Source organism: Schistocerca serialis, chromosome 2, assembly GCF_023864345.2.
Source record: "Schistocerca serialis cubense isolate TAMUIC-IGC-003099 chromosome 2, iqSchSeri2.2, whole genome shotgun sequence".
NCBI lineage: Eukaryota > Metazoa > Arthropoda > Insecta > Orthoptera > Acrididae > Schistocerca > Schistocerca serialis.
The window spans coordinates 420197645-420341823 of NC_064639.1; the positions used below are offsets into that span (position 1 = coordinate 420197645).

Sequence of the window (144179 nt, forward strand, 5' to 3'; positions counted from 1 at the left end):
GTAAATGAGGAGGCCCTTATTGGTCACAATTATTTCATACGTATTTGTTTTTTAATTGAAAATATTTACTATTGATCACAATACGAGGCAAATACACACAAAGATGCAAAATACGTACTGTACATGACACAAAACTTTACTGAAGAACGTGCTAATAATGCTTCCCCTCTGCTGCAATGCACATTTGTAGTCGCCGTTCGAATGATTTGTGAACGGCTACGAGGGTGTCACGTGAGATATCAGCGCACGCTTCGATGATACGTTGCCTCATACCGTCTGGCGTAGTTGGTATCTTTGTTTGATTGCTCCCCACAGAGAAAAATCAAGAGGGGTCAAATCAGGAGACCGGGCTGGCCACGTCACTTCAGCACGTCGTCCTATCCAAAAATCAGGGAACTTTTCATTTAACAGCTCTGTGGCCACACGGGAAGAGAGAGCAGGACAGCTATCATGTTGGAGCCACACGCAATGACGCGTAGTTCGTGGTACCTCTTCCAGCAAAATGGGCAGAACGTTTCGCAGGAACTGTGCATAGTTATTTCCATTTAGTGTACCCGGAATGAAGTACGGCCCCACAATGACATGTCCGACGATGCTGCACCACACGTTAACACTCCACGGTTGCTGATGCTGTACCTGTTGAAGCCAATGAGGGTTCTCTATTGACCAGTAATGCATATTATGCAAATTCGCATTACCGTGTTTGGTGAAAGTTGCTTCATCAGTAAAAAGAACCCATTGAAAAAAACATTGGATCATCTTCTAGGCGCTGCAGAGCAACCCGGAAAAATTCCTGACGCCTTTCGAAATCCACACCAGAGAGTGCTCGATGTAATGAGAGGTGAAACGGGTGAAATCTGTGCCTGTGCAATATGCGTAGAACATTTCTCTGACTTATATCACATTCCGAGGCGATACGTCGCGACGAAACAGTAGGGGCGTTATGCACCAACGATAGAATGTCCTCTTCATGTACCTCGCCAGTTGCAGTTTACTACCTGCTCCTGTGTATGGCGTTCCATGATCCCGATTCAAGTAGTTTCTTGCAAATACGTGCAAGAAGCTGGCGCGTAGGACGCTCGCGATCAGGATACAGCTCTCCATATCGCTTTATTGCTCTTACAGCATTTCTTCTGCTTTCACCATACACTAGAAGCATATCTAACTTTTCTTCGTTGGGTACATGTCTGAACCAAGAAACTGTGACGGAAATGCGATGACTCATTACTCCAGCAGTACATTTATACCCTTCTCTCGAGCTACCTCGTGCGTCGCCTTGCGGCGTTATCGAGAAGCAGGAAAACAACGCCTTCGCTGTTAAGTTCCTCAGTGGTCAACAGGAAAAGTCGCATTGGACAACGCCGCTTCGAAGGATGAACACGATACGAGAACATATCTGTGTCTCAGAAACTATTCGCCTAAATATTACGATAAACACATATTTGAAACCGTCTTTTTAAGCCAATCGTGTTACGCTAAAATTTAACATTGGGTTCCATAAAAAAACAAAGATGGCCTCATATCTATGTAATAAAAAATAGCACAAACACGAAATGTGATGTATTCAAGTACCCCCTGTCTTTGCAATTCACTGTCCAAGCGGCATCTTTGTATCTATCACGGTTGGGGAGATACAATGGGTGTTATGACTTAGCTGCCTCACCTTGTTTCTACTGGCACGAAACATGGGCCTTAATTTCAGGAAATAGATTCTGAAATCTCGATATGAAGAGAAACGGTTTGAGATGTAGTGTTTCAGAACAACGCCGAAAATTAAAAGGACTAATAGTAGATGAGATTATCCGCAGAATCTGAGAAGGGGATAGGATAAAAGGGTATGTTTTAGAGAATAATTTACAAGATACTAGGGAACCCCAGATGGAATAGACAGCTTTTAGTATATATCCCGCAAACAACTCAGGACACGTTTTATGCTAGCACTACTGAGATGAAGGTTTTCACGCAGGAGACAAGTGGTGGTGGGCTGCGTGAAGCATATCAAAGGACTAATGACAAAAAAGTGAATAGATGCTACGCCAGTTAAGTAGTAATGTGGACAAAGTTGCATACAATCCGTTATAAACATGCGTATTCCGTCGAGAGCCACATCTACTGTCTTCGAGTGGCAATACATGTTTTAATCTGGGCACGCATCTGCGCAGCAACAACGAGTAAGGTAGGCGTCTTCAGAAGGTCTGGTTGTGGCCCCCAAGTTTATTAATCACCCATGCGTAATACAGGGACGACGCTTAAATCCGGACAAATGAAAATCCTTTTACATATAAGAGAACCATTACTCGACGCAACCCCTTCCAGCCACAATGACAGTCTCCAATCTTATCCTAAAGCAATCGAACGCACTCTTTAAGGCAGCGCTGTCTACATTCGCGAATGCTGCTTCGATAGCGGTGCGAATAATGCGACCTTAGGCTGCCTCGTCTTATTGGTAACTCTTTGGACTACGCTCCAAACATAAGATGGTTATTCGGAAAGTAAGGAACGATCGGTCGCGAAATGGAAAACACACTGAAAATCTGACGTAGCTTTGCACAGATGCGTTGGGCACAGTGTCTAGAATGCCCGTCGATCGCATCATGTCGCTTTTTTCAGTTCTGAGCTCACAGTGAGAAGGTAAATATGGCTAGAAGTTAGCATCTCCCACCAAGTATGAGGGCCTGGCGAAAGATTTCGCCTGTAGCTATGCAATCCACTTAACATAACCGTCATGTGGTCGTTCTACGCGACAATTCTTGGCCGCACTCTGCAGGGGCAATGATGCTCCTCCAGCGTTTTCGATGTGAAGTGTTTGATCACCCGCCATACAGTCCGAAATTGGCTACCCCTGAGGTTCATCTCTGTGCAAATGAAGCGCTGGCTATGAAGACAATATTTTGAGACAGACAACGAGCTGCAGTCCAGAGTAGAAAATTGTCGAAAAGCACTGGCGGATGTCTTCTATAACGAGGGAATTGAAAAGTTGGTACAACGCTACGACAGATGTCTAAGACTGAGCGGCGACTGTGTAGAGAAGTAGCTGGAAGGTGTAGCTAACCGTTGCAAATAAAATAGTTTTGATTTTCACTGTGGTTTCCAGTTCGCAACCTACCGTTCCTTACTTTCCGAATAGCCCTCGCAGCAGTCGAGGCGGATTCAGATCCTGGATATTCGGGGGCCAGAACTCCTTCGACCAACATGTCAACGTTATACGAGAGCCAGTTTTGGACTAAATAGTTCGTATGAGCCGGTGCACCGTCCTGTTAAAACATGTGACTCCCTGAGGCCATAGTTACCATCCGCGGTGTCCGACATTCGTCAAAACATGCAGATAAATTTCTTTTGTGACAGTTTGTCCGTTTTCAAAGAAATGTGGCGGCATGATATCGCCCTCACTGGTCACGACACCTAGGATGTGAAACCTAGACTTTTCCGAGGTTCATCTCAGGTACACGAAGAATCGATTGCAAGGGGCGAACACCCAGCTGGAAGACTTTCTCGATAGTCGCGGCTCTTCGGTTGTACTCCGCACTTGTCCCTAACATCTACATCATTTTGAGGTTCTAACTGTTTAATAGATGCCTATGGATTTCAAAAACTGGGACCTCCGACGGAACTACGATATTGCGGGAAACTCAAATTGAAATTTGTCCCGATTTAAGCGCCGCACACTGTACACCTTCTAGACCGACTTCATGCGTTAAATCTGAAGAGTGCTTGTTGCACTGGTGTACGGCAGTGGTCCAAGCACAAGAACCTGGGCCAAAAGTCTGTTCTAAATTGGAAAGAACAAGTATGCGTTTTGAACGGACATTTTGTGTGTTTCTTTTTACTATTATGTCTTTAGAGATCCTTTGATAAATCACTTTTAAGTTCGTTACTTGATCTGTGATGTAATCTGCGCACATGATACTTCCAATCAGATTGTCTGTGGTTCACCATTTCTATAGAACATTAGATTTTTGCCCGAGGTTGTGCTCACGCACACAAATAATCACCTAAGCATTTAACATATTTCACACACATCTCTACACATATTTCATTTTTATAGCTGTAGCGAATTTCGACCTGCAGTTTCATCTAAATCCTGAGGAGAAGTGTAAGTGTGTCTGAGAAAGAAGTTAAAATGGAAGTAAAAAACGCGAACTACTATCAACCCATTAACAATTATTGTGTTACGCGTACTGTGTAATGTAAAGGTTGATTACTCAGAAGCTATGCATATGAAAGGCAAAACCGATGTCCGTTGAAGAAACAGATTCATTTTTCTCAAAGAAACAAATGCCTTTTTAGGGAAGCAGAGACTCAAGGGTCTGACAGCTATTGTAGATAATGATTTGACATCACAATACTGTATTGCGTAATGAATATGTATTTTACAGATGAACGTGTCGGGAAATTGTGCTCACATTGTTTGAAGGCAAAGCGACCAATTACTCATCGCATCGTGCGTTTAAGTATTGTTCACAGGTCGAACCCGCACCTCTGTTTTCACAAATATTCATTACCAGCTCATCTGAGGAAGTGACAGTAGTATTTTAAGGTGAACGAGCCTTCAAACAGTGATGATACTCAATAATCACCAGGGTGTCATGCATCGAAGGGATGTAATCGTCGATGGCACAGAAATCTAAAAATAATAGTAACTGAGTGTACTAAAAAAATGATGTGTGTTAAATTGCTAACTGCATCGTGCCATCGCATTAGTAATGTGTCTTTCTGGAGGCAAACTCACATTCATGCGTAATTTTTTTTTTATTATATTAACTATTTCTCTCGCTTTTACCTGCCCCCATGGAAAAGTACGTTGCAAATTTTGCAAAATGCAGTGGGCAATGGTTCAACTTTTTAGGTATGAAAATGGAAGACGTGCTTTTTGCTTTGTAATAGCTTGAGTATTTTACTTTATTTCTTCATATTTTCTAACATTCCACCTTTTTAAATTTTATTTATCGCAGAACTGTAGGCTTAAACGAAAAGACGAGGAGTTTTGAAGGCACAGTTTATTTAAATTTACAGACAATACCCTAAAAAGAAACGAACTCGTTATGTTTGTGAAAGTACCTACTTGTCTTATTCCTGCTAGACAAGCCTCGCCTTCGATCCACGTCTAAGATCTTCATCTCACATGAAGCACACCCCTTTTCCATCCTACTCTGCGGAGACAGAACTCAGTTTACGATTACTCGCTCTGGCTGTGATACAGAGACCGGTGGAACAAATTGATGGTTTGTGTGGTCGACTGTGACGGAATTTTACGAAGTCAGTGGCTGGCCACAAGAAAACTCCAGAGCCTAGAGAAAGTCGTCGTAAGCATGCGCAAACAATCTAGAGAGCAATCCGAATCGAAAGCCGAAAATATAGGGAATGTCAGTGACTCTGCTATCAATGGGGCATACCGAAGGCTTCATAGAGTGGCGAGAATTGCCCGGCAAGTGCGGGGGCCTCAGTATTTATGGACTCTTGCCACATGAGTGGACAGGCTGTCGTGATATGTCGGGCGCAGCTGCGGCGCCCCCCACAGAAGCAAGTTGCGCCGAGCCACGATGCTTGAGTACCTCTGACCTTCCGTCAATAACGATACTCAGGCTGGGTGGGGAATCAAAATCGCTGCCGGATATTAAAATTATCACCCCAATCTCTGGAGTAGTAGGGGTCTCTTATTCCCAGATTATTTTTATATAAATAATGAATCATATATATGCGGAATTTGGTTGATATTGCTCAGGCCTTCGTGTATTATTGCTTTTATGTCACACATTTTCATGTCTGCTCTCAGCCACAAGAAGGACAGGGATAGGGGTGTCTTACTGTCACAGTAATTTTTACCAGATAGCAGGTGATACGAGTGCGCAGTTTAGTACAAATTTCTTCAGGCATTGCCGAAATTGCTGATATGTTAGTGTCTTTGCACCCTTCCGCAGCCCCTAGTGGTGAAACGTCATCGGCACTGCACCACTAAGGCTAGTAATACTGAAAATTATGGAATGAATACTAACACAGATCATTACGGTATACGAGTATTTTTACATATCACGATTTCAATGAACCCCACAAAGGTTCTAGGGTTGTATTACACCCACAGTATTGTTATACAAATAATTATGCAAATGATATTACTAGCTAGTCATGTATATATAGAATTTGGTTGAAATTTCTCTAGACGTTCCTGAGTTATACTTTTGTGTCACTCTCATCTCCCTATCCCCTCCCCCTCTCGCCCCTTTATAGAGGTTAGGCGCTTCTTATCCCCACAGTGCTTGTCTCGAGAAACTAAGTGATATACGTACCAAAATTGGTTGAAATCGAGCCCTTAGATTAGGAGGACATGCTGAACGAACATATAATGATTTACATAAATGAATAGATAGATTCACAGGTTAATGGTGTTGTTAAATCATAATACGAATAAATATGGCACGGGTTGATGGCCGTGTTCACTCACTGTTCTCGAAAAGAGAATGATCTTTCTGTATTGTAGGGAGCGTGTGCGATGTTGCTTTTATGTGCATGCATCTATAAGTATATAAAATTAAATCCCTGCCATGGTTTCTGTATGTTCGCGGTAATCTCAGGAACTACTGTAGTTTTCACTAAGAGACTGATCCACAAGGAAGATTTGTGGGCACAGGAGACAGGCATCAGACCATCCGAAAGCAGTGACAGGCGGTTGTGGACCATTACTACCAGGTGGCTGGTGAGAGCTACCACCGACTTCCTAAATAAAATGTGATGCAAGTCAGACCAGATGTTAAGCTGATAAGGACAAATAAGCTACTGGCCATTAAAATGGTGCACCACGAAGATGACATGCTACAGACGCGAAATTTAACCGACAGGAAGAAGATGCTGTGATATGCAAATGATTAGCTTTTCATAGCATACACACAAGGTTGGCGCCGGTGACGACACCTACAACGTGCTGACAAGAGGAAAGTTTCCAACCGATTTCTCACACACAAACAGCAGTTCACCGGGATTTCCTGGTGAAACGTTGTTGTAATGTCTGGTGTAAGGAAGAGAAATGCGTACCATCACGTTTCCGACTTTGATAAAGGTCGAATTGTAGCCTATCGCGATTGCGGTTTATCGTATCGCGACATTGCTGCTCGCGTTGGTCGAGATCCAATTACTGTTAGCAGAATATGGAATCGGTGAGTTCAGGAGGGTAATACGGAACGCCGTGCTGGATCCCAACGGCCTCGTATCACTAGCAGTCGAGGTGACAGGCATCTTATCCGCATGGTTTTAACGGATCGTGCAGCCACTTCTCGATCCCTGAGTCAACAGATGGGGACGTGTGCAAGACAACAACCATCTGCACGAACAGTTCGATGACGTTTGCAGCAGCATGGACTATCAGCTCTGAGACCATGGCTGCGGTTACCCTTGACGCTGCACCACAGACAGGAGCGCCTGCGATGGTGTACTCAACGACGAACCTGGGTGCACGAATGGCAGAACGTCTTTTTTTCGGATGAATCCAGGTTCTGTTTACAACATGATTATGGTCGCATCCGTGTTTGGCGACATCGCGGTGAAAGCACATTGGAAGCGTGTATTCGTCATCGCCATACTGGCGTATCACTCGGCGTGATGGTATGGAGTGCCATTGGTTACACGTCTCGGTCACCTCTTGTGGCTCTACCCTTGATTGCCGGCCGGCGTGGCCAAGTGGTTCTAGGCGCTACAGTCTGGAACCGCGTGACCGCTACGGTCGCAGGTTCGAATCCTGCCTCGGGCATGGATGTGTGTGATGTCCTTAGGTTAGTTAGGTTTAAGTAGTTGTAAGTTCTAGGGGACTGATGATCTCAGAAGCTAAGTCCCATACTGCTCCGAGCCATTTTGAACCCTTCATTCGATCCCTGCGAAACCCTACATTTCAGCAGCATAATGCACGACCGCATGTTGCACGTTTTGTATGGGCCTTTCTGGATACAGAAAATGTTCCACTGCTGCCCTTGCCAGTACATTCTCAAGATCTCTCACCAATTGAAAACGTCTGGACAATGGTGGCCGAGCAACTGGCTCGTCACAATATGCCAGTCACTACTATTGATGAACTGTGGTATCGTGTTGAAGCTTCATAGGCAGCTGTTCCTGTACAAGCTCTGTTTGACTCAATGCCCAGGAGTATCAAGGCCGTTATTACGGCCAGAGTTGGTTGTTCTGGGTACTGATTTCTCAGGATCTATGCACCCAAATTGCGTGAAAATGAAGTCACATGTCAGTTCCAGTATAATATATTTGTCCAATGAATACCCGTTTATCATTTGCTTTTCTTCTTGGTGTAGGAGTTTTAATGGCCAGTAGTGTATTTTTGTATAGAGCTAAAAGAAAAATGTATAAAAAGGTCACATAGAAAATGGATCAAACACTGGACTGGTGCTGGAGTAGGGTGAGTGCCACGTGACCATAGCCGGCTCTTAAATGGCGCTGCAGTCATTTGGGCGAAGTGGCATGGTAGCGCGCAGCTCGCATCATTACCACGAATTGTCATTCAAAATGTGACAAGTCGTCCAGCTGTACATATTTTGGGCTACCAATGTGAAGCCAGCACGGGTCACTAATATAAAATAAAACAGCATATTATTTTAATTTGGATTAGTGTTGTCCACAGTAACTGTTCCATATCAGTTGCAGAGTCCTGTCACGTTAATGTGATCACTGCCAATGTTCGACGTCAACGTGTATATCCACTCACAGACAGCAGGCGGCAACACTAGCAGTGGAGGGTATATGAAGTGTGTTGGAGAACGCAGGAAACAGTGCAGTCGTTGTCGTAATGCGAATTTATCTGACGTCCAAAAGGGCATGATCATTGGTTTTGGGACCAAGGGCAGAAGCATTTCCGAAATGTTAAGATGGTAAAATGTTCGCGTGCCACTATAGTTAAAGTATATAATGCACAGCAAAATGGCACTATCCAAAACCAATGGTGAGGGAATTGTGGTGCCGTAGAATACAGGGATGAATGACAGCTGCGGACATGTATAGGTGCGAACAAACGTGCAACCGTTGAGCAACTAACCACCCAGATGAACCAAATGGCTATCAATAGGATCTCCTGATCGATCGTTCAGCGATCGTTGCTGCATATGGGCCTCCGCAGCAGACACCTGGTTCATGGACCTGTGCTGGCTGCTGTTCATCGGCGATGAAGACTGGAATTTGCACCTCAGTATCCAACTGGATGACCACTGAGTGACAAGTGGTCTTTTCAGATGAATCACGTTTTTTGCTCCATCGGACAGATGGTCAATCGCTTCTACTGCTCTGCAATTATTGTCGGAAGGGTCCAGACAGGAGGAGCGAGGGTAATGATCTGGGGAATTTTTTCGTGGCATTCCGTCAGTGATCTCGTCATTCTGGAAGGCACAGAGGATCAACTCGAGTATGCATCTATCCTTGGGGACCATATCTGTCCGAACATGCAGTTTGTTTTTCTTGGCACAATGGCATCTACTAGCAGGACAATGCAACGTGTCAGACACCTTGCATTGCTCGGTTCGAAGAGCACGAGAATGAATGTAAATGTCGTGTGACTAGGGCCTCCCGTCGGGTAGACCGTTCGCCGGGTGCAAGCCTTTCGATTTTACGCCACTTTGGCGACTTGCGCGTCGATGGGGATGAAATGTTGATGATTAGGACAACACAACACCCAGCCTTTGAGCGGAGAAAATCTCCAACCCACCCGGGAATCGAACCCGGGCCCTTAGGATTGACAGTCTGTCGCACTGACCGCTCAGCTACCAGGGACGGACAGCACGAGGATAAGTTCACCGTGCTTCCCTGGCCACCGATCCCGCTGCATTAAAACCCAATCGAGAATCTGTGGAACCATATCGGTTGGGCTATTCACACCATGGATCGACTGTGAAACCTAGCGCAGCTTGCCACGGCACTGAAGTCAGCGTGGCTCTGCATTCTTGTCGATACCTTTCAGAACCTCATTGCTTCTTTTCCCGCACGTCCACGCTTCAAATGGTGGGTATTCAGGATTTTGACAGTTGGTCACATTAATGTGCCTTGACTGCGTATTCCTTGTTTTTTTCTTGTGCCTTAAGCGTATTCAGTTGTGTTATATCAACCTCGTTTCACTATCATTTAGGATTAGACTGGATTAGATTAGATACAGTTTTCGTTCCATAGATTCAAAAATGAGATGATTCTCGTGGGTGTGGAATATGTGAGAATGTATAACATTAAAAAATATAGAACATTTGAATATAATACTCACCTCCCTGATCATTTGTCAGGAGATTGTCGAGTTACGTAAATACCTTAAAGTAAACTGGGACTGCAATATTTAAAGAATTAATACACTGTCAGAATGAAACATAGTTCTGCACTTTTAATAAATTTATCATACACTATATTCGCAATCTTGACTGTTGTGACAAAGTGCTGACAAAACTGAAATCTAACACACATTTTTACTTAAACTGCACTAACTGTCCCTGTTAAGAAAGAGCTACCTGCCAAAAGGTCTTTCAAACTCTCTTTAAACTGTGCTTCATCGGAAACCAAGTTTTTAATTGTTGCTAGCAATTAATTGAAAATGTATGTTCCTGTGCACTGGACCCTTTTTTGGACCAAGGTAAGTGATTTCAGGTCATAAGGTAGTGTGCTTACTGTTACTATTGATACTATGTATTGAGGTACTGGTTGGAAATACACATTTTATTTGCAACAAATTTCATTAGGATATAAATAGATTGATAATCAGTGGTTAGAATGTCCAGTTCCTTGAAGAGGTTTCTATGGGATATTGTTGAATTTACACGTCAAATGAGTCTTACTAGACCCTTTTGCAATCTAAAATCTTTTACTCGTTTTGACGAGTTACCCTAAAATATGATCCCATATGACATAATAGAATGAAAGTAAACAAAGTATGGCAGTTCTTTATATTTGTATCTCACACATCCGACATCATTCGTATGGCAAACACAGACATGTTTAGGCGCTCCAGCAATTCAGAATTTATTATCCAGTTGTAATTAAAGAAACCTAACACTGTCAAACTCTTGTATCTATATGTATTCAAATGCTACACACAGGCTGGAAGGAAATCTTTTTAAAGTTTAACGACTGTGAATAAGCTCTAAACCACTGATTAATGTCGATGAAAATTTGATTATCAGCCATTTGTAAATCTGTGCTTGAATTGATATTTTTTGCAATGTTCGTATCATCTGCAAACAAAACAAACTTACCATCTGGCCATGTGACAAACGAGAGGTCATTAAACAGGGAAGAATCATCAGTGGTCGTTGGCATTTATTACTCCGCCTTACGTATTTTGAAAGCGACAGTTTTTCCCTCGTTTTGAAAGCAACTGTCCTAGCTATGCTGGAGAAGATCTGTCGACTTCAAAACGTGTAAAAAGGAGTAATAAACTGAAGCGCCAAAGAAACTGGTACAGGCATACGTATCCAAATAGAGATATATGCAGACAGGCAGAATACGACCTTGCGGTCAGCAACGCCTATATAAGACAACAAGTGTTTGGCGCAGATGTCAAATAGGTTCCTGCTGCTCGTACTATGGCACGTTATCAAGATTTAAGTGAGTTTGAACGTGGTGTTATAGTCGGTGCACGAGCGATGGCACACAGAATCTCCGAGGTAGCGATGAAGTGGGAATTTTGCCGTACGACCATTTCACGAGTCTTTCGTGAATTACAGGAATCCGGTAAAACATCAATTCTCCGACATTGCTGCGATCGGAAAAAGATACTGCAAGGACGGGACCAACGACCACTGAAAATAATCGTTCAACGTGACAGAAGTACAAGCCTTCAGAAAATTGCTGCAGATTTCAATGCTGGGCCATCAACAAGTGTCAGCGTCCAAACTATTCAGTGAAATGTCATCGATATCAGGTTTCGGTGCCGAAGGCCCATTGGTGTAGCCTTGACGACTGAGCGACACAGAGCTTTACACCTCGCTTGGGCCCGTCAACGCCGATATTGGACTCTTGATGAGTGGAAACATGTTGCACCGGTGGATGAGTCTCATTTTAAATTGTATCGAGCGGATGGACGTGCATGGGTATAGAGACAACCTCATGAATCCATGGACCTTGCATGGTCAGCAGGGGACTGTTCAAGGTGATGGAGGCTCTGTAACGATATGGGGGTTGTGCAGTTGGAGTGGTATGGCACCTCTTATACGTCTAGATACGACCCTGAGAGGTGACACATACGTAAGCATCCTGACTGATCACGTGCATCCATTCATATCCATTGTGAATTCCGACGGTTTGGGCAGTTCCAGCAGGACAATGCCACGCCTCACACGCCCAGAATTGCTACAGAGTGGCTCCAGGAGCACTCTTCTGAGTTTAAACACTTCCGCTGGCCACCAAACTCCCCAACATGAACAATACTGAGCATATCTGAGAGGCCTTGCAACGTGGTCTTCAGAAGAGATCTCCACCCTCTCGTACTCTTACGGATTTATGGACAGCCCCGCAGGATTCAGGTGTCAGTTCCTTCTAACACTACTTCAGACATCCTTCGTTGATCCATTACGGATCGTGGGACGACGGCTGGCATGAACTTCTTGATGCAATAATTTACCAACAGCCGTATGTATTGTAGAAATTTATTTTATTTTATGAACTTCTAATTGCTACCAGTTTCAGCATTACATTGATGCTATCTTCAGGCCCCACTCCTCATAGCTTCTGCAGGACGATTGATTCACGGATCCAGTTATATGGCTCCTTCCGTGTATAGCGATTTTACGACTATGACGAGTGAGGCCTGAAGATGGCATCAATGTAATGCCGAAACCGGTAGCAAAAAATGGTTCAAATGGCTCTGAGCACTATGCGACTTAACTGCTGAGGTCATCAGTCGCCTAGAACATAGAACTAATTAAACCTAACTAACCTAAGGACATCACACACATCCATGCCCGAGGCAGGATTCGAACCTGCAACCGTAGCGGTCGCTCGGTTCAAGACTGTAGCGCCTAGAACCGCACGCGTACTCCGGCCGGCAACTGATAGCAATTACAAGTCCATGAAATAAAATAAATTTCTACAATACATACGGCTGTTGGTAAATTATTGCATCAAGAACTTCAGGCATTAGTCGAGTCCACGCAACGTCGTGTTGCGGCACTTCTGCGTGGTCGCGGGGCCCCTACACAATATTAGGCAGGTGTACCAAATTTTTTTGCTCTGCAGTGTAAATGTCAAAAGCTATTGGTGACGGTTTGTAAACGAAAGCGAAACACATTGATGTAAGTCTCCTGAATTGTAGCACGATTAAGACTGAAATCAAAACTGATAAAGAGCGTGTCCTCCGTCTGCATCCATTAGCAGCCACTCGTTTGAGACGGGCGGTGACAGTAATGCGCTTACAGGACAACGGGCGAAAGCGTGCGCGGGCCTGGCAGAACGCGCCGACAGAGAGGGCCACATTAGCCGGCGCCGCGCCGCCCCCCCAGGCGGCACTTTCTCCGGAGGGCGCTCCCTCTGCCGCGAGTCGCGGAGCTCGGCACTCGGCGCGCAACCATGGCCCCGCCGCCCGCCTCCAGCTCGTCGCTGCCGCTGTCTCTGCCTCTGCTCGTGCTGGCGCTGGCGACCGCCGCCACCCTCTGCGCGGCCGTCGTCGACATCGTCGAGCACACACGTGAGCTCACAAACACTCCATTCCGTTCGCTTCTCACTCTTGTTGCTTTTGTTGTGGTTCAAATGGCTCTGAGCACTATGGGACTTAACATCTGAGGTCATCAGTCCTCTAGAACGTAGAACTACTTAAACCTAACTAACCTGAGGACTTCAGAGACATCCATGCCCGAGGCAGTATTCGATCCTGCGACCGTAGCGATCGCGCGGTTCCAGACTGAAGCGCCTAGAACCGCTCGGCCACACTGGCCGGCACTTTTGTTGTGGTGTTGAGCCCGAAGACTGGTTTCATGCAGCTCCGCACAACTTCATCTCAGAGTAACTACTACAGTATGCGTTCATTTCAATCTGCTTACTGTGTTCGAGCTTTAATATGTCTGTAATTTTTAATTTTTAACTCACTACCATCTACGTTTACTATCAAAAGTACGATCATAGGGCCGGCCGTTGTGGCCGAGCGATTCTAGGCCCTTTAGTCCGGAACCGCGCTGCTACGGTCGCAGATTCGAATCATGCCTCAGGCATGGATGTGTGTGACGTCCTTAGGTTACTTAGGTTTAAGTAGTTCTAAGTCTAGGGGACTGATGACCTCAGATGTTAAGTCCCTTAGTGCTTAGAGCCATTTGAACCATTTTACAATCATAGGGGAATCAAGCGAAATTTGTGAATGGAATGGCGATTTTTTGGTAGAGAAGATATCTACAAGATCTTTGATGGTATGCAAGTGTATTGGGACCCTTGCTCTTCGTGTTGTATGTTAATAACATTGCGGAGAATAACAGAAAACTCATTTTGCAGATGATGCAGTTATATATGATGAAGCACTATCTGAAAAAAGCTGCACAAATATTGATTCAGAGCTTGACAAGGTTTCAGAGTGGGGCAAATATTGGCAACTTACTTTAAATATTCGAAAATGTGAAACAGTGCGCTTCACAAAACGAAGAAAACATAGTGTCCTACGATTACAGTATCAACGAATCATAGCTGCAATCGGCCAACGCTTACAAATACCTATGTGTAACAACGGGTACGGATATTAAATAGAACGGTCACGTAGATAAAGCAGTTAGCGGACTCGGTTTATTGGTAGACTACTACCGAAATGCAATAAATCAACAAAGGAGATTGACCAATGGCCTTTGTAGTCTGTCCAACAAAGGAGATTGCTTACAAATCACTCGTGCTACCTGTTCTAGAATATTGCTGAAGATTGTGGTATCCGTACCAAGTAGTACCAATAGTGGATATTGAACGTATACAGAAAAGGGTAGCAAAATGGTCACAGGTTTGTTTAGTCCACGGGAGAGAGTCACAGACATGGTGAAGAAGATTAACTGGCAGACTTTTGGAGATAATTGTACACTACGCAGACAAAGCGTAGTTAAAAAATTTCGAGAGCCAGCTTTGGATGATGATTCTAGGAAGATATTACAACGCCGTACATATAGCTCCAGTAGAGATCGTGAGGACAAGACTAGGTTAGCTACAGCGCTCATGGACGCATTTGAACGACCGTTTTTCCTCCGCTCCATACGTGAAATGGAACGGGAACACCTAAAAACTGGTACAGAGGGACGCGCCCTCTCCAAGGCGCTTCACAGTGGTTTTCAGAGTGTAGATGTACAGTCGTGGACAAAACGAGCGAGACCCCTCGCCTTTTCGTTATGCTGATCTGCACAGCTTTAAAGTCTGCTACACAGTATAACAGGCAAGGCGACGAAGTGCTACCAACGTACTATGCACAGGCGTGAAACTGACGAACTATCCAAACTTTCTCAGACTGTTTCAATCATATGTAAGACTATACGAGGGTTGGAACTTAAATAGTGGCAACTATTTATTCACAACCGATACAAAAGAGTTACATGCTTGCACCTGTTACTGGCCTTCGAAGTAGTCACCAGCGTTGTGTAGAACCCGTTGCCGTTACTCGCTAATAACAGTATTTTGTTATTTCGATAAACATCCCGAAGGATTGTCACATAAGCGGTGACATAAAGGTAGAAAATTCATGTTTTAGAGTCCAGAAAGCTCTATGCAACAGAAACTGCATTGCGAAATTGCCGGCTTATTCATGTCTGGGGTCACAATAGAGGGCTGTTTGCCTGAGTTGTCGGGTAGCATAGTGAAAGGTGTTTGCTACTGCAAGGGAGGTCTGGTTTGTTTTCGGTCCTAATCTCGATTGATGGATGGATGGATATGGTGTTATGGGCGCTCAACAGTGTAGTCTTTAGCGCCAATCTCGATTGAGGCAGATAGACTATCAGTAAAGCAATTTTGAGAAATTCTCGCGCCTCCAATACGTTTTATTGCTACATTTATTCTGTACTGGCGCCCTGTGGATGTCAATATGAAACTCTTGTAGGATTTCATACTTGTTACTGCCTTCCTTTTTCCGATTCCGTCAGTAATTGAATTGACTTACGTGTGGCACTGAATGATTTTTAACTGAATTTCGTTATGATACTTCACGCATTGCTAAATTTGCACACTTTCGTGGTAGTTTAGCAACGGTAATCCACTATGCCTTGTCTGAAGGTTGACACAAACCGTTTCGCGGCCGAATGCGCATAATATTTTCCTAATTCGTAACGATCTGGAGTACTTTGTCTTACTAGAACAGTTGTGTTATCTCCATAAGCTGAAATTCATTTTTATTAGTATAGTCCATGCTAATTAGCGTTTCTTCTTTCATTTATATCTTATATTTACGTATTGTGTTTAACACACTAATCAGCATTAATATAGTCTTACACATGATTGAAAACAGTCTGACAAAGTTCAGATAGTCTGTCAATTTCAGGCCTGTGCATAGTATGTTGGTAGCACTTCGTCACCTTGCCTGTTATGCTGTGTAACAGACTTTAAAGCTGTGCGGATCAGCATAACGAAAAGGGGAGGGGTCTCGCTCGTTTTGTCCACGACTGTACATGTATATGTAGATGCAGATTCCCACAGTTCTTTACATTACCATATGTACGATTCGCTAATGCAACATGATGTCGCATCATCCGACCCCTTCTTGTAGTCAAAATGTGCCAGAAATTTCTTTCTTCTTCATTTAGATTCAGTAGCATGTTATTAAGTTCTTGATCTAGTCTTCTATTTTTGCACATTCATTTGCAGCTTCACATTTCAAAGGTTTCTATTCGCTTATTATCCCAGCTGCTCATAGTCCACGTTTCAGTTCAGTACAAGGCTGCTTTCCATGCCAATACCTACAAAAGAGGCGTTTTAACACTTAGATTTATATTTGATATTAATAAATGTCTCCTTTTGAGAAAAGCTTTCCTGCTGTTGCCAGCCTTCGCTTTACATTCTCCCTAGTTTGGCTACTTTAAGCTATTTTGCTGCTGAAATAGCAAAGCTCATCGATTAATTTTAGTGTTTCATATACTAGTCTAATACTATCAGCATCACCTGATTTAATTCGACTGCATTCGATTACTTCTATTTATCTATTACTTCTATTTATCTTACGCCCTCTTTTCAAAACACTGTCTATTCCGTACAAATGCTTTTCAGAGTCCTTTGCCGTCACCGACAGAATTAATATGTCATCGGCAAACCTCACAGTTTTAATTTCTTGTCCGTGAAGTTTAATTCCCTTTTCAGATTTCTCTAAGGTTTCCTTCGTTGTTTGCTCAGCGTATCATAAGCCAAATGCTTTTTAACCGCCGTGTCAAGTACTGTTCAGGGCCATGATGCGCTGTCGAGAAAACTTCGCCTAAAGACTTTTACATCTATATAAATATTCCGGAGGATGTATCACACCAATATCATCGATTTTGTTTCCTATTCCATACGTGTACAGAGCGATGGAAAAATATTTTTCTATACGCTTGTGTACCTACCCTAGTATTCCCTATCTTATTCTCACGATCACTACACGAAATATATGCTGATGGTAGCATAATGATCACAGAGTCTTCGTCAGTACAGGTTATCTAAATTTACTCAACAAACTTCCGCTCTTTCAACAATTTCCAAGCATTTCTGCTGGACATTGATATGGGCTATACCGACGTGTTAGCCGGCCGTTGTGGCCGAGTGGTTCTAGGCGCTTCAGTCTGGAACCGCGCTGCTGCTACGGTCGCAGGTTCGAATCCCGTCTCGGGCATGGCTGTGTGTGATGTCCTTAGGTTAGTTAGGTTTAAGTAGTTCTAAGTCTAGAGGACTGATGACCTCAGATGTTAAGTCCCATAGTGCTCAGAGCCATCTGAACCATTTGAACCAACATGTTAGGGTTCCAGCAGCACGTTCCTGATACCTGTTGTAACACCATTGTGATAAGAACACCACACACTGGAACAACACTCCAGAACTGAGTGCAGCAGCGCTTTGTTTATCATTTCCTTTGTAGGTACACCGCACTTTCCAGAACTTTACAAATAAATCTAATTTTTCTATTTGTCTTTTTTAATCCTGCCTTTACTTGATTGTCCCATTTCATATCGCTACTTAGCATTAGCTCTTTATAATTATATCATGTGACGTACTCAAAATGTTCAAAAATACCGTGTCCCTTCTCTTAGTTGTGGGCATTATCTCACATTTAACCACATTTAAAAGGAGCTGCCATTCATTAAACTCAGAGCAAATTTTCTAGAAGTCCTTTTACATATCCATACGATCCTCTAGTGACGATATTTACCTGCAGACAGCAGAATCGTGAGCAAAAATGTCGTACTACTGGTGATGCCATTCGATAAATCGTTAATGCATATTGAGGATTAGAGGCCCCATTACGCTTCCGTTGGACAAACCGAATGTTGCTTTCCTTTATGTAGAACATTTGCCGATCAGTGTATCGTATTGTGTTCTGTTAGGAAAACATTCCTCAGCCAATCACATGTTTGCGCGGATGCTCTGTATGATTCTATCTCGGTCAGTAGTCGACGACGTGCACAGTGTCGAACTCCTCCGTGAAATCCAGGAAGGCGGAATCTGCCTGTTCACCTGCATCCGAGAATTACAGTTCTCATCGTTGTCTGCTGATTTGTGGAGCGAATCAGCGTGTCGTAACAGTAGGCCGGTATCTAGGGCTCCAAGATTTTGATAGAAATTTCAAAAAAGCATAACAAACTTTTTGATAAATGACAGTAGGTTTAAGGATAAGTTACTTGATGTATTGTTAAGAGTTGCAAGTTCTTTTTTAAACATTCAAGCAAGAGTGGCTCTTCAAATAGAGCCATTAACAGATAGGACTGATAGAGGAAACAGAGAAGACTCCAAGAAGAGCAGCGCGTTGTGATACAGGTTCGTTTAGTACGCGCGAAAGCGACGCGGAAGTACTCAACCGACTCCAGCGCCACTCTCTGCTAGGGAGGCGCTGTGCATTATTGTGGTTTACTTTTTAAAATTCCGAGAGCGTACGTTCCTGAAAGAGTCAACCAATATATTGTTGCGTCCAATGGTAAAGTAAACTTATAGAGATTCGAGCTCACACGGAGATTTACCAACAGTCGTTCTTCGCGCGCACAATTCGCGACTGGAACGGCAAAAGCAGTTGGGGGAGTGACAGTGGTACAGAACGCACACTCCGTCACGCAAGAGGGACCACGGAATATAAACGTAAAACGATGTCCTTTTTTTAGTCTTGAGAAATGGTGTTACTGCGATACAAATAACGGAATGCAGAATAACTGCTATCATCCAATAACGTAAATTACGAATTTGCGAGATTAAGGGGAACGTGACAGTTTGCAGTACAATAATATCTCGACTAATGAGTCACAGTTTGAGTCACTGAAGTCGAATAATATATCGCTCTGTGATATGAACTGAATCGAACATCAGAGAGAGAAGGCAGAAACAAAAGACCTCGTTGAACACGTTTGACGAATGGAATGTTTGTCTTCTATCTTTACGAACTATCCAGGTACTCACTGAAGTGGGATGGCATTGTGACCTTAAAATCAAGATTTGATACCAGCTTCCCTCGAAAGCGTCACCTCGATCTATGGGTGATGAAACGTATGTTCAGGAGTGGGTACAGCAAATATCGGTCTTCAGTAGATTGGTAAGATACTACGAAACTGCCATGTTCTCATAAAATAGATACGCTATGAAAGTTTAGTATTTTATCCATCCTCAGCAACTGTAGTTGTATATAACGAAATAATAAGCAACCAGTTGCATAAAAGAAATTTAATTTCTTTACCGGTTTCGGGCACTTGGTGCCCTTCTTCAGGTTATACCTGTGGCATCATTTGCGAGTGCCAGCAGTAAGATGCATACAGTAAAATGGCATGGTCATTTTCATAATGTCTGTACAAAATTAGTATAAAGAAGTTAAACGCTTCTTTATACTAATTTTATTGACACTCGCAAATAATGAGATAGGTTTAACTTTCTGAAGAAGAGTAGTACGTGCTCGAAACCGGTAAGGGAATTAAATTTCTTTTATGACACTGATTGCTTATTATTTCTTTATATGCTAAGTAATTGTTGCACAGATTGTTCTGGAATCTGCTGGAATGCTCGTGACCCACCCAGTTTAGAGACACCGCACTTATGTTCAGAAGAACAACGCAAATAGTCCCAAGTATTGTGTTTTCAGTGAGCTTTTATTAGAAATAATGCAAAACCTGAACCGTTCATATTTGACGAAAGGGAAGTGCTTCTGTCAAACTTCCAATAATAAATTTTCAGAAAAGAATCTTCAAACATTCTACCCTTTCCTTCATACAGCCCCCGCAGACCCCTGAAGAAAACGTAAGACTAATAAAAATACAGCAAAACAATTATTATTCCCGTGCTTCATTCTTGAACAGTAGGAGGAGGCCCTCTCCCATGATCTTTATGGTGATTTGCAGAGTATTGATTTAGATGTAGCTGTTAATGGCTTCGTACAATTTTGGAGAAATGGTTACAGTGACCAACAAATAAAACATGCTAGGCCGCAAAGTCTACGTGGCCCGAGAATTTTTTTGGTCCCGACGAAGTCTGTATGGAATGAAGGAAATTGAAATCATTTTAAAATTTGTTGTTTAATATGTTACTATTGACTGTTGTTTCTTGCAGAGGAAAAATTCTAAAATTTAAACGTAATTTTAAGAGCGCGACCCATTTATTAAGTGCTTTGGAACTAACCACTTGCAAATAGAACGCATGTGGAAGGAAACGGATGTCGTTTCACTTCATTTGAAATCTATGGATCTCCGTTGACAATACCAGCACAGTGTGTTTAAAGTTCTTTTGCTTCTCGGATAGATTTCTTGTCACTCAGCAGGCAGCATCAGAATATTATCTACTCAGTGTAATTAGTAACTTTCTCCTCATTATATTTGTCTTCCTTCATACTCATCAAATTAAACAGGACCATGTAATGGATTAGCTATTTTGAGGTAACATAACACGAAAATCTCACAAATTGCTTAACGAGTTCATATGTTGAGGAGCAGCAACTTCATCTCATTCTTCGTTATTAGAGGCTAATACCACAGCTTATCTGATTATCTAGACTAGATGATGTTGACTCATTGTCAGTAGCATAAGTAGCAGGCTCATTTACATAAGCTTCTATTCTTACAAGATACAGAAACAACTACTTATTTTTTAACTAACATATTTAATGATATTTGTATTCTGTTTATTTATAGTCTTTCGAAGCACAAATTGAATACAACAGATTAGTGGTAGTTAATCGTTAGTGTCTTACAGAAATATTTCCCTGTACTAGCTTGTACCTGTTGTTTACATCTTCTTCGTTTAGATTCACGTCGGTGAAGCAATCTACCGAACACTGTGTTAAATAAAAGAATGAACAGGAAGAATGAAAAGTTACTTTTTTGGTGGTTCTGTCAAATCAGTCTCTGAAATGTTTCACGTAGCTGCCTGCCGGTCCTCATCAGAGAGCGGACCCGCCTGCTGCAGCAGCGACGTCAATAGGGCTATGATTAGACACGAAACTGGTTCCCTGCGAGGCCCAGTGCAGTACGATCACGCTGCTGGTGAAAGTGGCAGGGGCTTCGACCGCCGCTCCAGGCGCCAGTATTTGGGCGCCGATCGAGCAACACAGCGACATTGCTTCTTGTTTACCAACATCTCGGCCCACCTGCCTGGGTATAATGGCCGCTCTCACCTACCGCCGTGAACACCCACCCACCCTCCGTGTTAGTGTGGTTAGGTTGGGAATGGAGCATATAATCACTTCGTCAATATCTCCCACCGGTAGTTAAATATAAGGCACTGCTGGCAAGTTAAATAACAGTAAGGTCGGGAGAACAGAGGAGCAGGAAAAATTGTAGAAAGAATAAAACAAGTTAACAAACTGTATAAAATATATAGATACTTTAAAAAGCTATGCCAGCTCGTTAAAGCAACTTACCTGGAACAATTACGAATTCTCGTCCCCAAAAAAGTTGCAATAAGTTGGAAATACAAAAGAGATTGATACAATTGTTAATTTTGTTGGTAAGACAACTTTTTATCAACTGAATTACTGTATTCAGTTTTAATCAAAGGCATCTCCTGTGCTGTACGAAGGCAATAAATTAAATAATTAAATACTTAGATGTAACTATTTTCTTTTGAGTTACGTCTTTTATGTTACGTTAATATTCGCTTTATTTACAAGCAAAGGATGTAGATGAAGCACTTACTTTTATTTATGTATCCTATGTATTATGTCAGTTTTGCTCTTCTGTAAGAATTTTTGCACTGAAACCTCATCGATAAATGTTTTCATTGAACTACATATCACAATGCTGCTGTTCAAAACACTTGAATTCCTTGCTAAGTTAACAGTGGTATCAAAGGAAACTACAGAGGGTAAAAGTGGAATGAGTTGTTGGGGAAAAGACAGACGGGTAATGGTGTGGTATTGGGACACTCTGGTGATATTTGTGTGTGTCTTAGGTTTTAGTTTTTTTTATTTCCTATTTTTTGTTAATTTTTATTTGATGGCATGTTGTGTATAACATGAGTTATTGATTTTCTGATGATGCTTTGTCTGTCACTGAGGAGTTTTCTTCATTTATTATGTCCCACTGTATGAGATACTTTCTTTTGGGTCTGAGCAAGTTATTTCTTCTATTATTATGGCAGAAGATTGTCATTTCTGTTCTTGTTCCAGTTTAGTGGTGATATTCCTTTATTAAGTGTTCTGCAAATGTCGAATGGGTGTCCTCACTCTTCGGTACTCTTACAGTTTCTTTGTACCTAATATTAAAGTTTCTAGTAGTCATCCAAGTACGTTTTGAGTTGCAGATATTTATTTAATATATCCCTGACCTATAATGTTTGTTTCCCTTCTGTCGTAGGTTTTACTTGGTTCTGAATTGCACTGTTTCTTTTAAAACTGATTTAATTTCATGTTTTTTAAATATATTTCTAATTTGCTGTGAGTACATGATCTAATCGTGATTTGTCAGGTTAATAATAATGCGGCTGCCACATCTGTATCGTTGGTCAGAACATATGTTAGTTAAGTCTTTACTCAAAGCATTCACTTTCCTCTAGTTACAATACACGGTGATTCAAAAGTAACTGTACACACTTTATGGGTGTAATGTATGGATCAGTATAAGACTAAAATGTTAAATGAAGTTTTGTCTGAAACTACTTTATCTCCGAGTTATGCATAAAGTCAGTTGTAGTAAGCATTACATCATGGGCCAGTACAGGCTTCTGGCGTCTCGTATTCGCCTACATATCTCATGATGATGCTTTGTCGACAGTGCCCCTACACCTGAGTCGGGCGATAAGACAGTATCTCAGAGTTGCTTATACCGATAAGTGGACAGTTTGTGCAGGACCAGTTGCTTGGCCAGCCAGATCTCCAGATCTTAGCCCCTGAACTTCTACCTTTGGTGCCATCTCAAGGAGCTCGTGTAGGGTGTTGCAATTGAGAATGTAGCACAACTACAGCAATGAAAACAGCTGTGCAACTATGCAGAACGAGGTGAACGGAGACTGCAAATTTCTGCTGTAAGAAGTCGAGCGTGTCACTGCCTTCGTGTACATGAACGCAATTCTGAACATGTCCTGAGGTAAACATACAGTACGTAGTTGAGTTGAATTTCGGATCCCTTCAAGTCGTTGCTTTCTGAGACGAATTTTATTAATTTTATGTTGCATTTGTGATCCCTGCTCTACTGCATAACAATGAAATGAAGCAATTTAACACAAAACTTAAAGACAAAACTGTAAGATGTTTTATTCTTATTGTAGTACATACGTTATATCCACGAAGTGTGTACAGTTACTTTTGAATCACCCTGTATATGTAATGAATTTCATGTAACAAAAACAACCCTTTCTTGCGGGTCAGCTCACTATAGAAGTAATCAGTCCCCCAGCCGGAATGTTGCACTAGCGTCTACACTCGCCTTATTGACAGGCAGGAATTGTACCACGGCAGAGTACTTGTCTGCAGTATGCTACCCTTCTCCTTTCCCACTCTTCCTTTCAAAAATGCGAGCAAAGATAAACTTGCAGTGTCCTACCAACATGTAAATAAACATAGGAGACAAATTAAAACTCTGTGCCTGACTGTAACTCAAACGTGTAAAACACTTGGTAACCAGATCAAAGAGTCCAAAGCCTCCGGTATAGAAACCCTCAATTATGAAGCCCCTACTTGTTTCGAACGCTGTCAGGTACTCTTTTTCCATGCACTAAAAGTTTATGTGGCAACTACGAGGGTCGTGCAATAAGCAATGCCCCACATTTTTTTTTAAAAGGCCATTAATAAACACAGACTAACGTCCTTGTTGGAGTTTCACATTTGATGTTTGTTCTGTGTGCCGCTGAAGTTTCTATCCGTTCTGGCAGATGAGAGCCATAGTACAGCGTCAAAATGGCGTCTACATACGACTCGTGTTACATGCAGCGTGCTGTTTTTGAATTATTGTGTGCAGGAAAAGAAACCGTGGTGAACATCCATAAACGTTTGTGTGCAGTGTATGGTGATGCTGCAGTTGATATGCGTACAGTTGAGCCATGGGTAAAGAAAGTTGCAGTCTCAGGAAATGCAGAAACAGAGCTCCGTGATCAGCCAAGTTCGGGACGTCCTGTCACAGCCACTGCTCCAAAGATGCTGAATTGTGCCGAACTGGGCATCAGAACTCGACAATTAGTTCAGCATTGAAAGTGCGTATGGGATGATCGAGACTCTCGGATATTCAAAGAGGTGCTCACGATGGGTTCCACGAATGCTCACAGCGGACCACAAGATTCAAAGAAAAGCCATTTCATCTGAATTTTTGGAGCGTTTTGAGTCCTATGGAGAGGCCTTTCTGTCAAGGATCATTACGGGGAACGAAAGCTGGGTGCACCACTTTGCGCCGGAAACAAGAAGACGCTCCATGGAGCAAAAGAAGAAACTCAAGACAACCCCCTCTGCCAGAAATGTCATGGTGACACTCTTCTGGGATTGTGACAGCGTCATTCTCGTGGATATGATGCCAAGAGGCTCAACCATCAATTCAGAGACATACGTGAAGACTCTGACGAGACCCGTTTCCAACGCAATAATACACGCCCACGCACAAGTCTCAGAACCCAGGAACACATCGCCTAATTGGGTTGGACATCATTGCCTCATCCACCCTATAGTACAGACCCGGCACCCTCGGACTTCCATCTCTTTGGGCCGCTTAAAGATTCTCTACGGGCAACACACTTTGAAGATGAGGAGAGCGTCAGTCATGCAATGAAGACACGGCTACGCCTATAGGGCAAGAGCTTTTATCAGCAGGGAATACATACTGTTACACAACGTTGGCGCACGGCCATAAATAGTGATGGAGGCTATGTAGAAAAATAGGACATGGACAAGACATGTTGATGTACACTCCTGGAAATTGAAATAAGAACACCGTGAATTCATTTTCCCAGGAAGGGGAAACTTTATTGACACATTCCTGGGGTCAGATACATCACATGATCACACTGACAGAACCACAGGCACATAGACACAGGCAACAGAGCATGCACAATGTCGGCACTAGTACAGTGTATATCCACCTTTCGCAGCAATGCAGGCTGCTATTCTCCCATGGAGACGATCGTAGAGATGCTGGATGTAGTCCTGTGGAACGGCTTGCCATGCCATTTCCACCTGGCGCCTCAGTTGGACCAGCATTCGTGCTGGACGTGCAGACCGCGTGAGACGACGCTTCATCCAGTCCCAAACATGCTCAATGGGGGACAGATCCGGAGATCTTGCTGGCCAGGGTAGTTGACTTACACCTTCTAGAGCACGTTGGGTGGCACGGGATACATGCGGACGTGTATTGTCCTGTTGGAACAGCAAGTTTCCTTGCCGGTCTAGGAATGGTAGAACGATGGGTTCGATGACGGTTTGGATGTACCGTGCACTATTCAGTGTCCCCTCGACGATCACCAGTGGTGTACGGCCAGTGTAGGAGATCGCTCCCTACACCATGATGCCGGGTGTTGGCCCTGTGTGCCTCGGTAGTATGCAGTCCTGACTGTGGCGCTCACCTGCACGGCGCCAAACACGCATACGACCATCATTGGCACCAAGGCAGAAGCGACTCTCATCGCTGAAGACGACACGTCTCCATTCGTCCCTCCATTCACGCCTGTCGCGACACCACTGGAGGCGGGCTGCACGATGTTGGGGCGTGAGCGGAAGACGGCCTAACGGTGTGCGGGGCCGTAGCCCAGCTTCATGGAGACGGTTGCGAATGGTCCTCGCCGATACCCCAGGAGCAACAGTGTCCCTAATTTGCTGGGAAGTGGCGGTGCGGTCCCCTATGGCACTGCGTAGGATCCTACGGTCTTGGCGTGCATCCCTGCGTCGCTGCGGTCCGGTCCCAGGTCGACGGGCACGTGCACCTTCCGCCGACCACTGGCGACAACATCGATGTACTGTGGAGACCTCACGCCCCACGTGTTGAGCAATTCGGCGGTACGTCCACCCGGCCTCCCGCATGCCCACTATACGCCCTCGCTCAAAGTCCGTCAACTGCACATACGGTTCACGTACACGCTGTCGCGGCATGCTACCAGTGTTAAAGACTGCGATGGAGCTCCGTATGCCACGGCAAACTGGCTGACACTGACGGCGGCGGTGCACAAATGCTGCGCAGCTAGCGCCATTCGACGGCCAACACCGCGGTTCCTGGTGTGTTCGCTGTGCCGTGCGTGTGATCATTGCTTGTACAGCCCTCTCGCAGTGTCCGGAGCAAGTATGGTGGGTCTGACACACCGGTGTCAATGTGTTCTTTTTTCCATTTCCAGGAGTGTATATTGTCACCAAACTCTGACTCTTAAGAATAAATATGTTCTGAGGGGGCATTACTTACTGAACGACCCTCGTAGCTCCGCAGATGATGAAGAAATTGAAGAAGTGTATGACGAGATAAAAGAAATTATACAGAAAGTTAAGGAAGATGAAAATTTAATAGTGACTGGGGATTGGAATTCGATAGTAGGAAAAGAAAGAGAAGGAAAAATGCTGAAGATGAAGATGAGATGGGAGATATGATACTGCGAGAAAAATTTGACAGAGCACCGAAAGACCAAAGTCGAAATAAGCCCCTGGCGTAGTCGACATTCCATCAGCACTACTGATAGCCTTGGGAAAACCAGCCATGACAAAACTCTTCCATCTGGTGTGCAAGGTGTATGAGACTATCGAAATATTATTAGACTTCAAGTAGAATATAATAATTGGGGAAAAGGAAAGAAAGAGTAAACCGCCGGGAGAATTTTGAACAGAGTGTAATTTAATTATCGCTGACACTTGGTTTGAAAATCATGAAAGTAGCTTCTACATTTGGAAGAAGCCTGGAAACACCAGAAAGTTTGACTGTTTATATAATGGTAAGACAGAGATTTCAAAAACAGTTTATAAATTGTAAGACCTTTCCAGGGGCAGATGTGCACATTGATCATAATTTATTGGTCAAAAACTGCAGATTACAACTGAAGAAATTAAAAAAAGGTAAAAAAAAGGTAGGAGATGGGACCTAGACAAGTTGAAAGAACTAGAGGTTGTTGAGAGTTCCAGAGGTAGCATTAAGCAATGATTAACAAGAACGGGGGAAAATAATACTGTAGAAGACGAGTGAGTAGCTCTGAAAGAGGAAATTGTGAAGGCAGCAGAGTATGAAATTGGTAAAATGAAAAGGCTTACTAGCAATCCTTAGATAACACAGGAGATATTGAATTTAACTGATGAAAGGAGGAAAAAGTGCAGTAAATGAAGCAGGCTGGAGGGAATAAAAACGCCTGAAAAAAGGAGATTACCAAGAATTACAAAATGGCTAAGCAGGATCGGCTAGAGGACAAATGTAAGGATTTAGAAACATGTTTCATGAGGGGAAAGATAGATATCGCCTACATGAAAACTGAAGAGGCCTTTGGATGAAAGAGAAGAAGCTGTGTGAATATGAAGAGCTCGAATGATAAAGAAGTCCTAAGCAAAGTAGGAAAATCTGATAGGTGGAAGAAATGTATAGATGGTCCATACAAGGGAGATGTTTTCAGGGCATTATTATAGAAACGGAACAGGACGTAGATGGAGATGAGATGGGAGATATGATACTGCGAGAAAAATTTGACACGCCGGCCGGTGTGGCCGTGCGGTTCTAAGCGCGTCAGTTTGGAACCGCGTGACCGCTACGGTCGCAGGTTCGAATCCTGCCTCGGGCATGGATGTGTGTGATGTCCTTAGGTTAGTTAGGTTTAAGTAGTTCTAAGTTATAGGGGACTGATGACCTCAGTAGTCAAGTCCCATAGTGCTCAGAGCCATTTGAACCATTTTTTCAAAAATTTGACAGAGCACCGAAAACCCTAAGTCGAAATAAGCCCCTGGCGTAGTCGAAATTCCATCAGCACTACCGATAGCCTTGGGAGAACCAGCCATGACAAAACTCTTCCATCTGGTGTGCTAGGTGTATGAGATTATCGAAATATTCTTAGACTTCAAGTAGAATATAATAATTATAATTCCAAAGAAAGCATGTGATGATAGGTGTGAATGTTACCCATGATCAGTTTAATAAGTCGTGGTTGGAAAATACTAACACATATTCTTCACAAAAGAATGGAAAAACTGGAAGAAGCCGACCTCGGGGGAGGTCGGTTTGGATTCTGGAGTAATGTAGGAACACATGAGGCAATACTTACCCTACGACTTCTCTTACAAGATAGGTTAAGGAAAGGCAAACCTACGTTTGTATCGTTTGTACACTTAGAGACAGGTTTTGAAAATGTTGACTGTCATACTCTCCTCCAAATGCTGAAGGTAGCAGGTGTAAAATATAAGGAGCGAAAGGCTATTTACAATTTGTGCAGAGGCCACCCAGTAGCTGTAAGATTCGAAGGGCATGAAACGGAAGCAATGGTTGAGAAAGGCGTAAGACAGGGTTGTAGCCTATCTCCGATATCATTCAATCTGTATACTGAGCAAGCAGTAAAGAAGTAGGAATTAAAGTCCACGGAGAAGAAGTAACAACGTAGAGGTTTGCCAATGACATTGTGATTCTATCAGAGACAGCAAAAGTCCGCAGCTCGTGGTCGTGCGGTAGCGTTCTCACTTCCCACGCCCGGGTTCCCGGGTTCGATTCCCGGCGGGGTCAGGGATTTTCTCTGCCTCGTGATGACTGGATGTTGTGTACTGTCCTTAGGTTCGTTAGGTTTAAGTAGTTCTAAGTTCTAGGGGACTGATGACCATAGATGTTAAGTCCCATAGTGCTCAGAGCCATTTGAACCAAGAGACAAGGACTTGGAAGAGCAGTTGAACGGGCAGTGTCTTGAAAAGAGGATATAAGATGAACACCATCAAAAGCAAAACAATGATAATGGAATGTAGTCGAATTGCACTGAGCTGGAAAAGGTCATGGGTTACCTCCTAACATCGTGTTGGACTTCATTTTTCCCAGTGTAATGGAGCAACTCGACGTAGCATGGACTCAACAAGTTATTGGAAAACTCCCTGCAGAAATTTTGAGCCATGTTGCCTCTGTAACCGTCCATAAATGCCAAATAGTTGCCGGTTCAGAGTTTTGTGCACAGACTGACCTCTCAGTTAAATAAAGTCCTATAAATATTAGATGGGATTCAGGTCGGGCGATCTGGGTGGCCATATCATCGTTTAGAGTGCTCTTCAAACAAATCGCGAACAATTGTGGACCGATGACGTGATGCATTGTCATCCATAAAAATTTCATCGTTGTTTGGGAACATGAAGTCTACGAATGACTGCAAAATGTCTCAAAACAGCCGAACATAACCATTTACAGTCAATTATCGGTTCAGTAAGACGAGACGACCCCGTCCGTTCCATGTAAACACAGCCCACACCATTATGGAGAAACCACCAGTTTACACAGTTCGTTGACAACTTGAGTCCATGGCTTTGTAGCGTTTGCGCCACTCTCGAAGCCTACCATCACTTCTTACGAACTTAAATCGGGACTCATCTAATCAGGGCACGGTTTTCCAGTCGTCTAGGGTCCAACCGATATGATCACGAGCGCAGGTGAGGATTTACACACGACCAAAGGCACTAGCGTCGGTCGTCTGCTGCCATAGTCCATTTACGCTAAATTTCGCCGCACTATCCTAACAAATACGTTCGTCGTACACCACACCTTGATTTCTACAGTTATTTCACGCGGTGTTGCTTGTCTGGTAGCACTTACAACTTTACGCAAACGCCGCTGTTCTCGTCGTTAAGTGAAGGCCGTCGGCCACTGTGTTGTCCGTGGTGAGAGGTAATGCCTGAAATTTGATTCCTCAGCACAATCTCGATACTGTGGATTTCGGAATATTGAATTCCCTAACGATTTCCGAAATGGAATGTCCCATTCGTCTAGCTATCATTAGCATTCCGCGTTCAAAGTCTGTTAATTCCCGTCCTGCGACCATAATCTCATCGGACACCATTTCACATGAATCAATGACAGCTCCGCCAAGGCACAGCCCTTCTGTAGCTTGCGTATGCGATAGTACCGCTATCTGTATACGATCGTGTCGCTATCCCGAGACTTCCGTCACTTCAGTGCAAATCAGGCGATACTGAGGGAATTAGATTAGGAAACGAGGCACTTAAAGTAGTAGATTAGCTTTGCTATTTGGGCAGCAAAATAAATGATGGCAGAAGTGGAGAGAATTTAAAATCTGGACTGAAAATGACAAGAAAACCGTTTCTGAAAAAGGGAAATTTGCTAACATCGTATATGGATGTAAGTGTCAGGTAGTCTTTTCGGAAAGTATTTATGGAAATGAAACATGGACGAGAAGTGGGTTAGACAAGAAGAGAATAGAAGCTTTTGAAAAGTGGTGCTACAGAAGAATGCTGAAGATTAGGTGGTCAGATTACGTAGTTAATGAGGAGGTATTGAACAGAATCGGAGAGAAAAGAAATTTGTGGCACTACCTGACCAGAAGAAGGGATTGGTTGGTGGGACACATTCTGAGACATCAAGGATCACCAATTTAGTACTGTAGGTAAGTGTGAGGGGTAAAAATCGTAGAGTGAGTGGAAGAGATGAATACATTAAGCAGATTCGAGTGGATGTAGGTTGCAGTAGTTGTTCGGAGACGAGGAGGCTTGCAAAGGATATAATAGCATGGAGAACTTCACACTGAAGACCACAATAACAACATACAACATCCTTGGTGATGTTCTTGTCATGGGGTTCTTGTCATGGGGTCATGTACCCCTAGGGTCATGTACCCCTGTAATGTAGTGTCGGTTGATATCTTATTGGACGTTCAAGACTTCTGACGGAGGCTTATAGTTGGCACTATCTTAGTCTGTGCACAAATGACAACTAATCCAAATCTGCTATGCGTACTGTAGTTACTGTGTCTGGTCTCAGGATAAATTTGAGAGTTAATTGCGAAACTTCGTCTGCTGTAAATCTCATTTATGGCCGTTAAGAGATGTCAGGCGGTTTTGGATTTGTGAGTTGTTGCTTGAGCTGGTTAGCATTGCCCTGGTGTGCTGAAGTCCAATTCCCGATGACCTTCGAGGAAGGAGAGGCTCCCTTAAAAACTGCAAATTGAAGAGAAACAATGTCGTGCAAAGGATAACGTCTTATTGAATGAGCCGGCCGTTGTGGCCGAGCGGTTCTAGGCGCTTCAGTCTGGAACCGCGCGATTGCTATGGTCGCAGGTTCGAATCCTGCCTCGGGCATGGATGTGTGTGATGTCCTTAGGTTAGTTAGGTTTAAGTAGTTCTAAGTTCTAGGGGACTGATGACCATAGCAGTTGAGTCACATAGTGCTCAGAGCCATTTGAACCATTTTTTGAACAAAAGGCTGTAATAAAGAACTACAGCCTTGAAACAAATGGATGTGCCTGAAAACATAGCTAAGAGATATCATCCGAGTGGTACAAATTTCATACACAGTAGCGCTCACTTGTGTAACAGCGTTCAGCGTTCGTACTGGTCAACTTGTATAACCCAGTGTATCTGAACACAGAAGTGTAGAGTACGAGCGTGTCCCGGTAACACTTTACAATTTAGAATCTCTGGCTCTCACTTTTGGGTGCATATACACACAGCATGCTGGTCTCAGAGACTGAATTAGACGAGTGGAAAAAAATATAAGTAAGAGTTACGCACCAGAAAGTTGTCAGAATGAACTGCCTGAACATAAAACAACGAAGAAAGTCCCCTACAGTCAGAACCAAGGATGGTTCATTGGATATCTAATACACATGAAAGAAGTACTGCTGAACCATGGTGCAAACGGACGGTATAAACCTAGTGAAATAAGAGTATGGAGTAGCCCCTCATTCAGCATTGAACGGATAAATGCGAAAGTAAAAAGATAATACGTAGTTTTGCGTCTACAATATATCAAATACGTGTTTAAAATAAAAATGTTAGCTCTTTATGTGTAACATACAAAAATTACTAAATTTTCCGTTACGTGTTACTTAAAATTCAGAGCGTTCTGTTGTTGTCACTCATCGTTGAAGATATATGATGAGCACACCCGTACACTTACAGAATAGAACACCCAAGTCGTTCTCAACTTCTGCACGGGCGTCCCTCTTCTCAAGTTTCGTAATGCAAACAAGAAAAGTGAAACCACAAGAGTCTGGGTAGCAATACAAATGGAAGATTACTACAGGACAACAGAGGTGGCGCCCCTTGGCGGGCAGCTGATCCGTTGCTAAATGTGGATTTCTTGCCAATGAGGCTCTCTCGTATTCCAGCGCCGACCGCTGGCCCCACGTGAGTCGCCGCTAGAGAGGCCCATCACAGACCGATAAAAGGTAGCGGGCGTGGGGAGGTCGTACGACAATGCTTCCTCACTGTAACGGTGAACAGTAAACGATTTCAAATCAAGGACACAAGCGTTTACAATTCCATAGTCCTTTGTTAGGCGGTGCTTACAAATGTTATGACAACATCGACAGAATTCACAGTTGGTGTCGCAGTGCATTTTCTCGACACGGAGCGTGTGCTTTGCAGCAGATGATAGCTTCCGTTATAAACCTTAAGAATAAAATCGGGATACTTGAAAACAAACGCTCTATTACACTACAGTTAAAGAGGATGATTACTATGGTCCACAGTTCCTCAGGTAAAGAAAAACAAAGTGTCGTTCTGACTGCTGTGTTGCGGCTTGGTGGAGGTGCAAGTAAGGAGTCACGGGAAGAAACACGGGACTTAACCCCAAGATTGAGTATTGGATATTCACCACTGTAATAAGATCTTTGATAATCTATGGGTCTATAGTATGTTGGAACAAAGTAGAACATAAGATGACTGCTAATTTACTGCAAAACTGTAGCATATCCAGAATCCCACACGAAAATAAGGAATGTGGCAACCATAGGAATGCTCGGCTAAACGCCGCGTGACTATACAATAACCTTTAATTGCTTCAACAAACTGTTAGAAGTAGAGAGCAGTTGAAGTACGAACCACGACACCTTGCAGGAGACAGATGAATGCGCTAAGGCCCTGTTATGCGAGGTACAGCATAGACTAGAGATCACAACTTCTCTAGGGAAGCTGGTCAAGCTGTTTCGGCTCACCTGGTCGGGCATGAATGTGTGTGTTGTCCTTAGCGTAAGTTAGTTTAAGTTAGATTAAGTAGTGCGTAAGCCTAGGGACCGATGACCTCAGCAGTTTGGTCCCATAGTCCTTACCACAAATTTCCAAAAAATTCACACTGTTTCAGGCTGAAATAACTGGTATCATGGTGTGCACAGAACAGAATTTGGGTAGAAGCTACAGAGGTCGTAGCATCTACATTTATTCTGACAGCCGAGCGGCTCTGAAATCTCTATCAGGCTCTACAACGAGATGAAAGATCGTTGCAGATTGCCACCATACCCATGTGAGACAGCAACACTGTAAACTTGTTGTGAGTCCCTGGTCACTCAGGAATCAGTGGCGATGAACAAACTGATATCCTGGTCATTTATTGGACTGTAATCTGTCGTAACCATTACTAAGGCGATCGTTAAATCACATGATCTAAAAACAAAACATGGCAATCTAATGATACCAAAATCATGTTGTAAGAGAAGTTCTGTAATCCTAGGATTGGCGTCAGAGCTTGGACTCAGATTAAATTCATGGTAGGGCTAATGACAGGCCATGAGAACTTTAAGAAACACCTGCACACTGAGTGTACAGAAAGAAGACGATAGGTGTGGGCTGTGTGGTGAAAATGAGATCGCACTACGCCTAATCTTCCAACACGAAGCGCTGAACATCAAAAGACGCAGAATATTCAGGTCAACAAGTCCTGATGAAATTGTGTCTAATAAAGAAGCAGCTAGCAGAGGCAAACGTTGGGCCTCTCAGCTGGAGCTGTTTTCTCGTCCATATTAGCTCGTAAGCACCAGATCACGTTCAGTCATACCACGTTCAGTCAGCTCCGCACCATCCACTCCGTTCAATCCATCAGCCGTTCCCGCGTTGCTGATTAGAATCATTTCATTTTTCTCAGAAATATCTGCTTTCATTTAACTTTTCTATAATTCCAAATTCATTTTTACACTAATCACACCTGTTATTGTATTTATTTCTACGTGATATAATGACGTCATCATTCTCTAGTATCCCACTTCCGTCTGTACAGTACAACAGCAATAGAAAACTCAAAAACACACAACTGGAATTTTTTTTTACCTGCAGATATGAATTTCAATCTACGAAGCCGGAAAATGTTACGATCAATAACATGTTAGTAAATATGAGATATAGATTTCATAACACGAATCACATACGTCGCAGCGATATGGTAATTCAAGAGCCATCTTGACTGTGAACCAAAGGTTACTATAAATTCCTGGTTAGTAGGTAATGGGCTCAGTTAGTTTGTCCACCACGTGTGATATTCGTTTAACAGCAGTCAGATCCGCACAGGTTGTCGGCCAGTCCATTGGGAAAATACAGTGATGAGCCAAAAGATTATGAACGATCGAGTGCCGCCTGGTGGCCTTACGGACAAGCAAGGTAAATAAGCGAAGCAAAGATTAACAGCAGTGATTCTAGAAACGATGCGATCCGCAAAAGAGGAAATGCATTGACACAACCGACTTTGACAAGGAGCTCACTGTTACGGCCCGGCGCCAGAGAACGAGCAATTCAAAAACGGCGAAGCTAATCAGCTGTTAGAGTACCACTGTAGTGAGCGTATATGGAAAATGGTTGAAGAACGACGTAACCACGAGCAGAAGACAAAGTGTTGGACGTCCACGCCTCATCACAGAATGTGGAGGTCTGAGACTAGTGACAGTATAGGTGGTGGTCAGAGGTAGATCTGACGACGGAGTACAATACTGGTAAAGACACAAGTGTTTCAGCCTACGCCATTGAGCGCAAATTGTTGAACGCGGAGCTTCACAGCACAGGAGCTCTACGTGACCCCATGTTGAAACAGCAGTGGACATGGGATGATTGAGATTGGCGAATCACGTTTTTTACTACACCAGATCGGTGGTAGTGTCCGGATGCGCCGTTTCCAGGCGAACAGCTGCTCGAACCATGCTCCGCACGAGGGTGCAGGATCGTGGGGGCAGTACGGGTGATATTCATCTGGTCTTCCATGGGACCTATGGTTGTAACTGAAAGCACCTGACTGGTGACGACTACGTAGACGTTATTGCGGACCACCTACATCCCTTCATGTTTGATGTCTCCCCGGACAGCAATGGCATCTTCCAGCAGGACAGCTGTTCGTGTCACAAGGCCAGAATCGTGCAGCCGTGGTTTTAGGAGCACGATAGTGATTTCTTTTCCATCAAATTCGCCTGTCTGAACTCGGTGGAAAACATCTGTCACGCTATCAGACGTCAGATCCACGCCCGCAAGCCACCGGCCGATAATTTACGGGAACTGCGTGACCTGTGCATAGACACCTGGTGCCTCATACCTCCAGAAAACTAGCGACAACATGTCAGATCCGTGCCACGCTCTGTTGAGTTCCAAACATTGTCCAACACGCTATTAGGTAAGTGGTCTTAATGTTTTGGCTTATCTGTGTCTTTTCACCGCGGGGGAGGTCCTTCACCAGAATTGCTCAATGGTGACTGGCGCTATCGTCCTTGAATATCTCGTCTGTATCAACTGTCTCTTGAACAACCAGTCGAACATGTGGTTTCAAAGCTTACCTCTGTACTTCTGGGTGTTCGCACTGTTCGAATAACAACCAGGAATCTTACTGTCCACAAACCGCATCCTCACAGATGGTGCTTTATGACAGTGTACATTATCATGCTGAAACAGATAATCATCGTCTGTTGCTCTTCTGTACTTTAGTATACAGTGCTGTAAAACGTGTTCACATCCTTCCGCGTTTAGCCGTTTCTTAACCGAAGTACGGGGACCACGCCCTAACGGGAAGAACACTCCCATACTGTAACTACGTATGATGGGTGGTAACGTTCTCCACGAAGTCACCAAACCCAAACATTTCCATTGGATGGCCACACGATACACTGCGATTCACCGCTCTGGATCATTTGTTTCCAGTCATGCAATGTCCGATGGCATCGCTCTTTACACCACTTCAAGCGTCCCTGAGCACTGAATATAGAAAGTTGTGGTTTATGAGCAGCTGCTCGACCATTGTATCCAATTCTTTTCAACTCCCTGCGTAAAGCCATTCTGCTAGCTGGACTGTTGGTAACACTTTGCAACTCACGAGTAAGTCCTTCCGCTGATACCACGCGGTCTTTTACAACCACCCTCTGCAATGCTCAATGGTTCCTGTTCTTCAGTAAATGAGGTCTACATGGTCTTGATTAAACCGTGATTGTTCCTTCGCATTTCCACTTCACAATCATAGCAACATACGACTTGGGCAACTTTAGTGGGGATGAAATGTCCTTGATGGATCTTTCACTTAAATGAGATCCAGTGAGTACTCCACGCTCGGAATCGGTTAGCTGTCCTGATCCCCTTCTGCTGTTGCAGTTTCTCTGCGGACAACACAATACCTCCTGCCTCTTTTTGTAGGGGTGTGTCCGCCTCTCGTGGTATCTATTAGTTAATTCCGCATTATAAAATGATGTCGCCATCAGATGGTGGATATTTTCTCAATTTTCCTTTTCCGCTGATCATAAGTTTTAGGCACCATAGTGTAAACAGTTTTATATTTATTTCTTTAAATAAGGTGTAACAAAATATCAGATATTGCAAGAGCCGACACGTGCGAGAATTATGAGGCACGCAGCTTAAGAGCTCATGCATCCAGGCTATGGGCGTGAATAATGTACAGAAGAGTGGCAAAGAAAATTGAGGATGTGTTAGATGACGATCACTTTGGCTTTAGGAAAGGTAGGGACACCAAAGAGGCACTGCTGTTGTAGTTGATAACAGAAGTAAGACTAAAGAAAAATCAAGACACGTTCGTAGGATTTGTAGACCTGGAAAAAGCATTCTTCAATGTGAGATGGTGCAAGGTGTTCAAAACCTCAGAAAAACAGGGGTAAGCTACATGAAAGGAAGTGTAATATACAACATGTACAGGAGTCAAGAGTGAACAATAGGAGTAGAAGACTAAGAGCAAAGTGCTCTGATTAAAAAGGGTATAAGACAGGGATGTAGTCTTTCACAGCTATTGTTTAATCTATACATCGAAGAAGCAATGACAGAAATAAAAGAAAGATTTTCAAGAGTGGACTCGAAATTCAAGGTGAAAGGATATCAACGATAAAATACACGGATGACACCTCTATCCTCACTGTAAGTGAAGAAGAATCACAGGATCTGCTAAAAGGAATTAGCGGTCACAGAAAAGAGGATGAGAGACAATTGAAGAGAGACGAAAGTAATAAGGAGTAGCAGAAATGAGAACACTGAAAAACTTAACATCAGAATTGGGGATCACGAAGTAGATGAAGTTAAGGAATAGGCAGCGAAATAACCCATGACTGACGGAGCAAAAAGGGCATTCCTGGTCAAGAGAAGTATACTGTTATCAAAAACAGGCGTTAATTTGAGGAACAAACTTCTGAGAATGTACGTTTAGACCACAGCTTTGTATCGCAATGAAACATGGTCTGTGGAAAAACTGGAAAAGAGAATCGAAGCATTTGAGATGAAGAAGAATCTTGAAAATTAGGTGAACTGATAAGGTAAGGAATGAGTGATTTCTGGAGAATCGGTGGGGAAAGGAACATATGGAGAACACTGACGAGGAGAAGGGATAGAATGCTACGACATCTGTTAAGACATTACGAATAACTTGCATCGTACTAGAGGGAGCTGTAGGCAATAAAAACGGTAGAGGAAGACAGAGATTGGAGTACGTCCAGGAAATAATTGAGGACGTAGGTTGCAACTGCTACTCTGAGATGAAGAGGTTGGCACAGGACAGGAATTCGTTGCGGGCTCCATCAATGCATAAAACCAGTCAGAAGACCGATGACAAAGAGAGAGAGAGAGATACCGACCATTCTGTAGCCACTCTGTAGGCATTATTGAAAGTCTGGAGCAGGCATGGTCAACCCTTGGTGACCCACGGGCTTGATTCAAATATTTCCTCGCGTTACACGATAGCAACACTTCTGCCGCTTACAGCCAAAACTGTAGCGTCTGTAAAGTGAGTGTTTATATGGTAACATACCGGTGTAAACGGCACCCTGCTGCTGCAGTTCGAATTAGCACATTTCGCAAGAAGTCGGTAATTTTCGTGCTCCTGCCACCTGTTACCACCATTTGCAATCTATCACTGTATAACGTAGACGTAGGTAAGTAAAATGTGTACGTTGTCCTCACTGATCCAGAGATGAAAATACATATACCCGTACCCTTCCAAGCTGGAGCTGTTTCCGTCACTCTCCGCACATTAGCAATAGCTTCGAAGTCAGACTGGAAAGGTGTCTCTTTGTTGTTCAAACTCAGTGGCGGCGAAGTAGTGGTGTGCATGCGCGGAGTAAGTAAAACGTTTACTGCTCTGTGTCAGGAGCTGCAAAGCCGAGGAGAGACGAACGGTGACAGAAGTATCTGACAATAGCCCCCTGGCGGTGTGCAATACAAAAGCCTCGCTCTGGCTCCTACGAATTTTTTCCGCGGGCCGGATTGAAACCGATCACGCGCCATTCCCGGCCCTCAGGCCGCAGGTTACCCAACCGTGGACTAGAGGAAAAGTCATCCGACAGCAGTACAAGTCGCTGACGTTATAAAAGAAAGCACATGCCACTAGGCCACCCTTATTCACACATCATAAGCTATCAAGCTGAGAGAGCGCAAACGAAACTACTCGAGTTTGAACGTGGTGTCATATTTGGGCGTCGAACGCTTTCACGTGTGCCTCAGCTACACTGCACAGCGTACAAACTCATGCTTCCTGCAAAAAGGATGATCTTTGACGATTTTTTCTGTAGTTCAATACTTTGTAGCTTTGTAGGACGACGTTTCCGGATATGGGTTTTCATCCTCAGTTTTTTCCTCAAGACACCCTCAGCGGTCGTACAACAACAATCCAAAACATTCCAGTTTATTCCTTTAAGTCTTTCCACTTCGTAACGTTTCTGCCCAGTGCTGTGTTAAAGAACTTAGTTCAGGATTGTTTCCATCAGGGACGGTGTACTCCACGACAGTATTAATGAGATCCAAGATAGGAGGAAGGGATGCAATGCGCATAAATTTTAATCTTTTTATTGCAGATCGTTTTCAGTAACTGTGTAGCTTCAGTGCACTTACAACCAAGTCATGATGACTCATTGTAAACAAAATAGCATAGGTTATTGCAATCGCATTACAGGTAACAAACTACACTCAAACGCCAAAGAAACTGGTATAGGCATGCGTATTCAAATACAGAGATATGTAAACAGGCAGAATACGGCGCTGCTGTAGGCAACGACAATATAAGACAAGTGTCTGGCGCAGTTTTTAGATCGATTACTGCTTCGCCAATGGCAGTTTATCATGATTTAAGTGAGTTTGAAAGTGGTGTCATAGTCCGTGCATGACCGAAGAGATATAGTATGTCCGAGATATAGCATGTCCGAGGGAGCGATGAAGTGGAGATTTTCCCGTGCGACTATTTCAGGAATCCGGAAAACATCAAATCTCCGACATCACTGCGGCCGGAAAAAGATCCTGCAAGAACGGGAACAACGACCACTGAAGAGAATTGTTCAACGTGACAGAAGTGCAACCCTTCCGGAAACTGCTACAGATTTCAATGCTGGGCCATCAACAAGTGTCAGGATGCGAACCACTCAACGAAACATCATCGATATGGGCTTTCGGAACCAAAGGCCCACTTGTGTATCCTTGATAACTGCACGACACAAAGCTTTACGCCTCGCTTGGGTTCGTCAACGCTGACATCGAACTGTTGACGACTGGGAACATGTTGCCTGGTCCGACGAGCCTCATTTCAAATTGTGTCGACCGGATGGACGGATACGGGTATGGATACAGTCTCTTGAATCTAAGGACCCTGCAATTCAGCATGGGACTGTTCAAGCTGGTGGAGGCTCTGTAATGGTGTGGAGCGTGTGCAGTTGGAGTGATATGGAACCCCTGATACGTCTAGTTGCGACTGTTCACCTCCATCCATTCATGTCCAGTGTGAATTCCGGCGGACTTGGGCAATTCCAGCAGGACGATGCGATACCCAACATGTACAGAAGTGCTACAGAGTTTCTCCAGGAACACTCTGAGTTTAAACATTTCTGCTGGCCACCAAACTCCCGAGATATGGACATTATTGAGCGTATCTGGGATGCCTTGCAACGTGCTCTTCAGGAGAGAGCTCCATCCTCTCGTACTCTTATGGATTTATGGACAGCCCTGCAGGATTCATGGTGTCAATTCCCTTGAGGACTACATTAGTCGAGTCCATTCCACGTCGTGGTGGGGCACTTCTGCGTGCTCGCGGGGGCCCTATACGATATTAGGCAGGTGTACCAATTTCATTGGCTCTTCAGTGTATTTAACTGTTCATTATCTATAGTGTCAGTGTGGTACTATGAGCGATTTTATTTACGGGGAGCCTTCATGACGTGGATGTAATTGCACTGAAGATAATTACACAATAGCTGGAATTGACCTGCAATAAACATACTAAAATATACGACCAATGCTACTCTTCCTCCCATTTTCGATTTAAAAAACTTAGCTTTAGAAACGCTTTGTCGGTTTAAGGCAACATAATTGCAGCTTTGTAGGTAATGAAAGTGTTCTTCCCATGTGATTGGTTTTCACGTTTCACTTGTTTCACTCATTTCAATAGTTCTTCCTGGATATCAGAACTGCTTCCTATTGTGTTCTCTTTTCTGTCTTCTCCAATTTTCATGATTAAGTGTTAGTGTTAGGTACTGGATGACTGATAGTCTCATTTTCTTTTATCATGGCTTTAATTATCCTGTAGTTTTATTATGTACTGCTTCTTCCTTACACTCGGCTTTAAAATGTTGCTCTTAAAGTGCAGGATATCCTCTCTTCCAAACACATCTTCCTCTCCCGTATTCAACTTACAAATCAAAGAACAGTGCTGACTAACTGCAGCTCCGTCAGAGACTCATTTAATAAAAACATTGCAACTTGTAAACTATATGATAGTGCCTACCTGAGGACTATGCTTTACAATAATTGGCTTATTTACCGCGTTACTTGCGTAAAGCAAAATATTGCCCGATCAGTCAATATATGACGATAATGACATCTTCCTCAAACTACGACGTGGTACAGACTAACGTAATCCATACTGAAATTTTTTCATCATGTAATCACTCAAGCCGGCCGGTGTTGCCGAGCGGTTGTAGGCGCTACAGTCTGGAACCGCGCGACCACTACGGTCGCAGGTTCGAATCCTGTCTCGGGCATGGATGTGTGTGATGTCCTTAGGTTAGTTAGGTTTAAGTAGTTCTAAGTTCTAGGGGACTGATGACCTCTGAAGTTAAGTCCCATAGTGCTCAGAGCCATTTGAACCATTTTTTTTGATCACTCAATCACTAATAGCAGATACTAGGTTCTGGCGAGGAGGATTATTGTGCTGTAATAGCTCTCTATAAGTTAGTCACTGCAGGGAAAGTGTGAAGAAATCGAAAAGCGAATACTAGTCGGAAGGAATGATTCAGCGCGCAGAAAAGTTAAAACAACAAACTGTAAAATCGAAATAAAGGGCGACAACATCAATATTGTAGTGGGAATTTCATTGTTAAACACAGAGAAGCGGGAGGATAGGCGAATAGAGTACAATGAGGGCTTAAGAAGAGGGAGGGCGCCTCTGATGACGCGACGGAAAAATAAATGGGGTCGATATGGAAGATATAGGGATCTAACATTAAAGTCATAATTTAAAAGAGCTTTGGAAGACTTGAGATTAAATAAGTCAAAAAGGATAGATAAGATTCCACGGGAATTTCTAAAATAATTGGGGGAATTGGCAACCAAGCGACTACTCAAGTCAGTGGGTAGAATCTATGAGACTGGCAACGTAGCGCCATACTTCTGGAAAATGTCATTCATTCAATTCCAGGTAAGTGTGAGACTATTGCACAATAAGCATGACAGATCACGTATCCAAGTTGCTGATAAAAATAATGTACAGAAGAAAGCTAAAGAAAATTGAAGGTGTGTTGCATATCGATTTAATCGGTTTTAGGAAAGGTGAAGGTACAAGAGAGGCATTTCTGACGTTTGGCTTCATAACAGAAACACGACTTGGAAAAAAATTAAGACACGTTTACAGGATTCGTCGACCTAGAAAAAGCGACGGTATAAAATAGGAAGACAGATGCTCATAATTTTGAGAGAAGTAGGAATAAGCTACATGGAAAGGAGGGTAATATACAATACATACAAGAATGAAGAGGGGGAAAATGAGAGTAGAAAACCGAGAACGAAGTGATCAGCTTAAAAAGCGCGTAAGACAGGGATGCAGTTTTTAGACCCTACCATTCAATCTGAACATCGAAGAAACAATGGCTGAAATAAAGAAAAGTTTCAAGACTGCGACTAAAATTCAGAGTGACTGGATATCAAAAAGATTCGCTGATTGCACTCCTAACGTCAGTGAAAGTGAAGAAGAAATACTGGACTCGTTGAAGAAATGAACAGTCTAATGAGCACAGAATGTGGATTGAGAATGAGCCGAAGAGGGACGAAAGTAATGAGCAGTAGCAGAAATGAGATTAGCGATAAACTTAACATCAAAATTGCTGACGACAAAGTAGATAAAGGAATTCTGCTAGCTTGATAGCAAACCACACATGAGAGATGAAGACAGGAAGTCTCAAAAAGTAGACTAGCACAAGAAAAAGGTCACGGCTGTAAAAGATAAGTTTACTAGTGCCAAATACAGGACTAAATTTGAGGAAGAAATTGCTGTGAATGAACGTTTTGAACATAGCATGGTGTGGTAGTGAATTATGGACTGCGGGGACTCCGGAGAAGGATAGATCGAAGCGTTTTAAATGTAGTGGTGCAGAAGAACGTTGAAAATTAGGTGGACTGGTCAGATAAGGAATGAGGAGGCTCTCCGCAGAATCGCCGAAGGAAAGAAAGTACGAAAAACAATGGCAAGAAGAACTGACAGGATGCTAGAACATTTATTAAGACATCAGGGAATAATTTCTACGGTTCTTGAAGGAGCTGTAGATGATAAAACTGTGGAGGAAGACACCCAACTTATAAATGAGGACTTAGGATAATGGAAGTCCGTACTATTCTGAGATGATGATGTTGGCGTAGGAGACTATTTCGTGACAGGCCACATCAGACCAGTCAGAAGACTGATGACTAAAAACAATATTAGTCACATAATATGCATTGTTCGATAATCATTTTAGTAACAGTGATTAGCTTTTAGAAATTTAATTGACTGTTTAAAAACTCTGTTTGGAATGGGTGCCAGGTCCTCCAGAGTAAGCCAGTATTGAAAGCACTAGAAACAACGTAAAAATGTAGGGTATGCAATAGCTAATTACTTTTAACTTTAGATGACAAACCACAAATTGGATTTTGTTTCCGACGATAGTCAATTGTGTCAATACAGCGATATATTAAAAAAGAGAAGTTTAAAAATTATGAGGGTGTCGCCTTACTGGGAACACTAATTTTATATCAGTTTCGGGGTTTAATTCAATGATGGGGCTTTAGGCCGTCACATTGGATATAGGCACTCGGGTTGCCTCATGCGACGCCAATCTGCAAGTATGCAGAATTATTACGGCAGCCCCAAATGCTGGTTCTACATCTACATACATACTCCACAAGCCACCGTACACACAACTAGTCGTTTCCTTGTTTGTTCCACTCGCAAATAGAGAGAGGGAAGAGCGACTGTCTGTATGCCTTCGTATGAGCCCTAATTTCTCGTATCTTATCTTCGTGGTCCTTACGCGCGGTGTATGTTGGTGGCAGTAGAATCGTTCGGCAGTCAACTTCAAATGCCGGCTCTATAAATTCTCACATTAGTGCTCCTCGAAAAGATCGTTGCCTTCCCTCCAATGATTTCCGTTTGTGTTCCCGAAGCATTTCCGTAGTAATTACGTGATGTTCAAACCTACCGGTAACAAATCTAGCAGCCCGCCTCAAAGTTGCTTCGATGTCTTCCTTTAAACTGACTTGGTGCGGATCCCAAACGCTATAGCAATACTCAAGAATAGGTCGCACCAGCGTCCTTTATGTGGTCTCCTTTACAGGTGAGCCACTCTTTCCTAAAATTCTCCCATTAAACCGAGGTCAACCATTCGCATTCCCTACTACAATCCTTACATGCTCTTTCCATTTCATGTTGCTTTGTAACGTTACGCTTACACATTTAATCGACATGATTGTGTCAAGCAGCACATTGCTAATACTGTATTTGAACATAATGGGATTGCTTTTCCGACTCAACAACATTAACTTACATTTTTATACATTTAGATCCAGCTGTCGATCATCAAACCAAGTAGAAATTTTGTCTGAGTCATCTTGTATCCTTCTACAGTCATTCAACGACGACGCCTTCCCGTACACCACAGTATCATCTGCAAACAACAGTAGACTGCTGCTTACCCTGTCCGCCAGATCATTTACGTATACAGAAAATAATAGCGGTCCTATCACACTTCCCTGGGGCAAGGCTGACGATACCTTTGTTTCTCATGAACATTCGCCGTCGAGGACAACGTACTGCGTTATGTTACTTAAGAAGTCTTCGAGCCACTCACATACAGGGGAACCTATTATATATGCTTGTACGTTTAACTGTCGGCAGCAAGGCACCGCTTCAAATGCTTTACGGACATATAGGAATATGGAATCCGCCTGTTGCCCATCATCTGTGGATGGTACCTCAACGCGACGTAGAGCAGTCTTTCAGGGCTGATGGGGTGTGTTTGTATTTGTGTGTGTGTGTGTGTGTGTGTGTGTGTGTGTGTGTGTGTATGAGTGTGCTGCCTGCGTATCGCTACCGCAAACTCGATGAAGGACGCGACAGAGCTGACTACTGTATGGCAGACCCTAGTTCATGAGAAAGCAGTGCTCACCTGGTGCTTGAGCTGTTTTATTTGGAGTATCAGTGAGTGCATCTTGCCGTGGATAGCCACTGATGGTTGACTGGCGGCTGTCTGGGAAGTAACTATCGAAATGTATGTTCTCCAGGGTTCCGGGAATTTCTGAGAGTCAGCTGTGTCACAGGTGTCAAAACACAGTTCAAGAAGAAGACTCCATTCTGCTCCAATTTCAGATTCTTGTTGTTATGTCCGAAGTCTGGTTTTATTTAGCCCACCACGCTAATCTATACCGAGCCAACATTTTCATCTTCTTAAAAGTACCGCAACATATTAGCAACGAACAGTTGAATGTTTCGTGTTAACTGAGCAGTGAGACGACAAATAGATGAGTGAATCCTCGATAAAGGCCGCGTCTTTGATGATGAAATTACCATTGAATTAATCGTGCGTCACAAATCGGTGTACTGCTTCAATGTTCTCCTCAGCAATACGAAGACTACCAAGGCAGCTGTCCGATAATCTCAAGATGCGCGGCACATCATGGCTCAGGAGCGCTTGAGCGGTTTCGTTCGCGGAAGACATACTTTTCTCGATGGAATCGTGACAGAAAATGAGTCCTGGTTGCACCGTTACAAATCAGATAATAAAAGACGAACGGTGGAGTGGAATCCGTCATCACCTGCCACGAAAACAGTCGAGACAAAGGCGTATACGGAGAAAGCCATGTGTTGATCCTTTCCAATGTCTAACACACTACATCGATTCAGTTTCGGGATTTATGCATTTTATCCCTCTTTATCTTAGTTTGTCTACAGCAATTGAATATCATGATTGTATGTAACCTGTTTAGAATCAAGATTACGGTGTTGATATGATTAGCATTGTTACTAATTTGATACTTGCGATCTACACTCGGTAAAGGAGAGTGTTCGATTGATACATTGGTTAGTTCTCAAGTTTAACAAAACCACACCTCTAAAAGTTTCCAGCTCATATCCACAGTTTAATTCAAACATATTCGGAATTCAAATAAACCATTGCTTAAGTGCATTAATATATCCTTTGGATGCAGTTAGTAACGTCAAAGTTTGTCAAAGTTTTCGCACAATTCGTCAGCAATGTTTACTAACTAATCGTTGTGTCTAGAGTGCAGTTCAATAATCAGCTTCAAACGTTAATGAAAATCACCTAGCCACATTTCTGTCACTATATTAGTCATATTAAGCAAATCGAACCCACCATTTCAGTTCGTTTCGGTGCCCTCAAGCCAAAATAAAAGTTCAGTTTAGATATATGTCCGAGCGTCCAGTTAGTTACAATACGACATCTTGCCAATGTTCAACAGCGCGTCGTCGAAACGCGCTCGACAGTGTTCTATTTGAAAATTGGCGATCAGTCACTAAAGAAATTTAGAAATTTTCAGAAAGGACATTATGCCTGCAAGAGCATACTCACCCCAAGAGTACCGTAGGATAGTATCGTGTAGCTAGAGTTTGTGACCTTGACATATTGCAAAGGCAGTTAAAGTGTCCAACAAGGTGAAGTCTCAGGTGCTTCTCCATAAGGGTTACCGTTGCTCCGTAATTACCGACGCTCTCACATGGCTGGTCACGCTGAGGAAGAACAATCAGATCTGGAATTTCAGTTGTTGAATCATCCACCATACAGCGTGGATTTAATACCATCAGATTATCATCTGTTCGGGCGCTTTATGTATTCTAAAACTGGTAGATGACGACGAGGTCAGAAGGGATTCGAAGATAGTTATGGGTCCTGCGAAGAATTTTGTATTTCTCTGTAAAGCTTCCGAAAAGTTGCGGAAAGATGAATTAGTTGGATGTAAAGCACGTGTGCGGAGCTGAAACTGACACGAAGAACATTATGAAGTCTTGTTTGCCATTGAAATTTACTTAGAATATGTGTGCTGTTTGCAGTGTAACAGCTTATACATTCCAGAATGAGATTTTCACTCTGCAGCGGAGTGTGCGCTGATATGAAACTTCCTGGCAGATTAAAACTGTGTGCCCGACCGAGACTCGAACTCGGGACCTTTGCCTCTCGCGGGCAAGTGCTCTACCAACTGAGCTACCGAAGCACGACTCACGCCCGGTACTCACAGCTGTACTTCTGCCAGTACCTCGTCTCCTACCTTCCAAACTTTACAGAAGCTCTCCTGTCATTGTCGTGGAAAAGCGTAATGAAAAAGCATAAGGATCCTAGCAGTCCAAAGCACCGTCCACTGGAACACATAGCAGGAACGGCAACTTAGTGCTGACGAAACCATTAATATAATCGGAAACGTTAGTTATCTGAAGATGAGTATGACAGACCGAAACCGGTTATGGCACTGAAATAAAGCATTTTCAAAGCGTGTGGTTGTGTTATACTCCAACAAAAAACCAGTTGCGTTTCAATGCAGAACGTAACGTCGAAAAATAAAGTACCTTCGAACATCTGATAATTAAATTTGTGTTACTCAGTGATTTATTCTTTCAGTAATTGTTGGTAGCTGTTTAGTCGAATCAGATACATATCATACGGTTATTCTACTTCGTTGGACTCCATTTTTAAAATCTTGTTTGATTTTAAATAAAGGGAAGTAGATATCACCGTTGATTGTAGAAAGCGCAATAAGTCTAAGTTGTCGGGCACAGGTGAATAACGCGCGCTTTAAGCTTCGTATATCAAAACGATTACAAGCTGCTGTTCCCAACATATTGCATTGCTCGTGAAACAAAGTAAGTCTTACAAGCCTGTTCCGATACGAAGCTGTAAACAGTTTTAGGAATTTTTTTACTGTTTCGGTATCCAGCACCCTATTTTGAATTACTTTCGTAATAGTCCTTCAGAAGTTCTTTCAACTTTTACCTAAAGAACACAACATTCGCTCTTAATGCTGAACCAACAGAGTGATTGAGGCGCTGGATCCGCATTTAGGAGGACTAGGGTTCAAATTCCCGGTCGTCCAGGCAGTTTTAAGTGGCCTGTGGATTCCTCTAGATCGCTTAAAGCAAATGGCTGATTGAGAGGACACGGCCAAATTCCTTCGCAAACACTGTGTCCCGTTTGTAATGATATCATCGTCGACGAGATGTTAATATATATTCCATCTTTCTCTTGCGAACAAAAGTATTTAAAAATTTCTCGTACAGTATATTTGTTACCCTGCAAGATCTTTGTCAGGAAAGCTCACGGGCCAGGAACTGGTTATGAATGTCTGTGTCCGTTTTATCTGTGATGTTCTACTCTTTGCCCAATTTCACTGTCATATGCTCAGCTATCTTGGCTGAGTGCAGACAAGCGCAGAGATTTCCATACCCCCTGTATTCTCTACTGTCTTATCAACGTACACTTTCCCTCATTTCTGTTCTCGGCCTCAACGCTCTTGTCTGAACAACCTGACAGAAACACCCATTCAATGAGAGCGTTTGGATCTGATTGCAGGTATCAGGTTAGTCCGCAACACATCACCATAGTTCTCACCAAGTTTCGCCTCTTGGTTTAAAATTATCGGCTATCACAACTTTCATGTCCCAGAATAGTGTTAGCATAATCTTAACAGCTGATGGTTGACGTTTGTATTTCCTAACTTCTGGTGAAGGGTGTTTCCAAACCATGCTCGCAGCCTTACTTTCCGGTTCGTGATAATGCACTCTCTTTTCGTCTACAGTAAAGATTTGCTGTAAAAATCCATCCTCCTCGCGATGACAACGGGCCATATGTTTACGAGAGATGTCCATCCTTTGTGCCTTATGCAGCGCTGACAGTTCTTTCCGTACTCACCTGCACACACTTTCCGAAAATTTATTCTGTCGTGTAAGATGGGATACGCTGAACCATTCTGATATCTGAAGTATTGACGATTTCGTCCATTGGAATTCCTGTTTTTCAACAGCATGCCCTCAACGATTTCCAAAATGGTCCTTAGCTGTTGATGTTGATGGCCTTCCCGATCTTTCCTTGTCACATAGAAAAGTTATTACCTGTTAGAAGCGCTCTATCCATTCGTAGATATTGCTTCGCGATTTTCAGCTGACACCATACTGCACTTGCATTTCGCAGGTTTAACATCTTCCGCAAACAAAAAGAGAATCACTGACCTATTTCCTCCTTGGTGCAGATCGACAATGTAGCTGCCCTGTTTCACGATCTACTATAATACAACGACTAACGCGGGAACAGAGTGACACGTTAGAATGAGATTTTCACTCTGCAGCGGAGTGTGCGCTGATATGAAACTTCCTAGCAGATTAAAACTGTGTGCCCGACCGAGACTCGAACTCGGGACCTTTGCCTTTCGCGGGCAAGTGCTCTACCATCTGAGCTACCGAAGCACGACTCACGCCCGCTACTCACAGCTTTACTTCTGCCAGTATCTCGTCTCCTCGTTTCATATCAGCGCACACTCCGCTGCAGAGTGAAAATCTCATTCTGGAAACCTCCCCCAGGCTGTGGCTAAGCCATGTCTCCTCAATATCCTTTCTTTCAGGAGTGCTAGTTCTGCAAGGTTCGCAGGAGAGCTTCTGTTAAGTTTGGAAGGTAGGAGACGAGATACTGGCAGAAGTAAAGCTGTGAGTACCGAGCGTGAGTCGTGCTTCGGTAGCTCAGATGGTAGAGCTCTTATCCGCGAAAGGCAAAGGTCCCGAGTTCGAGTCTCGGTCGGGCACACAGTTTTAATCTGCCAGGAAGTTTCAGAGTGACACGTTGTATAGAATTGTTACAGACTACAATACTTCAGCCCTGGATACTAGCAGTGTTACCGAGTCCTACGGCGAGAAATTGTAAAAGTCTTTTACTTTTTGACATCACACGTAGAAGTTCTTTCTATATCTGCCGCTATCATTATTATTATTATTATTATTATTATTATTGTTTTCGAGTATTCCCTTTTGAGGGAGCGATCGAATTTGAGTAGTCATGTTTTTTTCTTCTTTCTTCGTTCTTCCCAAATTCTGTTGATACGTTCACTGTGTTCTCTCTTGCGTTCTTCCGGCCATCTTTTTCCCGTTCTGTTCTCCGTATGTCCTTGTTTAAGTGTGTGTTTCTTTATGACGTTTCTAAACTGTTCTCTGTTGTATATGTTGTCTTGTGTGATTCCCGGTTCTTTAATGTCTTCGTCTGCTTCAGCAATCCACTTTTTCTAGTTTTTGCTCTTGTTTACTATCTCAAAGATTTGTCTTGTGAGCCTGCTTTTATTCATCCTCCTGATATGTCCATAAAATTCCATCCTTCTCTTTCTAATGGTGTCTGTTATTGTTTCTATGTCTTTGTAAATCTCTCTAGTTGGCCTCTTCATCCAAATTCCTTCCCGAAACACTGGTCCATATATTTTCCTCAGAATTTTTATTCCTGCTTTTCAATCCCATTATTATTACTGTTATTATTACCATCACTAATGGCAGTAGTAGAAGTATTGTCAGCAATAACTTCATTAGTTCATAGTCACTATTATTTTATTCACAGTCTTTATAAGCACTCAAATCATTTTAATATTATTTGTCATATTAAAATTGTTATTTATTAGGTCAAAGTGTTGTAAAACAGGTACTGTATGTACGAAACCGAAGTTCGATGTAAGAGAGGGCCTGATGGCTCTAATCAGATCACGTTAAATAAATAAAAAAAAAAGTACAAGGAATCTTCTGGTGCGGTTTTCACTTTCGTGGCAGCACTTAGTGCTCCTGTTGACTGCATTTAGGAGTTATATTGAACTAATGAGTAAATTACCTGCCGCTTCTTCTCAAAGATAGCACTAAGTATCTATGGCCACTCAACTTGTCTGGCAAAGTGGTTGTTTTGTTTACGAGCCCCTGCTTAGCGTTATGAACAAAACTCAGCGAACTACATTATGTAACTCATTACCATGGCTTACATAAAAGTTAATCGATTCAAACAGCGCATGCCAGGAAAGTACTCCGGAGTTAATAATATTGTTTGCTCCATGTTCAATTGACGTTTGAGGCTACGTCCCGTGACAATGATGGGAGGACGTCATGATTTAATTAAAAGTGTTTACAACAAATGTATATATTCTACGTTAATCATGGGCCATGTATGTGTGTGTGTGTGTGTGTGTGTGTGTGTGTGTGTGTGTGTGTGTGTATTTTGCGACCGCGCCAGAGATTTTATATGTCTTACTTTGTACCGTATAATACATCAGAAGTTAGCTAAGTGGATCATGTTCGAGGAGATCAAAGAAAATAAAATAAGAAACGAAAACAACTCGATCGATCTACACGTGTAGTCGCTGGCAGCTCAGGTCTTGTAAAACCTAAATGCACTGATTCGTTTTTCAGACTCATTGCCACAATTATTTGTTGCAGACTTTCTGCGGCAGACTTTGTCGCCTTCTCACGCAAAGAATCGTGTAGAATGAAGGCTTGTTACAAGGAATGGAGAAATCTTGAAGCTGAGTCATCTGCTGTGCTGTTGAGAAATTTTTCTTTACCTAAACCAAAGAAAGCTGCATCTCACGCTGAATTAGTTTTTCAGAATAGTTTTACTTTTTGCATACAGTTTTAAAAACCACAGATTTTTTATTTACATGTTCTCCATTATGCTACAGTTCTCATACGATTGCTCAGAAACCATTCTACAAAAGTATTCGATTTTTTTGCACTTCGTAGTATAATAACACAGATTGATGGTGAAATTATTACCTTTAAAATTTGGTGATATTCATTACGATAATTCGAAATTAAATAATTCACTGTCTTTTGTACCAAGAATTTGCAGTGAAATATGAGTGTGAACTACGATAATTAATCTAAGCGAATCAAAAATTTGGAGTCTCGAATTGTCGTCTTGCTTGCAAATGCTTCCTCCCAAACCAATAGTGGGTGTCTTTCGGAAACATCTTTGGTCATCAGCAAGGAATTTCCATCCTGTATTTTTAAGGTGTCGAGAAGATGGTGCCCAAATTCGTGTACTTCTTTAAGAAGCTCAAGAATTCACAAAAGTTTAAGAGAAATGCTTCTGCTTTTCAAGTGGTGAACTTTACGCTATACACTACTGTGCACGAAACGCAGGTAACATATTTAAATACGCTAGATTGCAATGGCATGAATTTCAAAGTGGCGGTGGACTCGCGTTCGTCACAGTTCATTCAATTTGCAGGAAATATTTATACATTATATACAAGGTGTGATCGCAAAGTAAAGAGAAAATTTTAATTTTGCGGGCTTTATTCTTCCGATTTCCCAACATTCTCTTTATCTTGTTGGTACACATGTTCCTGACGTACGTTTGCATTTTCAACTGTTTTGAATATAAGCGACTAAAGCAGCCACGGTCACCGGATGGACGTTCTCCTGGGAGTCAAGTTTCTTGTTTCCGACGCAACAATTGCAGTTAATTGTAGCCCTCGCACCCTCGTAATGACTATGGAACACACAAACTCCATCGCGATTAATTACGTAATTAATCACAAAGATCAGACCTAATTACATATTTATATCCATAGTGCTACAAGAGGAGCGACTAAAATCGCAATACAACTAAAAAATTGACAACGTCATACAACTGCTGTTATCCTGCTGGGATGAAATATTCACAATACCACTCGAAACAAGTAGCAGACGAAGACGTACTCAAAATTAACTCTACAGAGGATGAACTCTTTACATACAAGTCTAAATAAATCTCTCTACTTCCTTTGTGAACTAGAGAGAAGAAAGGCTAGCGTGGAATGTACTATCTTTATTTTTGGTGGGAAATGTGCTCAATCAACGAGATGTTGGTGTTGGACAGAGAAGACTTTAATAAGCGTATTACCTGTAAGCATACAGCTGAGGACTGTGTCTACAGCCTCCAACCTGATGACTGGAAGGGTGTGATAGTGGATGAGCATAGGGGAGTACTTCTCAGAAAATAATCGTGACACAGTGGGACGGCCTGAAGATGCATTTCACAGCTCCTAGACAGTAGTGCCTGTGCTGAAGCTGTTTGTGTTTCTGGAATGGGCGGTCAATCCTCCGCCACACCTTTTCCACGACCATGACTGTGTCTCGCCATTTGGCGTCGCAGTTCGCTACAGATACCTCGCGCTGCATTGCTCAACAACCACCCTGAAGCCCTGCTGCTCCAAATTGAAGTAAACGGTGGTCTCTTTCTTTCTCGACAACTTCGTCCTATTCCACAACTCCGGGAGGTCACCTTTTCACTATAGACACGTCCCGCTGCATTCCTCAACAAACATCCTGCAGCCCTGGGGCTCAAAATACAAATAAACGATGCTCTCTTTATTCCTTCACAACATCGTCCTATTCCACTGCCCCCAAGACGTTTCCTTGGTACAACTGAAAAGTAACTTGTACACTGATAAATAGTAAGCAATGATAGAGCAGCAAACCATCACTGAAGTATCTGTTGCTGTTGTGGTCTTCAGTCCAGAGTGTTTTGATACACCTCTCAATGCTACTCTATATTGTGCAAGCTTCTTCATCTCCGAGTATCTATTGCAACCTAGATCCTTCGGAATCGGCTTAGTGTTTTCATCTCTTGTCTCCCTCTACGGTTTTCACCCTCCACACTTCCCTCCAGTACTAACTGAAGTGTTAGGAAGGGCAATAACGGTACTACAACTGACGGAAAATGCTAAACTGTTCTACTTCCATATTGAAATTGTGAAGAAGAACCAGCACTAATGAACAACACGTCATAATGAAACACATGTACTTGGAATTGAGATAAATCGTTTTAGTACACTACTGGCCATTAAAAATGCTATACCACGAAGATGACGTGCTACAGACGCGAAATTTAACCGACAGAAAGAAGATGCTGTGATATGCAAATGATTAGCTTTTCAGAGCATTCACGCAAGGTTGGCGCCAGTGGCGACACCTACAACGTGCTGACATGAGGAAGTTTCTCATACACAAACAGCAGTTGACCGGCGTGTCAGGAGGAGAAATGCGTACCATCACGTTTCCGACTTTGATAAAGGTCAGATTGTAGCCTATCGCGACTGCCGTTAATCGTATCGCGACATTGCTGATCGCGTTGGTCGAGATCCAATGACTGTTAGCAGAATATGGAATCGGTGGGTTCAGGAGGGTAATACGGAACGCCATGCTGGATCCTAATGATCTCGTATCACTAGCAGTCGAGATGACGGGTATCTAATCCGCATGGCTGTAACGGATCGTGCAGCCACGTCTCGATCCCTGAGTCAACCGATGGGGACGTTTGCAAGACAACAACCATCTGCACGAACAGTTCGACGACGTTTGCAGCAGCATGGGCTATCATCTCGGAAACCATGGCTGCGGTTAGCCTTGATGCTGCATCACAGACAGGAGCGCTTGCGATGGTGTACTCAACGACGAACCTGGGTGCACGAATGGATAAACGTCATTTTTTCGGATGAATCCAGGATCTGTTTACAGCATCATGATGGTCGCATTGTTGTTTGGCGGCATCGCGGTGAACGCACATTGGAAGCGTGTATTCGTCATGGCCATTCTGGCGTATCACCCGGCGTGATGGTATGGGGTGCCATTGGTTACACGTGTCGGTCACCTCTTGTTCGCAATGACGGCACTTTGAACAGTGGACGTTACATTTCAGATGTATTACGACCCGTGGCTCTACCCTTCATTCGATCCCTGCGAAACCCCTCATTTCAGCATGATAATGCACGCCCGCATGTTGCAGGTCCTGTACGGGCCTTTCGGGACACAGAAAATATTCGACTGATGCCCTGGCCAGCACATTCTCCAGATCTCTCACCAATTGAAAACGTCTGGTCAATGGTGGCCAAGCAACTGGCTCGTCACAATACGCCAGCCACTACTCTTGATGATACAGTGTCCCACCCAAAATAAATAAAGTACACTAACCTAACCTTCCTCTCCTGCAGCTGGACAGAGACTAATCATTTCCCTGTGTAGGCAGATGCACTTGGCTTTCCACCCAGATGGATTGTGGTCCCAAAAAGAGAACCTACCATTTTGAATTTTCCGCCAACTCCTGGGGTGAGGAGGAACGTTAGCAAGGGCTTGCGATAAAGAAACTCCCGCCGTTTTTGTAAATAACACCATTTTTTAATTTCGCACCAAATTTGAAACTCCAGTTAAAATTCGAAATTCCCTCCAAAATTTGAAATTCCTGGCAATAGGGCAGGTGGGGGAGGTACAGGTGGAGGGGAGGGGAAGGGAGTGGAGCAGAGTGGAGGAGAGGCAGTGTGGACCCACATGTGGGCTGAGGAAACCCTTTGATTACGTCTGGGATTGTTTTGGATAATTAATTGATCAATTAATTAATTTGATATCTATTTGATATCAAATTTGGGGTGGTACTGCCGTTACTTCACTACTTACGAGTTTTCTTAGAAGGTAGGTAAGGGAAGGCAAAAAAACTACTTTTATAGTGTTTCTAGACTTAGGGAAAATTTTGACGATGCTGACTTTGAAATTCTTAAGGTTAGCAGAGATAAAATACAGGGTGGGAAAGGCTATTTACAACTTGTACACAAACCAGATGGAAGTTCAGAGTCGAGAGGCATGAAAGGGAGTGAGACAAGGCTGTAGCCTCTCCATGATGTTATTGAATCTGTAAGTAGGAAAGGAAACCAAAGAAATATTTGAAATAGAAAATAAAGTCCAGGGAGAAAAAATAAAAGCTTTGAGGTTTGCCAAAGACATTATAAATCTGTCAGAGACAGCAAACGACTTGTTAGAGTAGTTGAACGGAATGGACATAGTCATGAAAGTAGGATGTAAGACGAACATATACAAAAGAAAAACAAGAGAAATAAATGTAGTCGAACTAAATTAGGTGATGCTGAGGGAATTAGATTAGGAAATGAGACACTTAAAGTAGTTGATGAGTCTTGCTATTTGGACACAAAAATAAGTAATGACGGCCGAAGTACTGTGGATATAAAATGTAGACTGACAACGGAAAGACAAGCTTTCCTGAATAAGAGAAATTAATTAACATTTAATATAAAGTTAAGTGTCTGGAGGACTTTTTTAAAGTATTTTTGTGGAGTGTAGCCATGTATGGAAGTGAAACATGGACGATAAATAGTTTAGAAAATAAGAGAATAACAGATCTTGGAATGTGGTGCTACAGAAGAATACTGAAAAAATAGATGGACAAATGACATGACTAATGAGGAAGTGCTTAACATAACTGGGGAGAGAATAAATTTGCTACACAACCTGACTAGAAGAAGGCTTAGGTTGATAGGACATATTCCGAGATATCAAGGGATCACCAATTCAGTACTGGTGGGATGTGTGCGCATGTGGAGAGTGGGAGGGTGGGATGGGGGTGTCAAAAATCATTGAGGGAGACAGAGATGGAAACGGAAATGCCGTGGGGCTAGGGCCTCCCGTCGAGTAGACCGTTCGCCTGGTGCAAGTCTTACGAGTTGACGCCACTTCGGCGACTCGCGGGACGATGGGGATGAAAGGATAATGATAAGGACAACACAACACCAAGTCCCTGAGTGGAGAAAATTATCGACCATGCCGGGAATCGAACCCGTGCCGTTAGGTATAACATTCCGTCGCGCTGACCACTCAGCTACTCGGGGCGGACGGAGACAGAGATGAAAACAGTAAGCAGATTCGTAAGGATATGGGTCGCAGTAGTTATTCGAAGTATGGAGATCTGCATCAAACCAGTATTTGGACTGAATACCACAACAGCAATAACATAAACATTCCAAAGACAGTTAGAGACAATGAGCGCCCTGGGCGCCTTAGCATGTCAATTACTGGCGACATTGTACAAGAAGTAAAGAAACTGGTTCTGGAAAATCCCCGAACCAACATCAAGAGGTTTCTGATGATGTCGACATAACTGAGGGCTAATACCAATCAATTGTTTTCGGATGTTTTGAACATGAAACGTATAGCAGCAAAGTTTATTCCCAAACTCTTGAATTTGGACTAACAACGACATAGCGTAGACTTAGCTCAGGAATTGCTGAATGAAGTCGACAACAATCTAGCACTTATAAAGAAGGTTATAACAGGTAACGAAACATGGGTATACGGGTATGACGCCGAAACCATGGCCCAGTCGTTCCAATGGAAATTGCCTGAAGTGTCAAGATCGAAAAAAAAAAATCGAGAAGTTCGATCATATGTGAAGTTTCTCACTGTTCGCTGAATTACAGTGGGAGAGTGCATCATGAGTTCCTCGTTGGGTGGTTGTTTTGGGGGCGGAGACCAGACAGTGAGGTCATCAGTCTCATCGGATTGGGGGAGGATGGGGAAGGAAGGCGGCCGTGCCCTTTGAAAGTAATAATCCCTGCATTTGCCTGCAGATATTTAAGAAAATCACGGAAAACCTAGATCAGGATGGCCGGACGTGGGATTGAACCACCGACTTCCCGAATGCGAATCCAGTGTGCTAACCACTGTGCCATCTCGGTAGCTCCTGCCTTATGGTCGTACGGTCGATAAGGAATGCTACCTGGAAGTTGTACCCCGTTTGCGTGCCGCAGTCCGAAGGAAACGGCCAGAATTGTGGCAATACCACTTGTGAAAATTGCATTACGTTAATGCTACCGGTCGCACCTCAATGTTTGTTCGTGGTTTTTTTGATACAAGCAAAACCATTATGTTGCTTCAGCCACCATATACACCGGGCATGGCCCCCTGCAATTTCTTCCGGTTCCCGAGGCTGTAGAGAACCTTGAAAGGACGCCATTTTGCCATCACTGATGTGATAGAATTGCTAAAGAGGCTGAACACCATAACGAAAATTGAGTTCCAGAAGTGCTTCCAAGATTCGAAAAAGCTCTGGTACAAGTGAGTTGTATCTTATGGGGATGGGGATAACTTTGAAGCGGCCTTTTTGATCACATCTCGTACACATATCGTCCTCGCGCATCAGTTTAACTATTAGAGACGTATCAAAATCCCTACAATAGTTCCTAGCCTGATCATATAGATAGACCCGCAGCAGGGCGTGCAGCGTATAGCGACAGATGAAAGGAGATAGATACTCGTAGATAGCAGATAAATGAGCTCATAACATGACATTGACATTTGGGAAAGTGAGATGAAATCAGGAGCGCCTGTCACTGGATTCGCGCCGTTGCGTAAGCCAAAGCGGCAAGTGGTCGCCTCGCGGAGAAAGGAGAAACCCGCGTTGCGCAACTGCAGGCGAGCCGGCCGCAGCCGCCTGCGCGCTCGTTACGCCACGGCGTGCAGCGGGCGCACCCGTCCAGTCCTGACCTGCTCTCCGCACCTGTAGTTAACGCTCGCCACCAGTCAGTCCGCTTTGTTTTGATACACGTTCCCAGTCTCGTCTAGCTGAACGATCGAAGCTACCACTACGACGCAGAAGAAGCAGCACCAGCACTCGGGTGTAGTTTCCAGTAACACTTCCCTTTTCTAAACGCAACCTTATTCACGAACCTATACTTTAACGCTCTATGTAGAATCTTCGTCTTGCTCTTCCGTTCCGGGTGTGGACTGGGACAGTTTGTACTAATCTGTATAAGTAGTTCTCGGCTTCCGGTTGCTTTTCTGCGTGCCGAACTGTAGCAAAAGAGTTGCTTCAAGCTTCCTTCTTGCATTCGTTACTGTATGCTCTACCACCTTCATATGATCCTGCGCAATGTACACTTTCCAGTCACACTAAAGTGACCACCTGTCAAAAGTATGAATATATCGCCTTTTCCAGCACGGACCGCTGCGAGGCGTGCAGGAAGAACGTCAATGAGGTTCGGGACGGTGCCGACAGGGATGTGGAGCCATTCCGGCTCACTGCTGTCGCCAGCTGCGCTAGGTTTCTCGATTGAGGATCCATGTCGCGACCAGCACGATCGAGGGTGGTCCCACAGATTCTCATTGCGTTCAAATCCGGGGAGTTTGGTAGCCAGGGCAGTATGGTAAACTCATCCTTGTGCTCTTCAAATCATGCATATACACTGCGAGTTGTCCGCCCCTAGTAGCTGAGTATCGCATCTGCAGTAGGACATTTTGTCAACCGCGGACGAATTTTAAAAGTCAAATATGACATTCTGCTGCTCCCTACGAAATGTGGTGGGTTAAATCTCACCGATATCAGCAAAAAAGCGCAAGCCTTATTCCTTTCTACCACATAAAACCAATGGAAAGGACCACGTGGCACCCTAGCTGCACATTTGTTAAATGAAATAGCTCCTGCTGACATCAGTGCACCTATAAATGTCCAACACATACCCAGTGGACTACACCACTTGAAATACTTTTTAGTGGAATACAGCTACATACAGGCAAGGATCCCTGAAAAAGACATCATGAAAGTGAAAGAACTTTACAATAACTTGATGAAAGACAAAACCAGAAACGACGTAGAACAAAAGTATCCTTGTTATAACTGGGAAGCAATATGGGAATATATTCACTGCCGGAACCTGCCAACGTATGTCAGATCGACCAGGTACTTTTCTGTAAACAGGAAAATTACGACGAACTCTAAACTTCACTCTATTCGATTGGCCGAGTCACCGCTGTGTACATTATGTGATATACCAGATACCGAAGAGCATAGATTGTTGTGTGACAAAGTAAAAGACATATGGCTCTACATAAGACAAAAGATAGCGAGCGTCAGAAGAACTACGGCCAACGTCGTTACGCCTGCTGAATTTTTAAACCCTGACAGTATACCTTACCCTAAAACAAAACGAAACGCAATCAACTGGTTGAAAGGCCAAACGATGCATTACATCCTAACAAAAGAATCAAGCAATAGGGAGGACTTCTGGGTATACCTTACAACTGAGGACCACAAGTTGATGTGTACTAAAAAATACAAAGCAAATTACGCAAATTTTTGACTAAAACAATACTGTAACCAATAGAAGTGCGTAATTTACATTATCCATCCAAGCATTTCGTATATTAGACGAATGCTTTGTGGTACAAGGTGGTACTTCACGTAGCAGGAGGATGATTTCCAACAGCAAGTAATCAGAGAAGATCATTCTTTCCTCCCTTCCTTTCACAGGAAGACATATTTATGGTATTTATGTGTCGTTACCTTTCTGAAAAAGAGAGTTTTACTTTTCAGCAATAATGAGTTTGCTTCTTTCCGTTTTTCCACGCACGGAGAAAGAAAGTTATAGATGCCGTTACGTTTCCATAACAATAATGTGAATGCCTTCTCAGTGTAATGGAATTTACATTTATTTTTATTCAAGCCCTGTTGAAAACAAAGGCAGCAGAAGGGGCATACTTAGTTTGTCGCTCAGAAGAAGCGCGTGCAAAAATTGGCGAGGGTAAAGGACAGGTTGAAGGGGAGGAAGGAGACCCGGAAAAAAAGAAAAAAATTGGTCAGCGCGACAGAATGTCAATCCTAAGGGCCCGGGTTCGATTCCCGGCTGGGTCGGAGATTTTCTCCGCTCAGGGACTGGGTGTTGTGTTGTCCTAATCATCATCATTTCATCCCCATCGACACGCAAGTCGCCGAAGTGGTGTCAAATCGAAAGACTTGCACCCGGCGAACGGTCCACCCGACGTGAGCCCCTAGTCACACGACATTTACATTTTTACTGCGAGTTGACACACTGCATTGTCCTGCTGGTAGATATCATAACGCCGAATAAAAATAAAAATGATGTGAGGGTGGACATGGTCTCCAACGGTCCATTGTGCCTTCCATAATGACGAGATCTCCTAGGGAATGGCCTCCGGACAGGAACCTTCCTACGATTGTGGCAGGGTGTTAACTTTCAGAAGTTTCGTGACGTATACGCCAGCGACCATATATACGCTGGGACATAAAACGTATTTCATCTGAAAAGGCCATGTGTCGCCACACAGTGGACGTCCAGATGCGGTTTTGGCGTGCAGATTCCAACCTTCGTCGCCGACGGACAGCGGTCAGCATGGGTGACGAACCAGGCGCTTGCTGCGGAGGCCCATACGCAGCAACGTTCGCTGAACGGTCTTTGACACTGTTAATAGCCCCTTGGTTCATTTGGGCCGTCAGCTGCTCAACATTTGATCATCTATTTGCCTGTACACATCTCCGCAGCCATAGTTCACTCCTGTCATCTACGCCTGTCGTACACCACATTCACCTCTGCGCCCGTTTCCGATAGCGCCATTTTGTCATGCACGGTATACTTTTCACTACGGCGGCACACTAACAGTTTACAAACTTAGCCGTTCCGAAAATTCTTCCATCCATGGGCCGAAAGTCAATGATCAAGCCCATTTGGACGTCAGATAACCTCTCAGTTCCCGCATTACGACAACGGTTGCACTGTTTCCTGCATCTTTCCAACACGCTTCGTACACCCTCCATTCTGCTATTTAGTTGATATGTCATTGCCAGGAGATCCTATGGATAGTCTGGCTGCCTGTAATCACTGTTGCTCAACTAGCACCACCCAGGAGGCACGTGTAAGGTATTTTAAGGTTAAACCCACGGACGTGAGCAGCTCTGTGCGATGCTGCTGACATGGTTGCTAAGGATTTCAAACCTCTTGAAGAATGAAAAGATAGGTGGGAAGCAGTGACAGACGTGCACATGCATAACATCTTCTCAGGTGCTAAACTTCCAAGTGGATTCGACCTACCACGCAAGATCTGGACTACTCTCAACAGAATCCGTACCGGCCATGGCCGATGCAGGGATGTTCTCTTTAAGTGGAAGAAGCTGCCTAACCCAGCCTCCGATTGCGGGGCTCCGTACCAGACTGTTCACCACATTGTCAGTGAATGCAGGATTCAGGCCTATCACGTTGCCGAAGAGGACTTCCTGCTAGCAGCTCCAGATGCAGTGCGCACGATTGAAGGACTGGATATTCAGTTGTAAAGACAAGTTTCTTGTGGGGAAATATGTACATATGTATATGTAATTAAATTTTTTTATATGTCTGTGTTAGCCATATCCTAAATGAATAAAATACCCTTCATTGCTAATGCTGTCATCTGCCATCTGTGAATGGTTATTGTACTTGGACGTCGAACAGAGGCGGCGGTCACATTAATGTGTCCTGCATAGTTGTGAGCCTAAGTAAATGTTATTGATTTCTGTTTGCTCTGCTTCAAACGTTGTTCTCATCAGGAATGTCATCTATAATATTAAACACCTAAAACCATTACCCGGTGACAGATACTCTCAGGGGCAACCAAACATTTGACTTTCAGTGTTTCATGTAATTAATGACCGACTTTAAAAATTCAAGATGCAGTCATAATCTACTCATTAAAGGACCTAATTTTACGATAAAATGTTTAACTCAATAAACCATTTATTAATATTTAGAAACTGTAAATGTCTTGAGACGGCTTAACTCACGGCGCACAAATTACCCAGACTATATTCATCCAGTATTAGTGTATGAGAGCACTTTGAGACTTCATACAAAGTTTAAACAAAACTTAAAGATTTTTTGGACTTTTTCCCCCTTATGTGAAATGTTAAACACGATATCTCATTTGTAAAGTAGTCAGACGTTTAAAGCTGTTTTGTACAAAGGAGTTAGATTCTTTAAAGAATCGGGACTTATGGGTTGGAGTGAGGGCCGGTGGTGAGTGCGGAGGGTTACTGGTATCCTTATGTTCGCCTAGTAACACTCTGTTTCGGTGATGGAAGCTTTGACTCACGAAAAAATGGAGATTTCATTAGTCATGGAATTTTACAGGGGATCTTTCGTCACTTTGAGTGTTCCTGCAACCGTAAATGACATCCTATGTTCTATTATGTTCCTCTAATGTTTATTATGAAATGTAAACTGCCCCGAAAGATACCAGAAATATGATGTTTTCTCCAATGTTATTTCGTCTGGGATAATTTCGGCTCGAATTGACCATTTCCTAAGAAAACTTATCGCCTCAGATTAGCTGAATATAAGATGTAACTTATCATCTGCAGTACTGCCGACTGCCCTGGAAGACTATCTCAGCATCAGTACACAATATTCTCATAGCTTTTGTTTCATAAAACTATAGCCAAAGGATTATAATCTTCCAAATTGTCATAATAAGTAAGAGAACGTTTAGTAAATCATTTAATAATTCTTATACAATATTTTTCCGCATTACGTTCTGTGAGATAGCTAGCTACACAAAAATTACTGTAACCTTATCCATGAATTCTAACTTTGATTCTGATTCCATTTCATATAGTTCTTGTGCACCTATTTTCATCACAAAGACGTTACTACGAGTGACTGTATAGCCTAATGCGAACTTTCCCTTCAGTTAAACTTGCGCCTGAGATACATCGGAGCCATAACGTGACATACGTTTGTATTGAAGAGTCACATTTTGATTTCTGATTCGAAAACGTAGCAATGAGGATCATAATTTACACTTTCTGGCTAACAACACAGAAACTTGTGCATATACCTGCAGTCTCGATATGCAGCACTCTCTGGCTTAAGTTTACAGTGAATCTAGAGAGTTCTTCAGAGTTCATAAATACAATGGCCATGTGAAATCAGAATTATGGACCTGACTTTTTTGGATTGATACATTTCAAGATACTTACAATAAAAATATACTGTTATTATTAACAACAAATACATAGCGCTGGGTGCAATTTATATATGAATAGATTCAGATGGGGCTTTTATATAGGGAAAAAAATCAATCAAACACTTTTAGACTGCCTCTAATGGAAGAGTGTCGTGTTCCTTCTGCCATTACCAAACTTAATGTCATTTGAAATGTGGCTCTCACAGCTCGAGGTGCACAGGCGTTTCCTTGAGTTTTCTAAGCAGTCGGGACTGGCAAGACTGTCACACGGTTTCGGCGGTCAGCCAGGACGCCTGCGTGTAATGAGTGGCGAGAGCGGAAGGACAATGCACGAAAGCGCGCGTGTCGCAGCGGAAGATTTCTGGAGAAAGTATCTACGTCGTTAAGGACACCTCGCTCTCTCTCCTGCTAAGATGCCGGAAAACTCTTGGGAGTATCAACTTCTTTCTGACAGTATACTGATGAGACAAACTGCGTTCTATCATTTGCTTGAAGACAGGGGACATCTCACGATTTAACTCATACCAGTACCGGTACTACAAAGTATTGTATTATCTCTTAAGTCAGTAACTCAAACACTGAGGATCATTAAAAAATAAAGTAAAAATATATTTAAATTCATATAATAGCTATGGGCTTTATTACACAGTTCAGTAAGTGATTTCCGGTTATTTTCTACACTCTTTCATTTTTGGAATATTTATGACTATAATGGTAGCTATTTGTAAAATTTCTGAAAAATAACTGTCATCGTTGCCAAAAATGTCTTCTTAACACTGTTTTCTGCATTTGTCCCTCGCTCCCCTCGATTCCACGTCGTAAACATTCTCATTTTTCGAAGTCCAGTTGTGCAGCCGCATACGAACCATCAGTACGCTAATTCCTCTTTCTCGTATACTTACATATCTGATGTTAATAGCCTGTTATTGAAATTCCATTGGAACAAGATACGAATTCAGAGGCTTGCAAACAATTCTTAACGAATTTATGTACTAATGCTTTTCTACTTTTTACATCCATTGTAGGCTCTGCTACATACTTCTCTGAACAAATATCTTTTCTTGGTAGAGTTGCTAGTCCAGCAGTGTATGCGACAGGACCTTTGTTGATATTTGAAAAGTTGTTTTCAAGGAAACAACTCACGCTTGTCACTTTTGTGCATCTTTCCTAAAACTATCTATTTGAATTAATTCTTATTTATTAGAGTTATGGCGATTTAACATTAATATTCTTTGGGCATTTTGTCTGTAGAAAAATTGTACAATTTGCCTATTCCCTTGGTTCTGTTAATGGATTTGTTCTTTCGCATGAAATTAATTAGCAATTATCGGTTTGGGTAATTGCATTGGCCGTGTTCATCCCGGAAGAAACGATAATTTCTCTTTGTGTTCATGTTTTCAATGGTTATTAGCTTTTGGCAGGTTGTAAGTTGCTATGGGACCAAACTGCTGAGGTCATCGGTTCCTGTTAATAGCTTTGAAGGGTATTTATTTATTTATTTTTCAAGTATTAAAAATGTAATACTTTTGACTCTCCTTGATTATTCTGAGTTTCTGAAATACAGTTCTGTTCTTGATTTCTTTATGCGTTTATCCATACCGTCCTCATGACTGTTATTGTTTAAGACTGCTCTTTTCTCTAACTGCCTTCCGTGGTTACACATCGGTCTGTTTGTTAGAAAAAGAAAGGAGGCAAACGTACAGTGAACTACTGTACGTTTCACAGCCGAGAAGGCTGAGAATCGAACACTACAATAAATAACAATAGGAGTTTCGAGGATGCCTTATCTCATTTTATTCCTGGAAATAATTGTTTACTAATCTTTGCTTACCTTCTTTTTACAGCCGAGTACATTCGCCCGTGTCCACGGAAGGATCCGAATGCCAATGGTTGCATCAAGGAACTGTTCCAGCACATGTTTCCTTATCTAGCAAAAGGTACGTGTACGTCAGAAAATAATACCTTAATATTAGTTTGACACGAAATCTACAGACACTTCGGATGAACTTCTGCCAATTTGGGTTACGTATAACATGTGACATATAAAATTTGGATGTGGTGAAAATATGAAGAGAAAATTTGAATTAGGGTTTAAAAATCTTATAAAGATTTATTCACATAACTGAACCAAAACGCGCCATAAAATGTTATAATTTTGAACTGTTCATAACTTTACTGAGTTTGCAGCCAGCCCATTCTTCGCAACCACATCATCTTGGTAGCTAATTTGAAAGTGACAATATTCGGCTCGCCTCTTAGTATGAAACACTGTCACCAAGAGCTACAGATTCGTAAAGTAAAAAAAAAAAAATTATAGTTTCGGTTATACACAAAGTTCTCGGCTGCAGGTTTTCATTTGATACAAGCAACTGTGTGGTCGTGTAGGATAGAAGTTTCACACTCACAATGGTGATCTTCCAAGTAGGCCAAAAGTTTGTTCCAAGCATTTGGTTATACATAGTGTTCTTTAGGATATAAAATATTCTGCAGTTGCCATTTCTTTTTCAAAAGGATTGGCGAAACGTTTATCTTGCGTGGTGTACCATTATCCAATTTACGTAATATTAAATATTTAAGTAGTAACATTAAATTCTAATCAGATTACTAAAAATGGAAGGGATTGCTGTCCTCTTCACCAAAATGATAGGTGAGGAATAAAAATTTTACAGATTAAACTTTTACAGTCGTACAGTGCGTCTGAGTGACTAAATGAAAAGTACGAGCCACTATAAGCAGCAGTTTGTAGGGAATGGTACTCACGGACCAGATGTCGAAACTAGACGGCCTCAGCACTTTTTTAGGGTAGCGCAGAATAGATAATGACATAGTGAGACCGAGAAAGACTTTATACTCATAGGACTGACAACTCTGTGTAGTGTCTGAAACTAAGCTCAACCGTTGCTGCCAACAGTCGATAGTGATAACTGTATAATTCGTAGAAATAAGGAAGTGAACAGTAGCACCAGTGTAGCTTGATGCAAGATCAAGACACCGCAGAAGAAGTGCGCATGCACAGTGTGCAGGATTTCCGAACGATCCTCGTATGCCACATCGGAACAACTTTGAATACGTGGAACTATAGTGTACGGTGAATAAGGAGCCAGAAGTGGATCGAGTGGTTGAATTCGACCTTAGATTGACAACAAGAGTGGGGAAGTGTATCACAAGATGGCTGCTACTGATATCATTACCGCCCCGGAACGAGCTCGCTGTGAACAGCAGTGACTCGCCGTGACTTCCATTTCGGAACGATGGCGGTCCTCTCACTGCTATGCCGATCGATAGACGAGTAAGCGCGGTCGCTTGTTATGGTGTCGGCAGGCATTCCCGAGATCGGCGTGGAGCCGTACGAGCCGCTGCGCATCCCGCGCCTGGCGCTGAGCAAGGGCCAGGGCGCCGTCCTCGTCTCGGGCAGCTTCTCCGACATCGTCGTCCGGGGGCCCTCCAACGCCACCACCACCTTCGGCAGGTGAGAGCTGCGCGCGCAGCCGCGCTAGTTCCAGCCTGCATGCCTCTCGGTCACCTTAATGAAAGCTTAATGTTGAGCCCTCCGTGTTGCAGGAAGGCATTGGGGACGTCTCTTGATGTACACTAGCTGAGAAGAGTAATGAAACGTTAATTCTCTTCACTATGAAAACCATGTCACAAGCTGTATCTTCTACAGTATGTATAAGTAACTTGCACTCTGTATTTCCAACCCTGATGGATGTATAGATGACTTTACTCATTTTGTGTTAATATCCTAGGTGCCAGATGATGAAAGGCACACCACACACACACACACACACACACACACACACACACATACACACATATATATATATATATATATATATATATATATATATATATAGGGTGTTTCATAAATGACCGGTATATTTGAAACGGCAATAAAAACTAAACGAGCAGCGATAGAAATACACCGTTTGTTGCAATATGCTTGGGACAACAGTACATTTTCAGGCGGTTTTCAACAACAGATGGCGCTGCAAGTGATGTGAAAGATATAGAAGACAACGCAGTCTGTGGGTGCGCCATTCTGTACGTCGTCTTTCTGCTGTAAGCATGTGCTGTTCACAACGTGCAAGTGTGCTGTAGACAACATGGTTTATTCCTTAGAACAGAGGATTTTTCTGGTGTTGGAATTCCACCGCCTAGAACACAGTGTTGTTGCAACAAGACGAAGTTTTTGACGGAGGTTTAATGTAACCAAAGCACCGAAAAGCGATACAATAAAGGATCTGTTTGAAAAATTTCAACGGACTGGGAACGTGACGGATGAATGTGCTGGAAAGGTGGGACGACCGCGTACGGCAACCACAGAGGGCAACGCGCAGCTAGTGCAGCAGGTGATCCAACAGCGGCCTCGGGTTTCCGTTCGCCGTGTTGCAGCTGCGGTCCAAATGACGCCAACGTCCACGTATCGTCTCATGTGCCAGAGTTTACACCTCTGTCCATACAAAATTCAAACGCGGCAACCCCTCAGCGCCGCTACCATTGCTGCACGAGAGACATTCGCTAACGATATAGTGCACAGGATTGATGACGGCGATATGCATGTGGGCAGCATTTGGTTTACTGATGAAGCTTATTTTTACCTGGACGGTTTCGTCAATAAACAGAACTGGCGCATATGGGGAACCGAAAAGCCCCATGTTGCAGTCCCATCGTCCCTGCATCCTCAAAAAGTACTGGTCTGGGCCGCCATTTCTTCCAAAGGAATCATTGGCCCATTTTTCAGATCCGAAACGATTACTGCATCACGCTATCTGGACATTCTTCGTGAATTTGTGGCGGTACGAACTGCCTTAGACGACACTGCGAACACCTCGTGGTTTATGCAAGATGGTGCCCGGCCACATCGCACGGCCGACGTCTTTAATTTCCTGAATGAATATTTCGATGATCGTGTGATTGCTTTGGTCTATCCGAAACATACAGGAGGCGGCGTGGATTGGCCTCCCTATTCGCCAGACATGAACCCCTGTGACTTCTTTCTGTGGGGACACTTGAAACACCAGGTGTACCGCCAGAATCCAGTAACAATTGAACAGCTGAAGCAGTACATCTCATCTGCATGTGAAGCCATTCCACCAGACACGTTGTCAAAGGTTTCGGGTAATTTCATTCAGAGACTACGCCATATTATTGCTACGCATGGTGGATATGTGGAAAATATCGTACTATAGAGTTTCCCAGACCGCAGCGCCATCTGTTGTTGAAAATTGTAACTACTGTAATTTCGAAAGTTTGTCTGCCTGAAAATGTACTGTTGTCCCAAGCATATTGCAACAAACGGTGTATTTCTGTCGCTACTCGTTTAGTTTTTATTGCCGTTTCAAATATACCGGTCATTTTTGAAACACCCTGTATATACACACTGCTGGCCACCGTAAATGCAACACCAAGAAAGACAAGAGGTAGCACAACAAAATTTATTTTGTAGATAACATGTTGACCAAGTATCAAATGATTACCTTTACAGACGTCTGTGACATGTGGTTCCTGCCAGAATCAGTAGCCAAAGTAGCCGCCATTGTTGGAGATCACCGCTGCCACACGTCTCAGCATTGAGTCAAAGAAACGTTGGATGTGTTCCTGGGGTACAGCAGCCCAAGCAACTTCCACACGTTGCCAAAGATATCTGGTGTGGCAGTTGGGGATGTAGTCTGGGTCACTCGTTGAGCAACCATGGGCCACATGTTTTCTATCGGCGAAAGATCCGGAGAGAGAGCCGGCCAGGGAAGCACTTCAATCTGGTGATTGACGAAGAACCTTTGGACAATGCGTGCCACGTGTGGTCGCGCACTATCCTGTTGAAATATGGCTGTGGCCGAGCCCTGAAGGTAAGGAAGGACAACTGGCTCCAGCACCTCGGATATGTAGCGCCGGCTATTTAAAGTACCGGCAATGCGTACTAGAGGCGTGCGAGAGTAATATCCAATACCGCCCCATACCATGATACCCGGTGCAAGACCAGTGTGGCGGTGCATAATGCAGCTGTCCAGCATCCTCTCTCCACGGTGTCTCCACACTCGAATCCGACCATCGTGGTGCTGCAGACAGAAGCGTGCCTCGTCAGTAAAGACAACGTCATTCCATTCTGCCATCGACATCCGTCTGTCATCACATCATTGGCGACGGAGGCGTCTGTGGTTCTGCGTCAATGGTAGACGAAGCAATGGACGTCTTGCGGACAGACCACTCTGCTGTAAACGGCGTCGAATGGTACGCGCAGATACTGGATGATGCGTTACAGACGCAATGTGCTGTGCTATGGTTCGGGATGTCACTGAGCGATCCGTCATTGCCATGTGCACAATTTGCCTATCAGCACGTGCAGTGGTGCACCGAGGTGAATGCGATCGATCACGTCGGTCCGTCGTACCCTCCTGCATCCAACGGTCACATATCCGCATTACAGTTGTTTGGTTTCGTCCAACACGACTAGCGATTTCTCTGTATGATAATCCACAATCTCGGTAAGCCACTATCCTTCCTCTGTCGAACTCGGATACTTGATCAAACGATGTTCGCTGTTGTCTACGAGGCATAACTGATCGTCTTGTGAAACAACCACAAGGTAAACACACGTGCCGAACGTACACTCGTCGAAATCGCCAAGCCTTAAATGGCGCTATGAGGTGGCGCCACAGGCGAGCGTGATGTGCGTCTGCGCTGAAATTCTAATCAGTTGCATATCTCATCGCTGCAAACGCATGGTGTAAATTTCACTTGATTCGGATGCTTCCTTCAGGGTGTTGCATTTACGGTGGCCAGCAGTGTATACATACACACGATCCAAAGAAACTGGTACACATTCCTAATATCGTGATCCCCGAGAGCACACAGAAGTGACGCAACACAACGTGACATGTACTCGACTAATGTCTGAAGTAGTGCTGGAGGGAATTGACACCATAAATCCGTAAGACCACGAGTGAGTGGGGATCTCTTCTCAACAGCACGTTGCAAGGCATCCCAGATGTTAGTATCTGGGGAGTTTGGTGGCCAGAGGATGTGTTTAAACTCAGAAAAGTGTTTCTGGAGCCACTCTGTAGCAATTCTGGGTGATTGGGGTGTCGCATTCTCCCTGCTGAAATTGCCCAAATTCCGTTGGAATGCACAATGGACATCTATGGATGCAGGTGATCAGACAGGATACTTACGTACGTCTCATCTGTCAGAGTCCTGTCTAGACGTGTCAGGGGTCCCAAATCACTCCAGCTGTACACGTCCCACATCATTACAGAGCCTCCACCTGTTTGAACAGTCCACGCATGGTCCATGCATTGTCCAACCAGGCAACATGTTTCTAGTCATCAACAGTCCAATGACGGTGTTTACGGGCCCAGGCGAGGAGTAAAGTTTGATGTTGTGCAGTCATCAAGGGCACACGCGTGGACCTTCGGCGCTGAAAGCTTATGTCGATGATGTTTCGTTGAATTGTTCGCACGCTGACATTTGCTGAATGACCAGCATTGAAATCTGAAATCTGCAGCAATTTGCGGAAGGGTTGCACTTCTCTCACATTGAACGATTCTCTTCAGTCGTCGTTGCTCCCGTTCTTGCAGGATCTCTTTCCGGCCGCAGCGATAACGGAGATGTGATGTTTTACCGGATTCCTGATATTCACGATACACTCTTGAAATGGTCGTACGGAAAAATCGCCACTTCATCGCTACCTCGGAGATGCTGTGTCTCATCGCTCGTGCTCCGACTATAACATTACGTTCAAACTCACGCAAATCTTGATAACCTACCACTGTAGCAGCAGATATATATATACTGTGTGTGTACAGTGTGTGTCCGTAAGAGCGTGCAAAACTGTAACAGTCCATAGAGGATGCTCCACTGAACAATTTGAGGTAGGGAGCCTCGGGTCGGAAAAGCCAGCTTAAGGAGATATGAAAGTTAACTGTTCTACCGCTTTGTCTAGCGTTATTGTTTTCCACGATACTCATACTAACATGCATACAAGATTATGTGTACTGTGCCGTTTACTTACATGCACATTCTTTATTTCCTGCAAGGAAACAATGAGGACGAGGCTGATTACCAGGAAGTCAAGATGCAGGTTTTGTTTACTGCACTTGTCCACAAAGTAGCTCTGTTCTATCGTATTTACATTGTACCGTAACAGAAGTTCTATGAATCAACGTGATACCTATTCATTTCTCGTTGCTATTCAGAGATGTACAGTACAATACAATGGGGCAGTACCGGCACAGTACTTCCTGGTCGCTGAACTGGAAGAAGAGAACCCATTCCATGACCAGCGAGGTCACGTGACCTGAACCGCCTTCATTATTTTCAATCCGGATATCTAAAGTCGCTTGTGTAAGAGTCCCCAGTGGATATGGAGATGGAGTTATTTGGCAGGACTGCAGTTGCCTGTGATGTGATTCGAAACGCACCAGGGATATTTGTGAGAGTGCTTCAGAATCTTTTTCGCCGATATCATGCTTGTAGTTAGGTTCGTACCCGTCAGTTTCAGCACATTTTGTAACATACTGTACAAATGGTACGTACATTGCCTCAGTTATGATATCTGCAGTTAACTGTATCTAATGTAAATAAAAAGGTACACAGAAATGTGATTTTATTCCTATTATCTCCTCGAGCTGGTTTCTCCGACTCCAGGTTCCCAACCTCAAATTGTTCAGTGGGGCATCCTCTATGTCCTATTACATTTTTGCTCTTACGTAAACACCATGTACATACTAGCTGACAAATTCAGGGATTCATTTTGCCAGTTTTCTATTACAACCGAAGAACAAAAAAATGAAGTGTGGGTACTGTATTATAATATCGGAAACATTTCCACTTATTTGTGAAAACATCTTACAAAATGGTTCAAATGGCTCTGAGCACTATGGGACTCAACTGCTGAGGTCATTAGTCCCCTAGAACTTAGAACTAGTTAAACCTAACTAATCTAAGGACATCACCAACATCCATGCCCGAGGCAGGATTCGAACCTGCGACCGTAGCGGTCTTGCGGTTCCAGACTGCAGCGCCTTTAACCGCACGGCCACTTCGGCCGGCAAACACCTTACAAATTATGGAACAGTGGTACAGAGAAACATGCTTAACATACAAAGGTTTAAGTACAGTATCCAAATTAAGAAACGTAGTGTGCAAAATACAAATCTTCTGTAATGTTTATTTAACTCAAACGTGATGCTAAACAGTATTTCTAGTTACATGTCCAGGAGCTACAAAGCGATTTTGTAAACGTCTTTACGACAACGCCTCTCATACATCTATAGACGGCAGTCGTTTTCACCTGCAGCCATCCGCGCTTTGCGGACAAAAGTGCTGCCAAGTGTCAGGGATTTCCGTAGGCTGACTCGACTGTAGCAGTGTCTCAGTAGTGAAGAATAACTATATTAAAACTCCGTGAATGATGCAGTATTTTTTCATGCATCTCATTGTTTATGACGTCATATCACTTGAGCTATGTGTCGTATAGCAATGTATTTGTGTAGGTACATTCAGCGGCATATGTGGATACGATCAGCAAAATACACTCCTGGAAATGGAAAAAAGAACACATTGACACCGGTGTGCCAGACCCACCATACTTGCTCCGGACACTGCGAGAGGGCTGTACAAGCAATGATCACACGCACGGCACAGCGGACACACCAGGAACCGCGGTGTTGGCCGTCGAATGGCGCTAGCTGCGCAGCATTTGTGCACCGCCGCCGTCAGTGTCAGCCAGTTTGCCGTGGCATACGGAGCTCGATCGCAGTCTTTAACACTGGTAGCATGCCGCGACAGCGTGGACGTGAACCGTATGTGCAGTTGACGGACTTTGAGCGAGGGCGTATAGTGGGCATGCGGGAGGCCGGGTGGACGTACCGCCGAATTGCTCAACACGTGGGGCGTGAGGTCTCCACAGTACATCGATGTTGTCGCCAGTGGTCGGCGGAAGGTGCACGTGCCCGTCGACCTGGGACCGGACTGCAGCGACGCACGGATGCACGCCAAGACCGTAGGATCCTACGCAGTGCCGTAGGGGACCGCACCGCCACTTCCCAGCAAATTAGGGACACTGTTGCTCCTGGGGTATCGGCGAGGACCATTCGCAACCGTCTCCATGAAGCTGGGCTACGGTCCCGCACACCGTGAGGCCGTCTTCCGCTCACGCCCCAACATCGTGCAGCCCGCCTCCAGTGGTGTCGCGACAGGCGTGAATGGAGGGACGAGTGGAGACGTGTCGTCTTCAGCGATGAGAGTCGCTTCTGCCTTGGTGCCAATGATGGTCGTATGCGTGTTTGGCGCCGTGCAGGTGAGCGCCACAATCAGGACTGCATACGACCGAGGCACACAGGGCCAACACCCGGCATCATGGTGTGGGGAGCGATCTCCTACACTGGCCGTACACCACTGGTGATCGTCGAGGGGACACTGAATAGTGCACGGTACATCCAAACCGTCATCGAACCCATCGTTCTACCATTCCTAGACCGGCAAGGGAACTTGCTGTTCCAAGAGGACAATGCACGTCCGCATGTATCCCGTGCCACCCAACGTGCTCTAGAAGGTGTAAGTCAACTACCCTGGCCAGCAAGATCTCCGGATCTGTCCCCCATTGCGCATGTTTGGGACTGGATGAAGCGTCGTCTCACGCGGTCTGCACGTCCAGCACGAACGCTGGTCCAACTGAGGCGCCAGGTGGAAATGGCATGGCAAGCCGTTCCACAGGACTACATCCAGCATCTCTACGATCGTCTCCATGGGAAAATAGCAGCCTGCATTGCTGCGAAAGGTGGATATACACTGTACTAGTGCCGACATTGTGCATGCTCTGTTGCCTGTGTCTATGTGCCTGTGGTTCTGTCAGTGTGATCACGTGATGTATCTGACCCCAGGAATGTGTCAATAAAGTTTCCCCTTCCTGGGACAATGAATTCACGGTGTTCTTATTTCAATTTCCAGGAGTGTATGTTGCGAGTGGAGTTAGTAGCAAAGGAGTAAGAAATTTAAACACCGTGCACAATGAGGCAGTTTGTCGTACATCTCAATGTTTATGACATCTTGTCTCCAGAACTATGACAGGTAGGTGGTTCTTACTCCTAAAGCGATTGTTGGCTGGCATAAGGGATGGTTGGAATCGGTCCACTGATTTAGAAGGAGATGTGGAACATGCAAGAACATACACTCTCTCTCTCTCTCTCTCTCTCTCTCTCTCTCTCTGTGTGTGTGTGTGTGTGTGTGTGTGTGTGTGTCTGTCTCTGTTTCTGTCTCTGTCTGTGTCTCTCTGTGTCTCTGTTCCTCTCTCCTCTCTCTCTCTCTCTCTCTCTCTCTCTCTCTCTCTCTCTCACTCACTCACTCACTCACTCACACACACACACACACACACACACACACACACACACACACACACACGCACACGCACACACGCGCGCGCGCACGCACGCAATCAGTTTTTATAAAATGTATGGAAATATGAAGGGTGCCACTCCTAGCAGCCGTTAGGCTCATTTTTTCTGCCATTGAGGAATTTGCAATTAGTTTTAGCAATGTGTAGCTGGACTCACCCCAAACACATACTGTTCATAACATGGTTCATGCAACGCCCAGTGTCAACGCAAAACGTCGGTTTGGTTCTGATTACAAACAGAATAGTATTTAAAGTGAAAATTCACGTGCCCATTCGATAGAGAGATCCAATATTAGTTGTAACCGATCCCAGTAAAAAGATAAGAGAGAAACTGAAATTGATTATTCGGAAGTCGGTATGGGTCACAATGAGCAACACAGGTATCAAATACATAAATCAGAGTTAAATCAAGCAATGCTGGTACATTATACTTTCTGCTGAGACTGTTAAATTTTGTCGATACGTTTACCGGATGTACTGGTAATCAAGTGCCAAACCTTTGTCGGCAAGAAGATGTGTTTGATGACTCTGGACAGTATCTGTATTAAACGTGATGCGACAAACTATTTTGCATTACGTAGAATAGTGTAAAGCGGACTTTGTGAAGCAAATTTAGACTGCAAAAGTTCGACTTCTCTGAGGTGTGTAAATCTGCACCTGATGGTGCGTAGTTGGTGCGCTAACCGAAAGGTCACGAAACCGGCCTCCTTCCAATTTCAATTACAATGAATAAGATAAATCTTATTATCATTATTGATAAGGGTTAGCAAAATGCTTTGACAGTGAAACAAAGACAAAGGATAGATTACAATTACTACTACAGAACTCGCTAAAAGCTGGTACACGGATGCTTATACGCAATTCTGCCGCAAGCAAGAAAGTCAACGAAGAAGAAGTGATGACAAAAGACAGGAAGCGAATCGTGTCTCACATATTTACCGAAGAATGTCGTAATTCTCATCAGCGATCCCTACAGAAATACAAAGCAATATCTGATGTCGACTTAGTTACGCACACAGTCTAATGCGCTACACTTCCTATCGATAGGCCCTATGTATTAACAGTGACGGTAAAAGGCGAGGAAAACGTATACTTCAGCAGCGATTGAGCATGCGGCCAGCAGACCCTAGTTCAGCGACGTAGCTCTGGTGTGTCGAAATCGTTGCCCGTCACACCGACGCCTAGTAATCAGTGACCACGTGTCTCTGTACAGGCACATTTTTAAAGTGCTGAACAAAGGTACGCGGGTGTCACGGTCGCTGTGCTGAATTGTTGGAGAGGGGGGGGGGGGGGCAGGGGGAGGTCTTAAATGACCCGTTTAGGGGTTTTGTTTACGCATGCAGCACTATCGCACTCCAACCCCCTCCTCCATCCTCCCTCCTCTTCACTCTTTCCCCGACAACATGCCTCAGGAGGGTGCGAGATAAGAGGGCTGAAAAAGAATAAACACTCTTTGCTGCTTCGGATCACGTTAAACTTGCGTCGAATGATTTTGAACGGTTCCTATTGGCTCCTCCCTGCATACCAGAGCAAAGATGTGACTGCATGCCAATGATGTCAATAGAGGACTGGTGGAGCCTACGGAGGTGTCAGCGTTGTCAAATGTCTCCAAGAACGACGTCGCACTGAGAACTGTCGTTTTCGACCGCAAAATGTGTGGGAGTCATCGTCCCAAAGGAAGCAGTGGTTTCATTGCCTCTCTTTATGCCACCTTTTGAGACCTTTTCGTGTCGATACTGAACGGTGATGTCTTTGAACTGTTTTCCTAGGCCATCCATAAGAAAACCTCGTGGTTTCGACGCTGAATGTCTTCGCTTTTGTTCTCCCTTGCAGAAGCGTAAAAACAAAGGTTGGAATGTGGTTAAGGTGGCTGTGACGAACTTCTCATTGTGTGACACGTCCAGATGGCGTTCAGCAGAATGTTAGTGAAATTTGATGCAAGTGTGACGTCATTAGCCTACCTTACTGCTCACCTGAACTGAACTATGGCTTTTGTTTTATGTATCGACACCTTACTGTTTGAAGCGTCGCGTAGCCCGAGAGTGACGTCGCAGCTGGCCATGCTTTTGCACCGTTGCAGAGATGGGTTGTTTTGTAAGGCCTCGTCGCCGGTTTCGTAAAGGCCTCGTCGCTACTGCCGGGCAGGCCGAGTTGCCACTGTTGTTACGGTAGATCGAGTTTGTGAGTGCATGAAACGACTTCTGGTGCAGTACACTGCTAAGTCAATTTCTCCCTGCCACTATTGCACAGCTATCCCCCAGGGTCACGTAACAGGATACGAGAACGAAGGTTCAACAACATTCGAACAAATTAGTAACAAAGTCACGCAAATGAGTTAGAAAGGTTTACTTACCTTTGTGATTTGTCGAATAATGAAGTCTGCAACACTGGATATAATATAACACAAACTGGCCCTTAATGGCTAGGTGCAAATATTCGTAGGTAAACGTCACAGTACATAGCAAATGCAAATGGTTCAAATGGCTCTGAGCACTACGGGACTTAACGTTTGAGGTAATCAGTCCCCTAGAACTTAGAACTACGTAAGCCGAACTAACCTGAGGACATCACACACATCCATGCCCGAGGCAGGATTCGAAACTGCGACCGTAGCGGTCCCGCAGTTCCAGACTGAAGCGCCTAGAACCGCTCGCCCACAACGGCCGGCATAGCAAATGCAATTTACAATAACTGTCTGTTCACTTCTAACAGTTCGCTCAATGACGTTCCCTGTCTAAGTCATCCCTAAACGATAATCTTTAACCAAGTGGGCGAGAACTGCTCTTCTGTCTTTCGAATGGGCTTCTGTCCGCTGTCGTCCGGTCATTCGCAGATTTAGTCAGTATCTTCATCGCCAGCAGCGCCCGAGGCGATGGCAAATGTTCAAATGTGTGTGAAATCTTATGGGACTGAACTGCTAGGGTCATCAGTCCCTAAACTTACACACTACTTAACCTAAATTATCCTAAGGACAAACACACACACCCATGCCCGAGGGAGGACTCGAACCTCCGCCGGGACCAGCCGCACAGCCCATGACTGCAGCGCCCCAGACCGCTCGGCTAATCCCGCGCGGCAGGCGATGGTAGAATTCGCACTGGCACCAGATGGAATATTTCCACCTGTGGCGCTTTTGCCCCGGCTGTGCCTTGTTCGGACGACACAGCAGGTTGTATGCAGCTTTGGGTCAAATTTAAGACTTACGAGTAGCAATGGGAGACAATTACGGTGTTTCGAAAAACTTACCCTTCAATTGTGTACAGCAACGTAGAAAATCTACAACCATAATCCTTGTTGTTTCCTTTTCTTTGAGATTCTGTGCAGTCAATACGTCGTCTTAAACGTTTTTATTCTCTGAGTGATGGTAGAGAGGAGACCAATAGTTGAGTGTACTGTAGACCTCCAGTCTAGAAAACGTAAATCCCAAACCAGCGTCGAAGCCTTATTTGTCTATGTCACTGATGTACGTGTGGTGGTGGTTTACAGGCTGGACACGGAGCAGCAACGCCTCGAGTTCGGCCTGCAGATCCCGGACCTGCGCCTGGAAGGCAACTACGACCTCAAGGGGCACATCCTGCTGCTGCCACTCGTCGGCAACGGGCGCGCCACGCTCAGGCTCGGTAAGCTGGCCCATGTCTCCTCGCAGAGCTGCTTCTGTGTTCTCGCTCTCTGTAATTTACCAGGTACAGTTGTAACGTAGTAATATTACCTTCTCAATAGGGTGATTGTCGCTTTATTTCAAGGACTGTTCTAAAATGTTCAAATATGTGTGAAATTTTATGGGACTTAACTGCTAGTCATCAGTCCTTAACCTTACACATTATTGAACCTAAATTATCCTAAGGACAAAAACACACACCCATGCCCGAGGGAGGACTCGAACCTCCGGAGGGACCAGCCGCACAGTCCATGACTGTAGCGCCATAGGCCGCTTGGCTAATCCCGCGTGGCTTCAAGGACTAGCGGCATAGTTTTGTCCTCTACCATATAAGCTAAATGAATATAACGTAACACAAAATAAAAGTTTACTAAAAATTGAAATAAAAATAATAAAAAGTAGATAAGGAAAATATTATTAATTTAAAATTTGTAATTAATTTTTAGAACTCTGTAATCGCAACGGTTGACAGGTCGAAACCAATTTGCTAATTAAGCTAAGCACTGTTTATAAGAGTTCAGCAAATAAGCTTGGAAGTTGAACAAATGTTTGTTTCATTCTGACATATAACACAGCACACGATTCTTACCAAATTGTAGGGTGGCCCGCCGTTATCAAATAGGCTGAATCTTTTAAAAATTGGTGTAGAGACTGGTTGGCACAGTCGCTACAGAGGAAATGCAGCTACTCATTTGCGCTATGTTACCTCCTGGCGCTTGAAACAATTATGTATGCAAAAACTATAACACAACTCTCTCGAAATAAGGTACTTAGTCAGCCTCAATTTGGATTTCACAAGGATCTCTTCAGAGCACATGCTACTCGTATTTTTCAATTCACTAATCAGACTATACAAAATTTGAACGACAAAACATTCCCAACTCGTATCGTTTCTGACTTGTCAAAGGCACTTGACAGTGCAGTTTGCAGAATTCTCCTAGAGACACTCAAATATTATGGTATTAGAGATCTTGCTGGTAATTGGTTGTCCTGGTATCTAACTAAAAGAAGGTAGGATGTTACATTAGGGAACTCATGGAGTATACACAAGGAAACAGCATTTTAAACGTGGGGAATAATCACTACAGGCACACCACAGGGATCATTGTCGGGTTCGCTCTTGTTCGTGTTATACACGGCGAGTCAGGAGGAAATGTACATGCTGAGGGGTGATAGTATTAGTGATTATGAACGAGATAGAACACAACTAATGTACATTGTCAATTATTCTCTGTATAATTGTATACAATCCATCACAGTGGTGCTGAGGAAGTCCAAACGAACAATTCGATACAGGATAATCGTGGTCTATAAAGTCAGAAAACTACCTCAAATTGGTCTATAAAAACTACCTAAGCTACTGTGCATGCGCGCCGCGAGAAATTTGCATTTGCAATGTTCTCTCGCCTTTTTCGTGCAAATTATTAGTCCTAGACAAAAAATGTGCAGGACATTTTTTGTAGAAAATTTAACGTAGTTTAATTCAGTACTGCGGTACGTTTTCACTGGAGGATGCATTTTTGAGTTATTTAAGTAAAACGTACGAAAGCGATATTAAGTCTTCATTACCAACATATTTTCTGTAACGCGTAATATCAAGGTGGGCTTGGGGCTGGGGATACTTTATGCCCACTTTCCAAAACGAAATTCGGTAATTGTTGTTCACTTACGTTAACAACATACTTTTTAAAGTGATACTCATGTGTAAGTAGGGTCTGGAACCAGAAAATGTTTTTAACACATTCTTAGCAATATCAACGCACTTTCATTAACATGGACTATGAACGGTTAGACCGTCAGTGAGACAGCATCTCGAGTTCCTGCTGCTAAATAAGGCGAGTACACTGTTTGTTACATATTTTTACGTGCTTGAAACAGGAGCAACTTCAGTAATGGATAGGAACTGTGATTGCTGTGTACAGATGCGAGCTGAGTTGGTGAGCCTTCGCTCACAGCTCCAGGCTGTGTTGTCTCCCGTCACATAGCTTGAGGCTGCTGCCAAGGGGCACCATTGTGGGGGGGTCGGACGCGGGGATGCGAGGGTCACTGCTGCGGCCGCCCTCGGTTCTGCCTGCGCTGAGGCTGACCTCACCCTTGGGTAGCAGGCACCAAGAGACTTCCCGAGGGGCAGATCGTAGCCCCTCCCCAGTTCGTTTGACGAACAGGTTTCGGGCGTTATCTGCGTTTGACGAAGTCTCTAAGTCGGTTGCAGTCGTCCACCCTGTTCCAGAGGAAGGTCTGGGCATTTGCAGAGGGTGGGGTTGCTGATAGTTGGGAGTTCCAACATTATGGGGCCCCTTAGGAACATCCTGCCAAGGAGGGGAAGGAGGCCAGTGTGCACTCCGTGAGCATACTGGGGGGAGTCATTCCGGATGTGGAAAGGGTGCTTCCGGATGCCATGAAGAGTACAGGGTGCAGTCAACTGCGGGTGGTGGCGCATGTCGGTGCCAATGACGCGTATCGCTTTGGATTGGGTGAGATTCTCTCTGGTTTCGGGCGGCTAGTGTAAATGGTAAAATATGCCAGTCTTGCTTCCGAGATTAAGGAGGAGCTCACCATCAGCAGCATCGTCGATAGAACCGACTGTGGTCCTTTGGTGCAGAGCCGAGTGGAGGGTCTGAATCAAAGGCTCTAGTGGCTCTGTGACCGTGTGGGCTGCAGATTCCTTGACTTGCTCCACAGGGTGGTGGGTTTCCGGGTTCCGCTTAATAGGTAAGGAGTCCACAACACAGAAAGCTACTACACGGGAAGCGGGGGCTGTGTGGAAGGAACTGGGCGGTTTTTTAGGCTAGAGGGTTTCACGAAACTACAGACATGGCATCCGCCTAAAAGGAAACGGGTAAAACACTCCCTAAAGTAGTTGTAGGAACGATCGGTATTGTAAATTGTCATAGCTATACTGGGAAAGAACCAGGGCTCCAAGCCCTAATAGAAAGCACAGAATCTCAAATAGTTATAGGTACAGATAGCTGGCTAAAGCCGGAAGTAAGTTCAGCTGAAATTTTTCAAACAATCTAATAGTGTTCAAAAAGTACAGATTAAATACAGCTGGTGTTGGAGTATTTATGGCTGTCAAACGTACTTTGCCTTGTAGCGAAATTGAAGTAGATAGTTCCTGCGAAATAGTATAAGATATAGTCGCTTAACACTTCAAAGGAAACTTGAGTCTCATTTCCTACAGGTACCCCACTCATACAGTTGTAGTCGGTGGTGACTTCAATCTATCCTCGATATGCTGGAAAAATTACACGTTTAAAGCCGGCGGTAGGCATAAAACGTTATCCTACATTGTACTGAATGCTTTCTCAGAAAATTATTTTGAACGATTAGTTCATGAGCCCACTCGAAGCGTAAATGGTTGCGAAAGCATACGTGACCTCTTAGCAACAAATAATCCTGGACAAATAGGGAGTATCGTGACGACCACAAGGCAGTTGCTGCTAGGCTGAATACCGTAACTCCTACAACCATCAAAAAGAAACGCAAAGTATATCTATGTAAAGAAGCTGATAAAAATGCTCTTAACGCCTTTTTAAGAGACAGTCGGCTCTCCTTCCGATCTGATCATGGAAGCGTAGGAAAGTTGTGGAATGATTTCAGAGAGACAGAATCGACAGAAATTGAGGGATATATACCATAAATTAATAAATGATGGTACTGATCCCCCATGGTACACAAAACAGGTGAGATCGCTGTTGCAGAAGCAACGAAAAAAGCATGCCAAATTTAAAAGAACGCAAAATCCCCAAGACTGGAAAAGCTTTGCAGAAGTTCGAAATAAAGCACGCACTTCAATGCGAGATGCTTTTAATAACTTCCACAACGAAACGCTGTCTCGGAATCTGGCAGAAAACCCAAAGAGATACTGGTCGTACATAAAGCACACCAGTGGCGAGACGCATCAATACCTTCACTGCGCGATAACAACGGTGAAGTCACTGATGACAGTGCCACTAAAGCATAGTTATTAAACGCGGTTTTCCGAAACTCCTTCACCAAAGAAGACGAAGTAAATATTCCTGAATTCCAATCAAGAACAACTGCCAAGATGAGAAACATAGTAGATACCCTCGGTGTAGCAAAGCAGCTTAAACTACTTAATAAAGGGACGGCTTCTGGTCCAGAATGTATACCAGTCACGTTCCTCTCAGAGTACGCTCATAAAATAGCTCCATATTTAGCAATTATATACAACCATTCGCTCACAGAAAGCTCCGTTCGTAAAGACTGGAAAATTGCTCAAGTCACACCAATACCCAAAAAGGGAAGTAGGAGTAATCCGCCGAATTACAGACCCATATCATTAGCGTCGATTTGCAGTGTGGCTTTGGAACATATACTGCGTTCTAACATTATGAAGTACCACGAAGAAATATTGAGACATAGCACGGATTCAGAAAACATCGTTCTTGTGAAACACAACTAGCTCTTTATACTCATGAAGTAATGAGTGCTATCGACAGGGGATGTCAAATTGATTCCATATTTTTAGATTTCCAGAAGGCTTTCGACACCATTCCTTACAGGCGTCTTTTAACCAAACTGCGTGCCTATGGAATATCACCTCAATTGTGCGACTGGATTCGTGATTTCCTGTCAGAAATGTCACAGTTCGTAGTAATAGACGGAAAGTCATCGAGTAAAACAGAAGTAATATCCGGCGTTCCCCAAGGAAGTTTTACAGGCCCTCTATTGTTCCTGATCTATATTAACGACATAGGAGACAATCTGAGTACCCATCTTAGATTGTTTGCAGATGATGCTGTCATTAGCGTCTTGTAAAGTCATGAGATGACCAAAATAAATTACAAAATGCTTTACATGTGATATATCTATGGTGCGAAAAGTGGCAATTACTCTGAACAAAGAAAATCGTGAAGTTATTCACGTGAGTACTAAAAGATATCCGTTACATTTCGATTACGCGATAAGTGACACAAATCTGAAGGTTGTAAATTCAGCTAAATACTTTGGGATTACAGTTACAAATAACCTACACTGGAATGATCACATAGATAATGATGTGATAGAGCAAACCAAAGACTGCGATTCATTGACAGAACACTTAGAAGGTGCAACAGGTCTACTAGAGAGGCTGCTTACACCACGCTTGTGCGCCCTGTTATGGAGTATTGCTGTGAGATGTGGGATCCGCATCAGTTGAGACTGAAGGATGACATCGAGAAAGTTCAAAGAAGGGCAGCTCGTTTCGTATTATTGCGAAATAGGGGAGACAGGATCACAGATATGATACGTAAATTGGAGTGGCAATCGCTAAAACAGAGGCGTTTTTCGTTACGACGGAATCTTCTCATTAAAATTCGATCACCAATTTTTTCCTCAGATTGTGAAAACATCGTTGTCAGCCACCTACATAGTGAGAAATGATCATCACGATAAAATAAGAGAAATCAGGGCTCGCACAGAAAAATTAAAGTGCTCGTTTTTCCAGCGTGCCTTTCGAGGGTGGAACAGTAGAGAGACAGCTTGTAGGTGGTTCATTGAACACTCTGCCAGGCACTTTATTGTGAATAGCAGAATAATAACGTAGATGATGTAGATGTAGACTTCATGCCTACCGTAAAATAAATTTGAAAAATACATATTTCGTCAATGGTTGTTGACTTTTGCTCACAACATACTTTTTAAAAACTTACTGATGTGTAGGTAAGATCCTGAACAGGGAATATATTGGGGACGGTGAAATCCGCTACTAAGACTTGAATTTCTGGGTTAAGTTTAACTGAAAAATTCAAAACATTTATGAAATCTGATCAAAAAATTCGTGAAAAACAATAAATATATTTTCAGATTTTTAAAATATAAAATATCTGACTAGATTACAACGTTTTCAAAAGTTGGGCATAACAGAGTTGGTACTGCGAGGGTTAAATGTGAACTTTCTGGGAAATAATTCGGTATAGGGCACATGCGTATAGGGCACATGCCCGTATGAAGTTTCTTGTTTAGAACCACTAATACTAACAATCCTCAAAGCATGTGCCCTTCCTCCTGATTCTCCTTGTATACCTAAAAAAGCAGAAATAGTTCTCTTTGCTGATGATGTAATTATTATCAAGCCTAATGGAGTAAATTCAACACTTGAAACTACGATGAAAACCTAAAAAAAGGGTTATTTCTCTTACTTTTTATTCACTTACAAAAAAACGCTAACACTCATACATACAGTGTAGTACCAGAAGGAGGAATGATTTACATTATGCAGCCCTACTGTGGCACAGAATGTGTGAGGTACTTAATAATAAAAATCGTTGATGATGTATCCAGTGATGCAATGATACCAGGAATTTAATGACTAATAAAATCAACTTCAAATAAAAGCTGAAATCATATCTGTTTGAAAATTCCTTCTGCTCTATAGAAAAATTACTGAATGTGTATATATATATTAGTGTCAGTGTTCTCAAGAAACAGGATATATTTGTCCAACATCAGACATACAACGACCACGCAAGTGGCAGAATTTAAAATGATAAAATTACTTCCTTCTACACTATTCCGGTGTCCTAGGAAAGCATAGTCAGTGTATATCAGCCACTCGAGCTGCTTACAAAGTAGGTAGAACGAAGTCAGGAGACTGCTGTTCTGTATCTTATGAAATTAATGGATTTTATACGTCTTTTTGAGTCAGAAACGTATGTACCCTCAATCACACGTCCCACGTCAGACGTGCTTATTATTAGTCGTGGTATCGGATTTGACAGATGCGGCTGTGTCTCACTAGGAAATAGAGTGAGGAGAAAACGACATGAATATTTTCCATGGCTGATACATTGAGATACCACTCACGCTGTGATGTACGAAAATTCCCGCGAAGAAGGAATGAGGGAGTGAGCATCACAATCAGTAGCCAAAGGACATGTAACAGACTTATTACTGTTTACAGTAGCATGACCACGGCTCTGGTAGCATTCCTCTTGAAGAAAGTCCTGGTCTGATGTTAGTTATGCTCATGTGTAGAACAGCACAGCAAGTTCATCCTAGCACTATGTCTCTCAAATACACCCCCCACCCCCACCCCCTCACGCTATTAAAGGTGGTATGTGTGACAGTGGTCCGCTCCCCTACAGAACATTCTAGGGAATACCTTAAGTATGATAAACGCTTTGATTCTTCTCCTTAATACTTAAGGAATAACATTGCTTGTGCAAACTAACTGTAATTTGGTAATATCTACATATTTTACTGCATGTGTGAGAACACAGTTACGGATTGGGATACATATGTTTCGGTTGCTTTAATGTAGCGCCTCTGTGTAATCCTTATGTGTTGATGTATGTGCTTCGAAAACCCATGTACTTTATAGGGCAAGGAGGAGGGTTAAAACTGAATGCAGCCAAAGCATAATTTTTCAGCTTTTCTCAGTCTTCAGTGTCTAGGTACCCCCAACCCACCTCAGTTCCCCGCATTTCATGGTACTTTCTCTTTAATTTTATGTTCATTCTCAGTTTAATTTTGTGTAATTTTCCAAGTTTTTTTCGTGATTTTCATATTTCGTCGTATTTTCCTCAATTTTACGTATTTCCCATCAAATTTTCGTAATTATACCAGGTTTTCCTCGATTTTTACCGATTTTGTCATTTCTCGATATTTTTCCGTATATGTATGGTCATATTGCTGGCGTATCCATGCAGTGTTTAATTTTATATGAGGATATTTGCGTGTCCTATACACCAGCCTACTAAAACGCCTAAGAATTCCCGTCCTCCTGATAATCTCACGCATTCATTTTGGATAGGATGTAAGCACATTTAAATTCATCCTGCTAAAGAAGATAAAATCTTCGACGGAAGTTATATTACCGACATTTTGTAACAATATTGCCTATATTCTACAGTAATAACAAAAAACCAAGGCATCCTGCTGGGCCTATCACGTCTCCATTTATGCTCTTAAAGATCGACGGTGACAGTACATAATCATGGCAGTTCCGCTACTTTGTGTGCTAGATGTCTGTTGGATGGAAGGAGTCCTCCGTGAGTATTATTCTCATGTTCTTATGTGCAACATATAACGCCACATATCTCGGATGATGTAGTATAGCACTGTAGTCAAAAGCACCCAGTCGCCCACAATCATATATTCTACAGATGTAGTGCATTTGCTCTGTTTTCTGTATGTGTGCGTCTATGCGAGTGTCATAGATGGCTGTCATAAACCTCATCCAGTCCTCTCGTTATAAGATCCATCTACCCCAGTATTGCATTGCGTATCACCCTCTCGACACCGTTTTGGGTATCAATGAGTGGTGGATCCACCAGCGAGAGGACAGGGGCGGGTTTATTGGAGCCATCCGCAACACACTCATGGACACAGCTATACAAAAAATAAAGCTAATGCATTGCATCTGTAGAATATTTGGTTCTGAGCGACTGGGCGCATTCGAGTACAGTGCTATGTGTAATTAGGTCCGACATTTATGATTAATTAAGTAATTAGGACCGATATTTACTTCAATTTCCCAAACGAAATAAATAATGAATGCTAACCTAACCTTCCTTTCCTGATCTGAATATTTTTATTCATTTATTCTTCTAAAAAGTTAAAATACGCCATACAAATCACATTTCCTTGGATAGTTATAAGTTACCTATTAATTATTTATTTTTGATACCTAATATTTCTTTAAAAAGGGACATTACAAAAAACTACAACTACTTCTACTACGGCAAAACTACATTAAAACTCTTAACGAATTACCCAAGTACTAATCTACTTCAAGCACTAGAATTTGTTCTCTGTTTCTTCAGTTATTTTGGTGCATTTAACTTGTGCATGGTTGTTCCCACTACTGAATCCGCCCTCATGGTACCCCAGTCAATAGCGATAGTCTGATGGATTCCTTGGGCGTCGTACAGCACGTCAGCAGCGTTTCCACTGTAGCGAGTAAAACACCTGTCAGTGTTAATTCTGAAAGTCCACACTTCCATGATCACTTGCGTCAACGCAATGTGGATTCTTGGTGCAGGATTTCACTTGGTGGTCGCCACTCTCAGTCATCTTCTCTCCATCTGCAGATTATGTAGTCTAGCCAGTACGGAAGTATGACGACTTATGGTTGAATGCTCCGTGAAGTCTTCCTTGGCCTTCCTGGATACTGCGGCTACAGTATCGTCCATGATGCACCAGGTCGACTCAGTCCTTAGTGCTGCTTTGGGATCCGACATCCTTATGACCTGATGTCCATTACCCGCAGTCCCACAATGTGTGTTGTGTGCCCACACTGCCGAAGGCGTAGCAGCTGTCATTCATCTGTCTCCTGATTTTGTACAGACACGTGGCATAAGGGCTATGGCCAGTCAGGTAATGTATCAGTCTACTCGATGGCTTAAGAAATCCCATTTTTAATCTCTCCCTGATGTCAGGGAGAAATTCATATGTTCTCCTGCCAGTGCCAAAAGCGTCCCATTCATTTTGCCACAGTTGTAATATGCGATCTTTTATTGCCTTTTTCGAACTGGCCTCAGTTCCAAGCAGCCTTCGCACTTCCATTTTATTGCCTTTCTTTAACCAGTGGGCATTTTCCTAGAATTACTAACCATTCGGGATGGTGCTTAGAAGCACGCCTCGTTGAACTCTTCTCACTACTGAGGCTGGCTTCTCTAGCTGCAGTCTATGAGCCCATATCCTACAGTTGATCCTAATATAGATTGGTCGTAAACTCTGTCTTCAAGGGAAGCCGAAGTTGGATATTTGCAATGGTTACAATTTTATTCATTACACTGGTACCTTTCCTGCCTGTATCTTCTACACGATGTGCAAAGTTACGACGTTCGTCGAGAAATACCCCTAGATATCTAGTTACTGCGCTTCTTCTAATCGTTATATAATTTAATTTTATTTTGTTGTTGTTGTTGTTGTTCTTGTAGTCTTCAGACGTCGAGATACTGGGACAGCGTTGTTAGAGAGGCCATCGAAATTCGCACCAATGACGACCTCATAAACCGTGACTGTGGCTATAATCTTAGCAAGGCTTGGGAACCAGCGATCGGGTTAATCAAGAGTAAATCGAGCAAACGTATAGTTGTGACGACCACGGCGGACAGAGCCATCACACCGACGTCATCTCAGACGCCGTCGCAATCTGTTCCACCGCACGACCGTGGCGCTGGGCGCGGACGGCGGAGGGAGCGCGCCGCGGGCGGAGGGTATTTAAATCGGCCGCCGCCGCGACCGAACCCAGTTCCCTCTGAGCAGCCATAGCGTACGGATCTCCGTGCCGGCACGTTCACAGGAGCTCAGTCCGTCAGTTCACCTGATGATGGCGACATGTTTGATCGCCGAAATATTGTGCCCGTTGGACACTATAGACCGGCAGCATACCCGTGGATATTTTGATTACATTTTATATCCTCTCTACTTCGACCATGATCACTTATTTTGCTCCCCAAATAGCAAACCTCCTTTACTACTTTAAGTGACTCATTTCCTAATCTAATTCCCTCAGCATCACCCGACTTAATTCGACTACATTCCATTATCCTCGTTTTGCTTTTGTTGATGTTCACCTTATACCCTCCTTTCAAGACACTGTCCATTCCGTTCAACTGCTGTTCCAAGTCCTTTGCTGTCTCTGACAGAATTACAATGTCATCGGCGAACCTCAAAGTTTTTATTTCTTCTCCATGGATTTTAATGCCTACTCCGAATTTTTCTTTTGCTTACTTTACTGCTTGCTCAATATACAGATTGAATAACATCGGGGATAGGTTACAACCCTGTCTCACTCCCTTCCCAATCGCTGCTTCCCTTTCATGCCCCTCGACTCTTACAACTGCCATCTGGTTTCTGTACAAATTGTAAATAGCCTTTCGCTCCCTGTATTTTACCCCTGCCACCCTTAGAATTTGGAAGAGAGTATTCCAGTCAACATTGTCAAAAGCTTTCTCTATGTCTACAAATACTAGAAACGTAAGTTTACCTTTCCTTAATCTATTTTCTAAGATAAGTCGTAGGGTCAGTATTGCCTCGCGTGTTCCAACATTTCTACGGAATCCAAACCGATCTTCCCCTGAGGTCGGCTTCTACCAGTTTTTCCATTCGTCTGTAAAGAATTCGCGTTAGTATTTTGCAACTGTGACTTATTAAACTGATAGTTCAGTAATTTTCACATTTGTCAACACCTGCTTTCTTTGGGATTGGAATTATTATATTCTTCTTGAAGTCTGAGGGTATTACGCCTGTCTCATACATCTTGCTCACCAGATGGTAGAGTTTTGTCAGGACTGGCTCTCCCAAGGCTGTCAGTAGTTCAGCGGAATGTTGTCCACTCCCGGGGCCTTGTTTCGACTCAGGTTTTTCTGTGCTCTCTCAAACTCTTCACGCAGTATCGTATCTCCCATTTCATCTTCATCTACATCCTCTTCCATTTCCATAATATTGTCCTCGGGTACATAGCCCTTGTATAGACCCTCTATATGCTCCTTCCACCTTTCTGCATTCCCTTGTTTGGTTAGAACTGGGTTTCCATCTGAGTTCTTGATATTCATACAAGTGGCTTTCTTTTCTCCAACGGTCTCTTTAATTTTCCTGTAGGCAGTGTCTATCTTACCCGTAGTGAGATAAACCTCTACATCTTTACATTTGTCCTCTAGCCATCCCTGCTTAGCCATTTTGCTCTTCCTGTCGATCTCATTTTTGAGACGTTTGTATTCCTTTTTGCCAGGTTCATTTACTGCATTTTTATATTTTCTCCTTTCATCTATTGCATTCAATATTTCTTCTGTTACCCAAGGATTTCTACTAGCTCTCGTCTTTTTACCTACTTGATCCTCTGCTTCCTCCACTACTTCATCCCTCAGAACTACCCATTCTGCTTCTACTGTACTTCTTTGCCCCATTCCTGTCAATTGTTCCCTTATGCTCTCCCTGAAACTCTGTACAACCTCTGGTTTAGTCAGTTTATACAGGTCTCATCTCCTTAAATCCCCACCTTTTTGGAGTTTCTTCAGTTATAATCTACAGTTCATAACCAACAGATTGTAGTCAGAGTCCACATCTGCCCCTGGAAATGTCTTACAGTTTAAAACCTGGTTCCTAAATCTCTGTCTTACCATTATATAATCTATCTGATACCTTCTAGTATCTCCAGGCATCTTCCATGTATACAACCTTCCTTTATGATTCTTGAACCAAGTGTTAGCTCTGTGAAAAATTCTACCAGGAGGCTTCCTCTTTCATTTCTTACCCCCAATCCATATTCACCTACTACGTTTCCTTCTCTCCCTTTTCTCACTATCTAATTCCAGTCACCCATAACTATTAAATTTTCGTCTCCCTTCACTACCTAAATAATTTCTTTTATCTCATCATACATTTCATCAATTTCTTCATCATCTGCAGAGCAAGTTGGCATATGAACATGTACTACTGTAGTGGGCATGGGCTTCGTGTCTTGCGTTCACTATGCTGTTTGTAGTAGCTTACCCGCACTCCTATTTTTTATTCATTATTAAACCTACTCCTGCATTTCCCCTATTTGATTTTCTATTTATAACCCTGTATTCACGTGACCAAAAGTCTTGTTCCTCCTGCTACCGAACTTCACTAATTCCCACTATATCTAACTTTAACCTATCCATTTTCCTTTTTAAACTTTCTAACCTACCTGCCCGATTAAGGGATCTGACATTCCACGCTCCGATCTGTAGAACGCCAGTTTTCTTTCTCCTGATAACGACGTCCTCTTGAGTAGTCCCCGCCCGGAGATCTGGATGGGGGACCATTTTACCTCCGGAATATTTTACTCAAGAGGACGCCATCGTAATTTAACCATACAGTAAAGCTGCATGCCCTCGGGAAAAATTACGGCTGTAGTTTCCCCATTCTCTCAGCCGTTCGAAGTACCAGCACAGCAAGGTCGTTTTGGTTAGTATTACAAGGCCAGATCAGTCAATCATTCAGACTGTTGCCCCTGCAACTACTGAAAAGGCTGCTGCCCCTCTTCAGGAACCACACGTTTGTCTGGCCTCTCAACAGATACCCCTCCGTTGTGGTTGCACCTATGGTACGGCTATCTGTATCGTTGAGGCACGCAAGCCTCCCCACCAACGGCAAGCTCCATGGTTCATGGGGGCGGGGGGGGAATTTATTTTAGGGTTTCTTATTAGGTTACCTTTCAGCAAGGGATACGTTGTTTTGTGAGGTGATAGTGGCAACTTAACGTTTCGACATCATTCCTCAAGTTCGTGGTTCGTGGAGGCTCGCCTTACATTTGTCTTCTATAATTCTTCTTGAGTCATGCTCCTCTGGTATAGCTTCCTAGCTCTTCTTGTTTCGCATCTTAATTTCTGCAGCGCCTCTGTCCATATTAAAGGTACTCCTTTAGAGTGATCTCTGCCGATAGGTATCGATGCCTCCATTGCTCTATGTATAGCCACTGTCAGTTCTTGCACTTTAACATCTATTCTATCTCCCAGCGATGGAGTTCTTCCCAGTTAGCTTCCTTGATCTTATATTTGGGCCTTATGCGCATGTTTTCTGTGCCGTCTTGGAATCTCCTTCCAGTGGTGGTATAGCTTTCATGTGTTTCAACCATTCCCAGAAAAAGCTATCTAAAAGTTCTTACCAAAGAACTGTTGCATGATTATTTGGCACTGAAGGTCAACTAACTAAATACTCCAACAAACATCAAGATCTCTACCACGGAAATTTTGGGATTACCGAAAGTTGAATCTCCTCCTACAGCACAAAAGAAACTAGTCATCATGGAAGATGCTGCTTCTGTGTTAGGAGGGAAAAGAGACCAGCGAGATTAGTGGCAATATGCGCAGAAAATATGTGTGCCAGAATTTTGTCGAGGCATACTTGTGCAGCGAGTGCGGTGAAAATAATAACCATCTTCGCCTTTCGACGTCGGCACAAACACCTAAATTGTCTTTGTCTGTGTTGGTTTGCTGTTGATTTTGATGACGACAACAGTGTTCATTAAACTGTTCACTCTAACTCACTCTCTGCCCTACCTTCCTATTCATAACGAATCCCACTTCTGTTATACCATTTTCTGCTGCTTTTGATATTACCCTATACTCATATGACCAGAAATCCTTGTCTTCTTTCCATTTCACTTCACTGACCCTCGCTATATCTATATTGAGCCATAGCACTTCCCTTTTCCAGATTTTCTAGCTTCCCTACCACTTTCAAACTTCTGAAATTCCACACCCCAAATAGTAGAACGTTATAATTTGGTTCGTATATTGATGCAGATAGTAATTCCCTTTTTTGTACACCATACGGGTTTCGTTTTATCCAGTTAAACTGTCATTCATCTGAAAATAACACATATTTTACAATTCCATTCTGTTTAAGATCCAAAGACAACTCATTTACCGAATTATTGCCAGTGTTCTTTTCGTCATTTGTTCCCTGCGTACATTGGGATTTGCTGTTTGTTTGTACATATTGCTTGAAATATAATCTTCAGCACCGGTTTTAATCTTCCTCAGGTATGCAGTTTATGAAAACATAAAAAAAGTTGCACTAAAGTAACACAAAACACCTAACATGCTAACTTGGGGTAGACAAACCAATCACTGCATTAGTTAATATCAGGGAGTCCCCTACATACCTTTGGTAAAACATAAGATAACGCTTCATTCAGTATTACAAACTTATTGGCTACAGAATAGTAAGAAACACTACTCAGCTAATAAATTATTTACAACACATTAAAATTTCATGAACAGCAGCACGGCTATTCTTTGATGAAGAAAGCTTGTAGCCTGTGTAGCTGTTGATATTATCATGAAACTTTTAGAAGAAAACAGTATGGTAAATCTTAAGTATTGAAGTTGGTATCTCAACGGATTTTGAATATAACTTGGATTGTTGGGTTCAGGAAGAAGTTCTATTTCTGGATTGACTTATTTCAAGAATACTATTCAAACAGTGAACCAAGTAGAAGAAACGAATGACATAGTATGCTGGTAGATGAACCTCAGAACTGATTGCAACACTCATAAAGAAATAAATCGAGTACACTAGACAACAGACCTTAAGAAAAGAATATCATTGCTACGTCTTTAATGTTTACAGGACGCCCACGACGACAGATAATACGATAAACGCAATTTCCAACCACCCCCAAAAATACAATCTGCAGTTAGATCCATGCCGCTGTATCTAAGTGGAATACCAAGGGTGTAGCTTACGCCGTTCTTCCTTTACGTAATACTCTCAGCTACACATGTATACAATGAAAGAGGAAATACTCACAGGAAAGACCGGTAAAATTCCTTTACTTGTTACCCAATGAACTACGTAAACAATGGTATTTGCTTCTTCTTCTTCTTCACATTCCGCTCTTCTGGGTATTTTCTTTTCTCACATTACAGGTGCCAAGGAAATCTTGTATTGCACGTAGTATGGGGCAGACCACCTCACGTGCGCAGCTCTTGGTCTTGCGGTAGCACTCTCGCTTCCCGCGTGCGGGGTTCCGGGTTCGATTCCCGCCGGTGTCAGGGATTTTTCACAATATTACGGTGTTAAAACTGAATTTTAGCATGAGGACTAATTTGTACGAAAGGTAATTTCACGGTTCAGTTCAGTGTATCATGCTCGTAAAGCGCCGACCAATAGGTATCACTATCCTACACAGGACAGATAAAAATGTAAACCTAAGCGTAGCTCATAGATACGATTCTACTACTTAATAATAGACTTATGTTAGCTCACTTTGGGACTTGCCCTTTGCATTTGAATTACATGATCTCTATAACCTCTTTCACAGTTTCTTTCTTTTAAGGTCATCAGAGAAAGCGGGATGACAGCTGATGGGGAAGACTCCTACCTCTATGACATTTAGTGGTGTTTCTCAGTCTCTGTCATTCTCTTGTACCCCTTGCGATCCCGTATTACAACTCCACAGTTTCACTAACTATCAGACTAGCATTCTATTTCGTAAAAGTACTAATGTCACTCTTCAATCTTCTGTGCACCCATTTCCAAATATCCAAACGCTGTAGAGAGTACTGGAGACCCTCGTGATGCCGGCATACCTGTGTGCTTATTGACTCACTGGATGTGATACACGAGAGCCAGGAGATTAGCACAGTCGCATTTTCTATATCTTCTAAGCCAGACCACAGTCTCTCTGTCAGTCGATCTTATGAGACTGAGTGACTTTCTGTCCAGTTCCTCCACCGAGGAAGTACTGGAAGCAGGACCTGCAATCTCACTTGTTTGTCTACAAGATCCTCATCGGTCTTTGTGAAGGGTAGATCTTGACGTAGAATCGAGTCCTTCGTATGGCGCGGGTTTTTAAAAATTTTTATTACTTTTCAGTACTTGTTTTGTATGGACAATCACCGACGTACAGACAACGCAAAAAAATATGGAAAACCCATGGATCATCTTCCACGCAAAGCAACTGAGCTGTGCTGCTGCTCGTGTTGGAGCTGTTGCTAGGTTGGCATCGTTTAGTTGGTATGGTTATGGTTGTCGTCTTCTTCTTGTGTTCACTGGCGCCACTCCGTTTGCAAGCGTTATCCGTCCACTAGTGGCAGCAGCGGTGGTTATCGATATCTAGTAACGGTGTTACTACTCGTGGGGCGACGTTGTGGTGTTTCTGTGTCGTGTGAGTCGGCAGTTCGTTTGGGGACGGACGGGCAGCCAGGTACGCGCAGCGTGAGAACACGCCGGGACCACTGCACAGCATGCACAGCTGGATGGAAGGGCTGTAGTCGCGTGAGGTACAACCTCGTTGTTAACCGGACCCAGAAAGATTGAGTTGAGTGAACCTTAATTCAAGTGGTGAAACCTCCACCATTGTGAGATCTCGCCATTTGCTTGCGTGTTGCTGCTCGCAGTGTCGCCAAGACGAAGAGGAGCGAGTGGAGCGTTTGGGGAAGGCGAACTTAATTAGTCTTCCCCCACTCCTTAATATCAATTGTTGCATTCTATACGTTATTATTTGTGAAATTCAACCAGTGGTATTTTTCCTGCCTAGTGGCCGCTAACGTCCCAGTTACCTGCCCTGGAGCTTAGTGTATGTTACTGCAGTGTAGTTTTCCTCGCCTTGCCGTTGCTGTCCGGTAAGCTTCCTTGATTTGTGGACCAGGTTGTGTTTTTTATTTTTTTCCTACTCTGGTAGTAGCGGTTCCTTTCTGCTTCTGGATGCTCTAAACACCGGAGTCTGAAGACGTAGTGCTGACCACTGGTTCCGGCTTGTGTGTGTTATTCCATCGTTGCATTGGTCATCGCACGTTAGGTAGATTCGGCAAATGATTATGGATCACGCGCGTATAAACTGCCACTAGTCTGAGTTACCATCTCGTGAAGTGAATGCAACTCTTGGCTGCCTGTCTCATCGCTTACGAAGTTGAGTTACTCACCCAGGTCGATCCTTAGATCCTTAGAGCAACGTCTGCGCCCCCCCCCCCCCCCCATTCTCTTAATATGGTCAGATTTGATGACTGTTTTGAAAAAAATATTGTAATGACTGTAATTTCAAATTTTAAGATGTTTAACTGGTTCTTAAAAGGATTGATAGTCAGGCCTTCAGCCGTGAAACAGTTTTAAATTATTACTATTGGAGCCTTCAGTCGAGGGGTTGTTGCATTTGTTGTCATTAAGGCATTCAGCCGTGAGTGTTACTTGTCTTAAAATTTTAATTAGACAATTGTATTCTAGCAGTGAGATTTTGATGATTTTTCTTTAAAAAATATTTTAATAACTGTAATTGCAAATTGAAGAAGTTAACTGGTTCTTAAAAGATTGCTATTCAGGCTTCAGCCACGAAACAGTTTTTAAATTATTACTATTGGGGCCTTTAGCCGAGGAATAGTTGAATTTGTTGTCATTAAGGCCTTCATCCTTGAGTGTTACTTGTCTTAAAATTTTAATTAGACAATTGTATTCTAGCAGTGAGCATTTGATGGGTGTTCTTTAAAAATATTTTAATAACTGTAATTGCAAGTTGAAGAAGTTAACTGGTTCTTAAAGGATTGCTATTCAGACGTTCAGCCGTTAAACAGTTTTTAAATTATAACTATTGGGGCCTTCAGACAAGAAACAGTTTGACTTTGTTGTCATTAAGGCCTTCAGCCATTGGTGTTACTTGTCTTAAAATTTTAATTAGACAATTGTATTCTAGCAGTGAGATTTTGATGATTGTTCTTTTAAAAATAATTTAATAACTCCAGAATGAGATTTTCACTCTGCAGCGGAGTGTGCGCTGATATGAAACTTTCTGGCAGATTAAAACTGTGTGCCCGACCGAGACTCGAACTCGGGACCTTTGCCTTTCGCGGGCAAGTGCTCTACCAACTGAGCTACCGAAGCACGACTCACGCCCGCTACTCACAGCTGTACTTCTGCCAGTACCTCGTCTCCTACCTTCCATCCAAACTTTACAGAAGCTCTCCTGCGTTCGCAGGAGAGCTTCTGTAAAGTTTGGAAGGTAGGAGACGAGGTACTGGCAGAAGTAAAGCTGTGAGTACCGGGCGTGAGTCGTGCTTGGGTAGCTCAGTTGGTAGAGCACTTGCCCGCGAAAGGCAAAGGTCCCGAGTTCGAGTCTCGGTCGGGCACACAGTTTTAATCTGCCAGAAAGTTTCAATTTAATAACTGTAAATGCTGATTGAAGTAGTTTAACTGGTTCTTAAGATTGCTGTTCAGGCCTTCAGCCGTGAAACAGTTTTAAATTATCACTATTGGCGCCTTCAGCCGAGAAAGAGTTTGAATTTATTGTCATTAAGGTCTTCAGTCGTGGTACATTTATTAGTTTATTGTCACCTTTCATTTATTGTTATTTCCAAGTAAAGTGTATGTGACTGAAAAATAAACTAACCATCAGTAATTGATTTTGGTCCAGCCCACAATCCCAACCCAATCCTGCCTTCCTTGGTATCAAGTCTCAAAAACATTTACGCGGCTGTTGTTACTTTTATGTACGTCACAAATGACATGTAGCAAGAACATAGAATGAAGTAGTTCGTACGTGAAGCGATCACATTATCTTGATATAATGAATCTGCTTTTTCTAAACAAAGCACGTTAACTGCAATCTACACTTAAAGTGTCAGTGATATAACCTGCGAAAGAGACTCGAAACCTTAGAAACACTGAACCTCCTGTAGGCTTGGCTGGCAGCGCTCCTGGGCGAATTCAGCATTTCGCCTGTGTCATTCTGCAGGAAGGTGATGTGGTGAGCTCCACAACAAAAGTTGTTTCCAGTAATCGTGAAATGACGTTAGTTATGAAGAAATTTTCAAGCAAGGAGTACACATTGATACACATGTACGTCTGGTTGACGGCAACGGCGAAGCAGCGTTTCGTCTGTAGAAGGAAGTGGCTTCCAAAAATGAAACATTTTTCTGTCGGTATAAGTTTAAGAAAGGAGGGATCCCCCGTGTGATGTTACAACGAACAAGCCGCGGATCTGAGGAAAGAAGAGGGCATGCTAGGTATGGAAGAGGAAGAACCAAGGGCAAGCATTTGAAACATATCAAATCGATACAGAGGACCCCGTTTTTTGTTCGGTGCACTCTAAAAGAAACAAAATACTATCCGTATCATAGGCAGGGTCTACAAAAACGTGTGCCTGTAGACTCTGAAAAGCAAATTAATTTCTGATTCCTTCAGATGGATCTGACAAGCATACATTAATGATGGCTCATTGCCGAAGAAAGTCCTATTTCCAGATGAAGCGGCTTCTCCACATGAAGGGTTTTTCCAATGCACACGATGCTCTTATCTGGTAACAGGGGAATCCCACGCCTCAGCAGAAAGATACGCTGAAGTAGGATTACTTATGCGGCATTTCTAGTGACAAAGTAATTGATGTTTGCTTCATACGATATGACAAAGTGAAGATCCAGTAACTGAGTTCGATAAAGATTACACGAAAACCTTTATTAACTGAAATGAACACGCTATTTGCCTTCTGTTTCTTAGATTTCCTATTCCAGTTGCAGGTTGCATTCACTAGCAGAGAGCATTGTGATGCGTCACGGAAAACTCACCTGCTATATCCACTAAACAAATTATCAAGACTCGTCGCGCACGGCTGCTTATTCAGACTGCCTGTTCGATAACTGTGCATGCAATTTCCGCCCAAAAACTGTTTATATATACAAGAAAACTTTCATATTAATTGTTGCCTCGGCCGTCGGTAAAAAAGTCGAATTTTCCTTTGCAAATTGTCCGTACTTTCTACATGTAATATTTACGTACGCATCGAAAATAATCACTGCATATGTTACTGAGACATTGATTAGTAGCACGACAAATTATGGTTTGAGTTATATCAAGACTCATTCGTATTCGTGACCAGAAAGAGTGCGTTCTGCAGGCTGACGAAGAATATGGGGTGTGTATCAACAAACGACACATCGCTATATGAAGCGATACATATCATAGTAGCGCACGGAGAGCACATTACGGGCAGTTCATTCGTCCATCTAATTTTCAGTGTGTGCAACATCCATTGGAGAACTTTCCCCGATGAGCTGTTATTAAACTTTATCTTCTGTCTTATGTACAGATGAGTCAACATTTGGAAGAGATGAAATGGTAGACTTTTTCAGTCATTATCGGTAGCCAGCTGAAAATCCTTATGGTACAGATCAGACTACAAACCAGAGACACTTGCCCTTCCCAATAAGAAGCAGTTCGTGTTCTAGGCAAAGCAGAGATCCAGAGTATTGCAGTTGCATAATCAAAGGTGTCTTTGGTGATAGATAGCACGCTTCCCGATCTCGATTGTTTGGAGTGTCACCTAGAGCAATTGTTTATCTGGAAAACATTCAACGTAGCATTAAAGTGTGGACTCCGGAACAGTCCTTTGTAAAGATGGAACAGTCACCAGACAACTACACGCATGTGTGAAAGCGAGTGGCGAGCATTTTGAAAATGTGTTATATGTTTCTAACGTGACAAATACGTACAGTCTTCTTTCACGAACGAAGTATGTGCTACAAGTGTAACTTTTGTGTGCAGTATCCGCCTCCAGTGCTTCTTATTCCCCCTGTGTTCAAAGACTGACGGGAAGCTATAGAAATAACAGGTTCCTACTGTTCTTTCAGGCAATACGACAACGACGGTGTCCACGAGGTACGTGGTGGATAGCGTTCGTGGCCGCGATGTGGTGCGCATCGTCACCATGAAGGTCGACTTCACCGTCGCATCCATGCACATCCACCTCTACAACCTGTTCAACGGCAACAAGGTGTTAGGTGAGTCACCAATTATCTTGCTCCGAGACAACGTGATGAAAGTACTGTGTACTTCATCTGTCCACCTGTCTGTGCTTGTAAATAACAGTCATATGAAATGAGAATTGACTGATTCTACATGAAACACAAACATGTGAGAGAAAAAAAAAGTGAATGACAATTTCTCTGATGCTACTTCGATAGTTTTCCTAGCAGCTTTGGTCAGTTAACGACGTACTCATTTTATCTGTATGTTAGGTGTGCTGCATACCTATCGGGCGTTATCTTATAACGATAGCTTTATTCACGTATGCGATCAGTGTCTCACTAAAGTCCCCTAAAAGCCGGAAGTGACGAACCGTCTACAAACTGTGTGAGGATATATAAAGGACAGGGTAATCTATGGAAATTTTTGTGCTGCATGGTTGTCCTCCAGTCATTTATGTGAGAACAAACAGTATTTATAGCAAAACTGAGACTGTCAATATTTAATTGATATTTTATTCGAAAATTGTTGATTTGTAACGTGAAACAGTGGGATGTTGTGGTAAAAATAAAGAAAACAATACAGATTTACCAGATAGCGCTAGAAAACGCTATTTTCTCAACAAAAAGATAAAAAAGAACGCTGAAGAAATATGCACCAACATTGCCACAAAACTTCATCGAAATGTCGTAAAACATGTTTCTGTTATTCGTAAGCATCTTTCGCTTTTATCAGTAATAACAGGAAACTCTTGCAACTGATCACGATGAGGAAAATTCTATGGACTACAAAATAACAACAACAGCTGTATTTGTGCAATGAAGCTCTCCTTCCATCAAACGTAATTACTTTGTTTACATCATCTAGTTTTTATGACTTATAAAATGCAATTTACATTCTGCAAGGAAACATAATACACATGGACTAACACCAAATGTTGTGCGATTCTAATTATGTGCAAACAAACAACCAAACCAACAAAAACAAAGAGAAGTCATCGGCTTCCATTTTCTCTCTTAAACACTCATTTACGTTTCCTCGCCAACCCGTTGTACCAATACTACGGGTAATCCTACTATTTACTACCTCATTTATGTAGTGTACCGTAGTTTTGGTAGAGTGCAGCTCTAGTGAACTGTTCTGTGCGGATGGCGCACGACATCTCTTAAACGCAGTGACGAGGAACTTCACTTAGTTTCTGATTACAAAGAGTGGCCAGCCATCTGACCAGTGACGCTGAGCTACCACGCCGGCTCCATTCGACCATGGTGGCCGTCTGTAAGTAAATGTATTGGCAGTAATTCGTTTCAGGGCGAAGAAACAAATATTTTTTATAACTTGTTGCCACATGAACACTCATTCACCTTAAATTGTGGCATGCCGCATCTGACCAGTGAGAAGAATGTTTAATGTCCAATCCATTATTGCTTACTGCAGTGTATTATGCATTTGTCGAAATACATTCTTCCATCTTCATTTGTATGGAACTATGTTCATTTCACTCGTAGAGTTAATAACATTATTATCGTTTTGCTCAGTTCTTACAGCGCTGTGATACACAAAGCATTAAACACCACAGTTGTTAATTTGATTAAATTACTCCACTTCTGCTCTGAAGCATCAAAGTCAGACTACGTATGGAACAGGAGACTACCCAGGTGCCAATATTCTGCCCATCCTGCCGGAGGTTCGAGTCCTCCCGCGGGCAGGGGTGTGCGTGTTGTTTTTAGCATGAGTTAGTTTAAGTTTTAATTTAAGTAGTGTGTAAGTCTAGGGACCAACGACCTAAGCGTTTTGGTCCCTTAGGAATTCACACACACGCATGTACCATTATTCAATAAAGACTTATCGAATAGTGCCTTACTTCTTGTTTTACGAGCTCTTGCCGTATATTCCTTCTTTCTCCGTTAATAATTAATGAAGTTGGTACCCATCAATTGAGAGATGAAACAATCAAAGCAGCGGAGGATCAAACAGGTAAATAAACAAGGCCTAGTACAAATCCTAGGATATCGTATTGAACCTAACTCATGAAAGGGATAAACATAAAAATGCAGCAAATTAGGTATGCGAAAGGGAAGCAAAACGTCTAAAAATGAGACTGACAGGAAGTGCAGAATGTCTAATCCGGAATTGCTGGATGACAAACCTAAGGATTTGGAAGCATATTTCACTACAGGAAAGGTAGATATCGCCTAAAGGAGAATGAAAGAGCTTTTTGCAGAAAACCTGTATCAATATCAAGAGGTCACATGGAAAACCAGTTCAAGGCAAAGAAGGGAAAACTGAAAGGTGAAAGAGTATGTAGATCGTCTAAATAAATGAGATGTACTTGAGGACAGAATTATAGAAAGAAGAGGACATAGACGAAGATGAAATGGATGATACACGCTGCGTGAAAAATTTGACAGAGCACTGAAAAGTCTAAGCCGAAACAATGCCTCGGAAGTAGACACCATTCCGTTAGAACTACCGATACGCGTGGCAGAGCCATTCGTGCCAAAACCCTTCCAGCTGGCGTGCAAAATGTATGAGGCAAGCGGAATAACCTCAGATTTCAATAAGAATGTAATAATTCCAATTCCAAAGAAAGCATATGCTGACAGGTATGTATATTACCAAAATTTCAGTTTAATAAGTCATGGTTGCAAAATACTAACACAAATTCTTTACTGAAGAACGGAAAAACTGGTAGAAGCCGACCTCGGGGAACATCAGTTGGGAATCCGGAGAGATTTAGGAAGATGTGAGGCAATACTTATATTAGGCAATGCTTATATTAGGAAATAGGTTGAGGAAAGGCTAACCTACGTTTATAAAATATGTAGACATAGAGATATTTTTTGGCAATTTTGACTGCAATGCTGTCTTTGAAATTCTGAAGGTAGCAGGGTAAAACAAACGGAGTGAAAGGTTATTTACAACTTGTACAGAAACCAGAAGTCAGTTACAAGATTCGAGGGGCTTGTAAGGAAAGCTGTGGTTGAGAAGGGAGTGAGACAGGGTTGTAGCCTATCCCCGATGTTATTCAATCTTTACATCTACATCTACATCATACTCCGCAAGCCACCTAATGGTGTATGGCGGATGGTACTTTCGGTACCGCTATCCTGTTCCACTCGCGAATAGTGCGTGGGAAGAATGGTTGTCGGTAAGCCTTTGTATTCGCTCTAATTCCCGAATTTTTTCCTCTGCTCAATACGCGGAATGTATTGGGGAGAAGTAATATGTTGTCCGACTCCTCCTGAAAAGTGGTGTTCTGAAATTTTAATAGTAATCTCTCCGTGATGCACAACGACTCTCTTGTAACGTCTGCCAGTGAAGTTTGTTTAGCATCTCCGTAACGCTCTGTCGCCAGCTAAACGATCCCGTGACGAAACATGCCGCTCTTCTTTGGATCTTTTCTGTTTCCTCTGTCAGTCCTATCTGACAGAGATACGTGGAATCTGAGTCTATGTGTTTTATATGGTCATTCCACTTAAGGTCGCACTGGATAGTTACGCCTAAATATTTTACGACAGACGCTGTCTGCAGCTGTTTGTCGTCAATAGTGTAGCTGGATAGTACATTGACCAAGCAGTGATGGAAACCAAAGAAAAATTTGGAGTAGGAATTAAGGTTTAGGGAGAAGAAATAAAACCTTTGTGGTTTGCTGAAGATACTGTAATTCTGTCAGAGACAGCAAAGGACTTGGGAGTGCAGTTGACCGGAATGGTCAGCGTCTTGAAAGAAGGAGATATGATAAGATGAATATCTAGAAAAGAAAAACGATAATGGAATGTAACAGAACTAAATCAGATAACGATGAGGGAATTAGGCAGGAAACGAGACACTTAAAGTAGTACATAAGTTGTGCTATTTGGGCAATAGCAAGAAAAGAGTTTCTGAATATTTAAGTCTTTTCTGAAGGCAGTTGTATGGATTGTAGCAATGTATGGAAGTGAAAAATGGACGATAAACAGACAATAGAAAATAGAAGCTTTTAAAATGTGGTTCGATAGAAGAATTCTGAAGTTTTGTAGGGTAGATCGTGTAACTAATAAGGAGGTACTGAACAGAAATGGGTATAAAAGAGATTTTTGGTAGATCTTGACTAAAAAAAAAATGATCGGTTAACAGAAAACCAAACTTTAGTACCAGAGGTAAGTGTGAGGGTTAGAAATTGGAGACCAAGAGATAAATACAGTAGGCAGAGTCAAAAGGATGTCGATTGCAGTAGTGTGCTTGCACTAGTTATTTGGAGATGAAGAGGCTTGCACAGGTCAGAGTAGCATAGAGAGCCGCATCAAAACAAATTCCCTTCGACAACCCAGATATAGATTTTTCCCTGGTTTCACCTGATATCTTCCGGAAAGTAGTTGTAAGATCCCTTTAAAAAGGACACGACCGATTTCCTGTACCTTCCATGGGCAGTTGTAGAATGTTTTTTGTCCCCAACGACATCGTCCGCGACAGACCAATCATTCCTTGACTGTCTGGCTTGTTTTCCATCATCTGTAGCAGGTAGCAAACGAGATAATGAAACTGTGGCAGTGCTAAGAGGTTAACCTTCGCGACTTTAAGTTGTTCTTCCACTCCTTTTTTTCATCTGCGTTGAACAACATTGACAATAGTAACACTCGGTGGTAACAAAACTAAGTAGAGACGTTGTTTTGATTGTAGCGCCCCACATCCGTCGTGATGTTCCAGCGTTCGGTGCTCTTCGTGTATATACTCCTTGTCAGTACCAAAGAAAGTGCAACAATATTGTTGATGGTTTTTAATTAGCAAAGACAAAGTTGTACCTTGCGGCAGGAATAAATTGACAGAGTTTCTTCAGCTGACACATAGGAAATATATAGCTGTAATATAGGACAACACAATTATTAATTACCAACGAACTAGGGTAAGGTGTCTTAAAACTAATAAAGCCAAAACTCCCATAAAATGGTACAAACAGTATATTCATAAGAGTGACATACCTATCACGAATGTTCCTACTGTTATTTATGCTGACACTGTTTAGGAATAGTTAGTCATAATTTATTTTTCCATTAGAAATTGTACTCTGGAGATAAGAAAGTAATTATGACAAAAAGCATTTTCAGACCGAAAATAAATCTACACACAGTTCTAGAACATTTGTCACATTTACCCAGATGTAGACTGTGTATTATCAAATTTGTTTACAGAAACAGAAAACTGTGCTCTATCTGCCGAATTATTCATAGCTGTCACGTTTGTTATATGAAGATAATTATTAAGCAATTATTAAGAAATATAATGCTTAAATATGATACGCTCCATTCTAAAATACTCTGTGCATCGGAATTAAAGGATCACTTTTCTAAAACCTGCAGTTGGCTCCCATTTTGACATCTAAGTTCGAAATTTGTTTCAAAGATGCTTATAACCGTCCTCTGTAATGGCCACCCTACGATGTCACTCTCGTGTTCGGCGACGTTTCAAACATCACAGTGTCAGCACATGCGGAAAAATGGCACAAAATCCAAAGAGATTCTGGTCGTATGTGAAGAATGCTAGCAGCAAGATACAGTCAATGCCTTCTCTGCGCGATAGCAATGCTTCCAAAGCAGAGTTACTAAACACACCCTTCCAAAATGCCTTCACAAAAGAAGACGAAGTAAATATTCCAGAATTCGAATCAAGAACAGCTGCAAACATGAGTAACGTAGAAGCAGGTACCTTCGGAGTAGCGAAGCAACTCACATCACTTAATCAAAACAAGTCTTCTGGTCCAGACTGTATACCAGTTAGGTTCCTTTCAGAGTATGCCGATACAATAACTCCATACTTAACAATCATGTACAACCGTTCGCTCGACGAAAAATACGTATCCAAAGAGTGGAAAGCTGCACAGATCACATCGATGTTCAAGAAAGATAGTAGGAGTAATCCACTATATTACAGGCCCATATCATTAACGTCGATATGCAGGAGAATTTTGGAACATACATTGTGTTCGAACATTATGAATTATCTCGAAGAAAATGGTCTATTGACCCACAGTCAACATGGGTTTAGAAAATATCGTTCTTGTGAAACACAAACTAGGTTTTTACCCACACAAGGTGTTGAGTGCTATTGACAAGGGATGTTGAATTGATTCCGTATTTCTGGATTTCCGGAAGGCTTTTGACACTGTAGCACACAAGCGGCTTGTAGTGAAATTGCGTGCTTATGTGTCTCAGTTATATGACTGGATTCGTGATTTCCTGTCAGAGAGATCACAGTTCGTAGTAAATGACGAAAAGTCATAGGTTAAAACACAAGTGATTTCTGGTGTTCCCCAAGGTAGTTTTATAGACCCTTTGCTGTTGCTTATCTATAAAAACATTTGCGAGACAATCTGAGCAGCCGTCTTAGGCTGCTTTCAGATGACGTTGTCGATTATCGACTAGTAAAGTCATCAAAAGATAAAAACAAATTGCAAAACGATTTAGAAAAAAATATCTGTATGATGCGAAAACTGGCAATTGACCTTAAATAACGAAAAGTGTGAGGTCATCCACATGAGTGCTAAAAGGAGTCCGTTAAACTTAGTTTACACGAGAAATCAGTCAAATCTAAAGGCCATAAAATCAACTAAATATCTTGGAATTACAATTACGAACAACTTGAAATGGAAGGAAGACACAGAAAACGTTGGGGAGAAGGCTAACCAAAGACTGCGTTTTATTACTTAGAAAATGTAACAGATCTACTAAGTAAACTGCCTACACTACGGTTCTCCGTCCTCTTTGAGAATACTGCTGCACGGTGTGGGATCCTTACCAGATAGGATTGAGGGAATGCATCGAAAAAGTTCAAAGAAGGGCAGCACGTTTTTTATTGTGGCGAAATAGAGGAGAGAGTGTCACTGAAATGATACGGGATTTGAGATGGACATCATTAAAACAAAGGCGTTTTTCGTTGCGGAGGAATCTTCTCACGAAAGTCCTATCATCAGCTTTCTCCTCTGAATATGAAAATATTTTGTTGACACCGACCTTCATAGGGAGAAACGAGCACCATGACAAAATAAGGGAAATCAGAGCTCGTACGGAAATATATAGGTGTTCGTTTTTTACGCGCTATACGATATTGGAATAATAGAGAATTGTGAAGGTGGTTCGATGAACCCTCTGCCGGGCGCTTAAATGTGATTAGCAAAGTATCCATGTAGATGTACATGTAGGTGTAGAAAGGCCACGGTTCAAGCCGTGAACTGTAAGCCGGGTTAATGAAGTCACATTGGCACCAAAATTCACCACAATTCTGTCACACGATCAGATCATCACAGCACCTCTTACCCGCATTTCACCCCTTCTTTTAACTTGTCTGCAATGGAAGTCACAACCGTGGCAGCCAGCGTTGAAATCACGCGGTTTTCTTATGGGTGGTCGAGGAAAACATTTCAGATGCATCGCCGCTCAGAATCGACACGGAAAGACCTCAGGAGGTGCATGAAAGGCGTCAATGAAATCACCCCTTCCCTTGGGTCGATGATTCCCACACATTTCGCTGTCGAAAACGACAGTTCGCTGTGCAATGAGCAACAGGAAGATGTTCTTGACAACCTTGCACACTACTTATACCGTCTGAGCTTTCAACCGTTTTCTAATGACATTGCGGGGCTGCATCTCCATTGAACGTGATCGCACACTTCTGTAGCGCTGCGTGACCGCAGTTTTTGCTCTCTTGTACAGGATGGAACCACTGGTGACCATTCAAAGCCATTCGATGAAATCTGAACATAATTCGAAGATCAAAAGGTACTTATAATTTATCAACCTTCCTCTTTTCCCCCCCTACTGTGGAGCAATCACGCGACAGTGCACCATTAACATGTGCTTGAATAAAACAGCAAAGGTTCTCTCTAAGAATTACACCCCCCCCCCCTCTCATCCACCTCCGCAGTTTGCCAATATCTTTGGTGTGACCAACGCACATTCGTTGAGCATGTTAGAAACGTATATTCATAAACTTCGACACGAATTCAGCCTGGTTGGTCCAGCGCCTAAGAGTTAGTCAACCACTTAGACACTTATTTGGCGGGGCTTAGCTATCATTGCGGGTCTAGAGCTGTCGTCAGGCTGAATTGGTGTCGAAATTCCTGACAGGTACATTTCTAACGTGCTCAACGAAGTTGTGTGTGTGTGGCACCGAGATTGTTGCTGATCTGGGGGATCTTACAGGACAGGAGCATTTGCTGTTTTATTCCTGCACATGTTAATGTTGCACTCTCATGTGATCACGCTATGGGGGAGGGGGGGGGGGGGGGGAAGGGAAATGTGGATGCAGCCCCATAACGTCCTTAGACAACACTGCCGAAGCTGTCAGCAGTGCCAGAGGTTATCCAGACCATCTTCATTTTGGTCATCGCAGTACGAACTGTCGTTTTCGACCACGAAGTGTGTGGAAATCAACGCCCCAGGGAAAGAAGTGATTTCATTGACGCCCTTTATGCCACCAGCTGGGCAATTTTCGTGTCGATTAGCGGCGGTGTGTCTCAAATGTGTTCCATGGCCCCCCACAACAAAATCGTGATTTCGACGCTTGGTGTCGCTGTTCTGACCTCCATCGCAGAGACGTCAAAAGAAGGGACGAAATTTGGATAAGAGGGTTACGACGGCCTTACCATCATGTGAGACGCTCACAGTGGCATTGAGGAGAATTGTGGTGAAATCTGATGTCAATGTGACTTTGTTAACCCACCTTGCAGTTCGCACGAACCTTTGAGGTGTGGCCCTTTTTCGAATGTCTGAAGCGTCACCGGGCCCTTCAGTGTCACTGCAGGGCGCCATACTTTGCGCTATGTCAGAGGTATGTTGTTGGCACCTTTGAGCGAAATTTCGTCATAATGGGAGGCAATCACGGGGTTTGAAAAAGTGATACTTTAATTATGTTGCACAGTGTGTGATATAGTTACTGCCTAGCCACAAGGTACACAGCAGTGTACCAAGGATTGCTGCCCTTCCTACGCCAGCGACAACAACCACTGGGTACCGCAATTCCTGCAGTAAACTCATTGGAGAAAAAGAAATCCTCCAGAGGCCAGAAGCAGGATAGCCAGAAAGTTATGCCTGTGATCAAAGCTGTGGCAAGTACGCAAAAAGAAAGGAAACTGAGGAGACTGATTCTGATTCCGGCATCTGTCTGACAGCAACATGGATAATGTCGATTTCTTTGAAGAATCCACACCAGTTGGTATTGTAATGACTAACACAGTACATGCACGTGGAGGAGATTATATCTTGACTAAATTTTGAGGGGAAATTGGAATTTATACAGCTACATATACATCTGCACGATATAAAAAGTACTGGAAAATGACCTAGAAGTTATGGCCCTATATGCTGTGGACAAGAGGAAAATAATTTTTAACAATGAAAATGACATTTCTCTTATTAAAATACAAAGGAATTACAGCCATTGGCTGCTAGCGAGCATTGATCGAAAGTGATGGTGAAAGTTGAAAATTTGTGCCAGATCGGGATTCGAGGCGAGGTCCCTTGGTCCGACCACTGAGTCATCCTGACAAAATGGTTACTGCATCTGCAGAGACTACCTTAGCACGCCTCCCGTCAGTCCCAAATTCTCAAGTTATCCACACACTACTAACGTAGTGTTACGAAACGTCCCCTTAGAAAACTTAATGAATTACTGTGCTGATAAACCTCTTACATTATTTGATTTTCAAACAGCTGAGAAGAACTGAACGTACTCAGACATTTCGCTCTTTACCTATTCTGATCAACACTAAACTGACACACAATATTTTTAGCGCAACGTAATCTGACTTTCAATAATCCCTACAAAAGAATGGCCCTGCTAACATTAACCTATACCTTTCACAAATCACTTACCTCACAAAAATCTTCGTTACTCTATCTACTGCAATACAGCGAGCGACACTACTGCCAGCTTAATAAAAGATTCAAACTACTGAAGGCACTAACTACTGATAGGCATAGTTAGCAAATGAAAGATCTTGGTAGAGAACAAACAATGTATTTACCTTAATAGTGTTCAAAAGTCATAATATATATATCAGTTCATGACATCCAGTCTTACAAATTTACTGTCTCAGATGGACACACGTCCAGATATTCCGCTCTCAAAACTCCGCCATTTCTCTCCCCACATCCACCACTGCTGGCGGCTCACCTCCAACTGCGCAACGCTATGCGCTGTTAACAGCCAACTGCCCAACACTATAATAGGAAATATTCCAACAATGCCCCAGACTGCACACAGCACAGCCAGTGATTTTCATTCAGAGCGCTACATGGTGTTACCAACATAAAAACCTAAACAGCCTACTTACAGTGTCTTGTCCACTATTCTCATTACTCGCGGCATTTCGCCGATTCCCGTGAGAGTTCGAGCAAGGTGTGCTTCCGCACTGAAGAGATCGTTGGCCGTCTCGCCTTAATTATACACGTATGTAGTGTGGTAGTGTGTGGAGAAGTTGAGAAATTGGGCCTGACGCCAGGCATGCCAGGGTAGTCCGTGCAGTTGCACTGACCACTATGTCCGGATGGCTCTTCTCCCGTCGGAGGTTCGAGTCCTCCCTTGGATATGGATGTGTGTGTTGTCCTTAGCGTAAGTTAGTTTAAGTTAGATTACATAGTATGTAAACCCAGGGACCGATGACTTCAGCAGTTTGGTCCCAGGCAGAGCTTACCATAAATTTCCAAATTGCCGGCACGGTAGCTCAGCGTGTTCGGTCAGGTGGCTGCTTGCCCTCCGTAATAAAATTAAAAAAAAAAACTGTGTAAATGAAACAACGATCAACTTGAACGAATGTCATCTGAAGTCCGCCCAGGCCAAACGCAACGAACAGTACCGAACAAAATGAAAAAAAAAGAAAAACAGATGGCTCAGTGGTCAGAGCTTCTGCCTATAAAGCAGTAGACCCGGGTTCAAAACCCCGTCCGCCACAAAATTTATATTTCACCCATGAATTTCAGTCAATTCCCACTTGCAGTCAATGTCTGTAATTCCTTTGTATCTCAATTCATAATGGCTGGTGGATCAAAATAGTGTCTGTTCTTTTGGACGTGTCTGAAAGAACAGAACCACATACATATTTTTGTCCTATTAATAATAGTGATGTAACAGGAAAACTGCCAAACTCTCAAATTTCTACTGAGGTGGGAAATATCAAACGAGTAATCTGCTTTGTGTTCAACGGTCCTGTTGATGTTCTTGAAAAGAAAAAAAGACAGTGTTCCCCTTTCATGCATCTCTTATTTCTGCATTAGTGTCACTATATTAAATATAATTGAAAAAACTTCTTACTCTTTACTGGTTGGCTTTATACTGTTAAAAATAGGAGAAACTACTAAATAAATTTCTTTAGTTCACTCCAACACACCTTTTAAGCCATAAATGTCTTAGAAACATACCCCACAGAAAAATCGTACTTATTCATATGTATCGTTTTGTCTACTCTGAGTTTCATTTACAAGACATTAACATTCTACACTCCTGGAAATTGAAATAATAACACCGTGAATTCATTGTCCCAGGAAGGGGAAACTTTATTGACACATTCCTGGGGTCAGATACATCACATGATCACACTGACAGAACCACAGGCACATAGACACAGGCAACAGAGCATGCACAATGTCGGCACTAGTACAGTGTATATCCACCTTTCGCAGCAATGCAGGCTGCTATTCTCCCATGGAGACGATCGTAGACATTCTGGATGTAGTCCTGTGGAACGGCTTGCCATGCCAGTTCCACCTGGCGCCTCAGATGGACCAGCGTTCGTGCTGGACGTGCAGACCGCGTGAGACGACGCTTCATCCAGTCCCAAACATGCTCAATGGGGGACAGATCCGGAGATCTTGCTGGCCAGGGTAGTTGACTTACACCTTCTAGAGCACGTTGGGTGGCACGGGATACATGCGGACGTGCATTGTCCTGTTGGAACAGCAAGTTCCCTTGCCGGTCTAGGAATGGTAGAACGATGGGTTCGATGACGGTTTGGATGTACCGTGTACTATTCAGTGTCCCCTCGACGATCACCAGTGGTGTACGGCCAGTGTAGGAGATCGCACCCCACACCATGATGCCGGGTGTTGGCCCTGTGTGCCTCGGTCGTATGCAGTCCTGATTGTGGCGCTCACCTGCACGGCGCCAAACACGCATACGACCATCATTGGCACCAAGGCAGAAGCGACTCTCATCGCTGAAGGCGACACGTCTCCATTCGTCCCTCCATTCACGCCTGTCGCGACACCACTGGAGGCGGGCTGCACGATGTTGGGGCGTGAGCGGAAGACGGCCTAACGGTGTGCGGGACCGTAGCCCAGCTTCATGGAGACGGTTGCGAATGGTCCTCGCCGATACCCCAGGAGCAACAGTGTCCCTAATTTGCTGGGAAGTGGCGGTGCGGTCCCCTACGGCACTGCGTAGGATCCTACGGTCTTGGCGTGCATCCGTGCGTCGCTGCGGTCCGGTCCCAGGTCGACGGGCACGTGCACCTTCCGCCGACCACTGGCGACAACATCGATGTACTGTGGAGACCTCACGCCCCACGTGTTGAACAATTCGGCGGTACGTCCACCCGGCCTCCCGCATGCCTACTATACGCCCTCGCTCAAAGTCCGTCAGCTGCACATACGGTTCACGTCCACGCTGTCGCGGCATGCTACCAGTGTTAAAGACTGCGATGGAACTCCGTATGCCCCGGCAAACTGGCTGACACTGACGGCGGCGGTGCACAAATGCTGCGCAGCTAGCGCCATTCGACGGCCAACACCGCGGTTCCTGGTGTGTCCGCTGTGCCGTGCGTGTGATCATTGCTTGTACAGCCCTCTCGCAGTGTCCGGAGCAAGTATGGTGGGTCTGACACACCGGTGTCAATGTGTTCTTTTTTCCATTTCCAGGAGTGTATCTTCAGTGTACATTACAATACTGCACCAGAATCATAATTTGAACAGGGCGTATCATATTTAAGAATTTCAGTTCAAAAATGATACACTTTCGCTTATTTTTTCTAGTCTCCTTTAGTAACTTTAAAGAATTAGACACAGTGCATTTTAAAACAGCTTGTATTCTCTAACATTTACAATTTTTTATCAACAGTTACTCTTTTTCTTTAAAAATACAGACAGATTTGTGATTTAGTATCATATTTAGGTCACCTTACCCTGCCTTCTCTTTAGGTTATGTTTTGTCTTGGTGCACAGTCACCACAAATGTGCCCACTTAGCCTCATGCGCGTATGACTTAGTACGTGCTCGCCGAGAACAAGCCTCTCACACTCTTTTATTTGCGTTATCGCTATGCTGTTTTACAGAGAGATGCAAAAAATCTTGCTCTCCGGCTTAGAGGTCGCGTAGTTACGCATCACCGACTTGTTGCAGGGCACACGCTGAACACGTTCCTCAACAAGAACGGGCAGGAGGTGCTGGCGGATTTGGAGGAACCCTTGGGCGAAGCTCTCAGCGAGGTGTTCATCGACCTCGTCAACCAGATCTTCACCCACATCCCGCTCGACATCTGGCTGCCCTCTGGCGGGAGACGATAGCTGCAGTGGACGCCGACGATGCGGCCGTTTAATCCCGAATCGTCGTTAGCCAATTCAACCACCATGGCCATACTTAACATTTACTTTTCAGCAGGCGGTAGTTTGTGACGAACAGTTGCTTTTCTTTCTAGTTCGTTTGCCATGCAACATCGCTCGTGGTTGAAAAAGGCCGAGAATTATTAATCTCTTATTCTTGTTTGTCTTTTCATTGTAATTCATATGCAAAACTCAACTGCACTGATCAGCCAGAACATTATGAACACCTACATAATAGCCGGTATGTATACCTTTACAACGGATAACAGCTGCAACGCATGGTGGCATGGAAGCAATGAGGCTTTGGTAGATCGATGGATAGAGTTGGCACCACACCTGCACACACAAGTCACCCAATTCCCGTGAATTCCTGGGAGGGGGACGATAAGCTCTGATGCCATGTTCAGTCACATCTCAGATCTGGCGAGTTGAGGGCCAGCACATCTGTTTGAACCCACCACTGTGGTCCTCGAATCACTCCATCACACTGCCGGCCTTCTGACATGGCGCATTATCTTTCTGAAAAATGCCATTGCTGTGGGGAAACATGGTCGTCTTTAAGGGGTGTACGTTGTCTGCAACTGGTGTACGATACTCCCTGGCCATCATGGTGCCTTGAACGTGCCCCACTGGACCCATGAACGCCCACGCCCAGAGCATAAAAGAGCCGCCGCCTCTTTGCCTCCGTCCAGCAGCACAGGTGTCAAGGAGCTATTCCTCTGGAAGGCGACGGATTCACGCCGTTCCATCAGAATTGTGAAGAAGGTATGGAATTCATCAGGCCATGCAACACTCTGCCACTGCGCCATCGTCCAGTGCCGATGGTCACGTGCCCATGTCAGTCGTAGTTGCCGACGTCGCGGTGTAACTTTGGCACATTCATGGGTCGTCGGCTGCGGAGACCCATCGTTAGGAGTGTTCTGTGCACTGTGTGTTCAGACATACTTTTACTCTGCCCAGCATTAAAGTCTGGTGTTAGTTCCGCCACCTGTCCTGTTTTACCAGTCTGCCCAGCATACGATGTCCAACATATGTAATGAGGGGTGGCCGTCCAACCCCATGACGTCTGGAAGCAGTTTCACTTTGGTTTCGCTACGTGTTGAAGACACTCACCACAGCATTCCTCGAAGCCTGACAAGACGTGCAGTTTCCGAAATGCTTATTGCGAGCCTACGGGCCTTCACAGTCTGCCTTCGCTCAAACTCAGATAGATGGCGCGTCTTCTCCATTCTACACACTGACAGCACGCTCACTGATACCACATGCACCATACGTATGATCGACTAGCAGTAGCTCCTTAGAGGTGAAGCTGCTGTAGCCTGAACGGGTCTATATAGGTAGTACGTCGGTGGTCATAGTGTTCTGGCTGATCAGAGTACACCCTGTGTGGATTTAATTTTACGCTTTGGTTGCGACATCTGGAACGGATCTCGTATTGACTGATTTACAGAAGACTTATTCACATGATTGTTTGAGACTGTTCGCTGCAGATTACCGTCCAGCCACTGGTAAAGTTTATAGGTGTTGAATATGGCTTCCAGCTATGCTGTGATATACTGCAACTATGCAGTGGGTATCTTCTTTGCAAAGATGCCTACACAAACGTCGTCCCATTTGAACGATAAGTGATACCACATTTCTTCGTTCGGTCTGAAATATTTTTACCACGAAATAATCAGAGAATTCACGCTACCAAGGAGAAGAGTCTTACAATTAGTTGTACCATGAAGAAGCTTGGTGATAATCGTTTCCACATCAATCATTGAATATTGTGTATTTCTGAAGCAAAACGTTACGAAAAGCTGTTTTACCTTTTTGAGGAAATACGTAATGAGCATTTTGCTAAAGCGTTTGAAATCATTGGTTCAATATTACTATCACATCGCCACATTACCCATGCACACATTTACGCCTATAGCCCCTAAGTCCCGTAAATGATAATATAAAATACGTACCAAAGAGCTTTCTTTATCCTTTCACACTTGCAATAACTGTAAACGGATGAAGCATAGGAAAAAGAATTATTCATACATGACTGTTCCTGTTGTAATAATGTTTTCATTTACTAGTTGTACGTCATACACGAGTATGTCATATGTAAATAAATGAGTACTGTAAATTTTCAATAAAAATTGACTATTAAGATTTTACCTTAAGATTTTGACCACTGATGATATTTTACATAATCAGGAGTTTGGATGACCGAACGTGTCCAGCGAGGTGAAGAGTTCCCGTGTATACCCAGTACATGCGGGATGTACTCTAATATGGCATCAGAGATAATTTTAAAAAATACGAAATGTTTATTGAGTCATTTGAGACGATTCCCTTCGCAACGGTTTTTAAATTCATATTCTCCGGCAAAGTAAATTATAATTTCCTCAGGATATAATGGATTTCGTTTGTTTTATAGTGCATGTTTACCTCATGGTAAGCTAAAGTTTTTTAGCATTTTAAAGGCAAATATCTTAGTTCTGTCATATTCCTTAGAATGACTCCTGCTGTTAGACTGCCAGAGGAAGCATAATAGACCTCTAATTACTTCCTCCTCCTTTGTCTGCAATGGCGTCCCTCTCACTGCATAACCTTGAGGTACTTGCTGTCTTTGTAGTTGGTGTTATGTAAATATTGTGATACTCAGTCGACTTATTACCCGCTTGCAGATCTTAGAGATACCTGGAGTAGCACCACAGAAACAACTTACTTATTTGCAGAGACAATAAAACCAATGCAGTGCAAAAGGACGGGATCTTTTTAAAAGGGCGTTAGCCATCTATAACATCACATATTATGACATGTATGGTTAGTAACAAATCACTTGTTTTGACGATACAGCGCGTACCAATCGAAACACAAAGACAAATTAGCTGAAGTTCTACAATGAAGTCAGACTATCAGAGTAGCTGGAACTAATACACTCACGAGTGACTGAACCTGAGATAAGTACAGAGATGGAGAGGGTGTGCTTCTGTGGGCCTGGAGAATTTGATAGTCCAGTCTGTCACATGACTTTGCTGTTAGACTGTCTCCACTGGTCGTTGGCAACATAGTCAAGATCAACAAGAAGAAACGCTTGATGTTAGTGCATCAGATGTCAGATCGTTGGTGTAGGGGCCACTGCATCTTAGAGATCGGAAGCGGGACTAGGCTACAAGTGTGTATCAGGGAAAGACAACGCCACCAGTGTCAACAAGCGTGGCAACGACACATTGTCCGCCCCGGTAGCTGAGTGGTCAGCGTGACAGACTGTCAATCCTAAGGGCCCGGGTTCGATTCCCTGGGCCGGAGATTTTCTCCGCTCAGGGACTGGGTGTTGTGTTGTCCTAATCATCATCATTTCATCCCCGTCGACGCGCAGGTCGCCGAAGTGGCGTCAAATCGAAAGACCTGCACCAGGCGAACGGTCTACCCGACGGGAGGACCTAGCCACCCGGCATTTCCAACAACACGTTGATGACAGGCTGTCGCTGTCTACTGTCGCCTACTGTAACAGCAAAAACAAAGTTCACAGAGCAGGAAATCATTCGCCAAGACAATATGTGGCAGCGTCAACTGGGGAGAGACCATACTGTCAAGACCCTTCTCTTTTGCTGTTGGGTGCAGAATCCACAGTTCCATACCTCTACCTCACTTCAGTACGCGTTTCGTGGCACAGAGATTAGCGTGGTCACAAAAATACCGCCACTGGACGCTCTGGAACTGATGTTTTGCGGCTCGTACATGCCGATGGTAAGAAAACCAATCGATACAAGCAGTTCTGCTTGCCAACTGAACACAATCCAGACAGGTTATGGATGTATTCTCGAGTGGGGCGTGTTCACTTGGGATTACACGAGGCCACTGAGGCGCCAGCCTCACCTAACAGTAGAGAATCCTACTGTACTATCAAGTGCACCCGTTCGCTCTGCTTCGGCACGTGGCAGTCAGTTGTACTTTCAGGTACACAATGCTTCACCAAACCAAGTCCAAGTGGTGTCTGAATGGTTTCACTGCTGAAATTATTACCCGTGTACTTAAGTCGCTGGATCACCTCAAAGATGCACATCTGTACCTAGCTGTCGATTTCTACAAGCGTAATTGCCTTTGCGACGTCAGTGAGCTTTGTCGTAAGATACGGTTACTCCAGCCAATGAGGTTCATGCGGGCCTTGCAACGTTCTGTGGGCAGCGTGGTTAAAACACAAAAGTGTGAGGAGTCATTTGGAGGTTTCATGACCTGGTCGGTGTGCTGGCGTGGTAAGCTGTACAGGGCACTGAGGTTTGGTAAGATGGTGTCTGGTCGTGTAGAGGATTAGCTCGTTTCGAATACGAATCTATTATTCATTTACAGACGTCGTGTGGTTCACGTTTACTTATTTTCTTGGCTGGCATTGCGAGGTTATAAATAGAGAATCGCAACGAATCTTTCCTGACTGTAAAAGGTGTCTCTTGCGTGGAGATGCTGTGTTTGTGCTTTTGTGAAGAGCGTAACTTCGAGCCATGGTACAGAAGCTGTTTGCTATTAATCCATCTGAATGGTAGGGATCTACATTCGTCACGTTCCTTGCCTGTTACGACCTGACGAAACTACAATCGTCCGGCCATAAATGTGGGTCTTTGATTGTTCTGGAAGGGGGATGATCAGAACTACAACACATGAAAGATTAGCTCACTTCCTTACAAGAATGATAAAACTATGTACTTCACTTTCGACAGTCCATTGCCACAGGAATGAGCCGAATGTTTACAGTTGTCTTTGAACAGTAAAGCATCACTTGATGAGAGCTGAACAACACTGGTGTCCGAACTAGATGGTGCTGACTGCTTGATCAGAGGTTTCGAACTCGGCAGAGAGAGTCCATGTATGGCTCTATACCAACCTCCGTGGGATGGCACTGCGATGCTGGGAGAGGGAGTGTCTTCATAACGCCTCCCATTCGTCGCTGCGAATTGCAGCCAGACATCTCTAATGTCTGTTGCATCGAAGCACTTCGCTGAACTTGGTGTGGGACGGCTATCTTTGGACGATACCTCACTGCCGATGAACGCTATTCAGTGTTTCTCATCATACATACATTTCCTTTTGTTAAAAAATTATCATGTGTTGAAGCTTTTTGTACCAAGTGTTGAGAGCATAAATTTTGTTTGTGCTGGCGTAACTTAATTACATCTGATAGATAATTATACGCTGTTCTACTGAAAAGCTTTTTAAATAAATGTAATTTCCCTACCGTCACTTTTCTATATAAATACATTCACACCGAGCTGCACCCCACAACACCACTCGATAGAGGGTGCAATACTTTGCGATCAGCATATATAGTGAAACTTCTTGGCAGATTAAAGCTATATGCTGGAGCGAGACTCGAACTAGAGACCTTTGCCTTGCGCGGGCAAGTGCTCTACCATCTGAGCTACCCACGCACGACTCACGACCTCTCCTCACAGCGTCAATTCTGCCAGTTGCTCGTCTCCTACCTTCCAAACTTCACAGAAGCTCTTCTGCGAACCTTACAAAACTAGACTCCTGGAAGAAAGGATACTGCGAAGACGTGGCTTAGCCATAGCGTGGGGAATGTTTCCAGAATGAGATTTTCACTCTGCAGTGTGCGTTGATGGTAGAGCAATTACCGTTAAAGGCAAAGGTCCTGAGTTCGAGTATCGGTGCGGCATATACACTCCTGGAAATTGAAATAAGAACACCGTGAATTCATTGTCCCAGGAAGGGGAAACTTTATTGACACATTCCTGGGGTCAGATACATCACATGATCACACTGACAGAACCACAGGCACATAGACACAGGCAACAGAGCATGCATAATGTCGGCACTAGTACAGTGTATATCCACCTTTCGCAGCAATGCAGGCTGCTATTCTCCCATGGAGACGATCGTAGAGATGCTGGATGTAGTCCTGTGGAACGGCATGCCATGCCATTTCCACCTGGCACCTCAGTTGGACCAGCGTTCGTGCTGGACGTGCAGACCGCGTGAGACGACGCTTCATCCAGTCCCAAACATGCTCAATGGGGGACAGATCCGGAGATCTTGCTAGCCAGGGTAGTTGACTTACACCTTCTAGAGCACGTTGGGTGGCACGGGATACATGCGGACGTGCATTGTCCTGTTGGAACAGCAAGTTCCCTTGCCGGTCTAGGAATGGTAGAACGATGGGTTCGATGACGGTTTGGATGTACCGTGCACTATTCAGTGTCCCCTCGACGATCACCAGTGGTGTACGACCAGTGTAGGAGATCGCTCCCCACACCATGATGCCGGGTGTTGGCCCTGTGTGCCTCGGTCGTATGCAGTCCTGATTGTGGCGCTCACCTGCACGGCGCCAAACACGCATACGACCATCATTGGCACCAAGGCAGAAGCGACTCTCATCGCTGAAGACGACACGTCTCCATTCGTCCCTCCATTCACGCCTGTCGCGACACCACTGGAGGCGGGCTGCACGATGTTGGGGCGTGAGCGGAAGACGGCCTAACGGTGTGCGGGACCGTAGCCCAGCTTCATGGAGACGGTTGCGAATGGTCCTCGCCGATACCCCAGGAGCAACAGTGTCCCTAATTTGCTGGGAAGTGGCGGTGCGGTCCCCTACGGCACTGCGTAGGATCCTACGGTCTTGGCGTGCATCCGTGCGTCGCTGCGGTCCGGTCCCAGGTCGACGGGCACGTGCACCTTCCGCCGACCACTGGCGACAACATCGATGTACTGTGGAGACCTCACGCCCCACGTGTTGAGCAATTCGGCGGTACGTCCACCCGGCCTCCCGCATGCCCACTATACGCCCTCGCTCAAAGTCCGTCAACTGCACATACGGTTCACGTCCACGCTGTCGCGGCATGCTACCAGTGTTAAAGACTGCGATGGAGCTCCGTATGCCACGGCAAACTGGCTGACACTGACGGCGGCGGTGCACAAATGCTGCGCAGCTAGCGCCATTCGAGGGCCAACACCGCGGTTCCTGGTGTGTCCGCTGTGCCGTGCGTGTGATCATTGCTTGTACAGCCTTCTCGCAGTGTCCGGAGCAAGTATGGTGGGTCTGACACACCGGTGTCAATGTGTTCTTTTTTCCATTTCCAGGAGTGTAGTTTTAAGCTGGCAGGAAGTTTCATATCAGCGCACACTCCGCAGCAGAGTGAAAATCTCATTCTGGAAACATCCCCCAGGCTGTGTCTAAGTTTTGTCTCCGCAGTATCCTTTCTTCCAGGAGTGCTAGTTCTGCAAGGTTCGCAGAAGAGCTTCCGTGAAGTTTGGAAGGTAGGAGACGAGGTACTGGCAGAATTGAAGCTGTGAGGACGGATCGTGAGTCGTGCTTGGGTAGCTCCGATGGAAAGTTTGCCGGTGGACGGCATGGAGGTAAAACGTAGTTGAGGAGTACGCTGCACCGTCTGTGCTTCCGCGTGGTAAGTCTTGCGCTTGCTGCAGCTTATAGCTCTGTTTACAGTACACTTCGAGAAGTAATGAGTAATATGCAGTGATGGCTCAACCAAGTCGAAAAGATACATTTCAACTTACTTTTGATACTCGATTTGCTCGACCCAAGTCGTTTGAAGGAGAGATGGGGTTAGATGAAGACGTGAAACTCTTCTTTAATGATATAATAGAGATCCAACTGTCAATTGTAGCTTGTGTTGTGTTTGTAAAATTGCGTAGTGTAGAGTTGCGTTAGAAAATAGTTCAGTCTTCCGGAGGTACCATGAAATTTAAGCATTCTGATGGAAACGTTGGTGAAGTCACTGTTGCACATGCTGGTTTCGCCATTCGCACAGTTCGAATCTTCGATTTGCCATTTGAGATTACAGCAGAACAAATTAATGCCGTGATTTCACCCTTCGGGAAAGTGCTCAGCAACTTTGCCGGGAAATGGTCAAGAGCGCACAAGTTTTCAGTACTAAACGGAGTACGGCAGCTTCGAGCAGAGCTACAAAAGCACATCCCGTCGTACATCAATGTCTGCGGGTATAGAGGGATTGTAATTTATGACGAACTTATGCGGCCTGTAAGAAGCCTGGGCACGTTCGCGCAGAATGTATACAGCGGCGCGTGGCGCAGCTGCCGGCCGGCGAGGCCGCCCGGCCTCCGGCGATGACAACACTGCCTGGAACTTACGCCTCCGTGTCACGCGCACGACCGACTACTTCCTCAGCCCCTGAATCGTGTGCAAATACAAGCATTCCAGACACTGAGTTTCCGATGGACGAAAGTGCCGTCATAGCTGACGACCTAAAAGATTCCCGCCAATCTATAAAAACAGTTGAAGTTCCACCGAAACAAGCACCTCCAACTGTAAAGGAAGCAGATCCGCCGGAAGTTGAAGACCGAAACACCTTGCAGGAAAGCAAAACTAACTTGAATACTGAAGAAAGTCCGTCGCGAGGCAATCCTCCAAAGAAAAATAAGAAACGCCGGCTGGCGCGCAAAGGTGCAGAGGAGACAGCTCCATACCGCGACAAAAGGCGGGGGAAATGGGTAACAGCTTAAGCCAACAGATAGATAACAACACGAAAGCGACATCAGCTTCTGAGGAGCGTTCCCCTTCTGCGTTGGAAAAACGAGACGTCCAAGGAAAGCTGACAAAGATAGCATCCACACACCCCGAAGAAACGAGTCACTCTCCTGAAGATTCACTCGTACCACCCACGACGACAAATTCAACCAGCTGGGCAGACGAAAGCGACCATAACAATGCGGATGAAGAAAAGGAAGAAGTTTCCGAAACTTAAACAGACTGTACGCCAGCCCCAAAATAGGCTGATTTCTTCAACGAAGACGTCTCCATGAACGAACTTTCTAAAGAACAAGGACACACCACTGAAACGTGTGCAACCGGTGTATATTATTAAAATGCGTTTTAAAGCTGACTATTGCGAGACAAAACGAAAGAATGTTTTTTAAAGTTTGATCAAGTAGAACGAACAATGTCTGACATACAAACCAAGCAACATCGCTACAGTAAACCTTAGTAAGATTCATAGTTCCTTTAAATTACAGAATTTATAAGATTTTATTATATATGATTCTGACAGTGAGATTATCTTTTTACAAGAAGTGACATATATTGAGCTCGGCTTCAACGCCATATCAAACCCAGGGCATGGAACGGAAATGGGCACAGCTCTGCTCACAAAGGAGGGCATAGTAGTCCAAGATGTGGTAAAACCACCAAACAATAAAGACATAGCCACCACAATAAACAAAATACGATTCATTAACGTATATCCCCCTTCATGGTCCAGCAAGAGGCACCGCAGAGCGGAGTTCTTTAAAGAAGACGTCTTCTCTCTATTTGGAACTCGATATGAACACCTTATCCTGGTAGGAGATTTTAACTGTTTTGCATGCCAAAGACCAAACTCCCAATTTAAATAAGTGTACTGAAATGGAACGTATAGTTAACGACTTAAGACTAATAGACTCATTGGAGCATAACCATGGTACAGCTCCGGGCTTCACCCACGCCACAAGTCAGTCGGCGAGCCGCCTAGACAGGATATACGTAACGCATAATTTGAAACACCTCATTTTGCTGTCCGAAGTACGGCCTGCCGTTTTCTCGGGTCATGCTGCGTACATATGCACAATAGATCTGATAAAACAGGGGACCTACCGAGGTAGAGGCACACGGAAGCTCAAAGTGTCACATCTGGAAGACCATGCTTGTCAGGATGCATTTTACAAAGTATGGAGAGAGTGTGAAAGCAAATTTAGCTCGTGCAACACTGGCACTGTCTGGTGGCTGAAACATGGAAAACCTAAAATACCGAAGTTTTTCATAAATTACTCAAAAGACAAAAACTTTTGGTACAAATCAACTATAGAATTCTACTCTCAGTGTCTGAGGGATCTGTACAAGTCCGATACAAAAGTTGTGGACAACTACGAAAGAATTAACAAAATTAAAGCAAAAATTTTGGCACTTCGGGGTAAACAACTGGAAGGCTACCCAATAAGCTCGCGAGCTCAGAATATACCACAGCACGAAGTCACTTCCATTTATCATGTCAGTCGTGAATGCAAAAGGGCATCTCGCAAGATATTGTCTGAAATAACAACTGATGGTGGAAGGAAGCTGACGAAGCAAATAGAGATTACAGAGGCAATAGTACAGCATTTTGAATCCTTAATGTCTAGTCAACCAGTTGACGAACAGCTTCAAGACGAGTTAATGATCAACCTCCAAGGCAAAATATACCACGTGGAAGCACAAACGCTCATCTCACAAGTGACTGAAGATGATGTCGGAGAATCTATAAATGGAAGCATGAAAGATAAGGCTCCAGGAGCAGACGGAATTCCGACGGAATTTTATAGCAAATTCAGTGACCTCGTAAAAATCAAATTTACTCTCATCTGCAACGAACTACTAAACCCTGAAAATGACATCCAGAAAGCATTTCGAGAGGGACACGTAGTGTTAGTGCGGAAATATACCAACCCGAAAACTGTAAGCGCTCTGAGGCCAATTACCCTTTTTAACAGCGATTAAAAAATATTTGGTTGCATCCTCGCTCGCAGGCTGGAAACCACAATGGCCAGCGTCACCGACGCTTATGAAACAAGTGTGGACAAAGGCAGAGAAGTTCTCCAGACCATCTGTGATTACTGGGACCTAATCTCAACGGCCGACGTCTGCAAAATAAAATGTGCTCTCATCTCACTCGAATTTGATAAAGCCTTCGACAGGGTTAATCACCGTTTTCTCCTTCGGACCATGGGCGCAATAGACTTCCCACCTAGATTCGTTGCAGTAGTAAGCAATATACTAACAAACAACTCAGCCAGATTTGTCATCAATGGACCCATTAGCCTCCCGACTAAAGTCACCAGTTCCATTAGGCAAGGGGTCCATTTTCAGTGGCACTCTTCGCCATCGCCATCGAAACCCAGCTTGCCTCCCGTATGAAACATCTACAACGGCTACAAATAAATGGAGAAAAGATCGTGTGTAACGCTTACGCTGATGATGTTGGTTTCCTAGTCGTGAATGGTACTGAAGTAGAGAGCGCACTACAAACAGTAACAAAGTATAAACAGGCATCTGGTGCAAAACTTAATAGAAGAAATTTGGGGATTTTCAACAGCGGCAATGGAATTGATAGGTTCAAAATGGTTCAAATGGCTCGGACCACTATGCGACTTAACTTCTGAAGTCATCAGTCGCCTAGAACTTAGAACTAATTAAACCTAACTAACCTAAGGACATCACACACATCCATGCCCGAGGCAGGATTCGAATCTGCGACCGTAGCGGTCACGCGGTGCCAGACTGAAGCGCCTAGAACCGCACGGCCACACCGGCCGGCGAATTGGTATGTACACGCAGGGTCTGTCACGCGAGCTTGTAACCATGAAGTGTCTCGGCTTAGATTTTAAAAGTCATGTTAAGCACACTATTGCTGAGAATTACCGAAAATTACTTAACAGCATACGTGCCTGTGTACAAGAACATAGTATTAGGAAACTCGATGAACTTCAGAGAGTAACAGTGGCAAAAGTATACAACACTTCCAAAGTTAATTACGTAGCACAAGTTCTATCACTATCTGCGACTTTGTCTAAAAGCATCACATCTGCACTAGGACGCTTTGTGAGCCGCGGACGTATTTTCAAAGTCAAAAATGAAACTCTGATGCTCCCTGTGAAATGTGTTGGATTAAACCTCACCGATGTCAGCAAAAAGGGGCAAGCCTTCCACCTTTCTGCAACATAAAAACAATGGAAAGAAACAAGCCGTACCCTTCCTGCATATTTGTTAAACGAAATAACTCCTGCCGACATCCGTGCACCTATAGTTGTCCAAAACATACCCAATGGACTGCACCACTTAAAATACTTTTTAATGGAATACAGCTACATACAGGCAAGCATCCCTAAAAAGACATCATAAAAGTGAAAGAACTTTACAATAACTTGATGAAAGACAAATCCTGAAACGATGTAGAACAAAAATATCCTTGTTATAACTGGGAAACAGTCTGGGAAAATATTCAATGCCGTAACCTGCCAACGTATGTGAAATCAACCTGGTACTTTGCTGTTAACAGCAAAATTACAACGAACTCTAAACTTCACTCTATTCGATTGGCAGAGTCACCGCTGTGTACATTATGTAATATACCAGATGCCGAAGAACATAGATTGTTGTGTGGTAAGGTAAAAGACATATGGCTCAACGTAAGATAAAAGGTAGCGAGCATCAGCAGAACCACGCCCAACTCCATTACGCATGCTGATTTTTTAAACCCTGACAGTATACCTTACCCTAAAACAAAACTAAACGCAATCAACTAGTTGAAAGGCCAAACTGTGCACTACGTCTTAACTGAAGAATCAAGCAATAGGGAGGGCTTCTGGGTATATACAGAGTGTATCATATTTAATTAAGAGAAACGAGCAATTTTTCATCTTCGATTCTGTGAAGCAAATCTCTTCTACTGCAAGCTCTTTGCTTTCCATATTTTTGGAAGTGATAATATGGACCAAAACAAGAAAAAATGACCAGTAAACATGTGCTCTAAAATGCATACGTTAAGAGCTGTGAGCATTGTTCATCATAGGTACTTTCTAACACAAATCTTTTAATGAACAAGGGCTCATAACTTTTAAGGTATGCATTTCAGGGCACATGTTTACTGGACTTTTTTTCTTGTTTAGGTCCATATTATCACTTCCCAAAATATGGAAAGGAAAGAGCTCGCAGTAGAAGAGATTTGTTTCACAGTGTCGAAGATGAAAAATTGCTCCTAACTCTTAAGATATGCATTTTCGACCCTATGTTTTTGCGTCTAGTAGCGTGTACTTTCAATTGTATGCATTTACGCCATTAATTATTATACACCCTGTGTTACAACTGAACACCACACGTTGAGGAGTACTAAAAAATACAAAGAAAATTGTGCAAATTCTTTAACTAAAACAATAATGTAAAGAATAGAAGTGAATAATTTACAATACACAATCAACCATGTCGTATCTTAAACGAATGACTTTTCATTACAGTATCTTCTTCACGCAGCAGGAGGAGGTTTTGAAATAGTAAGTAAATAGAGTAAAAAAATGGTTCAAATGGCTCTGAGCTCTATGCGACTTAACTTCTGAGGTCATCAGTCGCCTAGAACTTAGAACTAATTAAACCTAACTAACCTAAGGACATCACACACGTCAATGCCCGAGGCAGGATTCGAACCTGCGACCGTTGCGGTCGCTCGGTTCCAGACTATAGCGCCCAGAACCGCACGGCCACTCCGGCCGGCAGTAAACAGAATACATCATCAGTATAGACCAGTGAAGTCCATGTGTATACTTCGTTTTGACGATAGCATAAAACACAGCGATGAAACTGGCAAATAGCTTTTATTTAGTTCTTTCTTTATTTCTTTTTCTTCTCACAAGAAGACATACTTTATGTTAATTACGAGTCAAAATCAAGCAGCAGAAGCCTACTCTAAATCGTTACCTTCCTGAAGAAGAAAATTTTACATATTAGCAATAATCAGTTTTCTTACTTCTGTTTTGCCACACAAATTATAGATGCAGTTACGTTTCCATAAAAATTACGTCAGTGCCTTCTCAATGGAATTTACATTTATTTTTATTCAAGCCATGTTCCAAACAAAAGAGAACGGAAGGGAAATACTTATTTTCCCATTCAGAATAATAATAAAAAAACAAAGAAAAGATGGTAGAGCTCTTACCCGCGAAAGGCAAAGGTCCCGAGTTCGATTCTCGGTCCGGCTCATAGTTTTAATTTGCCGGGAAGTTTCATATCACCGCACATCCGCTGCAGAGTGAAAATCTCACTCTGTAAGCATAGATAGTTCTTTCTGAAAATTATTCGACATTTAATCTCGAGTCTTACACCAACCACAATGAACACTACATGTCGTTATTCTGTGAATGTATTTTTCAGAACTAAAGGTAGGTAACGCAGTCTGAAGCAGCTGGCAGAACTGCAGTTTCTCATAGTATCAAATGTGACTATTTTATTTCATGTATTTGTATGCTATGCAGACACTGTGGGTGCATAACGCACATTACACACAGCGGCGTTACAAGCCCCGTTGTTTGTACATTTTTAAGTGAAATTCAGATGTTTGCTATGACTAGTCTTGATCAAGTAAATCAGTTAACCATTACCTCCGCTCGTTACCTGCGTTGCGCGAATTACGTTTCTCCTGTTGTACATCAAGTTCCTGAATTGGTCAGATTGTGTTATTTTGTAAGTTCATGTGAGACGGCATTTCAGTTCAGTTCGGACTTGCTTTTCTAGGTAAACCGTTTACAAAACTAGATAGCGAACTTACAAGTTCATAGATGAGCAAATGTTAAGGAGGCCCCAATAGCAGCTGGCCTCAATACTGTCTGTGGCCCTCATGCCTCGGTCCCAGGTCTGTGTATTATGGGCTGTGGTGTGGTTATCCAACGCTTTCTTTACTTCCTGCGGTCCTTGCCAATCGCCGTCGACGCAGGGGTGAAAGTTTGTCAGGCTAGAGGGACGAGGTGTGCCTATCAAATCACGGGGCTGACGCTGTCACAGACTAAGTATGTATGCGACAAAGATTAACGACTATTAGCTGTGAAGCGTGAAGTCTCCTCAGTCAAATGTGGCATCTTTAGTGTCTATGGACGTATCAGTGTGGTTGTGGCCATTTTATGTATAAGAGCTGTTATTTTGTTTTGCCGGAAAAATGATAAGTGCAATAATAGGGCAACGAATTGTCAGGAAGTTTCACATTAAACTTAGAAAAACTGCTACTGAAACCTATCTTTTACTAAAAGAAGTGTATAGCGAAGACTGTTTATTAAGTACACGAGATTTTGAGTCGTGAAAGCATTTCCAAGATGGCAGAGAAGACGCTGAAAATGACTTACGCCGCGGACGCCCTTAAATATCAAAAATGGATGGAAATATCCAAAAAGTAGGTAATCCGATGCGATCTGACGGTCGCATCGGTTGAGTATTCGTTCGGTAGATGAAAGTGTAGGAACTGACAAAGAATGTGTTAAGGAAATTTCAAATAATCAATTTAACATGACAAAAGTGTGCAAAACTGGTGCCAAAAATTCGAACAAAAGAGAACTCAACGAAAATGTTTGTACTGACACTTTAATACGATTCATAATGATCAAAATTTCTTGGAAGGAGTGATAACATGAGACGAATCTTGGTTTTTCACTGATGATCCAGAAACTGAGAGCCAGTCCATGCACTGGAAGGGCTCAACTTCAGAGAAAGCGTAAAAACTTGAATGAGGAAATCAGAGTTCAAGGCGATGATGACTGTTTTTTTCGATATTCATGGAACTGTATATCTGCACTGGGTTGCTGAAGGTCAAACTATTAATCAAACTTGCTATCTTGAGGTTTTGCTCAACTCCATGAGAACATAAGAAAACAACGGCACGAATAGAGAAAGAACAAATCATGGGTTCTGCATCAAGACAACGCAACGGTTCATACCGCTTTGTCTGTGAAGAGGTTTCTAGCAAAGTACAGCATCCCATTATTAGACCAGCCACCTTATTCGCTAAACATAGGACCTTGTGACTTTTTCTATTCCCGAAAGTCAGATCTACATTATAAGGAAAAGCAACACGCATCATCAAGGAGCTCACAGAGGAAGACTTCCATAATTGTTTCCATCAATGCAAAATTCACATGGAGCGTTGTAGGGATAGAGGAGGGAACTGTATAGAGATGGACAGTAACTAAATGTGTATGTTCTTGAAATAAAATGTTGTACAGCAATACTCCTGTTATTTTATAGCCACATGTCGTATGTATGACTGTGTATAACGTCAGCTATTCAAAGCCAAATGAAAGAAGAAGAAGTATACAGAATCAGTAAACTAAAGATAATGCGAGTTATTTGGGTTGTAGAATTGTAAAACACTACCTGTATCGCCTACCCCCATGAACCATGGACCTTGCCGTTGGTGGGGAGGCTTGAGTGCCTCAGCGATACAGATGGCCGTACCGTAGGTGCAACCACAACGGAGGGGTATCTGTTGAGAGGCCAGACAAACGTGTGGTTCCTGAAGAGGGGCAGCAGCCTTTTCAGTAGTTGCAGGGGCAACAGTCTGGATGATTGACTGATGTGGTCTTGCAACACTAACCAAAACGGCCTTGCTGTGCTGGTACTGCGAACGGCTGAAAGCAAGGGGAAACTACAGCCGTAATTTCTCCCGAGGGCATGCAGCTGTACTGTATGGTTAAATGATGATGGCGTCCTCTTGGGTAAAATATTCCGGAGGTAAAATAGTCCCCCATTCGGATCTCCGGGCGGGGACTACTCAAGAGGACGTCGCTTTTAGGAGAAAGAAAACTGGCGTTCTACGGATCGGAGCGTGGAATGTCAGGTCCCTTAATCGGGCAGGTAGGTTAGAAAATTTAAAAAGGGAAATGGATAGGTTGAAGTTAGATATAGTGGGAATTAGAGAAGTTCGGTGGCAGGAGGAATAAGACTTTTGGTCAGGTGAATACAGGGTTATAAATACGAAATCAAATAGGGGTAATGCAGGAGTAGGTTTAATATTGAATAAAAAAAATAGGAGTGCGGGTAAGCTACTACCAACAGCATAGTGAACGCATTATTGTGGCCAAGATAGACACGAAGCCCATGCCTACTACAGTAGTACAAGCTTATATGCCAACTAGCTCTGCAGATGAAGAAGAAATTGATGAAATGTATGATGAGATAAAAGAAATTATTCAGGTAGTGAAGGTAGACGAAAATTTAATAGTCATGGGTGACTGGAATTCGAGAGTAGGAAAAAGGAGAGAAGGAAACATAGTGGGTGAATATACACTCCTGGAAATGGAAAAAAGAACACATTGACACCGGTGTGTCAGACCCACCATACTTGCTCCGGACACTGCGAGAGGGCTGTACAAGCAATGATCACACGCACGGCACAGCGGACACACCAGGAACCGCGGTGTTGGCCGTCGAATGGCGCTAGCTGCGCAGCATTTGTGCACCGCTGCCGTCAGTGTCAGCCAGTTTGCCGTGGCATACGGAGCTCCATCGCAGTCTTTAACACTGGTAGCATGCAGCGACAGCGTGGACGTGAACCGTATGTGCAGTTGACGGACTTTGAGCGAGGGCGTATAGTGGGCATGCGGGAGGCCGGGTGGACGCACCGCCGAATTGCTCAACACGTGGGGCGTGAGGTCTCCACAGTACATCGATGTTGTCGCCAGTGGTCGGCAGAAGGTGCACGTGCCCGTCGACCTGGGACCGGACCGCAGCGACGCACGGATGCACGCCAAGACCGTAGGATCCTACGCAGTGCCGTAGGGGACCGCACCGCCACTTCCCAGCAAATTAGGGACACTGTTGCTCCTGGGGTATCGGCGAGGACCATTCGCAACCGTCTCCATGAAGCTGGGCTACGGTCCCGCACACCGTTAGGCCGTCTTCCGCTCACGCCCCAACATCGTGCAGCCCGCCTCCAGTGGTGTCGCGACAGGCGTGAATGGAGGGACGAATGGAGACGTGTCGTCTTCAGCGATGAGAGTCGCTTCTGCCTTGGTGCCAATGATGGTCGTATGCGTGTTTGGCACCGTGCAGGTGAGTGCCACAATCAGGACTGCACACGACCGAGGCACACAGGGCCAACACCCGGCATCATGGTGTGGGGAGCGATCTCCTACACTGGCCGTACACCACTGGTGATCGTCGAGGGGACACTGAATAGTGCACGGTACATCCAAACCGTCATCGAACCCATCGTTCTACCATTCCTAGACCGGCAAGGGAACTTGCTGTTCCAACAGGACAATGCACGTCCGCATGTATCCCGTGCCACCCAACGTGCTCTAGAAGGTGTAAGTCAACTACCCTGGCCAGCAAGATCTCCGGATCTGTCCCCCATTGAGCATGTTTGGGACTGGATGAAGCGTCGTCTCACGCGGTCTGCACGTCCAGCACGAACGCTGGTCCAACTGAGGCGCCAGGTGGAAATGGCATGGCAAGCCGTTCCACAGGACTACATCCAGCATCTCTACGATCGTCTCCATGGGAGAATAGCAGCCTGCATTGCTGCGAAAGGTGGATATACACTGTACTAGTGCCGACATTGTGCATGCTCTGTTGCCTGTGTCTATGTGCCTGTGGTTCTGTCAGTGTGATCATGTGATGTATCTGACCCCAGGAATGTGTCAATAAAGTTTCCCCTTCCTGGGACAATGAATTCACGGTGTTCTTATTTCAATTTCCAGGAGTGTAGATTGGGGGAGAAAATGAAAGAGGAAGCCGTCTGGTAGAATTTTGCACAGAGCATAACTTAATCATAGCTAACACTTGGTTCAAGAATCATAAAAGAAGGTTGTATACATGGAAGAATCCTGGAGATACTAGAAGGTGTCAGATAGATTATATAATGGTAAGACAGAGATTTAGGAACCAGGTTTTAAATTGTAAGACATTTCCAGGGGCAGATGTGGACTCTGACCACAATCTATTGGTTATGAACTACAGATTAAAACTAAAGAAACTGCAAAAAGGTGGGAATTTAAGGAGATGGGGCCTGGATAAACTGACTAAACCAGAGGTTGTACAGAGTTTCAGGGAGAGCATAAGGGAACAATTGACAGGAATGGGGGAATGAAATACAGTAGAAGAAGAATGGGTAGCTCTGAGGGATGAAGTAGTGAAGGCAGCAGAGGATCAAGTACGTAAAAAGACGAGGGCTAGTAGAAATCCTTGGGTAACAGAAGAAATATTGAATTTAATTGATGAAAGGAGAAAATATAAAAACGCAGTAAATGAAGCAGGCAAAAGGGAATACAAACGTCTCAAAAATGAGATCGACAGGAAGTGCAAAATGGCTAAGCAGGGATGGCTAGAGGACAAATGTAAGGATATAGAGGCTTATCTCACTAGCGGTAAGATAGATACTGCCTACAGGAAACTTAAAGAGACCTTTGGAGAAAAGAGATCCACTTGTATGAATATCAAGAGCTCAGATGGAAACCCAGTTCTAAGCAAAGAAGGGAAAGCAGAAAGGTGGAAGGAGTATATAGAGGGTCTATGCAAGGGCGATGTACCCGAGGACAATATTATGGAAATGGAAGAGGATGTAGATGAAGATGAAATGGGAGATACGATACTGCGTGAAGAGTTCGGCAGAGCACTGAAAGACCTGAGTCAAAACAAGGCCCCGGGAGTAGACAACATTCCATTGGAACTACTGACGGCCTTGGGAGAGCCAGTCCTGACAAAACTCTACCATCTGGTGAGCAAGATGTATGAGACAGGCGAAATACCCTCAGACTGCAAGAAGAATATAATAATTCCAATCCCAAAGAAAGCAGGTGTTGACAGATGTGAAAATTACCGAACTATCAGTTTAATAAGTCACAGCTGCAAAATACTAACGCGAATTCTTTACAGACGAATGGAAAAACTGGTAGAAGCCGACCTCAGCGAAGATCAGTTTGGATTCCGCAGAAATGTTGGAACACGTGGGGCAATACTGACCCTACGACTTATCTTAGAAGCTAGATTAAGAAAAGGCAAACCTACGTTTCTGGCATTTGTAGACTTAGAGAAAGCTTTTGGCAATGTTGACTGGAATACTCTCTTTCAAATTCTGAAGGTGGCAGGGGTAAAATACAGGGAGCGAAAGGCTATTTACAATTTGTACAGAAACCAGGTGGCAGTTATAAGAGTCGAGAGGCATCAAAGGGAAGCAGCGGTTGGGAAGGGAGTGCGACAGGGTTGTAGCCTCTCCCCGATGTTATTCAATCTGTATATTGAGCAAGCAGTAAAGGAAACAAAAGAAAAATTCGGAGTAGGTATTAAAGTCCATGAGGTTCGCCGATGACATTGTAATTCTGTCACAGACAGCAAAGGACTTGGAAGAGCAGTTGAACGGAATGGACAGTGTCTTGAAAGGAGGATATAAGATGAACATCAACAAAAGAAAAACGAGGATAATGGAATGTAGTCGAATTAAGTCGGTTGATGCTGAGGGAATTAGATTAGGAAATGAGACACTTAAAGTAGTAAAGGAGTTTTGCTATTTGGGGAGCAAAATAACTGATGATGGTCGAAGTAGAGAGGATACAAAATGTAGACTGGCAATGGCAAGGAAAGCGTTTCTGAAGAAGAGAAATTTGTTAACATCGAGTATAGATTTAAGTGTCAGGAAGTCGTTTCTGAAAGTATTTGTATGGAGTGTAGCCATGTATGGAAGCGAAACATGGACGATAACTAGTTTGGACAAGAAGAGAATAGAAGCTTTCGAAATGTGGTGCTACAGAAGAATGCTGAAGATTAGATGGGTAGATCACATAACTAATGAGGAGGTATTGAATAGAATTGGGGAGAAGAGGAGTTTGTTGCACAACTTGACAAGAAGAAGGGACCGATTGGTAGGACATGTTCTGAGGCATCAAGGGGTCATAATTTTAGCATTGGAGGGCAGCGTGGAGGGTAAAAATCGTAGAGGGAGACCAAGAGATGAATACACTAAGCAGATTCAGAAGGATGTAGGTTGCAGTAAGTACTGGGAGATGAAAAAGCTTGCACAGGACAGAGTAGCATGGAGAGCTGCATCAAACCAGTCTCAGGACTGAAGACAACAACAACAACAACCTGTATCGAACTATGTATGTAGCTGAAAGTATTTGAATATATTATACATGACTATTACACCCAATGGGTGTTGTGTGATGTCCTTAGGTTAGTTAAGTTTAAGTAGTTCTAACTTCTAGGGGACTGATGACCATAGATGTTAAGTCCCATAGTGCTCAGAACCATTTGAACCATTTATTACACCCAAATAACTTCGTGACTACGGATAAAAACTATACCGATTATGGAATAAATATTGACACTTAACAAAAGTTTCTGAGATGACATAGAAAAGTACTCCTATGTAGTGTGACTGGCTGAGCTCGTTGGCAACACTTCGGAAAAGAAAGAAGCTGAATGACCAGTGGACATTTACGTTATTAGCGACGGCATTCGACAATAATGGATGAAGGAATCGTCTAGTCTTGTCAGAAAAAGTTAATTTGCATAAATTGTCGTGAAGTACAATGAAGTGTCAGTTTCTTCATGGTTGCTTGTATTATCGCTACCGTCAAATACACTTATATGTGTATAACACTTCTTTCGGCTGCCTATATTTATCATGAGTTCAAGCAAGAAAGGAGGACTTTCTGAATATGGCGAAACACCTGTATTAGATTTTTGTGAGTGCCATTAAAATGAAAGTGATATAGTGATCACGGTGTTCACGAAATGATAGCACTGAAACCTGAAGGAGGACAACAGTTCGGCAATTTTGACCCTGCTCCTCTCCAGAATGTGTGGAATGCAAGCGGTTGTTACATGGCAGCTTTCAATACTCAATTTGCTATTTTACAATTAAACTGTTTTTACGTACCAGTTACTGCAAAGATACAGTTCTGTACGTAGTATTGACTACAAAGAATTATTTTTGGGATTAGTTTGTGAGGGTCCATGGAATTCTTGTTTCGGTTCCGGGTCAGTGAAACAATGAAACAATGAGTTCGCTGCCCTGACTGAGAATGCTAGGTTTGAACAGCTGCTCTTGTTTTCCATTGTGTGGCGAGAGGACGTGTTTGCTGTATCGTTGCACGGCGAGGTGGTAACGTGTAGTAGCTCGGCTGTGTGCAGGAAATCCACACTAGCAATACGATTTCGTTAATAGTTCGCGACATACGTCTGCTCCATGCTTAACTTTTTCTTAATTCGCATCTCAAAATTGCTGTAAATAGTCCGTGTTGGACTCGCGTCTCATATTTGGTTACGTGTTCTTTGTGTCTTCGTGAGGCTAGACGTTTCGAGAATAGGTGCAAAATTTGCTTGGTATTAAGTCATGCGATTGGTGATACAGTTAATTTAGCTACTCTATCTATTAGGGAACTTAGAAAAGTGTTTTGCGATTTGTATTAGAACATACTTTATTAAATTTTATTATACTATAGCTATCTGTGTGCCACGTGTTCTCTAAGCATGAGTGACACGTGAGTCGTTGTGACTTGTTCACTTTTCTGAGATCAGATAGATGAATCTACGTTTAAGCATTCTATACAATCATTCTATTTGCCACTCGTTTTATTTTTTAAAAGGATTAGGCTGATTTGTACCGAATAGTTGGTACCCGATAATTTGATCTGAAACGTGTTACTCGGCTACCTCAAGTGGTAGAAATTTAGACATTCTCATTGCAGTTAATTTCAACAATAGTAGTAATCACCACAAATAATGTGCTTCAATCTTCTGTGGATGTTTTCAGCAGGCAAGATAGCTTTTGGTGCAGATGCAGGGGACAGAGAGAAATGCTTTGTTACAGATAAAGTGTGTTTTTCGAAGTCTTGAAGCACAGTCCCAATGCACTACAAATGCCAGTAAGCAATGTTGCTTAAACAACTTTATACTTGGTGGGATGCCTAATAGTTGTCCGTATTCGCTTAAATTCAGTTTTCGTTTTTCTCGCCCCTCTATAGATCCTTCCACTAACAAAGTAAGCGTTAACTGCCGAGGTAATATTCTATAACCTATTTGAAGTCAGGTCACATTCTAAGCCGAGCGCGGGAGCACGATGATTCAAATTTGCGTCCAGCCATTGTGATTTAGGTTTTCCGAGATTTGCCTAAAACGCTTCAGGAAAATGCCGGGATAGTTCCATACAAAGGGCACGGCCGATTTCCTTCATCCTTCCCTAAACCGACCCCGGACTCCGTCTCAAATGACCTCGTTGTCGACGGGGTATTAAACACTAATCTCCTATTCCTCACATTGATAAATATCATTCATGGGTGGAAATTTTTCATTTGAGGGATTCAATTTTCATATCAGGTCATATCCGGATTCACTTTCACAGCTAATCCAAATTCACATCTTAACAATAACCTTTCATCTGATGACCCTGCCAATATTCGAACCAGGAACCTTCTGATGTTCACTGTCTGCAGTTTTAGTTGTGATAGGTAGCTAATTGCAAAATATTTCATTTAAAGTTCTTCCTGCCATTACAGTGATAAGATTTCTACTTTTGTTTGTCCGATTATCTTGGCTATATTATTCAGTTAGTTCGGACCTTGTAATTATCATCTATCATTACAAATCCGGTACCTCTGATTATGCACATATGAGAACATTCTTTAATGTTCATTATAATGCTGTAGTTTTTCACAACTTTTCTTCGTATTTTAATTCGAAACTGTGCTACTTATGATAATTCACCTGCTACTGTCAGCATTTAATATTTACTTGTTAAGGAAGCATTGCTTATAAATTCTTTGCTGGTGCATCTTCTGTGAAATACAGTTTTCAGTGTGAACAACCAGTTATATTCTTCTATTCTTTCAGGACAGTGTAACAAACCTTTGGGATATCAGTTCACACATTTCATGAAACTCAGTAATAATCTGGTACTCCACTTGATTTTATTCCATAGCATTTGCTCATTGTGTACTAAAACTCACCTTACTTGTGTGTGCTATTTAAGTGGTTGCAAGTTATATGTCACTGATAAGAAAGTGAATAGACTGTTGCGTTTTGATAATACACGTTAGCGAACAGGGCCACTAATTTATGCATATTTAGTATGATCTCCTACACTTGTTGAGATCAGAGTTAATTTTGTACTGTGGTATACACTTATTAATCAATTCATTCTTGACATGTACCTTTGCTTTCACTACTGGTGAGAAGCGTTTTTCAGAGAGTGTTTGATAAAGCCAAGTTTGTAGAGGAGCTTATGGTAGTGCCTAGAGTGAATTGAAAATTTTTTCTGCTTTTCTTGTGCATCAATTAAAGCTGGTAATCTTTTTTGTCATGCTATAAAGACAATTTATCATTATACACAGACGAAAAAAATCGCAACACCACTAAACAATTAATGTAGAGTAGTGGAAGTTTGAGAATGAACATATAAATTATTAACATTGCAAGATTACAGATTAATGTATGCGCGCGATAACCCTCTGCAAACGTGAAATGTTGGTACGCTGATAACCGGTGTAACAGCCAGAAAATTGTCTGCAAGTATGCAAACGTGCATGCATTGTGTTGTCTCCTTGTGGGATGGAGTTCCAAACCTGTTGCACTTGGTCGGCCAATACAGGGACAGTTAATGCTGTTTGTGGATGCGATGGAGTTGTCATCCATTCATGTCCCACATGTGCCGATTGGATACAGATCTGGTGATCGAGCAGACCAAGGCAATATGTCGACACTCTGTAGAGCACGTTCGGCTACAATGGGGGTGTGTGGCTGAGAGTTATCCACTTGGAAACATCCCTGGAATGCTGTTCATGAATGACAGTACAAAAAAAAAAACAGATCGAATCACCAGACTGACGTAGAAATTTGCAGTCAGGGTGCGTGGGAAAACCGTGAGAGTGCTCCTGCTGTCATCGGAAACCGCGTTCCTGACCGTACAGTCAGGTGTAGGTCCAAAGAGCCTAGCCCGCAGACAGGTTGGTTGCTGGCCCTCAACTTGCACTCCCCTAACCCCTACATGGCTATCACTGGCACCGAGGCAGAACCGGCTGCTATGAGAAAATTCCCCAGTGAGCTCTTGCAAATGGCGGTCGTTTGGTATCAGTGGAATTCACGCTGCAAGGCGTCTGGCTCGCAGCTGTCCCTGAAGTAACGTATTTGTAACAGTTCGTTGTGTCACTGTGGTGCCAACTACTGCTCAAATTGCTGCTGCAGATTCAGTACGATGCGTCAGACCAATACGCCGAATGCGATGGTTTTCCCTCTCGGTTGTGCCATGTGACCGTCCGGAGACCGGTCTTCTTGAGAACCCACAGGTCACGCGAATACCGCTGCCAGCAATCATGTACAATTGTTACATTCCTACCAAGTCTTTCTGCAGTACCACAGAAGGAACATCCAGCTTGTCGTAGTCCTTTTGCACGACCTCGTTCAAACTCAGTGAGGTGTTGATAATGGCTTCTTTGTCGCCTTAAAGGGATTCTGGACTAATATCGACTCACAATGTCCAGTTTCAAAGGAAACTAACGCTTGCTTCCATTACAGAGTATATTTAAAGCAAACCTGATTTCCATCCTCATAGAGGCATTACTAGCACCACCCTTATGCGATTGTCGTGAAATATGAAGAGATATCATCCTTCAGACGCCGAAAGACGCCTACCATGTTTCGTTTATAACTTCTTCTTGGCGTTGCGATCTATTGCGAGGTAGATACCAGAGCACAGCACGACAGAAAATGAATTCATACTGGCAACGCACTCGATGTTATTTCCTGCGTTATCTCAGAGGCTAAACACATGTGATTGCTCACTGCGCCTCTCATCGGCCGCAGTTGAAGTGTTTCGCAGTGTACATCGCAGACAATCGATCTCGCTGTCTGACACAAATATAGCATCCCGTAGGGCGGAAAGTATCCCTGTCGGTAGAGGTTCACCTTATTGGCTGGGAAGGGGCGTTGTAAGTGGGCACGCCACCTAACGATTCGATATCAGTCTCGACGTCGGCTGCTGCCTTTGGTTGCACTATCTCCTCTGCTAGCTCCCAGCGTGTCACCATGATGCTCAAGTCGAATGGTGCTGGTATGCTGGTCTCTGGATCTCTACTGGGAGTCATTAATGGTCGAAATGGGAAAGGGACTCATAGCATGGAGTGGTTGCTTCAACATCGCTGGAAATGCGGTTGTACCGAGCTGGCTCCATGGCTGGTGATCGTTGATCAATGTGAGAGCCAGCGGCTGTGAGTGCAGCACGTTTTCTTGTCGCACCAGCATGGCAGTTCACCTGTGGTCTGGGGATAGCGTCTTCAACTACTGATCGTAACAGGCTCGGCACTACTTAATTTTAAATGCAAATAATCAGAAACAGTGCCTCAAGAAGTCACCCTGATTCTGCCAACGGCCTTGTCAAAGAGGGAGGAGCAGCCAACTCAGAGTACTCGCTTTCCCCTGGGGTGGGAAACTGTACCCACAAGGCGGAATAAGCAGCAATGATCAACAGCATGAGGCTGCTAGAGACAATTAAATCACGTAATGTGTATCCAAAGGATATGTGGCCTCTAACCGAAAAAGTGTCATGATGATCCCTCCATTGGAAACATATTCCGGTCTAGTCCCGGACTAGATCTTCGGAAGCGAACTGCGAATGGAGAGGTGACCATGAGAAAAAGATGTCTCCAACTAAGGGATAACGTTCTACGAGTCGTGGCGTGGAATGACAGAAGTCTGAACGTGATAGGTAAGCTAGAAAATCTGAAAAAGGAAATGGTGTGGCTCCAAATAGGTATAGTACTTACATACATACATTAATACGTGTTCCATAGATCATGAATACGGCATTTCGTAATGACGTGGAACGTCTCACTATAACGTAAGTTTTCTTTACACAAAGTAATTAATTAATTTTTTAAGTTACTACTTCATATCCAAAGATTCATCTATTGAGTAGAAGGTCATTCAGAAATTCTTTTAATTTGCTTTTAAATTTTGGTTGGCTATCTGTCAGACTTTTAGTGCTACTTGGTAAATGACCAAAGATTTTTGTGGCCGCATAATTCACCCCTTTCTGTGCCAAAGTGAGATTTAATCCAGAATAGCGAAGATCATCCTTTCTTCTAGTGTTGTAGTTATGCAAAAAAATGGTTCTGAGCACTATGGGACTTAACTTCTGAGGTTATCAGTCCCCTATAACTTAGAACTACTTAAACCTAACTAACCTAAGGACATCACACACACCATGCCCGAGGCAGGATTCGAACCTGCGGCCGTAGCGGTCGTGCGGTTCCAGACTGTAGCGCCTAGAACCGCTCGGCCGTACCGGCCGGCGTAGTTATGCACTTCGCTGTTATTTTTGAATTGGGATGGGTTATTAATAACAAATGTCATAAGTGGGTAAAGTCAGTGAAGTAAAATGGAAAGAAAACAAGGATTTCTGGTCATATAAGTAGAGGGTAGTATCAACAGTAGCAGAACATGGTATAATGGGAGTGGGATTCGTTTTGGATACGAAGGAAGTCAGAGAGTGAGTTACTGTGAACAGTTAAATGATAGGGTTGTTCTCACCAGAATCGACAAAAAATCAACACAGTCAACGATAGTTCAGGTATACATGCCAACGTCACAAGCAGAATGTCAAGAGGTACAGAAAGTGTATGAAGATATTGACTGCGTAATTCAGTACGTAAAGGAAGACAAAATTCTAATAGTCATGTGGAAATGGAATGCAGTTGTAGGGGAAGGAATAAAGGAAAGGTTTACAGGAGACTATGAGCTTGGTAGTAAGAATGAGAGAAGAGAAACTCTAGTTGAGTTCTGCAATAAATTTCAGCTAGTAACAGCGAATACTCTGTTCAAGACTCACAAGAGGAGGAGGTATGCTTGTAAAAGTCCGGGAGATCTCGAAGATATCAGTTAGGTTGCACTATGGCCAGACAGAGATTCCGAAATGAAATATTGGATTGTAAGGCGTACCCAGGAGCAGATGCAGACTCTGACCACAATTCAGTAATGGAGAATAGGCTGTAGTTTAAGAGACCAGCCAGGAAGAATCAGTCCGGCAAAGTAGCGGGATACGGAAATGCTAAGGAATGAAGAGATACGTTTCAAGATCTTTGAGGCTGTAGATATTGTGATAATTAGTAACTCAAAGGAAGTTGATCTGAATAGGAATAGACAGCTCGTAAAAGGGCAATGACAGGTGATGGAAAGAAAAAAACAGGTTCAACAAAGGTAACTGCGAAGAAATCTGGAGTAACAGAAGAAACAGTTCATCACTTTTGAAAATATTGCTGGCAAATAGCGATCTGATAGATAATTAGAATACTAGTCAGTCTTGTTTACAAGGATTTATTAAAAACTAGTTATCACACGTCAAGAAGGTAATTGTTGGTGTCCTCCGATACTTACCAATGGCCGGCCGGAGTGGCCGAGCGGTTCTAGGCGCTACAGTCTGGAACCGCGCGACCGGTACGGTCGCAGGTTCGAATCCTGCCTCGGGAATGGATGTGTGTGATGTCCTTAGGTTAGTTAGGTTTAAGTAGTTCTAAGTTCTAGGGGACTGATGACCTTAGAAGTTAAGTCCCACAGTGCTCAGAGACATTTGAACTTACCAATGCTCCATTCGTCGTCTCTATTCACCATTTGATAAGACAAGGGCTGAAGGCGAGTTTTGATAAAATTGAAAAGGGTTGCCATTTTAAAGTGTGATTATTAATTTTCAATAAATCCTTGTGATCAAGACTGATTAGTACTTTAATTTATTTAGGAATAGTTCAGCTGATCGACGCAAGAAGGAAGAAGGAAAATGTTCAGCGAAATTCGGGAATACAGAAATACAAGACACTTAGGAAAGCAATAAATAGGAAGCGCAGGGAACCTAAGGCGAAATGGCAGATGGGAGAACGTAAAGCAATCGAAAATGAAATGATTGTCAGAAGGACTACCTCAGCGTACAGAAAAATCAAAACAACCTCCGGTGAAATGAAAAGAAAGAACTGTGACATTAAGAGTGCAAAAGGAATTCCACTGTTAAATGCAGAGGAGAGAGCGGGTAGGTGGAAAGAGAACGCTGAAGGGCGTTATGAGGGGGAAGACCAATCTGATGTTATTGAAGAAGAAGCATGACTCGATAGGGAAGAGTTAGGGGATCTAGTAACAGAATCAAGGATTTAAAAGAGTGTTGGAAGACTTAAGATCCAATAAAGCAGAAGATATAGATAACATTGCATCCGAATTTCTAAAATCATTGGGAAACGCGTCAACAAAGCGACTATTGACGTTGTATGTGCGTGTGTGTATTCCTAAGGGACCAAACTACTGAGGTCATCGGTCCCTAGACTTACACACTACTTAAACTAACTTACGCTAAAAACAACACACACACACCCACGCCCGAGGGAGGACTCGAACCTCCGGCGGCAGGGGCCGCGCAGTCCGTTACATGGCACCTCAGACCGCACGGCCACTCCGCGCGGCCTGACGGTGGAGTGTAGAATGTATGAGACTGGCGATATATCATCAGACATTCGGAAAAACGTTTTCCACACAATTCCCAAACTGCAAAAACCGACAAGTGCGCGAACTATCGCACAGTCAGCTGAACACCTCATGCATACAAGTTTCTGACAAGAATAATATACAGAAGAATGAATAAGAAAATTGTAGATTCGGTGGATGACGATCAGTTTGTCTTTGGAAAGATAAAAGCACCAGAGAGGCTGGTCTGACGTTGCAGCTGATAGTAGAAGCAAGACTGAAAAAACTGAGACACGTTCATATGATTACCAGACATGGAAAATTCGTTCAACAATGTACATTGATGCAAGGTGTTCGAACTTCTGGGAAAAATAGAGGTAAACTATAGCTGGATAATATACAAAGCGTATAAGAACCAAGAGGGAACAATAGGAATGGAAGACCAAGAATGAAGGGCTCGGATTAAAAACGGTGGAAGAGAGGTATGTTGGTTTTCGCTATTTCTTCAGTCTATACATCGAAGGAGCAATGACGGATAGAAAAGAAAGGTTCAAGAATGGATTTAAAATTCAGTGCAAAAGTGTATCAATAATAAGTATAGCTGATGACATTGGTATCCTCAGTTAAAGTGCAGAATAATTACAGGATCTGTTGAATGGAACGAACAGCCTAATGTGTATCGAATGCCTGGAGAGAAAATCGAAGAATGCCGAATCTAATGATAAGTAGCAGAAATGAGAATAGCGAGAAACATAAACTCAGAATTGGTGATCATGAAGTAGATGAAGTTAAGGAATTCCGCTTCCTAGGCAGCGAAATAACCCCTGGAAATACGACATGAGAATTGACGGTCATTTCCAAAACGATTGCTTCTGATACCCCTTCAATGGTGAATATTTTACTCAAGATATTATGGTATTTGACATTCGAGTAAATTCTGGGACTTTCGAGTACCTGTCAATGACAGTGAGCCACATCTGACTGGTAAAGTTTGCATGTACGCACTCCAACAGGCTGAGTTGCGTTGGCTAGGCGTGGAAATGTTGTGGTACTGCTGACTAAGAGGACGTGCTGGAGGTTTACGACATCCTGATGCATTGGTGACAGGCTGACCAACCAGCACCTGTCACTGTCCGTTGTCAGTGTTAGTACTCCCTGTACTATGTGGATCCTTCCTTTTTTGAGAGGAAAGTATGTCCAAAGGTCAGGTAGGGAGTGCGGTGGGAGGAATGTTACCCAACCTTCGTGAATATGTCCTAATTCGTTATGTCAGAAGTTCCTTATTTATGTCCTTTGTGGTAGTAGCTGCTGTGAGGGGAAAATACTGTAGATAGTTTAGCAGGATGTCACTGATACGGAAAAAGTGTTTCCTGAGAATCAAATGTGAGATATGGCCCCTGGAGTAGTTTGAACATGGCTTTAGCGTTAACATGTTTTGTGTCAGCTGATAATGAATTGTACTAGTATAACAGCTTAGGAAGATGGCCCAGCATTTGCGGCATCGAACA

General features: G+C 43.4%; 1 protein-coding gene across 1 annotated transcript; it reads left to right on the forward strand.

Moving 5' to 3' along the window:
* Nucleotides 1–13524: 13524 nt before the first annotated feature.
* LOC126456032 (protein takeout-like) lies at nucleotides 13525–115823 on the forward strand. Its single transcript, XM_050091786.1, has 6 exons — nucleotides 13525–13642; nucleotides 65795–65887; nucleotides 67272–67419; nucleotides 78829–78962; nucleotides 100045–100194; nucleotides 113527–115823. The coding sequence occupies exons 1-6, from the start codon at nucleotides 13525–13527 to the stop codon at nucleotides 113688–113690; spliced, it is 807 nt and encodes a 268-aa protein (XP_049947743.1). The 3' UTR covers nucleotides 113691–115823.
* Nucleotides 115824–144179: the final 28356 nt, after the last annotated feature.

Bases quoted from the DNA above. Each gene is read 5' to 3' on its own strand.
- LOC126456032 (XM_050091786.1), top strand. From the start codon at position 13,525: ATGGCCCCGCCGCCCGCCTCCAGCTCGTCGCTGCCGCTGTCTCTGCCT. The intron at 13,643-65,794 runs GTGAGCTCACAA...TTCTTTTTACAG, and splicing joins CGACATCGTCGAGCACACAC to CCGAGTACATTCGCCCGTGT. The intron at 100,195-113,526 runs GTGAGTCACCAA...GACTTGTTGCAG, and splicing joins CAACGGCAACAAGGTGTTAG to GGCACACGCTGAACACGTTC.